Here is a 144,179-nt window from a genome sequence, read left to right as displayed (position 1 = left end):
TTCTGAGGATGTCAACGCAGTAATGGCATGTTTAAATAATTTTCAAAAAGCATCATCTGCTTGCATTAATTGGGAAAAGTGTACATCTTTTTTGCTGGGTGACTGGCAAGTTTTTGAACCTCCTAAATTGCCAAACCAGTGTAGGTGGGGCAGGGAAGGTTTCAAATTGCTTGGAGTTTATTTTGGAAATGATCAATATGAAAAGAAGAACTGGGAGGGATTAATCGATCGGGTAAATGGTAGACTTCAGAGGTGGAGATGGCTGCTATCACAAATTTCTTTTAGAGGAAGATGCTTAGTCATAAATAACTTAACCGCCTCAATGTTGTGGCACAAGTTTACTGTTTTAGACCCTCCCAAAGATTTGCTTAAAAGTGTTCAAAAAGCATTGGTTAATTTTTTCTGGAATGGCTGTCATTGGCTTCCTCAAGGGGTCCTTTACCTTCCAGTGGCAGAGGGAGGTCAAGGGCTTATACATCTGGAGTCAAAGATCTTGTCAATGAGGATGCAAACATTGCAGAAATTATTGTATAGCTCAGATGATGTACCCTGGGTGGTGTATGGGAAGTCTATACTTAAAGATATTGGGGGAATAGGTATTGATAAACAACTGTGTCTAATGCAGAGATCATTTGTTAAAAGGTTTTGTGATATGTCTTTTAGGTTTTATACGTCAGTGCTTAAATCATGGGAATTGTTTGAAATATCAAGAACAGTTGATGAACATTATGGTGTGGAGGAACCTCTTTTTTTTAATCCTCTTATTGAGCTTCCAACAAATGTATCCCTTTCTTTGATTAATAGATTCTTGAATGCTGGTGTTACTAGAATTATTGATTTGATTGATATAAACAGAGGCCAATGGAGAACTATACAGTCACTTGCTGATCAGGTTGGCTTAAATTCTGTTCGAATTATAGAAGGGTTTGTTAGGGGTCTTAAATCCTCCTTTCCTTTATCTATTGATAATTTTGTAAATCATGTTTTAAAGAATGGTGCTATATTGCTGAATTTTCCTAAGCTAAAGGTGATTCCTAAAGATTGTCAAATTGATGAAAGTTCTGATTTTACCTCCTTATTAAAGGGTTATGGAAAAATGTTTTTTGATAGTATAGGGAAAAAAATATTATATCTCATATGTGTCAAAACTTTACATTTGGATCAATTGAAGGGAAGAATTGATACTAAATGGAGATCTCAACTTTCTGTATCTGAAGATATTTTTCCATCTTGGAGACTTTTGTATAAACCTCCTATTTCTAAGAGGTGTGGGGATCTTCAGTGGAGATTGATCCATTGTATTTTAGCCACAAATAAGTTTGTTGCAAAAGTGAATGAAAATGTTGCATCAAATTGTCCATTTTGTGATGTTTTGGATACGGTGTTTCATATGTTTTGTGATTGCCCTAGACTTGATCCTATTTTTGTACTGTTGAGAAAAATAATAACAAAATTGGGGTTTCTGTATACTAATACCTTATTTATATTGGGCTGTTGTTATAGGAAATCCTTACAAGAACAATGTGTACTTGCTAATTTTGTAATTGGGCAAGCTAAATTAGCAATTCTGAAATCTCATCAGGAAAAAAATATAGGAAGAGATATTTGTATGGTGGCTTTATTTAAATCTTTAGTGGAAGCACGAGTGGTTATAGAATACACATATTATAAGCACATTGATAATGTTCTTTTCTTTAAATGGAAATGGGGTGTTAAGGAAGCACTGGTTACAGTGAGTGAGTTTGGAGGGTTGGTTTTTAATTGGTAAGGTAATTTATTTAGTGAGTGTTTTTAAATTGGATATGTAGGAATATAATATACTTATTTGGTGGTAATGTGATTTAAATGTGTTTAATTATGTAAAATAAAGGGTCTGTAAAAGTCAAAAAGTCTCTCTCTCTCTCTCTCTCTCTCTCTCTCTCTCTCTCTCTCTCTCTCTCTCTCTCTCTCTCTCTCTCTCTCTCTCTCTCTCTATATATATATATATATATATATATCATCATTCATCCATAAATTGTGTCATTCTGCTTGCTTTCTTGACATGGCAGAACATCTTACTGGCTGTCCTCTCCCCTGCTTAGAGCCCTTTCATTATTGGTAAAAGCATTTTTCCCTGTGATCAATGCATCAGATCAACGCTGATGGCAGGATGCAAACAGTCACCAGTGATGCATTCTGGTATTGGGAGTTTGACAAAGTGTTATTTGATTTTTTCAAATGCTTAATTCCTGGAACAGCAATTTTTGGACATATCACATTTATTTCCTGCAGTTCAACTGACAATGTTAAGCAAAATAAGGAAATTACAATAATAAACACAAGTAAATATGGAAGTCTTTTCCACCACAGAGAAAAAAAATACTACCGTTCAAAAAGTTTTTATTTTAATGTTTTTGAAAGAAGACTTATGTTCACCAAGGCAATTTAAATAACTGTTTTCTATTTTATTATACATTTTAAAATATAATTTATTCCAGTAATGATAAAGCTGAATTTTCAGCATCATTACTCCAGTCTTTGGCGTCACATGATTCGGTGCTCAAGAAACATTTCTTATAATCAATGTTGAAAACAGCTGTGCTGCTTAATATTTTTGTGGAAACAATGATACGATTATATATTTTTTTCATTCTTTGAATAGAAAGTTCAAAATAACAAGATTTATTTGAAATAGAAATATTTTACTGTCACTTTTGATCAATTTAATGCATCCTTGGTGAATAGAAGTATTAATTTCTTCAACAACAAAAAAATCTGACCTCAAACTTTTTAATGGTGTACTGTACATGTGAGAAAAATACTTCTATTCAAACCACCAATAACCAAATAATTACTTCCCTACCTGTAGCAAAAATTGGTGGTTTCGAATATCTTCATTAACAGTAACATTTTTGATTACCATGCTGTCACTGTCAGGATATACTGTACACACAGGATAAGGTTAGTGAAGATCCAAACACACACTTCATTTGGGAACACAGGGCATAGAATAGGGTGTAGCAGATGCACTTGTATCATGGTGAGAGATGGTAGATGAATAACAGTCTTGATGGTTGTCTTACAGAGGAAGTATGGAGAAGGAGAAATGGATACCTCAGCAACCAGGATGAAAGGGGAGTAATTGAAAGCCAACACTCTGGGATGAAGTCGCAAGGAGACAGGAACACATTCTGGGAAACCCAAGGATATCAAGTAAGTGAGTCTATCCTAGTGCAATGCCAGACAAGGACTGAAGGTGAGCTGTGTGAATATATAGTGTGCTGCTGATGAGGTGATTGATGACAGGTGCGGGTGATCAGAACTCTGGCTGGCTGGTCTGTGACAGTCACATCATCTTTTTGTTTCTTTTTTAATTTTCACCATTTAAGTGTCGCATTAAGGCCTACACCGGGACGAATATCGCGCGCGCTTATCGCCAGCGTTTTTCGTGCTGTTTTTCGGCGCGTCTTGAGTGTTCACACCCAAGCGATTTTCACTGGCGCTGCGCCGAGTGAACGTGCACATTCAGTCGATGCGCTCGCGGTAAACAAAGGTGGTGCTGCGGCACTTTAAGCCTCTGACACTCGCTTTTCACACAGAAGGAGAAGAGAGACAGTATTTACGTGCTTGCCAAAACCATAGACATATTATGTATATGGACAAAACCATTCACACACTTTTTGCTAACTGGCAAGCAGCATTAGCAGTTCATCTTCTTCTTTGTCTATTTACTACTTCTTCGTCGTATCAATGTGTGCTCGGCAAGACCGTTTTGTGCTTGAGCGCCACCAAGTCGTGTTTTACTGTCACCAGAGCCCGTCTACGGAGAGCCTGCCCACTCCCTATTAAGCCCTGTTGTACAGAATTTTGGTTGTAGTACCACCAGAGTTCCACTGGGGGCGATCGCCATGAGTGCAAAATGAATGGAAGTCAATGGGGCTTGACGGCTAAATTTGTCTCTTTCACCCGATTGCCGTTGAGAAATCTCAGAAATGATTGTAGATTTTGCAAGTTCAACATGGGTTTTAGGTCGAAAGTTGAATGAACGAGTACTTATGTCCTTTTGATTTCTTACAGGTTGAGTTGTTGTTGTCCATAACACGCTAGCATTCTGCTAATGAACGCTGATTGGTCAGTGAAGGACTGATTACGACCAGAGATCCCGCTTGATGGCATCGTGTCATCTGAAGCGGGACCAGAAACATACAAAACAAAAACTCTTCTAGCGCGTGTATTTACCTGTGTCAGCTGTGTTGTCGATGCCTCGAGAGAAAAGAAAGTGCAGAGCGCGAAAGCACCAGAGCGACTGAAGGATTGCCGTTAAGCAGTATCTCTGGTCGTACATGTGTATGACGTCATTGACACTTTAAAAGACTTTTTAAAGCAAATAAGTGACTCTAAAAAATCTAACACCCAGCAATGTGTAATTTATTTGCATTTCCTTTCGAATACAACATTCAAATTACTAGATAAAAAATTATATCCTGAGAAAAGTGGATTTTTATTGGTATAGCGCCATAGACCTCCATTCATTCTGCACTCGTCCTGTGAGCGCCCTCATATGGAATCAGAGAGGAACTGCAACCAGTTCAGAAGCCGGAAGTTCAGTGAGAGTGAAACTTCTCGCCATATTAGACATTCTCTGCTGTCACTTCAGCAGCTCCAGGCACGTGAACAAAAGCGCCGATCTCATTGGTCGGACAGTTTTTTACGCGCCGCGTCAAAATAAAAAAACGAACCCGAGGCGTTTTTTTTTAAATGACGCTTTTACGCCTGGCGTTTTGCGCGTCGGTGTGAACACTCACATTGGCGCCCATTGTTTAGTCCCGAGGCGTTAAACGTCGGCGATAAACGCGTGCGAAAATCGTCCCGGTGTGAACAGGCCTTTAGATACTGCCAGTGTATTACTGAAAGCCTGAATGGCTGGAAAAATATTATCAGTTTTATGAAAGTCTCTCTCGGTATGAGTGGAAGAGAAAGAAACTATTTTGAAAGTACCATTGCTTCTTTGCTATTTAAATAGTATAGACGAAAGACTAAACTAAAGGTTTTCTTATTTTGTCCGTCAAGCCAGTTGATGAGGAGCATTATGGGAAGCTCATGTAGCTCTTTGGGCATCATGCTGTGTGCTGGGACAGAAGACATGCATTTGAACACATTCTGAAAGAAGTGAGTACCATGATAAAGTGTTTTTGAGTGGAGCAAGAGGAAAATGCCTGAGGGATAGAGTTTTTGCCTTAGATGCTTTCTGAAATTCATCAATCTTAAAATAAAAAAAAAAAAGACTTTAAAAGTCCACCTGGAGTCCAGCACTACTGCGTAACTGCTATTATCCATTGCTGGGTTTACAAGAGCAGGTCTATACAGGGACACTGGCATGGCTCAATGTAAGTAATGAATTATTCATGATATTAGTCTAAATACTTTACAGAGAGAGAGAGAGAGAGAGAGAGAGAGAGAGAGAGAGAGAGAGAGAGAGAGAGAGAGAGAGAGAGAGAGAGAGAGAGAGAGAGAGAGAGAGAGAACACATATTAGTATTTATTTGCAAGAAAAAAAATCTTTTGAATAAATTATTTACTGGACACAAGGATATACTAAATGCCAGAGAGTGTCTCCAGATTAATGGTGTCTCAGTATTCACATTCTTTCTTCTCAGTGTGTGTCAGCATGATATCTGTGCTTCCTTTTTGCTTCAATACTTTACAAGCATTGTGGGGGATTATTGGGATACTTTTAAAGGAAAGACATTAAGTTCCTCTTTACATATGCCGTTTTTTTTGCATATTGCCCGTCTATTTATTACGCACGCAGACACAACAGAAAACTTGAACCACCTCAAATACTGCAGTGGATACTGGATTACATCATGTCAAGAAGACGCTGTGCTCTACAATGAGTTTATTGTGTTTCATATTGTGTAAGTATCTGGCTAACCGGCTAACTCATGTTATTACTGTCTAACTGAAATTCTACTGTAAATCAGCTGTGGGCTGCACTATTACCTAAAACTTGTCTATTAATGCAGATTGCCTGTAATTCTTACTACTTTGAGTAAAGATAAAGGATGGAGCAAGATTTGTTGTGCAAATTTTAATGTTACATCCACAGGATATTCACGTTAGTGCTGGGCTAACATATGCACTGTTATTGATACAGTTCCCGCATGTGCACCGCAATAAATTAGAAACGCACACACACACACACGGATTTGTTGATGGACACACACTTGTTAATGCTGATGGTAAAGAATTATTGAATCATCTCATAATGTACCTCACACTGAGTAGTGTATCACTGAGAAACGTCCTGCTCAAGGTTTGGGTTGAATAACTCTTCCAATGTTTTTTCATCAATTCGCACTGGGATTGGTGTAAAGTCCACATCGTTGTTACTGTCTTTACAGTGTACAATCGTTGAGCTTTAGGAAGCCTCTAGACGGAGCTTAAGATCAGTTCCCATTCAGTCGGTCACGTTCGACGTACGTCGGACGTACCGACGAATTGGGATCACTTCTGGGAGCCCCTATCAGCTTCGAGCTATCTAGAACCGGCCAATGAACAATTGGCGTGCGAGATTTGCATCTCGCGCCCCGCCCCGCGGGTATAAACAGGAAGCGAGAGCGAATGCACGCTGTCATTCACTTCGGAGCCACACAGGCATATGAAGGACTCACTCATCTTCACAGACGAGTATTTTCGCTGCTATCAAGCAAGAGATCTACAAAGGACCGGAGAGAACCAGAGGAGGACGCGTGTTGGAGGAACGGCACCTTTCAGCGGGACCGCGCTGACTCATCGAGCTGCCTCTGAGAAAACAGAGAAAACTGCTGTTATCACAGCAACCCCGTTGGTCTGGGTAGGGCGTTTTCCTGTTTGAGTACAGGCACGGGCTGCACTACAATCCCGTGCGCTGTCGCGGTTCCCCTGAGTGCTTCAGCACAGAGCGTTTTCCTCACAAAAAGGGCTTCACAGGTGACGTGCCGTCTTTTTCAAGATGTCTTACCACCCGTGCGTTTCTGGATGCGGTCGTTCCCTGTCCCCTGCTGACAGTCACAATCGCTGTCTCACGTGTTTGGGCACACAGCACGCTGAGGCGGCGTTTGTGGATAGTTCATGTTCCCACTGCGGGAACATGACTATCTCGGAGCTTAGATCGAGACTCTCCTACCTCCGGGCTGGGGGAGTCCCCTTACCCATCCCACGAACTAGGTCTACCCCTAACCCGGGTGGACCTGCTTCTTTGGATGGCCAGGGTAATCTGAGGATTACGTTTAGGGCAAACCCGCCGAGCGATCCTCCGCAGGCCCCTAATCCCTCAGCTCCGCAGCCGGTTGAGCCTCCGAGAGAACCCGCTGGGCCCTCTCACGGGAGACCAGTGGTGACTTTTGGAGCTCCAGCGGACGAACAGATGTCGATCGCTGCATCGGAGGGGGAGTTTCAGTCCTCGGGGGATGAAGGGTCAGTTGTACTGCCTCCCTCTGGGAGAGTGGCAACGGCTGCCCCGGACCCTGAGATGGCTGCTATGCTTGCCCGGGCCGCCGAAAGGGTTGGGCTCGAGTGGAACCCTCCACCGTGTCCCGAACCCTCTAGGTTGGACGATTGGTTCCTCGGGGTGGGTCGCGCTGGTTCTCAGCGTCCCGCCCCGACACCTTTCTTCCCGGAGGTGCGTGAGGAGCTCACGAGGTCGTGGACCTTTTTCTGCCAGAAACCGGCCGAGTGACTCCTCCCCCCTCACTACCCTCGACGGTGGGCCAGCCAAGGGTTACATGGGGATCCCGCCAGTGGAGCGCGCCGTCGCGATGCAACTGTGTCCGGCGACCGCCTCTAACTGGCGCGGTGACCCACGTCTCCCGTCCCGGGCCTGTAAGTTCTCTTCCGGTCTGACCGGGAAGGCTTAGAAGGCTTGCGGGCATGGCGTTGCTGCAGGTCCACCAGGCCCAGGCACTCCTTGACATGCACGAGGGTAGGCCTGACCCAGAGCTCCTACGGAAGCTCCGGACGGCGACGGACCGCGCCCTCCGGGCGATGAAAGTCACCGCCCCTGCCATCGGTCAGGCGATGTCCAGCCCGCTCAGGCCGCTGCCAAGCCAGGTGGCAAGCGTCGTCGCAAGCGGCCCTGAGACGGGCCACCCAGAGATGGAGGAAACTGCTCTGAGGGAGATGGCTGCAGCTCCACTCCTTCCCCCGGAGGAGGGCCGGGGGAAAATCTTTTGTTTGTCTGTTCCCCCAAAACTTCAATAAAAGAGCAGTTTCCAATATCTCTGGGTGCCAAGAGAGCGCGCTTGGCGGTGGTCGACGCTCCCATGCCTTGCCACCCTCAAGTACCTCTCCCTTCGTCAGCAGGGGACGCCGGCTGTTGGAACGCACACAAGCGGCCTCCCCACACTCGCACGTCCCCTCCGCGGATGCAGGTAAGTGTTGCACAGCACACTCAGATCCCGCTCCGGGCCGCTCCCTTGCCGTCCGAGCCGGATCCCTGCGTTCCGCCTCGCTGCCCCGCTGCGGGTACGTCTGTGGTGCCGATGATCCCCCTTGCTCGGAGTCTGGGAGCCTGGCTAGCGCTTCCCAGCCCGTCTCGGTGGCTCCTCTGTACCGTCAGACTCGGCTATGCGATTCAGTTCGCCCGGCGTCCCCCCCAAGTTCAGGGGCGTTCACTTCACGACTGTAGTGGAGGCGAACGCCCCCGTGCTCAGGGCGGAGATCGCTGTCCTACTGGCGAAGGACGCGATAGAGCCGGTCCCTCAAGCCGATATGAGGTCCGGGTTCTACAGCCCGTACTTCATTGTACCCAAGAAAGGCGGCGGGTTACGACCGATCTTGGACCTGCGATTCCTGAACCGGTCCCTTCACAGGCTGCCGTTCACGATGTTAACGCAGAAGCGCATCTTCAGGTGCATCTGTCCCCGAGATTGGTTTGCAGCGATCAACCTGAAGGACGCGTACTTTCATGTCTCGATTCTCCCTCGACACCGGCCCTTTCTGCACTTCGCGTTTGAGGGACGGGCATATCAGTACCGCGTCTTACCCTTCGGCCTGTCCCTGTCGCCCCGCGTCTTTACGAAGGTTGCGGAGGCGGCCATTGCTCCCATGAGAGAGCATGGCGTTCGCATCCTCAACTACCTCGACGACTGGCTGATCCTTGCCCAGTCGCGGGAGCAGTTGTGCGAACACAGGGACAAGGTGCTCAGTCACCTCAGCCAGTTGGGACTTCGGGTCAACTGGGAGAAGAGCAAATTCTGTCCCACACAGAGGATCTCTTTTCTCGGTATGGAGATAGACTCGGTCGCCATGACAGCGCGCCTCACTGAGGAGCGCGTCCAGTCAGTGTTGAACTGCTTGAATTCGTTAAAAGGCAGGACAGCGGTACCACTGAAACATTTTCAGAGGCTCCTGGGGCATATGGCATCCGCAGCCGCAGTAACGCCGCTCGGATTGCTTCATATGAGACCGCTTCAACGCTGGCTACACGATCGAGTCCCGAGATGGGCGTGGCACAGCGGTTCCCTCCGTGTCCAAGTGACTCCGAGGTGCCGCCAGACCTTCGGTCCGTGGTCGGACCCTTTGTTTCTCCGGGCGGGAGTTCCCCTAGAACAAGTGTTCAGGCACTCCGTTGTCTCCACGGATGCCTCATCCACGGGTTGGGGTGCCACGTACAACGGGCTTGCAGCTTCGGGTCTGTGGACGGGGCCTCAACTGCAATGGCATATCAATTGCCTCGAGTTGTTAGCAGTTCGTCTTGCACTCAGCCGCTTCAAAGTGCCGCTCAGAGGCAAGCATGTTCTGGTCCGGACGGACAACACTGCGGCCGTAGCGTACATCAACAAACAAGGTGGTCTACGCTCCCGTCGCATGTCGCAACTCGCCCACCATCTCCTCTTATGGAGTCAGAAGCATCTGAGGTCGCTTCGTGCTGTTCACATTCCGGGCCTGCTCAATCGTGCGGCCGACGAGCTGTCACGTCAGCAGGTACTTCCGGGAGCATGGCGACTCCATCTCCAGGCGGTCCAGCTAATCTGGAGTCGTTTCGGGGCCGCACAGGTAGACCTGTTTGCTTCCCCAGAGACGACCCACTGTCAGTGGTTTTATTCCTTGACCCAGGGGAACCTCGGGTCGGATGCCCTGGCCCACAGCTGGCCCCGGGAAGAACGCAAGTATGCATTTCCCCCAGTGAGCCTTCTTGCGCAGACACTGTGCAAAGTCAGGGAGGACAAGGAGCAGGTCCTGTTGGTTGCTCCGTATTGGCCCAACCGGACCTGGTTCCTGGAACTAGTGCTCCTTGCGACAGCACCTCCCTGGCCCATTCCTCTGAGACAGGACCTCCTGACTCAGAGACGGGGCACCCTATGGCACCCGCGTCCAGACCTCTGGAAACTCCATGTCTGGTCCCTGGACGGGACGCGGATGTTCTAGGTGACCTGCCACAAACGGTAGTTGACACCATCACTTCCGCTAGAGCCCCCTCTACGAGGCGCCTCTATGCGTTGAAGTGGAACCTGTTCGTCGATTGGTGCTCTTCTCGCTGAGAAGACCCCCGAAGATGTACGATCGCATCTGTGCTTACCTTTCTACAGGATGGGTTGGAGCGAAGGCTGTCTCCCTCCACCCTCAAGGTCTATGTCGCCGCTATCGCCCGCTAATCATGAGCTCGTAGATGGAAAATCTCTAGGTAAGCACGATCTGATCGTCAGGTTCCTTAGGGGAGCGAGGAGATTAAATCCACCTCGTCCTCCCTCCATACCCTCTTGGGACTTAACTCTGGTGCTAACTGCACTACAGAGAGAACCTTTTGAGCCTCTGCAGTCAGCTGAGTTGAAAGTTCTGTCGTTAAAGACAATATTCCTGACTGCGTTGGCCTCCATCAAGAGGGTAGGGGACCTGCAGGCATTTTCGGTCGACGAATCGTGCCTGGAATTCGGGCCCGGTAACTCTCACGTGATCATGAGACCCCGGCCTGGATATGTGCCCAAGGTTCCCACTACTCCCTTCCGGGACCAAGTGGTGAGCCTGCAAGCGCTGCCTTCGGAGGAGGCAGACCCAGCCCTAGCTTTTCTCTGTCCCGTCCGTGCTCTCCGGACTTACGTGGACAGAACGCAAAGCTTCAGGACCTCAGAGCAGCTCTTCGTCTGTTACGGAGGACAGCAGAAGGGAAAGGCTGTCTCCAAGCAGAGGATGGCCCACTGGATAGTGGATGCCATCGTCTTGGCTTATCAGTCCCAAGACGTGCCCTGCCCGCTCGGGTTAAGAGCCCACTCCACTAGGGGTGTTGCCTCTTCCTGGGCGCTGGCTCGTGGCGCCTCGCTGACAGATATTTGTAGAGCTGCGGGCTGGGCGACACCTAACACGTTCGCTAGATTCTATAGCCTCCGTGTAGAGCCGGTTTCTTCCTGTGTGCTCACTTCCCATAGTCAGTAACACCGAAGTCCCCGTTCTAGTGTTGGCTTGCTGCGCCATTCCCTCCCCTATGGTAGACGGATGCGTGCGCTTATTCTGCTCCAGTCGAGTTCCCCGGATCGGCGAACCCTGTTGAGTCCTCCGCAACCCACGGCAGTCGGACGTGGCGGAGCGTTCGACGCCAGGTCTAACACTCGTATGCATTGGTGGAACTTGTGTTAGGCTGGGTTCCATATGTAGTGACCCCCACGGCGGTCCCATATGTGTATTCTTCCACGGTACGGCTCCCTACGGCGAGCCCGTGTCTTTCCCTCGGCAGAGTCTCCTCTGCCGTCCCAGGTACGTGTTGTCCCCCTCCTCTAATTGGCCGGGGCCACCCCTGGGACTTCCGTATGTTGTGCTGCCCACGGCCAGCCCACACGTGTATTCTCCACATGTTAACTCCCTCTGGGCATGATGTGGCTTCCGCAGCTGCCTTCACAGGCACGCTTTCCCAGCGTTATCCAATACAGTCAGCTGAATGGGTCTTGCGGAACAGCAGCTTGGACTCTCCCTGCGTGAACTTTCCCGCCCGCCTCAGATCGGGGTCTGAGGGGCTCATCGCTGGGCACTGGAAGTGGTAGTAACTATGGCGTTTTCCATAGGGGATCCCAATTCGTCGGTACGTCCGATGTACGTCGAACGTGACCGACTGAATGGGAACGTCTCGGTTACGTATGGTAACCCTCGTTCCCTGAAGGAGGGAACGGAGACGTACGTCCTGTCGCCACAGTTGCTGTACCATCACTGCAGGTTGAGCCATTACGTGTGGCTCCTCAGTGAAAAACAGCGTGCATTCGCTCTCGCTTCCTGTTTATACCCGCGATGCGGGGCAGGGCGCGAGATGCAAATCTCGCACGCCAATTGTTCATTGGCCGGTTCTAGATAGCTCGAAGCTGATAGGGGCTCCCAGAAGTGATCCCAATTCGTCGGTACGTCCGACGTACGTCTCCGTTCCCTCCTTCAGGGAACGAGGGTTACCATACGTAACCGAGACGTTATGTTAATGTCCGTTTGTGTCCGAAATACACGCTGTACATGGTAGACCAATCACAACAGACTGGGCCGTCTCAATCAGAGCAGAGCAGGCTCGCAGAAAGGAGGGATTTAGAGAGACTGATTCATCCATCGAGTCGTTTGAGAATCATTGAAAAAATTTTGACCTTTGATGAATGTAAACCTGTTGTTGGAGACCTCCAAAACAAAATTAGGAAACTTTAAAATAGCATAATCTCTAAAAAGAACCGATTCATTAGAGCCATTAGCGCGGGAATCAGACTTCACTGGCCTCAATTGCGGTTTTGCTCAAATTGATTTATTTTTTTTATTTTATTTTTTTTGCTTGAGTAATTCGCTCAAAATTCAAACTTCACTGGTCCCAGTTGACTTGTTTCCTTTTGATTTCACTAAAAACAACAATCTCATAAAAGTAATTCTCTGGAGAATGGAGAATGGCTCTTCACTGTTCACATTGTACAGGCCCTACATGTTTCATTGCCTAAAAAGAAGCGGCTTAAAGTGCCCCAATTATGATTTTTCCCTTTCATGCAGTGTGTAATATAGCTGTTTGCGAGTGTAAAAGTTATGTAAAGTTGTAAAGTCGAACGTGTGCAATAAATAAAGTTATTGGGTCTCATTCACTAAGCATGCATACGCACAAATTTTGCGTGAAATGTGTGTACGGACGATTTTAAGAACAAATCACGATTCACCAAAAATTTCCAAATAAAATCTATTATAAATTTACGAAAAAAATATAGGAACAACTGACACCACGTGTACGCAAAAATCACTTACTCTGTAGGCTACGGCCTTAAAACCGTGGTTGCAACATCTCTTAATGGACCTCAAAATGAGTAGCTCATCACTGAGAAACGTCCTGCTCAATTAAGTCTCCCTTTGCATATCCAATGTTTCATCATCAGACTTGCACTCGGATTGATATGTAAAAATCAACGCCATCGTTACTGTCTTTACAGTGTACAATCGCTGAGCTTTAGCAAGACTCAGAACGTAGCTGAAGTTCAGTTATGGTAATGGACGTTTAGCTTCCGAAACACATGCTGTAGGCGGTAGACCAATCACAACAGACTGGGCCATCTGACCAATCGGAGCAGAGTAGCTTGAAGAAAGAAGGGATTAGAGAGACTGATCTGATGAGTCGTTTGAGAATCATTGAAAAATGTGGTGATGTGCAATGTATATTATGAGAAAATTAAACTTTTTTTTTACCTTTGATATGAACCTGTTGTAGGAGACCTCCAAAACAAAATTAGGAGCTTTAAAATAGCATTATAGGGACACGTCAAAGTCATTCGCTCGAGAATTGGACTTCACTCGATCTGTACTTTTTTATTTTACTAGGCTATGTGTTCCGTCCGCATTGACGAAGAATGCATGTGCGTTAACGTTAGTAATATTAAAAAAAGAAAAACAAAAGAAAAAAAGAGTAATAACATAACTATTCATGCTGAGTCTGTTCATGAAACATCTGGTCGCTTTATCTTTCTTGAACTGAGCATATTCGCGGAAAGCCCGACAGCGGGAGAAGGAGGAGGGACAGAACAGAAGAGGCACTAGCAGACCGAAGATTTATCTTCCGTGTGATCTATGGCATCCTGAGCTCTGAGTGTTTATCTGATCAATACCGAGCGCTCGCCCATCATGCATTATAGAACATCCATAACTCCACGGCTACCCCCGAAAGCCTACCACCAGGACAACAGGGTAATTTTTTTTGCCCTGGACCTTTTGCATTCCCCTTCTAATCTACAATGTTTGGAACCTAATACTGTCTCTAATTGGAGCGGATGGAGGGGGCGGAAAATGCCATCAGCAGCCTAAATGAGCTTTAATTACAGCTGATATACAGAAATAGCCAATCTGTCAATCTGCACACTTGCCTCTGTAAGGTGGAGGAAGGGGGAGATGGGGGGCAAAAAAAGATGGGATGTAAATAGTGATCCATTAATTATATCTGCCCACAAGAATACAGCTGAGAATCGAAAAGAGAAGAAAGGGTGAACCCAATCCTGCAAAGCCATTGAAATTGTTCTGATGCAAACTGCAGGTTTTGGACTGTGGAGCGCTGCTGCCCTCTGTAGGTCATGATCAACCTCGAATAGCTTCCGTGGCCTTGGCACTGTGGGCCACGTGGATGGGCACTGGACAGTGTGTAACTTTTTCAACAGCCGTGATTCTGTAAGCATTTTTCCCATTCTTTTAAATAAATCTTTAATTAAAAGTTAGAAGCCATGAACCAAATCAACCAGCTATTTATCACAACATTACAAACGTTGATTAAAGCTATTAATAATACTTACAACAACAATAATAAATAGAACACTATACAATTGTGTATTAATATAATTTAAAGAGTCAATGACTTACTTAAGTTATGAAGAAGGTTCCCACAGTCATGGAAAAATGTAAATATTATGGAATTTTAACCAAAAAGTAATGGAAACATTTACATTGAATATCATTTTTGTACTGTGCTGATCTGTAAAGGCTTTATATTAAAATTAAAGTTGTATTTTTATTTTAAAATATATCATATTTATATTTCTTTTTTTTTAAAAGTTGGCAAAACTCAAACAATTTAGGTAATCAGTTACATCAAATCTAAGTTAAGAAATTTAAAGTTTAAGCAGAACTTGCAGATTTTTATTTTGTATATTTGAACATTTTAATTGCTCTTAACTTGAAATGTTTGAGTAAGCTCATTTATACATTAAAACATAAAATTATCATGTAATCTCAACTTCAAAATTAAAAAAATTTAAATCAACAAATGCTAACTTGCTGATCGATAACACAATACTTTTTCTCGATGGTAACCCTTCAAAAAAAACTCACAAAAAAGAAATTAGCTTAGCAAAACATTAAACACTAAACATTAAACACATTTCGCACTTAACATAAATCTTGCACACACAAAAAAAATTACATTATATAAAACTATTATATAACACTAAATCATTTTAGCATTTACTCTCCCGTTTGAGTGGCAAAGCATGCTGGGAAATAGAAACCCCAGTTGTAAGTTAGTCTAAATTAAAAGAAACGAGTTCATAAAAGTCAAAACAATTAAACAATTCAGATTACTTAAAAAGTGTCAGTTTTGTGAACTCAAAAGAAAAAGAAAGTTCTAAATACTTATAAAACTTAATTTGTTTGAACTAATTTGTTTAATTTAAGTTGGCTCTACTCAAACCAATTAATTATTTTGAGAGTTAGGGTTCAGGCTTTTTTTAAAATATAATTTTGCCAAGTATGTATAGCAACATAATTTTGGTGTGGGAGACCGACTCAATTACATCCTTCACAGCGCTTAGGAATAGGTGGGTCACAGCTGAGCTCTTTTACCATGGTTTATGTTACAGGTATTTGTTCTTTAATGGGAGTTTGACTATACATTTATTTTTTTCTTTGAAGCTGAAATCACACTGAAGCAGGCATATTTCATCTTTTAACTATCTCAAAGCTCATATTGGTCTCAAAAGGTTTATACGTTATCTCTAAAAATCCTTATCTATGGAGTGAATGAAAGGGATTTTTAATTCCAGAAGCTTAGTGTTGCACACTATTGGAAACACCAGGAACATGACTGATCCATGGAAAATCAACACATGAAGGAGGAGCAGATAAAAGCAAAATGATCAACCCTTCTCTCATTCCTTCTGTCCGACTTCTTTTGTCTTTTCATGCTCTGCACTCATTCTGAGTGTCCCATTACATTCAGAACACACATGTGCACTCAACCCACACAAATCCACCCAAAGCACACTACATGTTGTTTTCACAGCAGGCCAAGCGCATTTGCAGAATTTTAATTTTACAGAGGATCATACATCTTTGTGACACTTGTATTTCCCTGGCTACAACAGTATGAGAACTGTTTTGATGAGTGTAAAATAATGTCACCACGTTCCTTGAGTGTGCATAAATGAATAGCTAAGTGAATAAATAAGTTTATGCACATATTCGATCAAAATGTGGACTAGTGAATGAACAGAGGGAGTTATGAAAAGCACATGTTTTGCATGCACTTATGAGACATTAAACCCCCAAGGTGCTTTTTAAAAGCGCTGCAATATTTTCCCTCAAAGTTTCATATGCATTTGCTTGGCCCAGAGCAGGGAGCTAATGAAGCTTGTCATCTGGAAACATTAAAAATCATCTAACCTGAACCTATCTGTAACATGAACTGTATGCATGTATATTAACCAGCCACCATAGCGTAAATCAAAATAAGTTCAGCTCACTAGCGAGTCCTCTGATGTAATGCAATCTGAACCACAAAGAAACACACACACTGTGTAGGATAAATCAGCATCGACCTAAGTAACAAACGCACACATATGAGAAAGAACGTCCATGGGATTTAACATGAAACAGCATGTCATTTTCATTGCCATTAATGCACTGGATTGCCAATGCATTGCACTGTATGGGGTCTGCATTGTCACTGGCAGCATTAAAGTCAGCATGAACGCCTTCTTGAACAAGAATAAATGTAGTACACTCTAAAAAAAAAAGGTTCTATATGGCACCAAAAATAGTTCTTGGCTCGTAATCATAGGGGAACCTTTTTTAGTGCTATATAGCACCATTTTTGGTGCTTCAGTGGTTCTTCAGCGGTTCTTCAGAGGTTCTTCACCGGTTCTTCAGAGGTTCTTCACCGGTTCTTTGACTAAGGTGCTATATAGCACCTCTGAAGAACCACTGAAGCACCAAAATTGGTGCTATATAGCACTAAAAAAGGTTCCCTTATGATTACAAGACTTTTTTTTTAGAGTGTACGGGACTTCATTTTGTCCATCGGGAATTGATGATTGGCTGGATGTGGTTTGCTATTGTGAGTGACAGGTTGTCCCGCCCTCACGCCAGTAAACACGTCATCAGAGAAGAGATGTCACTGCAAGTGGGAGGGGGAGTTATTTTGAGTGAAGATTACAGGGACACATAAATAAAATAAAACAAGAATTGTCCATTGTGATTTTTAACCTGATGGCTGAAGAGGGGGGGTGGACAGAGAAGTGTGCAGCCTGTGATGGACATCCAACCTGCCCCACATCCAAGTGTGAAGTCAGAAGCCACGCCCATGTCACCTACTTGTCACTGTAACATTAACCAATGCAATTAGCTACAGGGCCGGATTTCTGGTGAAGTGATTTGGGTGGGTTGGGGGACTCCAAGTAAATGTAGAATGGTATAGGCTGGCACTCTAGTGATTAAGTCTTCATCCAGGTTCGTCATCACAGGAAACATTTCTCACGAAGCACGCTTGACATGGTATAATAATGTGCGATGGCATGTTACTGCTTTCCATTATTCTCCTGGGAAAGCTGCAGGTATCAATAAGAGGAAAAATAGAGATCGTTTGCTGCAGTCATGACAAATGCTTTCACCTCTGGAGACTCCTTCTCTGGAGATGACGCTGACTTCAGTGCACTTAAGAGGGGAAAACGGGAAAGCAAAGCAGCAGAGAAAACCATAGGCACAGTTATCTTACAGGTCACTGAAGATAGCAACTAAATGAAAGTGAACCCAAACGGTTCAAATCCCACATTTGAATGAACTATATAGGTATCAACCACTAACAGAGTGATACATGGCTGAGTCTTCAAATACTTGGCTTCCCTGGTGTGAATGGGGGTTATTCCTCAGAGGTTTCTTTCATAGGTCATTTTACTTAATTGTGTTCTCAGTCATGTTTTTTTTAGGTATCAACTTGTTTGCAGATGTCTTTCTTTAAAACTCCTAAAAGAAACAAATGAGACGAATGACTGTTATCTGCACCGCTATTCAGCAGTTTCTTACTGTTCCCCTGCTGCTAAATCTTAAGAAATTATTTTCTACCTGAGCTGATTTGGATGTGAATTGGCCATCTGTGTTGAATGTGATTTGATAAAAAAGACATTGTAGCACGAAATAAAGGCCAGAAACGACTTACTTAACGTTTAATTGAGTTCTCCACGCAAGCTGTATGCAAAAATACACTCTAAAAAAAGAATGTGTTGGCTCAACAGAATAAATTAACGCAACAGTTTGCATCAATGTTTTTTATTACGACAACGTGAATTTATGTTCAACCAACAAGCTACACTGAGTTAGAGGAACTTAAAGGGTTACTTCAGTGATTAACATGAAGCTTTGTATCAGTAGAAACCCGGTAGTATATTCGAATCATCGTGCTTCCCCCCCATCGTGCCCCCATCATTTCCCTCTGAGACTAGAGATTTATGCATTTTATGTCTGGAAAAAAGCCACAACGGAGCGGTGCGGAGCAAAGCGAGTGTTCTCAATGAATTCCTATAAAAAATTAAGCTTCCATAGGCATGAACAGAAGACGTGCCAGACTGGACACACACTGTGAAGGACTGTGCAGCCGTGAATGAATGCCCGTGCTCATTTTAGTTTTGATTTAGAATTACCGCCAATTCGGGGGCGGGTTGCTTGAATTGTGGGTTCATTAGCCTATTAATCTTAATGAAAACACAACAACAAAACGGTACAATGACAAACTCACTTAAATAGGCGCTTTTACATTTCGCTTTGAAACCAAATCTTCTGCAATCATTTTGTCTGTCAATTGCTTGCTCTCGATGCTGCGTTTGTGCTGCAACTCTTGTTCGGCTTGTGCTGTATTGAGCAGACACGTTCAGTTTTTAATTGTAGTGTTGTTTTCTAACTGAACTAAATGATTTTATTACTATAAAAATCAAAATGACGGTGGGGTGGTGCCACGGTGGGCAAGTGATGTAACCGGTAGGCGTGGCTTGGGAGTGGGCTTGTAGAGCAGCGAAGCAAGTGCATTCTAGGAGTTGCTGTCTTTCATCCATATATATTCATCCTCTTCTCAGTCTAGAAGGCACCAACTTCTAAAATAATGTCACATTTCTACTACATAAATGACCCAATTTAAATACACGTTCATCTTTCCAGGGGTGAAGTACCCCTTTAATAATTAGTAGCATAATATTTTTTTAAGTTGATTACTCAAAAAAATTAAGTTGCTCCAACTACCAGAGCTGTAGCCCTGGAACCAATTAATATTATCTATTTCAGTTAAAATCAGACAAATCAAAAACAGCTATCATAGCACATGCTAACATAACTTATTTAACATACAGTGGTGGCCAAAATTATTAGAAAACCTGACAGATCTGAAAATATTGACCCTTTTTAGCCTCCAAAACATGATTTAATTTCATAATGTTCTTGAAACTGGTTGCTCGGACCATCAAATATCAGATGAAGTGAGTCGTAGTTAAGTGAGTTTTAACTTTAAAGGTCCCGTTTTTCGTGTTTTTTTGAAGCTTTGATTGTGTTTACAGTGTGCAATATAACATGTGTTCACGTTTCATGTGTAAAAAAACAGTATTTTTCACACAATTTACTTATCTGTATACCGCTGTTTTCACTGTCCTCAAAACGGCCTGAGAATTTCCTCGTTCTATGAAGTCCCTCCTTCAGAAATACGTAACGAGTTCTGATTGTGCCAGCGGTTCCCGTGTTGTGATTCGACAGCAGCTTAAGGCACGTTGCCCGGAAAGGTCACGCCTCTTACCATAACGGGGAGATGAACGCGCTCAAACTACAGCCCCTGAAGGCCAAACAAAGGTGATTTGACTCTGGGATGAAAATAACAGCGTCTGATGGCGACAAACGCAACCGAACCGAACCGAACGCAACACTTCCTCTTCTCCACGAGGGAGCAACAAGACCACGCCCCCTTTTTCGCGTATTCTTGTGGGCGGAGGTTAGTCAACAAACTGTTCTACTGATGTAATTAAAGCAGGAAGTACCAGGATGTAGTCCAAACCGGCCGTTCGCTGTAGGCTTTGAAAGGGAACTTCTGTTAAATAAAATATCTTGCTTGGCATTGAACTTTGAGCTTTATAATTTTACAGGTATTATTTATGCTCTAATAGCAACATTACACACTAACTAAAGTTTAAAAAATGGGATCACGAAGAACAGGACCTTTAATATTTGGTTTGTTTAACTTTTGCAGCAATTACAGCAGCACATCTCTCTGGCATAGTGTCAATATATTTCCTCTGAGAACTTCAACACTAATGTTATCCCATGTTTTCTGCAACTGAAGCCAAAGGTGTTCCTTTAAATGAACAATAAATCTGTCCAGTTCATTTTCCAATTCGCCCCAAATGTCCTCGATGGGGTTGAGGTCCGGCCAGTCCATCATTTTCAGTGTTCCAGCAGATTCCTTCCGTCGCAGGTAGTTTCGACAATAGTTAGAAGAATGTTTCGGGTCATTGTCCTCTTGGAAAATAAATCAAGGCCCAATAAAATGACTCCCAGATGCCAAATGTTCTAATAATTTTGGCCACCACTGTATATTTAATGAATAAGATATTACTTGTCACTGGCATTATAGAGTCAATGTAGTGTTTACCTTCATGTCTCTACTCTTCAGCACAATGGTAACCACAAAAACTTCTACATTACAGAAACTCTTTTAAATGTCAAACATAACAGCATTAAAGGGTTAGTTCACCCAAAAATGAAAATTCTGTCATTAATTACTCACCCTCATGTCGTTCGACACCCGTAAGACCTCCGTTCATCTTCGGAACACAAATTAAGATATTTTTGTTGAAAGCTGATGGCTGAGAAAGGCTTCAGATAGGCCTCCATTGGCATTCAGTACATTTACACTCACAAGACCCATAAAAGGCACTAAAAACGTCGTTAGAAAGTCCATTTCACCACAGTGGCTCTAAAATAATTTTACGATGCGACGACAATAGTTTTTGTGCGCAAAAAAAAAATCTAAATAACGCCTTTATCCAACTTGTTCTTGTCTTCCGTGTAGACCTTCACGACGCATGCGCGAGAATATTACGCAGATCCGGCGTTCGGACACATGACCCAGAAGCGATTTGTTTACAAGCAGAGGTCTTACGGGTGTCGAACAACATGAGGGTGAGTAATTAATGACATAATTTTCATTTTTGGGTGAACTAACCCTTTAACAGGTCTTTCACTTCATTAAAAACAAATAAATGAACACTTCATTTCAACATTTATTCTCCTTATCCAGTCTTATGCAAAGCATGCTGGGAACTAGAAATCCACTGCCTGATTTCCGAAGTTATCAAGACAATTTCATTAAGTTACTACTTCCTAAATTAACGCAGAAATTTGTGTTTAAATTACAGATGATATTAAGTTGATGTAATGATCAACATAATTGTGTCAACAGAACTCCACAAAATAATGTTTGCAACTTAAAAGATTTAATTAAAACATTAAATTACAATTTTTAACTTGCAATCATTTATTTAAGTTATGGTAACAGGTCCCCTGAATTACTTTTTCGAGTGTAACATGCAACGCAACAAGTGAGCCATTCACGAACAAATGACTCTCATGAGCGGGGTTTTTTATTTTATTTGAATGAATCAGAAACATACAGTGTGACCAGTGTAGTCAGATTGATCAATAAAAGATTCTTGTGAGCTGATTTTTGAGAATCAAAAACATACAGCCAGACCTGTTTAGTGTGATTCATGAACAAATTACTATTATCTTTTATTTGTAATTTGTGAACCAGTGTGGTTTTGACTTATTTACTGCTCTGCATGTTAAAGAGCACCTATTATGGCATTTAAAATGTTCCAAATATTGTTTTAGAAGTCCCCAACAACAGTTTTGCATGCATGCAATGACAAAAAAGACTTCTGTTTTCTTATAATATGCATTTATTTTTACCTGTTTTGACAGCGATTCTCAAATGATTCCTTTAGTGATTCACTTTTCAAAACCCCGCCTTTACGTGACGCTAATCTGCGGTGATTGGTCCGATGACCCAGTCAGTTGTGATTGGTATAGTCTGTGCAGATATTTTCGGAAACGGAACGCCCATCAAAGTCTTATAGTGACACAAAATGTTGTAATTTGTGGATACAAATCATTTTCATTTTGCTGACCAATAATATATTCTGCCTTTATAGCTCAGTTGACTGTGATTCACTGTAACCCCCAGTGGTGTGATGTGGAGTGTTTCCTTAAAGGACTTTTAAGTTCATGCTCTACATCATTGTGGTCAGACATAAAAGAGCAATCCAACCACCCGCTGTCTCCTGACCACCCAGTCCCAAAACACATCCCTCTTTTGTCAGGCAATTTCCTTCGGGATGTTGAAAACTTCCCTGCCTGATTAAAGAACAAAAGGAAATGGTGAATTATTTTTAGATGTGGAATGGGTTCCCACAAAGATGAGTTTAATCAATTGTAATTAATTTTCCTGGTTATGAGCAGTGGAGCCTGACGAGTCAAAGAAGGGGTTGAGGATATTGAACTCCATTGAAAACCCATTAATGCCTAATAAGAGAAAGGAAGTGGAAAAACTATGGTGAGATATGAAAGGGGACTAATATGAGAAACTAAATTCTCTGTTCTTCTTAGACAGATCTGGAACTTGAAGGCTCACCTTTGCTCATGCCTTCATCAAGAATGATTGTTACAGATGAGAAAGGGGGGTTGATAGACTAATGCTATAGTGCCTCTGTCTTCAGGTTGCTCCTATTCTGTCAGTCTGTCCTCTGCTGGACAGCGCATGCTCAGCTAATTATCAAACATGTATTCTGTCTTTCAGACTGAACAAAGAGGAATCCACACACGCCACCTTCAAAACATCCTGACCTTGCCTTCACTTTACTTTCCATTAATACATTTTGTGTTTCCAAATGGGAGGGGGTGCAGACAGACAATAGCACTTGAGAAATAATTAGAAACTCTCAAAGATGCTAATCAGATTCCATATGAAGTGCCTCTAATAACTCTGGGCTTACAGCAGCATTTCACAAACATCCCAATGAAAAGGGATGACTGCTGAGGGCAGATGTGAGGTGCTGCATCAACTGGAGAGCAATGGCCTGGTTCTGAAGTTTTTGAGAGACAAGCAAATGATGGTGTCTCGTCATAAAGTTCTTTAAAGCTCTTCTCTGCTCCTACACAACACTCACTGAACTGTTTAATGACACTGAAAATATGTTGACCTCAGTGGAATTTCTTCACCATAAAAGTGGATAAGAATTTATTAACATCTTCTTTCCATTAAAAGTAGATAAGTATTAACTGACACCTTGACATTATTAATAAGCAGTCATAAAAGATTATTTTATGAATGAATTAAGGGTTGCAACACCAGTGACATCTTTTCATAAACGATTCATTTTGCCATCAATAGCATCATAAAACCTAAATGATTGACTAAAATAAATGTATAATATACCATTAAAATGTTATTAATTGTTCAAATGTAATTGCTAACTCACCATGTGCACATCTTCCTCTGAACTTTTTTTTCTTTCTTTTTTGTTATGTATTTTCAACTAATTGTCACAGTTCGTTTCATGTTCATGTTTCATGTTCTTATCATGTTCCTGTTTGTCATGTGATCCTGCCATATGTTCAATTTGTCATGTGATTCCCTTGTCCTCATGTGTTATGTTAGGCTTGTTAGACTTCATGCAGCGATGGGCAGACCAATCGGTGGTTGACCTGAAGCAGTGCATGCCGGTTAGAAATTTTGTCTGACTTGAGGCGGCGCCGACGCCACGTAACTGTGACATATGTCAACAAAGTGCCGTGAGAGCGATTAAAGAGCAGCCGGCTGGTGCATTTTGTGCAGCCTCTCCAGAGCGACTGCATGAGCACTGATGACGACACAGCTGTTCCACGATTGGCCGGATTCACCACATGACAGCAATCACGTGTGTTTCGTATTTATTCTAAAACCTTCTGTTCCACTAACGCTCACAAATCAGTTTTTTTATAACGGTAAAACCTCTTTTCATGTAGTTGCGATGTTATATCGTCATGTTTATCAAAATAAAACTGATACAAAACGTAGACCCCACTTCATCGATAGTGTGGCTTATATGTTACTGTAATAAGCAGTAGCCTACATAAAGTATGAAAACATCTGTGTACGTATTTGACAAATATTGCATTTATTTCACGTCATCTGTGATAAAGTATGCAAACACAGCGTGAGTGTCACTACGGGAAGCAGAAAGTGTCCGACTTCACCTCTCCGTTTGCAGCTCCTCCCCGCCTGCACGCGGCTACTCTCGCCGATCGGTTGCATCCAGCCGCAGCCGATGTCAAACACACCTGAACTCATTGTTTGTTTTTGTCATGTGGGTTCTCATTTCAATTCTACCATTGGTTCATTGTCTTGATTGTTCACAGGTGTGTCTTGTTAGTCATTAGTTTCTGTGTATTTAAGCCCTCATGTTTGCCATGTTTCTTGGTCTAGCTTTGTTTGGTGAATCACTGTTGGTGATTGTGTCTAGGTCTAGGTCTAGGTCTAGGTCTAGGTCTAGGTCTAGGTCTAGGTCTAGGTCTAGGTCTAGGTCTAGGTCTAGGTCTAGGTCTAGGTCTAGGTCTAGGTCTAGGTCTAGGTCTAGGTCTAGGTCTAGGTCTAGGTCTAGGTCTAGCATTTTCTTGTGGTACCCCCCTGAGCACTTGGTGCCCTACGCGCAGCGCGTAATGGGAGCGGCGGCACTGGGTCTAGGTCAGGGTCTAGGTCAAGGTCAAGGTCAAGGTCTAGGTCTATGTTGATGTTGTGTTTGTTTAATGGATTGTTCATGCATCTTATGTAAATAAACTGCACTTGGGTTCTTAAACCTTGCCCCCAGTGGATCTAACGTTACAGCAGAGAGGCCACCTAATATAAAGTGGGGCCGAACAATGTTGTATATTTTGTTGACTTGTGTACTTCCGTTATCCCAAATGTTTCCAAGATTATTTAAATCTAGAGAAATAAGCTGTCCATGCGACGTCTATCAATGATATCATACCTGCGTTACCCTCGATTTACGGTTTTATTTTGTAGAAACCATGGAAACACCAAAGAAGCTTTAATATATTATGTGTTTTATTACACAGGTGATCAGCTGTTTGGATGCATTCATCGACAGAAAACGAATCATTGTAATATAGCTTAACACAGTTAGTCTTATTGTTTATGGAGATGGTGGTCTAGTGGGTTAAACCACTGAACTGATTTGCAGAAGGTTGCTGGTTTGATCCCAGCAATCGCCACCAGTGTGTCCTTGAACATGGCACTTTACTCCACGTTGCTCCAGGGGGATTGTCCCTGTACACTGTAAGTCGCTTTGGATAAAAGCGTCTGCCAAATGCAAAAATATAAATGTTTATATCTCATTTTTGTGATTAACCGCGAGTACCATGTTTTACCATGCCTAATATCTTTCTAGGTTACTGCAGTGTGCAACAAGTGTCTCATAGTGTGATCATAGCAGCAGGGCAAACACACAGAGTAGCATTATAACATAACTTTCAACACACTCAAATGTAGCCTATATACAGGTGCTGGTCATATAATTAGAATATCATCAAAAAGTTGATTTATTTCATTCAAAAAGTGAAACTTGTATATTATATTCATTGATTGCACACACATTGATATATTTCAAATGTTTATTTATTTTAATTTTGATGATTATAACTGACAACTAATGAAAATCCCAAATAAGAATATTACTTAAGATCAATAAAAAGAAAGGATTTTTAGAAATCTTGGCCAACTGAAAAGTATAAACATAAAAAGTATGAGCATGTACAGCACTCAATACTTAGTTGGGGCTCCTTTTGCCTGAATTACTGCAGCAATGCGGCGTGGCATGGAGTCGATCAGTCTGTGGCACTGCTCAGGTGTTTTGAGAGTACAGGTTGCTCTGATAGTGGCCTTCAGCCGTTCTGCATTGTTGGGTCTGGCATATCGCATCTTCCTCTTCACAATTACCCATAGATTTTCTATGGGGTTAAGGTCAGGCGAGTTTGCTGGCCAATTAAAAACAGGGACACCATGGTCCTTAAACCAGGTACTGGTTGCTTTGGCACTGTGTGCAGGTGCCAAGTCCTGTTGGAAAAAGAAATCTGCATCTCCATAAAGTTGGTCAGCAGCAGGAACCATGAAGTGCTCTAAAACTTCCTGGTATACGGCTGTGTTGACCTTGGACCTCAGAAAACACAGTGGACCAACACCAGCAGATGACATGGCACCCCAAACCATCACTGACTGTGGAAACTTTACACTGGACCTCAAGCAACGTGGATTGTGTGCCACTCCTCTCTTCCTCCAGACTCTGGGACCCTGATTTCCAAAGGAAATGCAAAATTTACTTTCATCAGAGAACATAACTTTGGACCACTCAGCAGCAGTCCAGTCCTTTTTGTCTTTAGCCCAGGCAAGGCGCTTCTGACGCTGTCTGTTGTTCAAGAGTGGGTTGACACAAGGAGTGCGACAGCTGAAACCCATGTCTTGCATACGTCTGTGCGTAGAGGTTCTTGAAGCACTGACTCCAGCTGCAGTCCACTCTTTGTGAATCTCCCCCACATTTTTGAATGGGTTTTGTTTCACAATCCCCTCCAGGGTGCGGTTATCCCTATTGCTTGTACATTTTTTTCTACCACATCTTTTCCTTCCCTTCGTTGAAATATATCAGTCTGTGTGTAATGAATTAATATGATATACAAGTTTCACTTTTTGATTGGAATTAGTGAAATAAATGAACTTTTTGATGATATTCAAATTATATGATCAGCACCTGTTATGTGATAAAGCACTGCGTTACCCTACATACGCATGCTCCACCCTGCTTCATACTACACTCAAAAAAATGCTGGCTTAAAAACAACCCAAGTTGGGTTGAAAATGGACAAACCCAGCAATTGGGTTGTTTTAACCCAGCGGTTGAGTTAAATGTTTGCCCAACTTGCTGGGCAGTTTTATTTAGCCCAACTATTGTTTAAAAATTACTGTATGGCTGGCTTAAAATGAAACCAAAATAGGTTGGAAATTAAAAATCAGACTCATAATTAGCGGCAACAACAATAATCAAAAGGGGAAGAAAATTTAATACGCAATTTAATAAATTGTTATTGTTTAATTATTCATTAAACTTATTTGTTCATTTATTAAACATAATAATAAATGTTAATTTCCAACATACTTTGGGTTCATTATAAGCAAGCAATACAGTAATTTTTAAACAATAGTTGAGTTAAATAAAACTACCCAGTAGGTTGGGCAAACATTTAACCCAACCGCTGGGTTTGTCTATTTTTAACCTAACTTGACATCAACCCCAACATTATGACAACTGAGAGATGAAGTGAATAACACTGATTATCTCTTAATCACGGGTCCTGTTAGTGGGACTGATATATTAGGCAGCAAGTGAACATTTTGTGTTGGGTAAGCATAAGCATAAGGATTTGAGCGAGTTTGACAAGGGCCAAATTGTGATGGCTAGATAACTGGGTCAGGGTCAGAGTATCTCCAAAACTGCAGCTCTTGTGGGGTATTCCCGGTCTGCAGTGGTTAGTATCTAGACCGGCGACAGGGTCATGGATGGCCAAGGCCATTGATGCACGTGGGGAGCGATGATCTGGGGAACACATGGCACCAGGATGCACTATGGGAAGAAGACAAGCCAGTGGAGGCTTTGTGATGCTTTGGGTTCTGCTGGGAAACATTGGGTACTTTGACACATACCACCTACCTTAGTATTATTGCAGACCATGTACACCCTTTCATGGAAACGGTATTGCCTGGTGGCTGTGGTCTCTTTCAGCAGGATAATGCACCCTGCCACAAAGCAAAAATGGTTCAGGAATGGTTTGAGGAGCACAACAGTTAGTTTTAGGTGTTGACTTGGCCTCCAATTTCCCAGATCTCAATCCAATCAAGCTTCTGTGGGATTTGCTGAATAGATAGATAGATAGATAGATAGATAGATAGATAGATAGATAGATAGATAGATAGATAGATAGATAGATAGATAGATAGATAGATAGATAGATAGATAGATAGATAGATAGATAGATAGATAGATAGATAGATAGATAGATAGATAGATAGATAGATAGATAGATAGATAGATAGATAGATAGATAGATAGATAGATAGATAGATAGATAGATAGATAGATAGATAGATAGATAGATAGATAGATAGATAGATAGATAGATAGATAGATAGATAGATAGATAGATAGATAGATAGATAGATAGATAGATAGATAGATAGATAGATAGGGACATGAAGGGACAAAGAAGGAACATGATAAGAAATATCGCAGGCCAGATTTAAGTCTGGGTTCACATCATGAGCACTTGCTATCTGCTGCATTATTTTTTTTTCTCTCTTTGTTTTCAACATCTTGCATTTTCTTGTCTTTGAGACATCCCCGATACGTCAAAGAGTGAATATAAAATAGAATGATATTGATTAATATATGGATAAAGCTTGAAAGAGACATAATAATCAGGGACACAGCCTCTGAATGTAGAATCTAGCATCAAAGATAACCAGACACACACACAAGCTTTTAAAGATGGATAACACTCTGTCAATTATGTCTTTTTTATATATATTTTTTCTTTATTATTAATATATTTTTTTATCTGATGGACTGATGGAGAGATTTGTTAACCACAATCTGAAATGACATTGAATCAGAAATGTATGTTCTGCGAGCGCCATCTAGTGGTGGGATGGTCTTTAATTTAGGCGTCAAAGGACTTTCCAAGTCACTAAAGGTCCAGGCCAATTTAATACACTATAAAGGGTTTTATACTTGGTAAAGGGTATATCCTACAGATTGTAATTAAAATCTCCTCTTTATATTCCGTTGAAATACACATGAATCACTTAAAGGGAATAGCTCTGGCCTCTTTACGATAACTGGCACAGCTGATCAGTGCCACAAACGGGTGTTAAATCACCATATAGCTCTCTCTTAATGAAATATTAATTCAATCTTCTTCCTCGTCTCACTCATTCACATCTTTGAGGTCACGAGTCCTCATAAATCAAAAACCTCTCCAGCCCATTAATGCGTCAGCTTAATCCTCTTTCTTTTCATGCATAAAGGACAGATTTGTCCACTGTAAACTTCCTTCTGACAAACCTTTTCTCCCATAATGTCCTGACAGGAACCCGTGATTGATGACACCTTTAATGACTAAGCAACATAGGGATTTACTGTCCTATAAATGTTTCATTAAAATGCATTGCACCTGTGCAAGACTGGCGGTTTCAAAGAAATGAATCTTGGCTCTGAAATGAAAACTGAAATTAATCAACGTGTGACATTTACCTGAAGGGAAATCCCATGAGTATACATATAAATATGCAGTACATTTTGTCCTCAAGTAGTACTAATTTGTATGTTAATGCTTTAGTAAGGATAATTTCTTTTACAGAGAAATACTCTTTATTGCTTGTCAAATAATAGCTTAAACTCACCTTACTTCACAAAGCGTATTAGAAATGAATCTATGATAGCCTATTCACAGGTTCCTTGCCACATTCACAAGAGGCTATTATATATTTATATGTAAATGCAACTGTTGGTCATTATTTCAACAGGTGGCTCATCAAATTTTAAAGGGTTAGTTCACCCAAAAATGAAAATTCTGTCATTAATTACTCACCCTCATGTCGTTCGACACCCGTAAGACCTCCGTTCATCTACGGAACACAAATGAAGATATTTTTGATGGCTGAGAAAGGCTTCAGATAGGCCTCCATTGGCATTCAGTACATTTACACTCCCAAGACCCATAAAGGGCACTAAAAACGTCGTTACAAAGTCCATCTCACCACAGTGGCTCTACAATAATTTTACGAAGCAACGACAATAGTTTTTGTGCGCAAAAAAAAATCAAAATAACGACTTTATTCAACCTCTTCTTGTCTTCCGTGTGTGCCTCCACGACGCATGCACGAGAATAAGACGTAGTGCCGGCGTTCGGGAATCCATGGAATGCACACTTTAGTCCCATTTTGAGAATTATGCCGAGACCTAAAGCACGATCAATGTAGAATCCAACAGCTTAGATACACGCGTCTTCCTCTGCTTGTAAACAAATCGCTTCTGGGTCATGTGTCCGAACGCTGGATCTGCATCATATTCTCGCGCATGCGTCATGGAGGCCTACATGGAAGACAAGAACAAGTTGGATAAAGGCGTTATTTTGATTTTTTTTTTTGCGCACAAAAACTATTGTCGTCGCATCGTAAAATTATTGTAGAGCCACTGTGGTGAAATAGACTTTGTAACAACGTTTTTAGTGCCTTTTATTGGTCTTGGGAGTGTAAATGTACTGAATGCCAATGGAGGCCTATCTGAAGCCTTTCTCAGCCATCAGCTTTCAACAAAAATATCTTTATTTGTGTTCCGAAGATGAACGTGATTTACGGCACACGTATGTTGATGTGCATTTCCCTACGATAGAATCTCTGATTTGATTATTCATGTCATCCGGTCTTACGGGTGTCGAACGACATGAGGGTGAGTAATTAATGACATAATTTTCATTTTTGGGTGAACTAACCCTTTCATTTAGTTATTATAATGAAAAATGTATGGATTCAAATGTTTTAAACACAAATTTCTATATGTGGCATTTCAAACATTGATTATAAATATATGTTGTGCATGGTAACATGTTTATTGGTAAAGCATATTAAATCTTATTTGGAAAAAAACAGCATACAAAAATAAACAGCATTTAAAGTTGTTGAATGACATGAATATATAAATGATAATCTTAAAAATGTCTTCAAAATTTCCCAATAAAATTTTATTATAAAATGAATCATTTAGTTTAATATTATATAATATTTTATACAATAATTGTATTCCCATATTTATATTCCTAAATACTCTAATAGTGTTTTAACTATTTATTTATTATTGTAAAATATATATTTTTATGTCTATATCAGCTACCTGTTTGTCTTCACTTGTGATCTTTTTTTTTTAGTCTTTTTTTTTTTTACTCTGTGTGTCCCAATGGAAGTGTCTTACATTGTTGGCTGTTCCATGTCTTATGTACATTTTGCAATTAATAAAAAAAAACTATTTTGAAAAAAAAAAAAAAACTTTTATTATGAAACATCTAGACGCGCTTCCTGGTAAAACGTCACGTATCGTCACTAACCTGCTGAATTGTTTTTCTGCAGTATACGGTCTTCTGACTGATAATGAGCAGCTGAAGTTACAGCGAGCGTAAAGAACAAGTTTTATTCAAGTACACTGGAGTGAGTTTGAAAGATTTTAACCTGTAATTCTGTTTATATAAGACATTTACGAGGGTGAACCATGTTGTTGTTGTTATGTTAACTGATCACCTGTCTGTCTGTTCCGACAGCATGTCAGACCCTAAAACAGCTGGAGCTGATGCTGGATCCGTGGTGTCAGACCCTCAACACTCCCAAAAGATTCTAAGGGTCCTTCAGGCTTTAAGACAAGATGATTGTTTTCAAGATGCAGTGCTGGTTTTGGAAGGAGAACAGATTCCTGTTCAGAAAAACATTCTGGCTGCTGCTAGCCCATATATCAGGTATGAGAATAAGCTTGAAACTAGGATACATTTGCATAAAATTAGATCAGATCAGTAGAGCTGGTATGTTTGCTCAGACATGTAGCAGACCCTTGAGCAATGTGTCATATGGGTGTGCCACACGGCCCCACCTTGCCTGTTGCCTGGATCAATTAAAGCAATAATTCTCCCAAAAAAGAAAAGAAAAGTCATTTACACACCCACGTTTCAACTACCAGCAAGTAAGACTTCTGCTGAACATGAAAGGGGACATTTTGATGAATGTCCTGGTCAATTTGTTCTATGCATTGACAATGGGTGGTGACTAAAAGGCCAAAAGGACACAAAATCACCACGAAAGTATGATAAAAAATTATTTTGTAAGCTTTTCTTGGAACATCCATGTGAATTTATGAATGCTTCAATATTCATTTCATAACTTAAAACTAAAACCATTAGAAAAAGATTGGTAACACTTTATTTTACAGTGTCCTTGTTACATATGATACATGTACTTACCATAACAGTAAATTATGCATAAGTACATGTAACTAACCTTCAACCAAGCCCTTATCCTACCCTAACCCTATAGTAAATACATGTGGTTAATTATTATTACTCAGTACTTCAGTATAATTACACTCTAACAATGACTCCTTAAAATGAAGTGTAACCAAAAATTCTTTACTTTAAATAAAATAAACATTTAATGAAATAAAATAAAAAAACATTTTCTGTTTAGTTTAAGTTAAAGTACTAAAATAACTAAAACTAAATAAACTAAAACCTAATAAAAACTATATAGTCATATTTTTAGAAATTGATAATAAAAGTGACAAAAACTCTATTTAAAATGAAAACAGAAAATATAAAAGTAAAATCTTATTCAGATTCATAAATTATTCAATTGATGCAATTCTCAAATCATAAATCAGGCTGATTGAATAACTGCATGGGCTGGATAGACTGTTTGCTCTTATTGGATCAACAGCCTGTATAGAAAAGTCCAGCAATCTTTTTTTTTTCTTTTTTCTTGATGATTTTTATGTCATGTACAAAAGAGCATTTTAAATTAAACAAATAGTAGCGAATTAGCTCAGAGGGGAAATATGAATAATTATTCATTAGGATTATTCGTTATGATTCATTATGAATATTTGAATCAGTTAAATAGATTGATGTGGCTACATTAAAATTGCAATCAATCCATTCATCTTGTGAACGGTTAGTATTGATTAATAATTAATTCTTAGAAAAGGATATTTTTCATGGCTACAGAAAAATTATTCTTCCTTTGTATTTACATAAGCGCATAACAAGATCGATCATTTAAGTGACAATTTGTTTGCAGCAGGGAGTCAGAACCAAACACATAAATTGTGCACAAAATTTAATAACTAAATCACGGACAAGATTGAACAGACATAAAACATACATACACAAAACATCTACATGGTGAGAGGCAAAGTTAAAGTGGTTGGAAGAACCAGGTCAGAACAGATGGATGAAGTTATGCAAGGAGTCTAAAACCTGAGAGAACCATCATTGATAAGCTCCTTTGTCCGAACAAAGGGGTTTACAGTTTTACTAACTACACAGCGATTTGTATTTCGTGGTACGTTACTTGCATTTGCCTGGGAAGGTGTCCAGATATACAGTCACAGGAGAAAGTCTTGATGGTTCCGTCCAATGGTTTTGAAGTTGCGATCGTTTTCTTCCGTGTTGAGCGTGGGAACGACGGTGATCTTGCATGGTTGTTTCGACTCCGTCACTAGAGGAGTTTGGGCCTACTGGCCCAGGGCTGTGTGGTGGTATCGGGTTTCCTGTCCCACACACGCACCGGGAAGCCCACAGACACAGCGTGTCCGTCGTAGGTGCGAGGGAGAGAAGAGAGAGGGAGGGTCTGTGCATCTCTCTTAAGAGTCTTAGAGAAATCCCACCCTCGATGGTCGAGTTGACCAATGGAATTGTTGGGATTTCCCAGTTTTTCTTTCAATTAATTCTGCTAAGTCTGTTTTAAGGGCATTAGGTCCCTTTTCAAAAAGAATCAATTTAGAGTCACAGCTCCTGGAAATTCCTTTAAGTCGTAAACCAAGTCTTATCTGATGGTAGCCATGGTAACAGAGGCCTTCCCTGCTCTTCTGGGGGATGTTTTCACCAAACTTTGTTGGGAGAGTGAGTTTGCTGGATCGTTCATTAAATATAATGAATTAATAATTGCGTCTGTCGTTACATAATTATTCACAGTACTGTCATGTAAAGCCAAACAGGTTTTTCCAGGTTTTTACACATCTCTAATCAGCTTTAACTGAAAAGTTTGTAAAAACTTTGAAGCGCATTTTATTGAAGTGAAGTGACATGTGAAGGCTAAGTATGTTAACCCATACTCAGAATTTGTCCTTTTAAATTTGCATTTTAACCCATCAAGGTTAGTGCACACACATTAGGAGCAGTGAGTAGTGAACACACACACACACACACACACACACACACTGCAAGCTGTGGACACACACACTTGGAGCAGTGGGCCGCCTTGCTCAAGGGCACCTCAGTTGTTTCCTGCCTGTATTGAGAATCAAACCCGCAACCTTCAGGTTACAAGTCTGACTCTCTAACCATCAGAACACAACTGCTCCAAATGTAGTGCAACTCTCCAAGATATCAAGTTAGTCCTTTTATTAGATCCACTGTGAATTAACTGTTTGCAGGACCAAATTGAATTACAACCCACCAAAGGAGGATGGATCTGTATACAAAATCGAGTTGCAAGGGATCTCGGTCACGACCATGAAGCAGATATTGGACTACGTTTTCAGTGGGGAGGTAATTATATTACTTACACTATATGCAAGTTCCCCATAGTCATTAAATAGCTGTACTTTTATAATTACATTTTAAGGCCTGTAAAAGTCTTTAAAATAGATATAAAACATATTTTATCATTTATGGCAGATTTCTCTTTCTGAGTGCTGTTTCTATCAAATTATTTTTAAAATCATTAAAAATCAATTAGTTCCATTAGAATCAATTATAAATACAAGCAGCTGGAAAGGTTATGGAAAACTAATACAAATTCATTAGTAGTGTTAATTTCGTTAGCGAAGACTGTCCTTGTTTTTTTTTTGTTGACAACCTTTTTTCATGATTAAGACAAGACAACAGCATCATTAAGGCCTGTTCACACCGGGACGATTTTCGCACGCGTTTATCGCCGACGTTTAACGCCTCGGGACTAAACAATGGGCGCCAATGTGAGTGTTCACACCGACGCGCAAAACGCCAGGCGTAAAAGTGTCATTTTTAAAAAAACGCCTCGGGTTCGTTTTTTTATTTTGACGCGGCGCGTAAAACGCTGTCGGCGCTTTTGTTCACGTGCCTGGAGCTGCTGAAGTGACAGTAAAACACGACTTGGTGGCGCTCGAGCACAAAACGGTCTTGCCGAGCACACATTGATACGACGAAGAAGTAGTAAGTAGACAAAGAAGAAGATGAACTGCTAATGCTGCTTGCCAGTTAGCAAAAAGTGTGTGAATGGTTTTGTCCATATACATAATATGTCTATGGTTTTGGCAAGCACGTAAATACTGTCTCTCTTCTCCTTCTGTGTGACAAGCGAGTGTCAGAGGCTTAAAGTGCCGCAGCACCATCTTGTGTACCGGGAGCGCATCGACTGAATGTGCACGTTCACTCGGCGCAGCGCCAGTGAAAATCGCTTGGGTGTGAACACTCAAGACGCGCCGAAAAACGGCACGAAAAACGCTGGCGATAAGCGCGCGCGATATTCGTCCCGGTGTGTACAGGCCTTTACACACTGACTGACTACGGTATAACAACATACCAAAATCTCTCTATATTTTCTTCAACAAAAAAAAGTGCAGAAATAATATTTTAAGGATATAAAAGCCTCTACAAGCTTTCATGTTTGTGGTTGCCAGATGTCGATTGACATAATTATGATTATTAGTTTAACCATTATACACCATGACTCAAATATGACTAAGTTTTAATTGACTAAAACTAGACCAAATTTCCCAGACTTTTAGTCAACTGAAATTCAACCAAACAAAATACAGGACACTGTAGGTTGACCAAGTATGGTAAAAAGTACATTTGACACAGGACTAAAGACTAAATAAAAAAAATAGCTGACAAAATTAACACTATTAATTAGTTAAAAGCTGTGGGAAAACTGTAAATGAATTGTGAAAGTATGTCATATTGTCAATACTTTTCTAGATTACTCTAAGTGAAGACACTATCCAGGATGTGGTCCAGGCTGCTGATCTTCTGCTCCTCACTGATCTCAAATCTCTGTGCTGTCAATTCCTGGAGAGCTGCATTACTGCAGAGAACTGCATTGGCATTCGGGTCTTCTCTTTGCATTACTGCCTGCACCACGTCTACCATGTGGCCTCAGAGTTCCTGCAGACGCATTTTCGAGACGTGGCCAACACGGAGGAGTTCCTGGAGCAGCCGCCCGATCGCCTGTGTGAGCTGCTGTCCATAGAGAAGCTCAATGTGGGGAACGAAAAGCACGTGCTGGAGGCTGTGGTCCGCTGGCTAGACCATGACATCGAAGCTCGGCGAGTGAGTGGAGCGGGTGTTTTGGGAGGGTTCCATATGCACAGGCATAGACAAACTTTAAAATATATTAATTAATTAATAATTGTAATTTATATATGTATAAATTATTATTATTGCGATACTCTAATTACATTAGGGGTGGAAAGTAATAGGCTTGGACTTCTTGCTGGTAACCCAGTGCACAGGACAGTGGTGACACCGGAATAACAATATTCATGATTCTGAAGCTGAAAATACAGAATTACTTTAGACGAATATGCTGGCACTCTGTCACTGACGAAAAAATGCAGGTCACGTTTTACTGGTAATCAAACTTTTTATACCAAGTACCACCTCAGAAAATATTTTGCTCTCCAAGTACCACCATAATGACCAACATTAAAATACAGTAGCGTGGTAGGCCTTACTATTCAGCTACATCTCTGCACAGTTAAAAAACGAGGCAGTTTATTCCTAATAAGGATATTTATTGTTGTCAACCACTTTAACATTGTAAATACACAGTTTGTATATTAACACTGCACTGTGCTTACATACAGGTAAATAAAATAATAAAATAATTATTAAATTAAAACTGTACTGTACTTAAATGTAAAAAAAATGTATTGCGTTTTAACCATAGACTGTAGGTTTTAACATTACTTTATTTAGTGATTCCTCTGCGTACCACTAGAGGCAGCCTGAGTACCATACTTTAGAGAACCACTGACATAAGACATTTGGCATTATCAGGACCCACAAATATGTCCCCATTGCATTGTTATACATTATATTCAATATTATATATAGTAGTTTAATGTAGTACTGACACTAAAACTCTGTACATATTTTCTCACACAGTAGTTTTCCTTTTGGCTGAACTATATAACTATATAGTTTAATATTGCGATATATTGTGACATATATATAAGATGTCTCTTTTTTTTTTTCAAACTAAATATATATATATTGCTAAAAATAAGTTAGTAGTGCCGAATTTATGGATTTATTATTGTAAATAGAGAATCATATTTAGGTCACGATCGTCAGTTGTTTGTGAACTAAATCTGCTGTAAAATGGCTAGCTGTTTAAGCCCACTGTATGATATAGATATACTGTAGATTAGGGTTGTAACGGTACACAAAACTGACGGTTCGGTACGTACCTCGGTTTTGAAGTCACGGTTCGGTACAGCAGTTTTAAAAAATGGCTTTTTATTTATTTTTTATTAAACAGTGGTTTACTGAAGTAGAAAAAAAGTGTCTGTCCTTGAATTAATTAAATTATAACTAAAGGTTTCTGAAGGATAATGCTGTAAACTATATAGGGAGCCCTTACTTGCACATTATTACTATAACATTAAAGGTTAACAACAGAGCCCAAACTATGAGCCTATATTCAGCTGATATTCATGTTTAGTTATAGGATAATCAACACTCAAATAACACATTGTGTGCAAACATGTAAACTTCACATAAGGCAGTTTTTGCATTAACTCCTAAATCTAATTATAAAATTATGTTTTTTCTCCAATTCGTTGTTGAAATATAATCTTAGTGACTGTCATTTTCATGACATATTTATCTAAACATAGAATAATCAAGACATCACTAACAGCTTAAGTATAATTCATATATTTATATATAGGCTAATATAGTGCATATATTTAGTGAAAGAGTTGATTTCTCTAGTCAATTAAAAGCTGTGGACACTGACTGACTTCTGAGGTAAATGATGCTTCATGACATTGTTTACAAGCTGTTTGATGTCTTTCCACGGTTGAAACACTGATTGAGCGATTACACGACATATAATACGTTTCAGTATGTGTTATCCTCAACATACCTTAAGATATTAATTAAAAACACAGTAATATATATATATATATATATATATATATATATATATATATATATATATATATATATATATATATATATATATATATATATATATATATATATATATATAAACTTTTGTGTGTTTGTACTTATATCCATCTACAGTAGGGGTGTTACGGTACACGTATTCGCACCGAACCGAAAGGCCTGTACCGAAACGGTTCGGTACGAATACGTGTACCGTTACACCCCTACTGTAGATGGATATAAGTACAAACACACAAAAGTTTATATATATATATATTACTGTGTTTTTGATCAAATAAATGCAGCCTTGGTGAACATAAGAGACATATTTCAAAATCGATACCAACCCCAAACATATATATATTATTATTATTTTTAATTCTGTGGAAACCATGATACAGCACTTATTTGAAATAGAAATGTTTTGTAACAAGAATATACATTTCTTTACTGTCATTTTTGATCAGTTTATTTAAATACATCCTTGCTGAATAAACATATTAATTTATTTAAAAAAATTACTTACTGACCACAAACTTTTGAATGGTATTATTTGTTGGTTTGTTTGTTTTTATTCAATCCTGTTTAAGGATACCTTTCTTCCAGGTCCATATGAAAGAGGTGATGTCTGCCGTCTGGGTTCAAGGCCTGGACCAGTCCTACCTCCAGGAACAGATGCTTGGAGGCTCCCTAATGAGGGAGGTGATAAGGAATTATTGTATGGAGTCGCTGGGAGGAGCAGTGCAGCATGGGGAGGCGTTGCTTGCTGCGTTTAAACCACGTGGATACTCTGAATGTATCGTCACAGTAGGCGGTGAGGAGAGGACGTGAGTATGAACATGCAAAAAAAAAAAAATAGATTATGAGATTATACAAGGATAGATTTGTAACAAGTTTCCCCCCTGAATTCCTGTGTGTTTCCCATGTAGCTCTCGGAAGCCCACGGCAGCAGCTCGCTGCATGTGTCCACTTTATGACCGAAACAGGCAGCTCTGGATTGACTTGAAGCCAATGAATGAGAGGCGAGTTGGTCACGGGGTTGTGTCAGCAGGTTTGTACTAGCTCAGCATTGTGAGGGAATAGAGCGCATTACATTCTTCTGCTATTTAATTCGTTATTTATTTGTAGTTATTTGAAGGCTTATGTTTTTGAATAACTTCCACAATTGTAAACAAAATATTCCTGTGATCTATACTACTATTCAAAAGTTTGGGATCAGTGGTAATTGTTTTATTTATTTTTTAAAAGAAATTTATACTTTTATTCAGAGGGGATGCATTCAATTGATCAAAAGTGACAGTAAATTACAAAAGATTTATATTTCAAATAAATGCTGTTTTTTACTTTCTATTCAGTGGGATATATTAGGCAGCAAGTGAACATTTTGTCCTCAAAGTTATTGTGTTAGAAGCAGGAAAAATGGGCAAGCGTAAGGATTTGAGTGAGTTTGACAAGGGCCAAATTGTGATGGCTAGATGACTGGGTTAGAGCATCTCCAAAACTGCGGCTCTTGTGGGTCGTTCCCGGTCTGCAGTGGTCACTATCTATCAAAAGTGGTCCAAGGAAGGAACAGTGGTGAACTGGTGACAGGGTCATGGGCCGCCAAGGCTCATTGATGCACGTGGGAAGCAAAGGCTGGCCTGTGTGATCCGATCAAACAGACGAGCTACTGTAGCTCAAATTTCTCAAGTTAATGCTGGTTCTGATAGAAAGGTGTACACAGACAGTGCATCTCAGTTTGTTGCGTATAGGGCTGCATAGCCGCAGACCAGTCAGGGTGCCCATGCTGACCCCTGTCATCATAAAAATGTGTCACTGTTTTCACAAAAATATTAAGCATTTTTTAGCTATTATCATCGGTTTTCAAAATTGATAATAATAAGAAATGTTTTTGAATGACTTTTGAAGGATCATGTGACACTGAAGACTGGCGTAATGGCTGCTGAAAATTTTGCTTTGACATCACACTAATAAATAACCATTTAAAATACATTACAATAGAAAATATTAAATATTTTTATTTCACAATATTACTGTTTTTACTGTATTTTTGATCAATTAAATTCAGACTTCTTTCAAAAATATGTAAAAACATTTAGTTTTCAGGCATTTAACTCATACAGGCGAAAGAAACCCTGTAGCTTAAATGTTCCTGATTCAGTCTGTTATTTGTTGTAGCATAATGTTATCTTTAGCATTAAAATCATAAAACTAAATGGTGCAAGACTTCATATGGCTGAGTTTTGACTTGATGCGCATTGTTCATCCCATCCCGAGTATTATTGTGCTTCTATTACTTGCATTTTTAATCACTGGTAGTATATAATTAACTGATAGTCTGCCTGTCCAATCAGAGGGGTTCGTGTTTGCAGTAGGAGGAATGGATGAGAATAAAACTGTCTTGAGCAGTGGAGAAAAATATGACCCAGAGACTAACACCTGGACCCAAATCCCACCAATGATGCAGGTATTCCTCTTAGAGATGTGCTCCATTGTGTCATTATTGACTAGTTGTCTGAAAGCCTAGTTAAGTAGTCTGTATGGAAACCCTGTATTAGGCTAATTTAGTGTGTGTTCTTCTGTTTAAAAAAAGAACGGAGCACAACAGAATTAAACAATGTCTTAAGACATGTTTTTACCACTTACATACTTAAATTTGGAATTAATTACTTATCCTATTAAGCATTGTGAGTTATGTAAGTGATAAAAAAAACAACAAGCAATGAAAAAGCAATGACGCTTGTGATGTTCCTCATTTGCAAGTCGCTTTGGATAACACTGTCTGTTAAATGGATCTAAATGGGGAACTTTCAATGGCAATGCTACTGTTGGACTAGTAAATTAACCCGCATAGGTTATTTCAGATATTTAGAGATAAATGTGCGATTTAAATTTGGTAATTACTGATTTCAACTGGTTGAAAATGCTGTAATATAATCTCATACAACCACTAGGTGTCAGTATTGTGATATTGTATTTTCTTGTGTCTGCCTAGGCCAGACAGCATTTTGCCATGGCAGAGCTGGATGGGATGATTTATGTATTGGGTGGAGAGAACGAGGACACTGAGGTCCTTCTCACAATGGAGGTGTTTGACCCCCATTGTAATGTCTGGAGAACACAGCCAAAAATGACCACAGTGCGCAAGGTGAGATTTGGCTCCTTTTTTTGTACAAATCCACAGTCTGCAATACTCATGTTTCTCATACTTTTGCCTCGCTATTCCTCAGTTTGGTAGCTGTGCAGCCATGAAAAAGAGACTGTACGTGATGGGTGGCGGATCGTATGGGAAGATTTATGACTCTGTGGAGTGCTACGACCCCAAAACCCAACAGTGGACAACAGTCTGCCCTCTTAAGGAGAGGAGGTAAAGTGTGTGCATGGATACTTCCAAAGCCACTTCCAAACACTTGCATATTAGTATTGTTACACCCGACTCAACGGTGCAACATTAAGGGAGACAACCTGGCGGAATAAATCCAAACATAATATTTATTAACCAAAATAACATCATAAAAAAAGTCAATATCAGTAGAGTCAATCAGTATGATTTGCGTGTGAGTGGATGCAACCAATGAAGTATTGACAGTGCCAATGAATGGATGTAAAACACAACATAACATAACATTAGAGCGCCGTAGTGGAAAACTGCTCCCAAAGAAGCGCTGAGCAGCCGCCCTGACAACCTCTTGCTCCGTGTTTAAATCAGATCCGTGACGAGCAACTGGTGCACTCAATTCCCGCACCAAATCACAAGACCTGCAACAAAAGGAAAAACCAAACCAACACAACTTAACCCTAACACACCCCCCTTAAAAAATATATAATTATAATAAACAATAACATGCATACAGAAAGTCAACTCACATCAGTTGCAGACAGAAGCACCATCTTCACTCCATCATGGGGGCATGTGACAGAGTGTCTGCTAAAACATTCTCAACTCCTTTAATGTGTTTAATCGTTAACTTATAAGCCTGTAGAAAACTCTGTAATGAGTGAAGGAACATCAAGGGTTTATGATCAGAATAGATAACGATTGGAGACCCTTCTCCAAAAGAAAACATCAAAATGTTGAAGAGCCCAAATCAGTGCTAGCGTTTCCTTCTTGATAACAGAGTAATTCAATTGAAAAGAATTGAACTTGCATAAGAAATAACTGACTGGGTGATCAATACCATCAGCATGAGTCTGAAGGAGAACCGCTCCCACTCCCACTTGACTTGCATCAGCCTGAATCTTAAACGAAAGACCACTTTGGGGCGCTGCTTACACGGGAGCAGCACACAACTTCACATTTTCAAATGCTTTTTGACAAAGGAAACCCACAGAACCCACTTGATCAACGCAGTCATCCATTCTGGGGAGGGGAAATGCATCAGGTTTGGTTATTTTATTAATTCTTCGATAATCCATACAAAATCTGAACATTTCATCTGGTTTTTTAACTAATAAACATGGCGAAGCCCAACTCGAACACAGCGGTTTTGCAATGTTATTTTTCAGCATATACTGAACCTCCGACTCCAATTTTAGAGTTTTTTTCAAAAGGAACACGATAAAAATGTTGACGCATAGGTGAAGCATCACCCACATCTACTTTGTGCTCTATTAAATGAGTTTGTGATGGGACATCCCCAAACAATGAGGGAATATACTTACATATCAACTGTGACATATGCTATTTTTCAGCATATACTCAATCTCCGACTCCAATTTTAGAGTTTTTTTCAAAAGGAACACAATAAAAATGTTGACGCATAGGTGAAGCATCACCCACATCTACTTTGTGCTCTATTAAATGAGTTTGTGATGGGACTTCCCCAAACAATGAGGGAATATACTTGCATATCAGCTGTGACATATGCTATTTTTCAGCATATACTCAATCTCCGACTCCAATTTTAGAGTTTTTTTCAAAAGGAACACAATAAAAATGTTGACGCATAGGTGAAGCATCACCCACATCTACGTTGTGCTCTATTAAATGAGTTTGTGATGGGACATCCCCAAACAATGAGGGAATATACTTACATATCAACTGTGACACTTCTGCGATTAGTGGAGCTCGCTGTACGACAGATAAATGGGACAACAAACTCCCCAATTTTTCAAAGTCTCTGAATTTTTTTAAAGAGGTTGCATTACAGCATCATCTAAAACCTTGACCCCCTCCGTCTCTCCCACCAAAGACGGACCCAGCCCATCAGTCACAGAACTGACCACAGCGGATGATTTAACATCAGTTTGTTGACAATCACGGGAGAAAAAAGGTTTCAATAAATTCACATGACAGATTTGAGTTATTTTCTTTATGTCTGGAGTTGCAATTTCATAAATTAGATCGGATAGGGCACGCACAACAGTATATGGTCCCACAAATTTTGCGCAAAACGGAGAGCCCACTAAAGACAGCAATGCCAAAACCTGATCCCCAGAGCAGCTTCTGTGCAGCTTGACCAGCTAAAAACAAACGTCTTCGAAAACCATTTACATACTCCAGCAAACTTTGGTGGCTGTTTACCCTTTAACTGGTCTCCCGCAATGGCAAGCGGACCACGCACCTTATGTCCAAAAACAAATTTGTTGGGACTGAAACCCAAACTAGACTGCGAAACCTCCCTTGCGACTAACAACAACCATGGAAGACCTTCCTCCCAATCTCGATTTAATTCAACGCAATACGCACGCAAAAGAGATTTAAGCGTTTGGTGAAACCGGTCCAGCGCACCCTGACTCTGAGGATGGTATGCGCTGGACCAGTTATGTTGAACTCCCAACTGTTTTAAGATCTCCACAAACATATGAGATGTAAAGTTTGTTCCCTGGTCACGCTGAATGACCGTAGGGATACCAAAGATTTAAATAAATTGAGAGAAAGCCTTCATCGAGTAGTGATGTTGCGCATCGCATAAGCCGCTTGGTAGCAAGTATTTTGACACATTACAGTCAAGAGAAATTTACTTCCTGACTTAGAGGGAGGCAATGGACCAACACAGACTACTAAAAGGTTCTCAAAAGGTTGATCCACTGGAGGTATTGGACACAATGGGGCCTGTTTCAGTGACTGATTAGGTTTCCCCGTCACTTGGCACGTATGATATTTTTCCTCAACAGCGGCCATGTCTTTTTTTACACCCAAATGCCTGGCTATATCGCCGTGAGCCAACCAGAGCACAGCATCTCTAAATTTCTCCAGTTCAACAACTTGAACCAATGACTCACCACCACAATCTTCTCTTTGGGCAAGCCACTTACGCAGCAGCACTCCATCATCTATGAAGTATCCAGTCGCGGAACTCTCCACATCCTCCGATGAAAGAACAGCATCAAACAAAGTTTTCAACCCAGGATCATCCCTCTGGGCGTCCACTAGTTACATTTATGCATTTAGCAGACGCTTTTATCCAAAACGACTTACAACTTGGGGGTGCAATAAGCGATTGGTCATGAAGAGTCGAGTGAGCGCAACAAGTGCCTGAAATACTGAGTCCGTGTACATTTCTCAGTGTAGCACAGGCTAGAGTAGGGAGGGAAAAGGGAAGAAAGAGGAATTTTATTAAATTTTTTAGTTCTAAGAGACAAAAGACTTAAATGGTGTACGGGTGTCACATGAATTAACATCCTCACCCTTTAGCCTTTTGGGCTTAGACCGCGTAACAACACAAGAGGTACCCTCAGACAACTCACCACACCCCTGATCGGGAAGAGAAAACGGGATGACCATCGGTTATGGGGCCAGTACCGGCCACACACTCTCACCAGCCAAGTTGTTTCCCAAAATGACCTCCACTCCCTCCACCGGCAAAGAAGGGCGCACTCCCATAGTCACTTCCCCATTGACCAACTGGGACTGCAAAATTAACTTGTGCAGAGGATCGGACAAATATTTGAAGTGCAATTCCTTAGATCTACACACTTACCAACATGTGAAGTGGGCGAAAAGGGAAGTATAGAATCCAAAATAAAGGACTCTGGTGATCCCGTTTCTTGCAGGACTCTCACAGGTACACTTTCCTGCCCCTCAAAAAGAGAAACAAATCCTTCAGAAATAAAAGGTACATACCCTTTATTATATAAAATTTCTAAACTGTTCCTTTTTATCACAGACATAATTTCCATAGATGATGCGCACGACAAACAACTCGTTAACAGCACAGGTGCAGAATTTTTATTCTTGCCGCATCCCTGTTTGCTTCTAAGTACAGGACATTCATTCTTCTAATGCCCGACTTCCAAACAATAATGACATATAGAATTAGTTATCACCCTCTGAGATCCTCGATCATTTTGTTGCAGTTGTTTGGGATTAAAATTTCCATTACCGTGATTCCCATAACCAAATCGATTATTGTGTGTCAAAACAAAATCATCTGCTAACGATGCAGCTTCAGTGGGAGGTTTATTTTTGTTAATATAAACTGCAATTTGATCGATCATCATTAATCATCATTTTGCGCAACTCACTGATGGACTGTACATTAGATGTTGTACACCAGCGTTCAAAATGGTTACTTAACTCTCTTGTAACCTCTACGTGTGTTTGTCTCTCACCTTTTCTCCAAGTAAGAAAGCGTTGGCGATAAGCTTCTGGGACCAGCTCAAAAACTTTTAACACAGCAGATTTCACACAATCATAATTCTTTCTGTCCTCTACTGAAAGAGCAGTATATGCCTTCAATCTGTTTTAGTGGGGAAAGCTCAGAAGCATAACTATACGGTCGGTCTCAGGCCATCCTCGTTCTCCAGCTATACTTTCAAATAATGAGAAAATACATCAGGATCTCTCTCATTAAATGCTGGCAACAATTTCAAATGATTAATTATTTCAAGTGAATAATCCGTGCGATCGATAGATCTACTCTCACTTTGACATTTTAAACTCTCAAACTTTAATTGAAACTCTTGATTTTGTCGTTCTGCAGCTAGTTTTTGCTCGTGTTTCAAAATCCAATTCATGTTGTTTCATCAGATCATCTAATTTACGTTTTTCTATTTCCATTTCATATTCACGCATTTCCTTTTCCTGCAACTGTTGCATTCTAATAAGTTCTTTCTGTTGCTCAAATGACAAACCAACCAATAAAACTGCTGATTTTTTAACTATAGAACTAGCCGCAGCTTTTACTGGTTCTAGCATAACTGGTAAAATCTGAAGATCACCTAACTTGTGTCTTACTATTTCTCTAAGCTCATCTTTTCTCAGCCGCTTATCAATGCCACTCAATTCATATCAATCTATAATTTTCCATAACTGTTACTAAGAAACCCGGATTTTAATAGCTCATCTGAAGGCACCTTACAAAACTGCTCAACTGATGTCATAATGCAACAATTCGAAATCAAAACATTATTATTCGGCCTGCTCACTTTTAACCACAATTCAGCTCAGGTAATTCTTACGGTCCAAAACTCTGCACACATTCTCCACCTCCCCACCTAATCCTAACAAAAACCCGCTAACTACTCCCTAGTCATTGTGCGCTCCCAAGAGTCAAGCCCTTTGAAGCACCCAAATACCGCTGGGGTGGAACCGAACAAACAGTTCGGAACTACCATCACGGCAGTACACTCGTCCCAGGAGACCCAAAAATAACAAACTAGAACAAAAAAACTACGCAAAGCGTTGCTACAGCCTAACTAAATTACACAGTTTTACACCAAAAACGTACCTTTTCCAGAGCTGACTAAAAATACAAACCGACGCTCCAACAAATGTTCCACTCTGTCTCTCCACCTAATTAATTAAACAAATAACGTCAAACAAATCAACCAAAATGAAATTGAATGAGCCCCCATATGTTACACCCGGCTCAACGGTGCAACATTAAGGGAGGCAACACGGCGGAATGAATTAAAACATAATATTTATTAACCAAAATAACATAATAAAAAAAGTAAATATCAGTAGAGTCAATCAGTATGATTTGCAAGTGAGTGGATGCAACCAATGAAGTATTCACAGTACCAATAAATCGGATGTTAAACAAAACATAACATAACATAACATTAGAGAGCGGTAGAGAAAAACTGCTCCCAAACAAGCACTGAGCAGCTGCCCTGACAACCTCTTGCTCCGTGTTTAAATCAGATCCGTGACGAGCAACTGGTGCACTCAATTCCCGCACCAAATCACAAGACCTGCAACAAAAGGAAAAACCAAAACACACAAACCAACACAACTTAACCCTAACAGTATGTTCATAAGTATGGCAATAATTGTATTCATGATCAACAAGTTAACATAAGAAAAGTTTTTTTATGGAATATTGCCACATTTATTACAAATTATTTTTCGTGCAGATTCACATTCCCTCATAATCTTTAATCAAAATAACTTCCCCTCCCTCTTGCAACAACATCTCTTCTCTGATGATGTTTACTGGCGAGGGCAGGACAACCTGTCACTCACGTGAGATCACAGCAATAGCAAAAAACAAACAACATGTCCCACTTTACTTTTTTTTTCTTGTTCAAGAAGCCTTTTCACTCGCATATACGTCACAATAGGGAATAAAAGTCTATCACAACTTCTGTTTAATGCCGACTTTAAAAATGGAAGCAAAATGATGTTGAACGAGAAGGCCTGGCTCGCAGTCTCCGCTCTAATTCATCCCAAAGGTGCTCTATCGTGTTGAGGTCAGGACTCTGTGCAGGCCAGTCAAGTTCCTTAACACCAAAGTCGCTCATCCATGTCTTTATGGACCTTGCTTTGTGCACTGGTTGCGCAGTCATGTTGGAACAGGAAGGGACCATCCCAAACTGTTCCCTCAAAAAATTGTCCAAAATGTCTTGGTATGCTGAAGCATTAAGAGTTCCTTTCACTGGAACTAAGGGGCCAAGCCCAACCTCTGATAAACAACCCGACACCATAATCTCCCCCTCCACCAAACTTTACACTTTGCACAATGCAGTCAGACAAGTACCGTTCTCCTGGCAACCGCCAAACCCAGACTCGTCCATTGGATTGCCAGACAGAATCTGCTCTAGAGTCCAGTGGTGGCGTGCTTTACACCACTGCATCCGACACTTTGCATTGCATTTGGTGATGTAAGGCTTGGATGCAGCTGCTCGTCCACAGAAACCCATTCCATGAAGCTCTCTACGCACTGTTCTTGAGCTAATCTGAAGACCACACAAATTTTGGAGGTCTGTAGCTGTTGACTTCTGCGCACTGTGTATCTCAGCATGCGCTGACCCCGCTCTGTGATTTTTACGTGGCATGATGAGTTGCTGTTGTTCCAAATTGCTTCCACTTGTTTATAATACCACTAACAGTTGACTGTGGAATATTTAGTAGTGAGGAAATTTCACGAATGGACTTATTGCACAGGTGGCAACCTATCACGGTAGCATGCTTGAATTCACTGAGCTCCTGAGAGCGACTCATTCTTTCACAAATGTTTGTAGAAGCAGTTTGCATGCCTAGGTGCTTTATTTTATACACCTGTGGCCATGGAAGTGATTGGAACACCTGAATTCAATGATTTTGAGGTGTGTCCCAATACTTTTGGCAATGTAGTGTATGTCAAAAGATTAAGGCAAATGTGATTTCTCATGTCATGACCACTTTAACATTTTGTGCAAAGGTCTGTATTTTTATATAACTGGAAAATGTTCCAGTTGGCCTAAGCAATTTGTTACAAAACATTATTTTACTTTAAAAGATGGTGATGTAATTTTATTACATTTCTGTAACCAGGTTTTCATTGAGTAGCTGTGAAAGAGGTTGTATTATTATTAGATAATGGGGAAAAGTAGAAATATTATTCAGAAAAACTTGGCCCCATGCATTCAAACCGCAAATACTGGATGCACAAAGCAGTATTTGCTTTGTAGATGTGAATTTAGAGAATGTTTTTTCCAATCCTGCGTATGACGCAGAGAAATGTCATAAGTTAAACAGATTACATTTTAAATCAAAGGCAGCACATCTTCATATGGGTCTAACAACTATGAAAACTGAGAGACGCCCTATGATCTTTAATGTCTTACAGATGTGTCTTTAGAACAATAGTGGTCAAGGGACCTATCAGTCTAACCCATATAAATGGAAACACTTGATCACCATCTGGAGGAACATAAATAGTCATTTTTCTTGGTGTCCGTGTCTTGTTTGGAGTATTATTTTGTCGATAGCTCTGTTACACAACCTAATGAGCTGCCTACTGCCTTCTAAGGCAGCATCCTAACTGTCACAAAATCTCATAAGTAACTGATTTGGGACACTGCATTGGCAGTAACTCTGCATGTAGCACTTGGGGTCAGTAAGATTTTTTTTTTTTTTAAGAAATGAATACTTTTATTCAGGAGGGATGCATTAAACTGATCAAAAGTGACAGTAAAAACATTTACAATTTTACCCAAAAAAATATACTTCATATAATACTGTTCTATTCATCAAAGAATCCTGAAAATATACCACTGTTTCTACAGTAATATTAAGCAGCACAACTTTTTTCAACAGGGTTAAAGGATTAGTTTGAAATTGAAAATACCGCATGATTTACCCACCATCAAGCCATCCTAGGTGTATATGACTTTCTTCTTTCAGACGAATACAATCAGAGTTATATTAATAAAGTTCCTGATGATTGATCCTAATGGCAGTGATGGGGTCCATTGAGTTTAAAGCTCAAAAAAGTGCATTCATCCATCCATCCATCATAAACGTACTCCACATGGCTCTGGGGGGTTAAAAAAGGCCTTCTGAAGCGAAGCGATGGAGTTCTGTAAGAAACATATCCATATTTAAAACTTTATAAAGTAAAATATCTAGCTCCCGCCAGACCACCTTGCATATTGATCTTACACAGAAAGTGTAACGCCTCTCGAAGTTCAAAACGCTTACGATATGTCCAACGTCATACGTCACATCAGTTACACTTTTTTCGTAGTTATATACGTATTAAGCATATTAGAATGATTTCTGAAGGATCATGTGATACTGAAAACTGGATGAATGACTTCTGAAAATTTTGCTTTTCCATCACAAGAATAAAATGCATTATAAAATAATGCAATAGAAAATGGTTATTTTAAATTGTAATAATATTTCACAATATTCATGATTTACCAAATAAATGTAGCCTTTGTGAGCATTTTACACTAGTGCAAAGCATCTCTTTGCTATTTGACTGTGTGATTTGTTCAATATTCTTTGTTGACAACCGTTTCTGCTAAAAATGTCACTATAATCATTTCAAACTTGGTTTTCCTCAGATTTGGGGCGGTAGCATGTGGCATTGGACAAGAGCTCTACGTGTTTGGTGGCGTGCGGAACAGAGACGCTGACAATCCAGAGTCCAGTCAAATGACCATCTGCAAGTCTGAGTTCTTCCATGATGAGCTAAAAAGGTGATCTCTTCAATGCAACACTCATACAGAGCAGGACTAGAGTGAGGTGTATGCTCATGCGTGTCCTTCATTGTCCTCAGGTGGGTTCTCTTAGATGACCAAAACCTCTGCATACAGGCCACATCATCTTTTGTGTATGGAGCTGTTCCCATTGGTGCCAGTATATATGTGGTCGGAGAACTTGACACTGGTAAGCTGATAAGGACTTATAATCGCACTTTATGCTCTATCTAGGTACGTCTTTTTACTCAGATATCTTCAAATTCAGTCCTTGAGAAGGTCAAAAAAATGTGCTGTGATAACTTCTTCATTCAAGCTACAACTACTGCATATTTGAACTTTTTAACATTTTCAAGGGCCAAAAATCAGTAAGCACAAGATACTTTGAAAAGTTACTAATGTATTATAGGTAGGTAAATTAAGTCAAGCTAACTTTTTGATTAAGTAGTTATGTACACAAAAACTATATTAATGTTATTAAGAAGGCATTATATTTTGAATCAGGCTTATCATAGTAAAACCCTAAAAAACATGGCTACTTAAAAAATATATATTTTAGCTAGTTCCCAAAAGAAAATGTTCTCATTTTCATTTAGTTTAACTTGATGTACTAAAATAACTATAACTAAGACCGAAATAAAATTAATAAAAAAAGATATAGATATGTTCAAAAAAATGATAATAAATAACAATAAAAATGACAAAAAAAATTATATAACCTATAATAATATATCAGTTATACTAAAATAACACGTAATCAAAGTTTTGAATTATGACTTATGTATCAGAAGAATCAGACCAGTTTTTATTTCTCTCAGAATCAATGATAATCAAAAACACACTTAAAGGGGTCATGAATTGAGAAATCAACTTTGCCTTGAGCTTTTGATAATTAAAAGGTCATGGTAATATAAGAATATCCTGTAAGTTTCAGAGCTGAAAACTTCCTTGTTAGTCAAAGAAAAGCTTTTATAGACACCAGGGCCAGCAAACGATCGGTTTCAGAATATACCACACCTTGACATCATCGTGTAGAAGAAGATCAACGCCTACTTCATCACCCACCAATTCACGCATGTAACATAGGCTTAGTGTTAAACCATCGAGCTACAAAGCAATAAACATGATGTTGAGGATTACAAAATATTGTGCAGTGACTGGGTTCAAGTTCAACAGTATTGCAACATGTAAGTAACTGTGTTTATTCTAATGCCTGATCTGAAATGATGATTCATGCAGTCAGATGTTCTTATTCTGTGTGTCAGTAAATCAGACCAGTAACTACACATCCACTTGCGTTGTTTCTCTTAGTATAGGATGAAAATAATCTGTTATTTAACGGTGATTAAATTCTATAAAGAAATTGATCAAGAAAGTTCCCTTTGCAATTGTTTGAGCAGCGCGCGCTGGAGCTGTCAATCAAACAGGAGAGTTTATCAGTGACTCCCGTTTTATTCAACGAATCTCTTAACTTTATTACTTTATTCACGTTAGTGAAGATGAAAGCATTCGTTAGTGTACAGAAACTGAGTTGCAATGACGAGATCACTGCTTTCATACTGTGTGATCGGCTACAATGATCATCACTGCAACCTTTCATGCCATAGATCTAAATATAATGCCATAGATCTATATATGATGATCTAAATGTAATGCAACACTTTTCACGATTAGTTAACCATGAGAGCTGTAATAGTAAAAACAAGCTAAAAGAGGGAGTAATACTATTTCAAATGCAAAGACGTTAGCCAATCACAGCAGTGGGTGTTTACACTGAACTCTCACAGACATGCCCCTTAAAACAGCTTTCAGAGCAGAAGGCTAAAATCAGGGTAGGAAAAATGTCTTATTTATGAATTATGACAATTTTTGATGTAAAAAGCATTCTAACATAAGTGCACCCCAGGAAACGCAGTTCATGACCCCTTTAATTCAACAAATTATAGTATATAATACACTACTAAGTAGTTGTATTTAGGGGTGCTCCGATTGATCGGCAACCGATCTCGATCGGTCGATAATCGCTTTGGGATGATTGATCTGCGGTCTCCAAAAAGGCCGATCTCATGAACCGATCGCATGCTTACGACACATAAAACCCGCACCTGCCGTGAGAGCTAGGGCCTGATATGCAGCGACACCGTCTCATTGTCTTTCCGGCGCGGGTAAAATAATTATAATGCTGAAGGTGAGGTACAATTCATATTTCTATATTAAATAACTTACGCAGTCATTTGAAAACTTTGTGTGGGACATAAATTCACAAACGTGAATCACCGCATGCGCGCGCTCTCTCTCTCTCCCTCCCTTTCATAATGCTCAAATGGCTTCACATCATCGCATGTGCACTAAAATCGAGCTGCACAGTTGACACAGGATTTGCCACTGTTGACAGGATTTGCCACTTTGCACAATCGAGGCAGTGTCGCATCGTCACTAAAGTTTATAATTTGCATTTATTTTTAAGTCTTGCCAGTGTTCAAACCGCTCAGCACTCGCGTGCACGGTCTGGAGAGACACACACACACACACATAGGCCATCTCACAAAAAGCTTGCGAGTACAAATTGTGCTGAAATGATCAGATACACACAAATGTATGTACTAATTACCGTCTTGACGAGTGTGCACGTAAACCCCATCGTGACTCGCGAGTGAACGTTTGTGCAAATGCATGTAACTATAACCGTGTTCGCTCTTAAAGTGACAGCTGTTGAATAAACTGCTGCTGTCTCTGAGTTTCTCTTTGTCTTGTGTTGTTTGATGAACCTTTGACACTCACTGCTCTTAAATGGCTAACTTTTGCAACCTTAAGTGTAAGGATTAATCTAATTCAATTTATTCAGGGAAGACCAATATTAATTGACATTTGATTTCTTATTAAATGTGTTTAGTATTTCTTACCTCAATACTAATGTTAGACCTACCTGATTTTTTTTTTTTTAAAACAAAAATGCACTGCATGATCAAATATTTAGGTGAGATAATTATATACATTTATTATATACATTTATTTGGGAAAGATGGCCTACAGTAGCCTTAAGTTATCTCAGTTTCTAAAATAAACACTTGGTGGTTCTTCAAGATCTTGACTCAGTTAATTTAGAGTTAGTTTCATTTCTACAAATGGTGCAAACTCTGCAAGATTATAGATAAAAGATTGCCATTCCCCTGCCATTCTGTGATCGGCAGTGATCGGCAATCGGCAGATCATGATCTTGGTGATCGGTAATCGGTGATCGCCCCCAAAAATGCTGATCGGAGCATCTCTAGTTGTATTATAAAACATTTATTAACTGGAGTATTTAAATAAACATTATAATAATATAACAATGTATTGTATTACAATACAAAAAGCCACTTGTTTGATTTCTGGAAATTATGAGTCAAATGAATTGAATCTTTTTGTAACCAGATTATTATTTGAACTTCTTAAATTGAACAAATTTGCTCAATGAGCCACATTTTGCAATTGTACTCGCTTGTTCAGTTGTAGTGCTGTACACACAATAAAACGTGACAAAAATGTTATTTGCACAATATTTTTTTAGAGCAGAGCATAAAATACCTTTTGCATACATATAAATATTTCTCTGTTTTGTTTGCAGGCTCCAATTTTGACTATGTCCGGGAGTTCCGAAGAAGTACGGGTACCTGGCACTCCACCAGACCCCTCATGCCCTCTGATCTGAGTAAGACGAGCTGTGCCGCCCTACGCATCGCAAACTGTAAGCTTTTCCGCCTGCAGCTCCATCAGGGACAGTTCCAGATCCGGGTTCCATCCACATAAACAACCCGCATCCTCGCCACTGACTTTATGTCACTCCTGCTGGTCGTCTGCTGGTTTGGAGGAGGATGCAGGGGATTGTTGGATTACATCGGCTACGGATGAGGTTTGGTTATAACGTGGGAAAGCTTGAATGAATTGTCTTGTATTTTTACGTTTGATGCCTTTTCTTAGAGGATAAATTATACATCCTTATTGGTTCTTTTTTACATGACCTCCAGTCACAGGAAATGCTGTTACATTAGATGGGACCTGCTCACTATTTTACCTGCTTCATTTGAGTAGTTTACAATGTGTTTTACCTGGCAGTTGTTGTAGCTTGTTATTTGACACTAATATTTTTGAACATTGGTGAAGGGGGTCAAAATTGCCTATTTTATACTGATAAATGTGGGTTCAATAAGTAAGGGAACAAATCAAGAACTAACCAGGGTTAGTGGTATATTAGTATCAAGCACAATTATGTTGCTAATGTAAGTGTCTGTGTAGCTACTGTACAATCAAAGTGGAAAAGTGTTCGATTATTTAAACGATTTAAGATGTCTTAATATTAGACAGATAATATTAAGACACTTTAAGATCACTTTCAGAGTGATTAATCTCATTGTTTTGCTGATAAATAGATTATAATTGAATTTTAAATTTGCCTTTATATATGTACAAGTTTATAATTTATGAACTTCAATCTTGTTGAACTTCATTGATAAGTGAATTTAATGTTAAAATAGTTTAATGAATGCTGTTAAACATTTCCTTAGTCCCAAAAGTTAACTTTGGTAGCCTTAGTTAAAATGCAAATTAAGTGTTTTCTGATCGGAGGTTCTTGGGCAAGAATGTCTCAAGTTTACATTTTAGACTAATTCATAACCGCTTTATTGTCTGAGTAAAATCTGAAGGTGGGGGATATTTGCCTATTTTATGTGTGATGGTCTTCCCGTCTTTACTGATCAAATTTTGCTGTTGGTCTTGTATCCAGGGACTCAAAACACCACAGCATGTCAGAAATAGATACAAGTTGCTGGTCTCACCCTTATGTGGCGAGATGTATTTTGTGAATGACCTCTGAACTGGCTTTCCTGTCAGTGTGGATGGTTTTGGCATCTGGTGACCCCATTTGTTCTGTGCATGATTCAGCTGCTGCTGTCTGTTCTAATTGAAGGGACGAACTTTGCATATTCACCACCATGGAAATGCACACCAAAAGCAGGAATAAATACCACACTTTCACACACCAGAGACTAACATTTGTCAAAATCTATGAGGAAGAGGAATGTGTAGACCAAACAAAATATTTACAGGACCAATTTGTGGTGTCTGCACCAATGTGGTCACTAGACTGAAGATGTGCACTGACATACCAACAACGTTTGTGTAAGTTGTTCTTTCTGTATCAACACAAAAAGTGCTGTTGTTATTGACATCTAATATAAAATTGTATTTTGCAGAATATACCAACTATGCATGATATGTAATGTGTGTTCCTCGCCAAGATTTCACACACAATACAAGCTTATGAAAAACACACTCACTTTACTATAAACATTGTCATGACTCCATTTGCACAAAGCACTAAAACACTTGGCGTCTGCCAGAACGTTGTGATTAATAAAATGTAGCATAATGTTTATGCAATGTGGTGTTCTGGTATAAAAGGAACATTTTCACTGTGGAATTTTCACACCATTTTTTGTGATGTTTTGGAGTGCGAGTCAGGCTTAAATTTGCCTCTACAGTAATGTTGAAAAATAAAATCTCATCCAGAAATCTGTTGTTGTTTCTTTTATGTTTTAGGTTTTTTTAAACATGTATGAAGTAGAACAGAGAATTTTGTGTGTGTGTGTGTGTGTATATATATATATATATATATAAACATATAAACTATTTCTTGTTGTTTTTTTGGCATTGTTTAATTATCATGAAATGTCACAATTTAATTTATAACAAAACCACATCATGTGCATTATATTATATGCAAAAAATAAGTATATAATATGGAAAGTTATTAATGTATCGTTACAATTAGTTACTTTTTCAGTTATTTTAACTTTATCAAAGTATATAAACTGGGGGTTTTTGTACAATCGAGTGAAAAATGACAGTGAGAATCACCTTTGAGAAAAATGAAAATTAGAATTTCCACCAAAAATAAATACATAAAATAAAAAGTGAAACGTCTGGAGGCAGTGATAAGATTTTTTTTAAAGGGAAATGTGCTTAATTAGCATGAAAATAATGTCACCCATGCCAATAGGCTTTACATTTTGCGTTAAAAAAATTAAGCATTTTATCATATTTTGATCATATAAATTAAAGGTACAGCGTGTAGTATTTATGAGGATCTATTGACAGAAATTAAATATAATATACATAACTATGTTTTCAGTGGTGTATGAAGACCTTACATAATGAACCGTTATGTTTTTATTACCTTAGAATGAGCCATTTCTATCTCCATAAACCGCGGGTCCCCTTACAGTGAAATTGCCATTTTGCGCCACCATGTTTCTAAAGTAGCCCTAAACGGACAAACTTCTCTACAGAGCGCTAGTCACTCGCTGCCGTCTCAGATGACAACATATTTGTCCTGTGTCGGCCACTGTAGCTTCTCTATGTGCTTCGAGAGGGAGGGGTGAGCGGTGGGGGTTGCAATTCACAACCTCACCACTAGATGTCGCTAAAATTTACACAGTGCACCTTTAAATAATAAAAATGGTTTCGAGTTGAAATGTTTGACATCCACTCGTACCATGCTTTTTGGCAATACACTGCTCTCACGCCAGCTCTGACTTTGCCACTTCACTTTGAACAGTAGCATTCAAATGGTTTTTCGACTTCTACCTGTATGTATTTAGTATTGATTCCTCTCAGTTATACAGATTAAAATTAGCAAGAGACATTTCTTCAAGAAGGTGAATGTAACGGTATGGGTATTTGAGTGAGTATCGTTTCACTCAGTACACAAGTCATAATAACGTCTCGTAAAACTGAAACATGGCGGGGAATTTAGTCTCTTGTAAGCAAGTCTTGATTGTTGCATAACTGTGGTATGCCAAAGTGCTACCAAAGTGGGTTTTTTTTGTGGCGTAATGGGTGTCATCATTAGTTGTGTCCATGAACAAGTTGGGTCTCGTGTTTATGAATAAACAGCGCAGGCAGGCATGGGATTAACAGGATTACTGAAGATAAACAGGATGGGGTAAATTCATTCAAACTGGGCCACTCACATGATGGGACTTAAATGTAACCAGAGGTCTTGTGATTGTGACACTGATGGGTAGCTAGTGCTGCTCAAGGCAGGCATGCTGGGTCTCTCCTGGTTTGTACCTGCAAAATGTATATGAAAAAGAGCAGGTGTCGATTTCTAGACATACCTCATAAAATCAAAATTGATGTTATGTGGCATTTAGTCCATGTCTATATAGCTTTTCTATATATATGCGAATGCAACCCAGTGTTATTATTGTTAACTAAAACTAAAATCTTTTTTTTTTATATACATTTTTGTATATTTTATAAGTAATGAATATTTTTTTTGTGATAAACTTAATAACACTTACAAAACTCAAAAACTCACAACAAAATGACTAAACATTCGCTTTCTGTATATTTTAATATAATTCAAAATATTAACAAAAACTATAATAGTATATCAATAATACAAAAATAACACTGGTGTGCTCCAGTTGAGTTGACAAAATTCATGAACAATGTCAAAATTCAAGAACATGTCCAGGTCGCATTTCATTACAAAATAATTTTTTTATTTACATTTTTTTATTTATTATTATTTTATTGTATTTTTAGAAAACGTCTCGATTACTTATGAAAGAGGTAACAGGGACGTTACGTCGATGTCACTGAAATATTGAGATCCCATACATTGGTGACTGACTGAAAGGGAATGAAGCTATTTTGGATCTATTTTCGATTTTTTTGAATTATAACAGTATGTTTATGCCAATTACGCAATATGTCTGGAGAGATGGAGTGGGGTCAGACATGATTTTTATTGAGTGTTGTTTTGCAGAAATCCTTTCTTTAAAGTGAATTTCTTTTTCTATAAATTGTATTTTAATTTTAATTGCCTGTATATTTAATACATAAGAAGCAAAATAAGAACGCCTGGAATGGATTGACATGCGTAACGAACCCACTGGCCTGTTTCCGCGGCCTTTGAGTAGGGCTGAAAGCGTCTTTCTTTTTAATACATTTTTTGAATGTCTTAATTACAGTAGGCCTTATAGATGGTTATGATATTTGTGGCTGCACTGGGGTCCGTCATTCCTAGGTTAAAGTTACGCCACTCAGGCGAATCATGAGCGGTCCATGGCACCTGCTACACATGGCTGTTAAGAACTATCGGCTACATCAATAAATTAGGCTAAAACAATTAATTAGTAATTGTAATTGTGGGGAAAATGTGCTTCAAACCTCATGGTACTTAATGGTTCAAAAATCCATAAAGTGAAATACTTTTTACACAATCCACTATATACTGAAAAAAGTTCATTGCATATACAAGAGGCTTTTCCTGTAAAGGCCCCATCATCAAAGAAACAAACAACCACAGACAGCTGTTTCACTTTCAGCTTAAGTTTACAGCATGTGACTATTCGCAGTTTGTGACCGTGTTGCATATATGGTCCAGACAAGTGACTTTTTGAAATCCATTGGTCAAATTGAGTAATGCGAGTGTGACGGAAAAATACCAGATTATTTGTCTTATGTGGGGTGCATGCAAACCTCATTTGAATGCAAGTCTGTATGATTTGCACATTTTCACACCTAGTCTTATTTCAACCCATCATGTTCACTCACACCATAAACAAATGACTTCCTCCTTTCCATTTGATTTGATTTGAGAATTACTTTGTATGATCTGTTAAGCCTGATTCACTTCCTCGTCGAGAAGGTGGTCAGGAGGTATGCAGTACATTTGTTTGGGGAAGTCAAGTGATGCAGTTTGCCTTTCTTACTCACCATTTTGGTTGCTTGCACAGCATTACCACATATTCCCAGCAGGGATGTGATGCCTTCATCCCAGTAACCGTGCGTGGAACAGGCCGTCAGGCAGGATCTTTCCACTGGGATTAATCAGGCTGGTATCAGTCCTTGAGGTGGTGATCTCATTGTCTGTACTGCCTCCACAGACCGTACACATTTCATCTATCAGCAGAATACAGTGTTAGATATGACAGTCCCACCCTCTCCAAGTATGTCATTAGGAATGGAGGGTGTTTGTGCGCTCATTTATCATGTTACACACCACTGTACACCAAAATCTATCCGGACACTAAACATATGACACGAGTCAGATAACCTATCAAAATTGTTAAAGGCACAGTTCATCTATTTACTCACCCTCATGCCAATCCAAACCTGTTTAACTGTTCTTTTTTCCATTGAAAGGGAATTTCGTAAGAATGGTTTGCCCACTTTTTTTTATTATGGAATAAAGGAGTGAAATTGTACTATTTGGAAAAGACCGCCGATATTCTTTGGAAAGAAAGTCATACTGGCTTGGAATGACATATGGATGACATAATCGTACAATAATTTTACTTTTATGAAACAAATTTACTGTTTTTCATTTCAATGTTTTTCTTTAATATTTTGTATTTCAGTCTAAGATATTCACATCTAAATTATTTATTTATATATAATATAATATATATAATAAATTTTAACTATTTATTTTTATATAAAACATTTTAAAAATTAGAAAAACATTTTATACTACACTGTTAACCCGAATCAGTTGGCAAAACTCAAAAAAAAAATTGAGGCAATCAGTTACATCAAAATGTTTATGCTAAGAAATGTAAAGTTTAAGTAAGCAGAACTTGCAGATTTTTATTTTGTACTCATACATTTTAATTGCTCTTAACTTCAAATATTTGAGTAAGCTAATTTGTTAATTTAAATTAAAATTATCAACTTAAATATTTTTAGTAGTGGGAACTTGGCTTTTTCAATAAATACTACCTTGCTAATTGGTACACTATGCTTTGATAGCATTAGCATAGCATAGCTGAATGAGTAACCCAGTTAAATTTAAGTTTGTTTAAATGAAAAGAAACAAGTTAATAAAACTAAAAACAATGAAACAATTCAGATTACTGTGCGTGTCAGTTTTGTGAACTCAAAAGAAAAAAAAGTTCTAAAATACTCATAAAAGTTAATTGGATTGAACTAATTTGTTTAATTTGAGTTGGCTCGACTCAAACCAATTAATTATTTGGGTTTAAATGTATTTTTAAATAAATACAGTATTTAAGATACAAATGGAGTAAAGGTATTTGAAATTCATGGACTGGAGGCAGATTCACAAAGTGCCACAAAAGACACCAAATTCCATTCCATTCAGATAAAGTACAAATATTTAAAAAATTTTAAACGCAAGGATTTTTTTGGTCAAAAATGACCAAAAAATACCAGAGGATTAAACAAAATGATTCCACTAGAGCACTGTAGTCTTTGACAGAATGAGAGGGCAGTTAAGAATCTCACTTCCCTTTAACTTCTGATACAAAGGCCATTTCATAAGTCTTTTTGCATCTGAGAACTGGTGCATTTCAGTGAAGGATTTTACCACTTGAATTTGGAAGTGCATGAACAAACACTATCTCTGTTGGTTTTGGTCATCTGCTTCGCACTGTCTCAGCTCATTCTGATAAAATATGTTGCCACTAATGCGTTAGGAAAGATTACAAGCACAATAACAATGTTGTCAGAGGCGGGGGAGTGTTCATTTTTGTGACTGAGTCTTTGTTTAGAGTGCGGGTGGCCTCGCTTGCTTCGGCCTCCCAAGAAATCTTGTGCACTTAATGCGGAATGAGAGCGAGCGAGCGGTCAGAAGTAGTATCCCAGTTGAATAAATATCTAACCCTAATGACCAAATGTGGGCCTATTTATTTTCAGACTTTGCTGTTTAAGTCAAACAAAAGTCGGACGGAGGGCTGTGAACTGCAACACAATGAGGGGAATTTCAAACTTCGTAATTTTGCGCGCATATTCGTGAACATTGAGTGTCAAGCTCAATTACATTCAAAACTATTCTAAATTACTACACATTTTGTAAATTCTTGTCCAATCTTCTCATGACTAAAATTCTAATATCATATTTGTTTGTAATAGGTGTTGAGTAGGCCTACACCACAGCAGTATGGTATTTCAAACCAAAAGTTTAAAATGTTTTTTATTCAGGGAAAGTTGTCACCTGTGTTTTATGTTTATACAATTTATACAATTAATAAACTACAATTAATGTTGGCAAAAACAATGTGTATGTTTCCTTTACTATTTTTATTGTTTTAGAGTATTTGTGCCGTTTAAACAAGACAGCTGAAAAGCCATTTAAAAAGAATAACATATTTTGAATACCAATATTAAATGTCCTTTTTTTACATTAGTTTTTTCCAGAAATATTTTTTTTCTGGAATCAGCTTTTTCGCATATATATTTGATCTCTTATTCTTTAAAATTAGGTGACTTTCTTGCCCATCCCCCCAAAATCAATTTTTATTTAGTTGAACTGGTTATATATTTACGAAAGCTTGTGAACCACAGGACAGATGGCTCATCTTCAGCAACAAAGAAGCCTTACAGAATGAATGTGTACAGAAAATGACAGAATGACATAAACCCCCATATGGCAAGCTGTTTTAATATTAATGTTTTTACTTTAAAGTAGTAGGCTATTTTTTTTAATTACTAGTAAGTATCCAATAACTAAATACATTTTACAAATGTATTTTTACTGGGTTAAAAACAACCCAGTTTGGGTCATTTTTGGCCACCCAGCGCTGGGTCAAAATGGACAAACCCAGCGTTCCGTTAAAGGGTTAGTTCACCCAAAAATGAAAATTATGTGATTAATTACTCTCCCTCATGTCTTTCCAAACCCCTAAGGCCCCGATCACACAGAATGCGTTTTTCAGGTTCGAAAACGCGAGGCGCACTGCCTTTTATTGATTTTTTCAATTTAGAAAATAGCAATGTGCTGCGTTTTTTTTTTTGTTGCTAAGAAACCCCCGAATCAGCTGTCCTGTCAGTATCATCAAGGTAATGGCCCGCCTCTCCATTCATTCGATTGGGCAATTAAAAAAAAACTGCGATGACGTTGGGCGCTTTTCCACTCAGAGTTAATTTTTTTTCAACTTCAGGCGCTCAGAGCGCTCCTTCTAAAACGAGAGGCGCAGCAGGTGGTTAAAACACGAGGCGCCCGGGGCCCATAAGCAGCGCGCATAACGCTCTCTGCCAACAGAAATCTATTCAAAAAAGGCGCCTCTCTCTGCAAAAACGCGTTCTGTGTGATCGGGTCTAAGACCTTCGTTCATCTTCGCAACACAAGTTAATAAATTTTTTATTTAATACTTATTGTGCACAAACTCCAATGCTGAACTCAGAAGTGCTGCACTGTGTTTTACAACGTGAACAACGTCAGAGACTGACATGGAAGAGAAGAAATTGTTGAATAAAGTAATTATTTTGGGGGGGGTTTTGCGCACAAAAAGTATTCTCGTCGCTTCATAGAATTAAGGTTGAACCATTGTAGTCACATGGACTATTTTAACGATGTCTTTACCTTTCTGGGCCTTGAAAGTGGTGGTAATGTTGCTGTCTATGGAGGGATCAGAGAGCTCTTGGATTTCATCAAAAATATCTTCATTTGTGTTCTGAGGATGAACAAAGGACTTATGGGTTTGGAAAAACATGAGGGTGAGTAATTAATGACAATTTTAATTTTTGGGTGAACTAATCCTTTAGGTTAAATGTTTTAACCAAACATGGTGGGTTGTCTTAAAGGGTTAATTCAGTGATTAAGCATTAAGCTTTGTATTTAAACTGGGTCTTTTATGCAGTAGAAATGTGAAATTATTTTTGAATTTGGTGCCTTCTAGACTGAGAAAAGGCAGAAAATGTATTTTTGTCTCATGTGGATGAAAGACAACAACTCCCAGAATGCACTTGCTTCGCTGCCCTACGAGACCACTCCGTACACCGTCGTTTTGATCTTCAAAGTAATACAATAATTTTGTTCGATAAGAGAATAAACACTACAATTAAAAACTGAATAAAGCCTTTTCAATAAAGTGTGAGTGAGCCGAGCGAAAGTAACGGCACAGACGCAGCAGTGTCAGATTTCATTCATCAAGAAGAGCAGAGCTAAGGTAACGTTAAGCGCCAGTCTGGCACGTTTTCAGAACGCATATGGAAGCTAAACTATACCAGGAATTCATTGAAAAGTTGAAACACTCACTTGGCTCTGCATCGCACCGTCATGATCTTCCGTGCGGCCATCTGTGTCCTATATTCTGTGCGTGAGAGATCTCTCCCCTATGGGCGGGTTGATAACATGCGGAACAGCTCCATCTAGTGGCTGTAGTCTTTAGCCTCTGGCCAAAAAAATCCTCCGATGACGCAAAATGACGATATTTGCGTCATCTGAGGATTTTTTCCAGAAATAAAATGCATAATTCTCTCGTCCCAGGGGGATATGAGGGGGGAAATACCATAATTTGAATATACTACAGGGTTTCTACTGATACAAAGCCTAATGCTAAATCACTGAAGTTACCCTTTAACTAAAAAAATTTAAATACTACCTTTGCTGAGTTAAATTTAACCTAAAATTGGTTGGAAGGTTGGAAATAAAAAAAATACATGCAGAATTACTACAGTAGGAACACAGGCAACAGTATTATTCAAAAGGTGAACATTTATTAATAAGTACAAACTGGATAAAAAGAGTGAAAACAGTGTTTACATGTAGGCCTTTGTGCAGAAAAGAATGAAAAACTCAACAGATAGCTTATAAAGTTAAACAAAATTGCTGTCAAAATTGTTAATATTTAAAAACTTACGTTTAAGAACAAATTTTCTGTATTTTTTTCTCCCAACAAACACACTATATCCAAAAGCATCAGGCTGAGTGCAGTTCTAGCCAAGAAACAAACTGACTTAAAGCCTAGGCTAATAAACACAGAACATTTTGAATCAACTATGCATTGTAGGTTAGAAGACACCATTCATGATTGAATTGCATCCTTAACATTAAATAGTTCGTTTTAAGAAATCATTGTTAAAATGGTTTGCCATATTCCTCTTTTTCTCCATTTTGCGCGAGAGAGGGGAAGTGCGCGCTCCCTATCAAACAGAAACGCGCATCCGTTCGCCTCCCCATTGACGTCACTCCGGTATCACATGAACGAGCCCGGACCAATCCACACACAGCCCTATCGAAGCACTCGGTTCCTCCACCGCGATAGGGAGGAAAAAAAAGACAGAAAAGGGAACCATGACTTCGAGCATCTGAAGAACAAATAAAATACGGAGACTTGAACACATTGTGGATCTTGTACCTGGTTATTGTTTCATATTTGGAGCGGGAAGACTGGAATAATATGCAGTGGAGAGAGGCGGAGTGGATACGGCAATGGCCCGAACATATTGAATAGCTTGCGACGCGCAAAGGAAAGACATTACTTTATCGAACCTTCCTCATCTTGACGGGCTTGTTTAATGGCTTCAGTCCTCGCCGCCACCGACCCTTGTCTTTTCCGTACCACTGTTGAGGTCGAATCACGGTGGATCGCGTGAACCTCTATATGCCAAACACGGGAACAACCATTATTCGGCCTCGAAATCAAAAGACAGCCACCTGATCTGATCCAACGCCGTCGATTTTCGCTGAGGGGAAACATGGATTTTAACGGGAGCGGTGGGGGAAATGAGCTGCACAACAATCAGTTTTATCCGTTCGAAGAGAGTAAGCCTCTACTGGGGGAAATGTCCGCACAGCAGCCGCCGCCGGAGGGGAATAATAATCACAAAGCGGGGCCCTGCAGCAAGAGGAGCCTTTTACACAGCAGCAGCGGCATGAGATACAAATTGCTCCAGGAGGGGGACATCCAGGTGTGCGTGGTCAAACATCCTCGGACCTTCCTCAGTAAGATCCTCACCTCCAAATTTTTACGGAGGTGGGAGCCGCACCACCTCACCTTGACGGACAGCAGCCTGGTCTCTGCCACGGTAAGAACCGCTCTGCAGGGGTCGCTTTTGAATGGCCATATTTGAAACCGTTTCATATCGAGCAAAATATTGTATACATGCTCTACTACATATATAAAGCTAAAGTAGTGAACCAAATATTGTACTTGTATAATGGCAACTCTGAGAATGGCTGAAGAGCAGTCTTAAGCCAAAATACAGTTTTATGGTAGCCTACAGTTTACTACCTCAGTACAACAATACAAAACTTGAATTCAAATAAAATAAATACATTTTGTCAAATTAAATTCCTGAATAATCCTGATGGGTTTGCTGGTTTGTTACTCCCACTGCCCTCTACATTTAGAGATGGAAGATGTCTTTAAAAAAGAAAAATAAGTTTTTTTTGTCTACATACATTTTCATTTATGAATGACATACCCGGAACCAATATTACATTAACAAATAACTACTATCCAAATAAAATGCTAAAGACAACGTAGTTTCTATAAAGTCTAGATCGTTTAGGAAAAGTTTTACTCGAATTAATGAAACATATCTTCGAAAAATGTATCTTATCCAGCGGATGTATTTCGAAATAGATATGGAAACACCGTGACGTCATAATAACAACTATTTAACAGCTTCAGCTTCCTCTTCGTCGTTTCCCTTTTTCCGGGTTTTATATTATGATTTATCTTTTAATGGGGGGTCATTCCATGACATTTGTGCCTATTTAATTTGAAAAGATTGTTTTTAAAGTAAACATCTTTCTGAAAAGTAAGGATCAGTAGTTGCATTGCACCACCTCAAGCTAAATCTTAACAATTGAAAATATTTATGGGTCATGAGGTATTTTAGAAATATAAGGTGTGTTTAGAATGAAAATGAAAGATTTTACAGATTTCAAGTTTTCAATAATCTGTTATTGAAAGGATGATGAAATCATGACTGTGTTTGTTTATTTCAGTAATTCTACATCATTTCATGTAGGGGTGTTTTGAGGCTAACATGGTTGACGCACACATTTTTATTCCAATCAAAATTCCCATGTTTGCTAATATCAAGAAGAAGGTTGGTTGGCTATAAAAACAAACAGTATAAGTTGGTGGCAGCTTTTCACTGTGAATGTCATGCATGTTAAAATTTAAGTAGTTTAACAAATTCCATGATCGGAGTCCAGTGTATTGGAGAATAAATCATAAATAAATACGTAATTCAGATGTTCACAATAGGTTTGACCCCCCGCCCAGACTCTGAGCCACTCTTCAGAATAACTTTATTACAATGTTCATGGACCTAGAGGAGATGTTTGATCCTTCTTGAAGGATTTGGAGCTACTATGTCCTATATGCAGTCATGATTTTTTTTTTATATAGGTCAGCGAAGTTACTAATTTAATATGCTCCTCTGCATCGCACGAGTTGGTCAGTTTTGCCAGATAAAGCGGTGATGGGATACCTTAAATTTGAATTATTGTCAGTGGAGAATGATTCTTCTTCGTTTTATTTTTCTTGCTGATGTTTATTCGCTTCTCTGCAGTTCTTAAGCCTCATGATCCGATGCTTAGATATTTGAAAACATAACTGCATACATCTTAATTGCTGCTCAAGAGGCCTGTACATGGAAAAGTAGTGTCACGGTCACAATGGATTCGCCCACCTGGGAGACTTCTGGGAATCCACTCGATGGCATTTTTTTTTTTTAAGCGAAAACATAAGAAATTGCGCAGACAGTGATGTTAGGCTGCCTGTGGAGAGGACAGTCGTTTTTTTTTTACCCTCTGCCTGTTCCAGATGAGTAGCCTAAATCGTATCTCAGATGTGCCAGTGAAGTCTTCTAGAGTCTCTTGGTTCAGGACATCCTTGACAGTCTGCTCATGGAGCCATCACCAAATGGCTTATTAAATTAAAGGTTTAAATTTTACAGCTATATTTCATCGTTCTGATGTGATCGAATTAGCCGTTGACTTCTTTCCTGAAATGAATGCTTCAGAATGAATTAGATTGCTTGTTTAACAACGGTCTGACTGTCGGATGAAGCTCAGCCGCTGACACCGAGAGGCCCTTGGGATTTCTGAGGCTAGCTGAGATTAACCCAAGCCAAACACAGACCGTATGTTTATGTTTGCAACTATATAGAGTCATTTTGCAGCGGTTTATGTCATTTGAAAGTGTTAGGCGCTTTTTGTACTTTGACAGTCCTGTCACTCAATATTGGTTTTCTCTTCAAGGTCTCTAATAGATGTTTAGCTAGTGACCCGTGTTCAGTTGACCGTAGCTAATGGAGGTAGTTGTCTGTGGCTAATGTTCTCTTTTGGCAAAGACTAGCCTGTTTGTGATTCTAGTGTGCATCGAACCATTGTGCTTCAGAAAGAGGTCAGTATATCAACAGAAAGGCCTTCTTGTTGATGTTAAGCATATAAATTGTTCGATTTTTGATGCTTTGGTTTCCTCACCTGATGTTTATCCTGCGCAAACCGTGCCAGGGTTATGTTGAAATTACATTATCTCACTCAGATGTTCTAAAAATATTTGACGCCTGATTGATGATAAATGCATAATTTTCCCTGAAGATGGTGACTTTTTTCCACGATTTTCTCAAGTACTTGTGTGTTAAGCGAAAACTAAACATTTGGCATTTTGATAGCTCATTTTCGATAAGTGTAGTCAGCTCTGGAAAATGATCTCACTAGAAGATATGAAAGATGTGACTCACCCCCGTCTCTAAGCTCTCAGAGTCAAAATCATATTTGCGTAACAGCGAGCCATTATAAATACTTCCTGTCACTCACACATTTGTTAAAAAGACATCAAAAGCCCTACCTCTAAAGGCTCATTTATGCCTATAGCCTCAAGCACACCATTTTGTTTGTGTTGCAGGGTATAGTTGCTGTTCAAGTTAGATCCTGTTAATTCGATGAAGTACCAGATGAGACAACAGCCCGTATACACCATAACACGTCCTTTGTATAAACATGGCACAGCTAGGTGAGAGCAGCATGACTGTTTTTAGTTGCCGTGTTTTGCCATTTTGTGATCCGGGTGGTTGCTGAACACATGAATACTGTACATTTGAAATGCTATTCTGGTTGTCTTAGTTTAGCTTGAGGACATAACAAAGCAACTCTGTACAGTACGGTTCACGTCTGAAGAGTCACCGCATTTTGAGCAACGCTGATGACTAAAGCTGAACAAGTCTGGTTGTGATGAGTTCGGCTAAATATGATCAGGTCAGGGAAAAAAAAAAACAGGTTACACTTATAACAAACCATTTTAACGGGACTGTGGGGCTTTCTGCTGTAAACAAATAGAGCTACGGTGATGACTGGGCACATAAACTATTGTGGCTCCCTGAGATCCCCTCGGCTACCATCCAAATATGCTCTGTAATTGAGATGTAGGAGCTGGCTTTGTTTTTGTAGCACAGAAAAGCCATTAGGAGGACATTTTCAAACACTGGCAGGGTTTCAGATTAATTGTTTTGCATGAACTGGGTTGTTTGTGTCTTGATATTGTTGCGATTTTTCATTATTGTTGCTGTAAGGATGGATGGAACCGGTTGGTTGATGTTGTTGCATTTCATAGAGATGATTTAAAAGTACAATATCTTCAAACGAAACACACAGCGGAGCCATGTTGATGAAATGTTTTGGAGATATTTTCATTTGAGAGTGCCAGAGGAAATGTATAGGGCTTTGTCTGTGGAACGGGACGCATGATATTGGAAAAAAACTGACGCTGCGATATTTTGTTTTTCTGCGATTATATATTGCGATATGAAAACAATTTCACTAAATTATTTGAAAAGCTCATGCTCAAGCTCACGTAATCATGCTAGGATGATTGGGGTGATTTTGAAGGGGAGTGCATCTGCATGGAAAATAATAAACAAATTGCAAGCATAGATAATACAATAGAACAAAAACATAAATGAAATGAGCTGTGCTTTGTTTTTCAGGCAAATCTAACAGTATTCAGCTCCAGAAAATGAATAAACAAATGTAAAATGACATATAATGACTGTATAATATAAATATAATTAATGCATACAGTTTATCTATTTAAAGCTACAAAAGTGAGGAAAGTCTCTTTCTCTTTTGTTGTTAAACAGCTGCGGGTATATTAGGCTGCTGTCACTTTAAGACGAATGCACTGCACAGAGACAATATAATGATACGCGACTGTTTTCTTTCTCAATTGTTTACAACACATAACCGACTGTGTTTACGAGGGTACTCACTGAGACGCGCATTTTGACGTAATTTTGCGTGCATGTGTCTGTTCAAGCTCAAAAAGAAGAGGAAGGCTGCTTTCAAACACTTAGGCAGCTGACTTGTTGCCTTGCTGCCTCACAAAAATGATTTCGGACCGACTTCTGAGTCAGTGTACCGGTTTAATGATATACAGCAAAATAGACCGAACTAAGCGAATATTTAATTACTATAATAGTATTTTTTTTGCTAGAAATTACATCAGAAGTGGAAAATGTTGGTCAAAAACGTACATTTACACACAAACTGACCACCAACCACAGGTCTGTGTTTTATTGGTTGTTGTCTCCGCGCAGCATTATTTTGTGGCTCTTTGCAAACCTGTATTAAAGGGATGGTTCACCCAAAAATGAAAATTAGCCCATGATTTACTCACCCTCAAGCCCTCCTAGGTGTGTATGACATTCTTCTTTCAGACGAACACAATCAGAGGTATATTAAAGGGTTAGTTCACCCAAAAATTAAAATTCTGTCATTAATTACTTGCCCTCATGTCGTTCGACACTAGTGCTGGGCGGTATGACCGAAAATGTATATCACGGTATTTTTATAAATTATATCGGTTTCACGGTATATGACGGTATTTTTTTCCCCTATGCATGACCGGGTGTTAACCACATTTTCTACTGATTGAGAGAGTAAATACTGCAGTAGATTGACTAGAATGCCCTGTTTTACTGTCATTAGGGGTGAATATTGTAGAAAAACTCCACACTAGAGTTAATACAGGTTTGCAAAGCCCCACAAAATTATGCTATGGAGAGACAATAAAACATAGACCTGCAACACACTCATTACAGGCACATGAATATTAAAATATGACCACGGATAGAAAAAAAAACAGAGTTGAGGGCACCTTAAGCATTTTAAAAATCTAACCCTATATAACAACAAACTGACAAAACGAGGGAGAAACGCGGATATTTGCAATACATTTAAGAGCACTCTCTGAACAAATGACACACATCAGTTTAACAGAAAGAATAAAGCAGTTACTTTTTTGCCCATTCTTCTTTGAATTGTCAGTTTATTTATTAACTTGCATCATTCATTGTCTTTTGTATAGCAGAATAATCGATCGTGTCATAGTGGTCGTGATCATATGGTTCAGTGTAGCCAAATCAGTGCACATTTAATTTGAAGAAGATGTGATGAAATATGTGCGCATACACGCTTCTGGTACTTGTTCAGAGCACTAGAGTATATGAAATATGTCCATTAAAAACTTAAACGCGCTCGCACCGGTCAATATATGTGCAATATGATCCATGAGGAGAACGCTGTTAATCTCATCACGGCGCTCCGCGCAGAAACTGCTCTCTCGCGCGCGCCACGTGTAGTTTCTCCGCTATAATCAAGGGCTGAATCAGAAATAGCCCCCTATAACTTCAAATAGGGCATTATTTGGAGGGGACAGCGCTTTGTAGTAGTGTCCGAAACCATTGGACGTTATTGAGTGCACTCAGTCTATCCCACATCACACCGCAATAACGAGTGTACAGCCGATGTACACACAACGGTTGTCCGACTTCACGCACTCGTTTTCATTCACTCCTTCAAATAATGTGATAACGTAGGGAATAGTGAACGAGGGTATAGGGGTTTCAGATTCGGATTCAGCCATAGGCTTTAGATGCGATCTCAGCTGTGTTCTGACTGCTCTCACCAGTACAGTGCAACAGTGAAATCGGTCCCCTCTCAAACAATGACGCGCTGCGCCCCGTTCCGAACGTTGTTTAGCGACATATACCGGTATTGCGGTATCATCAAAATTCATATCATAACAAAAATAAATACCGGTATTCGGTATGAACCGGTATACCGCCCAGCACTATTCGACACCCGTAAGACCTCCGTTCATCTTCGGAACACAAATGAAGACATTTTAGTTGAAATCTGATTGCTCTGAAAGGCCTCCATTGGCACAATGCACGGTTCACTCTCAAGACCCTTAAAAGGTACTAAAGACGTCGTTACAAAGTCCATCTCACTACAGTGGTTCTACAATAACTTTATGAATCGGCGAGAATAGTTTTTGTGCGCAAAAAAACCCAAAATAACGACTTATATAGTGATGACGATTTCAAAACACGGCCTCATGAAGCTTCGAAGCGTTATGAATCAGTGAGTCGAATCATGATTTGGATTGCGTGTCAAACCGCCAAACTGCTGAAATTTGGCGATCCAAACTGCTCATTCGACTCACTGATTCATAACGCTTCGAAGCTTCATGAGGCCGTGTTTTGAAATTGTCATCACTATATAAGTCGTTATTTAGGGTTTTTTGCTCACAAAAACTATTCTCGCCGATTCATAAAGTTATTTTAGAACCACTGTAGTGGTATGGACTTTGTAATGACGTCTTTAGTACCTTTTAAGGGTCTTGAGAGTGAACCGTGCATTGTGCCAATGGAGGCCTTTCAGAGCCATCAGATTTCAACTAAAATATCTTCATTTGTGTTCCGAAGACGAACGGAGGTCTTACGGGTGTCGAACGACATGAGGGTAAGTAATTAATGACAGAATTTTAATTTTTGGGTGAACTAACCCTTTAAAGAATGTCCTGGCTCTTCCAAGCTTTATAATGGCAGTGAATGTTGCTCTGTTTTTAGTCCATAAAAGTGCATCTATATCCATCATAACTGCTCCATAGGCTCTGGGGGGTTAATAAAGGCCTTCTGAAGCGAAGTGATGCGTTTGTGTAAGGAAAATATCCACATTTAAAACTTTATAAAGTAAAATGTCTAACTTCCGGCGGACCGTCCTCTTACGGAAAAAGTGTAGCGCCCGCGCCTCTCACAGTTCAAAATGCTTACGCTACGTCTGACGTCATTGCACACCAGTTACACCCGTCAGACGTAGCGTAAACATTTTGAACTGTGATACTTTTTCTGTAAGTTGAATACGGAAGGCGATCGACCGCAAGCTAGATAATTTACTTTATAAAGTTTTAAATATGGATATTTTTCCTACACAAACGCATCGATTCGCTTCAGAAGGCCTTTATTAACCCCCTGGAGCCGTGGGGAGCAGCTATGATGGATATGGATGCACTTTTATGGACTTCAAAAACAGAGCAACATTCACTGCAATTATAATGCTTGGAAGAGCCAGGACTTTTTTTTTTATAACTCTGATTATGGTGTTCATCTGAACGAAGAATGTCGTATACACCTAGGATGGCTTGAGGGTGAGTTTCTAGATGGATTCTAGTGTGGAATTTTTCTACAACTTTCACTCATCATGACAGTAAAATAGGGCATTCTAAGTCAATCTACTGCAGTATTTCTCAATCAAACTTTCTCAATCAGTAGAAAATGCAGTTAACACCCTGTCATGCATGTGGGGAAAATACTGTCATATACCGTGAAAATAATTTTTAAAAATACTGTAATGTAAATTTTTGGTCATACTGCCCAGCACTACCGCAGTGCTTAAATGTAGGGATGCACCGGTTGACCGGCCACAAATCGGAACCGGACGGTTTTTGATTCTAGCACGCGATCGGCAACCGACCGGTTTTCTTTGTATTTTTCTGCCGATTTTTCCGGAAGTGCGCCCGCCTGCACATACGCCTATATTGCAATCATTTGCGAACATGTCACTTGTGTGTTACAAACGGAAACTGAAGAACTGAGGGAAGAGACGAGATACGCTGAAGGGAATGAAGAGCCGCTTTCCTGCGCGAGCTTGCCTCTCCGCACCCTGCACAAGCGTAGATAGTGAGCGTTTGTTCAGCTCAGTTTCTCACGTGTCGGATCGGATGAGAACGAAACAGACTAACTTGTGACAAAGCCGTATACTTCTTTTTGTAGCCTAAAGAAGAACATGCCTGCACTTTTGAAATGAAATTCTATCAGTTCTGTAGCCTATAGAATGATCATTTTTATTTTACCTTAAAATTACATTGACCTAATTTGATTTAAAAAGCACCTGCTGTAGCATCTTAGTTTTTTTCGTTGTACTAAACATTATTTGAATTAAAATTTTGGAACAATTATATACTAGGGATGCACCGAAATGAAAATTCTTGGCCGAAACCGAAAACCGAAAAAGAGGAAACCAAGGCCGAAAACCGAAAACCGAAACACCGAAATAAATTATGCCAATTATTAGTACCATTGCATTTATGGCTATGACTGTTTACTAACTTTACTAAAATCAAGGCATTGTAATTGCATAAATTAATATTAAAGTTTCAAAGAATAAATCAATTACAAATTATGCCAATATTTATTTAGCACATTGCAACAATGCACAGTATAAAATAAAATTCAAACTAAAATGTTTAACTTGACCCCACTCATTTGTGCATTAAATAATAATGTACAGGCCTACAGAAAGGTTTTAAAATTAAAAGTTCTCTCATAAAAACAAAGTACATTTAGGTCTAGTGCATTTAAAATTTTTCTCTGTAGGACTACTACAAGAAAGTGCGTTCTGAACAAGTGAAACTGCTTAAAGATAAAACAATTTTCTCTGTAGGCCTTCAACATAATAGTGTATCAAAGCAAAGACTGCCATAGCCCATATGTTAACTGTAGAATAGGGGTGTAGCGACACACAAAACTGACGGTTCAGGACAACAGTTTTACAAAATGACTTTATTTATTTTTATTGGTTTACTGAAAAAAAAAGTATCTGTCCTTAAATGAATTAAATTATAACTAAAAGTGTATTGAAGATATTGCTGTAAACTATATGGGGAGCCCTTACTTGCACATTAATATTAAAGGTTAACAACAGAGCCCAAACTATTAGCCGTAATTCAGTTGCTATTTATTTTTAGGTCTAATAATAATCAACACTCAAATAACATAGTACGCAAACATGTAAACTTCACATAAGGCAGTTTTTGCAATAACTAATAATCTAATAATAAAATAGTTTTTTCTCCAATTCGTTGTTGAAATATAATCATTTATACACAGTGTCTGTCATTTTCATGAAAGGTTTATTTAAACATACAGGAGATAATCAAGATCTCATTAACAGGTTAAGTAGAATATAATGAATATAACGGCTAATATAGGTCATATATTTAGTGAAAGAGTTGATTTACTCTAGTGAATAAAATTCTGTGGACACTGAATGACTGCCTGAGGTAAATGTGATGCTAAAGTTACATGACATTGTTTAGGCTAGTTTACAAGCAGTTATATTGACGTCTTTTCGCTGCTGAAACACTGATTCAGCGATTACACCACATATGATACGTGACAGTAAGTGTTAATGTATCCTCAACATACCTTAGATGTTTATTCTTAAGGAAGAGATGATCGATCGCGCTCACAGATATTCGCGTTCACGCGCGCGCGCCGCGGCTTGAACTGTGATGTGATCAGTGATGCCACATTAAAGAGCGTCAAAACGCCATTTATCGTTTGAATTTCGTGATACATGTTGATCGATGTTTGTGTGGGAACTCACAGTGAAGTCTGGTCATCTTCTCATCGAGAACATGAGCTCTGGCTGTCAGTGCTTATGCATGGAGCTGACGTGGGTGTTTCTCAAATATACTGCTTCAGACAAGCACGTGCAGGTCGCGGTTTCTGTTTGCGTCATCACAACATTTCGGCCGTGTTGTTTCGGTGATAAAAGTCTTTCGGCCGAAAACCGAAAATGCACTTTTGGGCCATTTTCGGCTGAAAATTTTCGGTGGCCGAATATTCGGTGCATCCCTATTATATACTTTGGTTTTATTTAATTTTACTGGTAAAGACTTGTTTTCTTTGCACTGAATTTAAAAACAAATGCTGATTTAAGTTACATCTTTGTTTGGATTGCAGAATATGCAGTTGTTGCCTTTAATTTCACCTTTCAGCCTTTTAATTTCCGATTCAATTTCCCGTTAATTTCAGATTGCGGACTTGTTTTCATTAGCCAAAAGCCAATTTGGCCTGTTAAATACCAAATAAACATCTTGTTAATGTATACTTTCATTCTTTTATTGTGTAAAAAAAATAAATAATCGGAATCGGCCAGTTTTCTTGAAAAAAATCGGTATCGTAATCGGCCATGTAAAATCATGATCGGTGCATCACTACTTAAATGCATGCAAACAATAAGCTTTCATGAACGCACAGCAACGTCACATGAGCTTAACCGCGATAGAGACAATATCCCAAAATCTCTACCAGTTAAATGTGTCTACCGGTATATCGCCCATCCATACATCTATGCTGCCTTCAAAAACCCATAAGATTAAGTTATCTCAGGAGACAGGAAGTGAAGCTAACATTGGATTCATACATGCCTTGATGCCTTCCTACTTTGGAATGCAGCCTCCAAAAGCAGCATTTTTAAGTTTTCTGAGTTGGACGCAGCCGAAGAGTACTGCTTAATTCGGTGTTCACGTGCTGGCTTTGTGTGCGTGCAAAGAAAACATTGCACAAGTTAGTCTTCTTGCGCTTGATGTTTAAACTGACAGGACTTAAAAACACATGCAAATGATAAACTTTCACTCTATGATGGTTAAACTTTGTTATTAATCTGAGAAGGGCAGCTGGCCCGTACGGCTCACAGATCAACTACGATCCTGATTCCTTGTACTTGCACATCGCAATATCGGTGCTAAAACCATATATTGTGCAGCCCTAGTCCACATGATCAGCTTAGGGTAGTTTGAAGGCATCTTGGAATGGGATTCCCAACATTTTTAACTGATGTGTTGCTTAGATAACAGTGTCAGATTGGTTTAGTGAGTACTTAAACAACTTTGATTAAGTTTGCTTAATATACAAATTTGGGAATCATAAGATTGAAAAAAATAAAAATTTAATTTAAAACTGTGTTTTGCTCATCGAGGCTGGATTTATTTGATCAAAAATACAGAAAAACACTATTGTGAAATATTATTGATTTTATTTTTTGCTTCGTAATACATTTTACAATTATTCCTCGAATGGCAAACCTGAATTTTCAGCATCATTACTCCAGTCTTCATTGTCACATGATCCTTCATAAAACAGTCTAGTACGCTGATTTGGTGCCCAAGAAACATTTTTTTTTTTTTTTTAATCTATGTTGAAAATTGTTGTGCTGCTTAATATTTGTGTATTGATTAATAGAAAGTTCAAAAGAACAACATTTATTTAAAATCGAAAGCTTTTGTAACATAATTGATTTATTGTGTTCTTGCTGAATAAAAGTATGAATTTCTCTTTTAAAAAACGATATATATAATATAACCTATAATCAACCAAAATCAATATTTTATTTAGATAATTTTTAACACGATTTTGAATGCGGCAAGCTTACTTAACTGATTATGGCATGCAAATAAACTTAACAATCAGGCACTTTTGAATAATATTTTGGCCATGAATTTGTTGTATTGCATGAAAAGCAAATTTCAAAATTTCACTCTGACTTCATTGGGTTTATAGGTGCAGATCCGGCAGAGACCCTCAGAGTAAACAATAGGTTTGGCTATAAATCATGTAGTGTGTAATTAGATGTATCATATGATATTAGTTCTGCCGATTATGTGTGAGCTGTTTTATCTGCTCAGCTGCTGCCTGTTGAGGTTTTAAAACAGAAATGACGTTGACACATCCGTAATGTAGACACTCGCCTCCAAATTTCCTTTTGTCACATAAACCATCTCAGATCATCAAATTTGTGGTTAGGCTGACGCTGAATGGATGACGGTATCCTAAAATTCTGCCTATTCAGCCCGCCGAAAGAGAAAACTGGTTTGTCCCTACGCCCTAGATAAATGTATGGGTGAATTACAGCAATACGAAGAATAACCAAAGGTTTAAAATAGATATTTCACTTGAACTTTATTTTGACTGCATTGCACTTTGCATACCACAGTCATTTGCATCATACTGAGAATTTTGCTGGAGTAGATTTCACAAGAGACGTGTTTTTGTTTTTAACCATATGCATCACGTGCAGACCACATACCTGGACGCAAATGTGAGCTTTACTGACTTCACTGCTGTTCATATACGTGGATATTTGAACAGATATGTGGCGTTAATTGAAGCCAGCTGTCTTTGGGAATGTAGTGCTGTATAGAGACCATAGGCATGCAGTCGTACCCGTCTGTACAGTAACTGAGTTTCTCTTTTGCTTTTGGTGTTTTTAGATGCACAGGAAAGAACTAGATCAAGTAAACTATTTTACAGTTGGCTTTACTGGTTTGAGGTTTTTTTTTTTTTTTTTTTTTTTCTGGCTTGCATATTGGCTTCCTCCTCTTGGCCTGCCATGGTTTGCTGTTAATATATCATGGGTGAAGAGTTTAACTGGAAGAAGCCATGTTTACTTTGGGAGAGAGCACATTGTCGTAGTTTTTACATGTCCATGCATTACTTTTTACTTTTTTTTGTCTATTTACACAGAATTGGCATGGGCTTGAACAGTTTTGCAAAAGCATGTCAACCTTTTATGAGGGAAGTAGGGATGAAACGGTATGGAAATTTCACATCACGATTATAGTGACCCAAATTATCACGGTTATCAATATTATCACGGTTTTGTTCAAATTAGATGAAAGTGTTCAAAAAGAACAGATGCACACACTTAAAACATTTCAACAAGTTAACAACAAATAACTAAAGCAGCTCAATGCATTTTTTAAGCTAGATTCTATTCTGTGGGATTTCCTTCCTTATAATGGCCGTCGTCAATAGCAACGCATAACGCATAAATAATAAACATTTTGTGTAAATATAATCTCTAGTATTATCTCTGTAAATATATTCTCAAGCAATATTCTCATCAGTGTTCTGATGCATTTAAATCCAGCATATTTTGTGTAAGAGCCCAAACAGTATCCTGGAGAAATAATGCATATCCATATTTCCATATGATTTGACAGTTTATTTGATTAAATATCAAAATGTGTGCATCATACCTGACACCTAGATGGACACTTTACAGTCAGTTTTATGACTGTCATTCCCTTCAAATGCTATTGAAGTTTGAAACGCGTATAACGTTACCAATGTTGTTTGTAACTTTAGAGACGGTCCCTAAATTCGCCAACTTCATGCCAGTCATATCAGATGCCCTGTGGCTCTGCTGTGTTTGTTTGAAACTATTTTCGCTGCTGAAATAGAACAAAAACAGTCAATCACTGTATGAGATTTGTTCCAAATGTTAAGTGCAGTACAAATAAAATGTATTATTATTATTAGGATGATGAGTGAATCTCCTGCGTAGCTACATCCCATGTTTATCTCTGCTCTGAGTAGATTTCAGCGAGTGAGAGCGGCGCGCGCTCTGAACAAAACTCTGGCTAATCTGAGCGCCTCTGATTATGAGAAACACGTGTGAGTGGTTATAATGCGCAACGCGATTATAACAGCTGGCTTTTGAGAAGACCATAATAAGTTCAACCGCCAATAGCTATAGTGTGCAGCCGAAATAACGTTACACCCGCAAATGGCGGTTGTTAATGTCAAGCCCTGATTATTATCCCTTAAATGTCACCCTAGTCTTGACTGAATTTGTTAGTTCGCTTTACGTTATTATTTCCCAGACGTAGTTTTGGTATTGAGGTCAAAGTCCACTTGCCTTGCGTTCGTAGTTTTGTGTTTCCCCCAATTACTTCGTCTTTCTTCTGGCATGTTCTACAGACAGGGTGACCATCTTCGATTAGGTTTCCCTCAGGACTTTTGTAAAAGCCAAAATATGACCACACCTCAGATTTGGTCCTTTTAGAAGTCTGAAAAATCTCCCGGTGCTAGAGATGCTCCGATCAGCATTTTTGGGGCCGATCACCGATTACCGATCACCAAGATCATGATCTGCCGATTGCCGATCACTGCCGATCACAGAATGGCAGGGGAATGGCAATCTTTTATCTATAATCTTGCAGAGTTTGCACCATTTGTAGAAATGAAACTAACTCTAAATTAACTGAGTCAAGATCTTGAAGAACCACCCCCAAGAACCAAGAGAGGTCTGTGCACCACCCCCTACCAAGAAGAGAAATCTTGGAGATCTCCTTAATAAACGGAGGTCTGAAATCTCTGCCACTTTACCGATCAGAGCGCGCGTTAACCCGCTATCTCCAAGAACAACCAAATGACTCTACGGCTAATCCACTAGCATGGTGGAGAGACAATGAAACACGCTATCCGCTCTTAGCAAAATTGGCACGTAAATACATGTGTATTTGTGCTACAAGCACAGCATCAGAGAGAGTTTTTAGCACTGCGGGAAACATACCCCTGTCAGATCGTCACTAAAACCAAGTAAAGTGAACATGGTGTTCCTGTCACGGTAATTAGGTAAATCGGTAGATAATATACTATATCTCTTTACATAAATACTATTTTCTACTTAAAACTATAATTTCGTTATTTTTACTAACCCAAATAATGACTCGTCCGCACGTGAGGGGGAAAAATGGCTTCCTTCCACTTAAGAGTTGAGCTCTTTATATTTTAATATATCTCTTTACATAAATACTATTTTCTACTTTTAAAAATTAATTTTGTTATTTTACTAACCCAGTGTTTTGTATGTGAATGCTGTTTCACGTGAATATTACCACAGGAGTGAAGCACAAAGCTTTGTTTAGCCTACAAAGGAAATGATGGTCAGAGAGCACTTTTTCATTCTGTTTTGTGATCTGGTCAATCGATTTTCCGTGAATTTTAACAATAGCCCTAGTCCATTTTATCCCAATGGACATGGACATCTCGTTTCTTTTCCAAAATCTTCACTCACGTCGCACCCATTTTCGCAGGGGATTAAAAACGTTTCTTCCTTTCGTTTGCTTAAAAATAAATCTATTATAACTATTCACATCCTTTACTGTGGGAAAGTATAACAAAAAAACACTGTGGGACGAATACTTTTTTACTTCAAATTGTATTTAACACAGTTTGTTCTTGTTATTAAACTTAGCAAGGCGCGTCAAGTTTGGTTTATTTGAATAGCGCATTTCACACACGCGCCGGTGATTTTAGTTTAGTTTTCTCTGGCAGTGAATAATCAAACATTGCCTAAATGTCTTGACCCTGTGGAAGATAAAATCCGCTCTTCAGACATTTTACAAACAGTGTTGCCTTGCAACATCAGGAGAAAATATGAAGATGAAGATATTCGAGAAGGTGTCTATCCAGCTTGTGTCCCATTCATCTCTAAACGCAGAGCGGTATATGACGCATCTTTGCGGGGAAATAGTAATCAAATATTTTTCTAATAGTATATATTTAACTAATATTTAATTTTCTTATATTCTTGAGGTAACCATTATTTACTGAAAATCGTTTAAATATTTTATAAGCTGTGTTGTTTCACTAACGGAAGTGCTAAAATAAACACGCATGGATGTTTCAGCCTCAAATGATTTCAAAATGTAGGCTATATATATCTGGCATAGACTACAGTATTTAAAATAGCATATGCATTAGTTACATTCTCAATTTAATTTACAGAGCAATCCCTGCTAAGTTTTTAGTTTAACTAATACTATAGAAGCGGATTAGTGTGTCGCACTCGCAACGGGGGCGTGTGGTGGCGCTCCATCATGACCCCCCCCCCCGACGACGGTTATGTTACGAACCATCACATTTTACTCACATCCTAACCGTCATCACCAATTCTGAAACCGGCACACCCCTACATGCAGTGCATTTTTGTTTTTAAATACAATTTTTCAGGTAGGTCTAACATTAGTATTGAGGTAAGAAATACTAAAAGACATTTAATAAGAAATCAAATGTAAATTAATATTGGTCTTCCCTGAATAAATTTAATTAGATTAATCCTTACACTTAAGGTTGCAAAAGTTGGTCATTCAAGCAGTGAGTGTCATAAAGGTTCATCAAACACCACAAGACAAAGAAACTCAGAGACAGCAGCAGTTTATTCGACAGCTGTCACTTTAAGACCGAACACGGATACGGTTACAGTTGCACAAACGTTCACTCGCGAGTCACGGGTTTTATGTGTTGTCAGCATGCGATCGGTTCATGAGATCGGCCTTTTTGGAGACCGCAGATCAATCATCCCAAAGCGATTATCGACCGATCGAGATTGGTTGCCGATCAATCGGAGCACCCCTACCCGGCGCTGTAACTGCCTTCTGCCATTTCTTCTCATTCAAAAACAGAGGTGCGCTGCGCCTGAACCAGAATGACGCTGACTGAACAAGATTTACCGCGAGTTTTCAAAATCGTGAAAATCACACGCGGTTTTAATGATAATTAAATTTTAAACGATATTACTAACCGTCACTAAATTTTATCGTGGTTTATTGGGAAACCGGTAATCGTTTCATCCCTAGAGGGAAGTTTGGTTTTTTATTTCGTTTCCAAGTTAGTGATCGATATTGATCTATCAGTGGCGTTATAATTTATTTTATTTTTTTCTCCTCGCCTTATTTTGATTTTGTCCACATAAACAGAATACATCACACAAATTACAGATACCATTGAAATATCCCATAGGGTAAACGTACCTTTTAAGCTCACCAAAATCTACATTGAGACATTTTAGTGCACAGGGTATCGGTTTGAGTACAAGAAGTTATGTTAAAATAAAAGATTCTCTCACACAATAATATTTTATTTTAAATTACAAAAGCATTTAAATTAAGATATACATCATTAAATGCAAAAAGTCTGGTTTGTACCCTTTAAGCACACTCCTATTGCCATTAAGCTCACAACATGGTTTTTGGGGATTTTTAAACATAACATTTTTAAAGAATAATTTTATAAAGATTAACTTGAAGTGACAACCATGAGTTCATATTTAAAGTCTGTTTATGAAGTATTTACATAGAGGCTTAATGCGGATGAGCTTAAAGGGGGCACACTGAGCTTTATTGGAACGGCAAACCTTTTTTTAATTAATAAATATTATTAAATTAAATTCAAAAGGACAATTTTGCTAAATAAATAATCTAGGTTATGAATTAAGTTCATACATATTTTATATACTTTTTCTTATTGATATCTTATTTTCATAGTAGTGCACTCTTTAAGCTCACCTTACAATAATATGATATCTTTAAAAAATACAGCAGTGTAAAACCACAGAACATCAATAAACTGTAAATGTATAATATAATGAATTTAAAAGTACAAGCCAGTAATGCCGGCAAAGTAATATATTAGTGTAGCTTAAGCTTATATAGCTAGTAAGCTAACAATGTTCTGTAGCACCTGCGCTGTGTTGCTAAAACTATCTTTTGGATCTATCATCTAACTGTAATTATTTCCCACATTTCCCAAATAACAGGAGGTATATAGTATCAAGCACATCAATTGGTTAAGACATCAAGTAGGATGATGATTTTTTTTAATAATCTGAGCTCAAAGATAGTAGTGTGCTTATGGGGTACTTGAGCTTAATAGGTAAGTTTACCCCTATAAGTATTAGGGGTGTAACGGTACACATATTCGCACTGAACCGTTTCAGTACAGAACTTACGGTACGGTGCACGGTACCGAATGCAATCTTTTACAGATAACAGTAGGCTTGTTTTACGCGCGGAACATACTTCAATCTGAGTTCCCACACTAACATATTAAGTATTCTGTCCATTTTATCCATTTTTACAAAAAGATTGCACAATGTGTTAATTGAGTGTTGATTATTATATCTAAAAATAAATAGCAACTGATTTTTATAATTTATAATTTATTTCTTTTTAAATGTATCTTTTAAGAAACTTTTAGTTATAATTGAATTAATTTAAGGACAGACACAATTTGTTCAGTAAACCACTGTTCATTAAAAAAAGAAGCAATTTAGACATGTGCCGGTAAACGGTAATACGATATATCACAATAATGAGCATGCACGATATTGTTACCGTGGGCACTTCAAAATACCGTGATTAATTATTTAGATTTCTTAGAATGCATTTTAAAAATTGTTTACCCATCAACCGTTTAAAATGAACAACACGTCAAAGAGGAACACGCACTGATGTAAACAAACCTGTGCATGAGCAGCACATGGCGGAACAAGTGCAGGAGACGCACATTCACTCTGACAGCAGAGGGCGCTGACGGAACAGCATAAATTTCCCCAGTAATCCTCGTAAACAAAACAGTTTTCTGTATTCGCTACGGTGCTCATCACATAACCTAATACTTAAAGATTTAAGGCTTTTCATTTTCAAACTTAAATTACTAAATTACATGCCCCAGATATTGTTTGAATATGTTCTGATTCTTTGTTATTCAGTCACACACTTTACAATAAGGCTCTATTATTTAACATTAGTTCATTCATTAACAAGCTGACAATGACAAATACTTCTAAAACATTTATTAATCTTAGTTAAATGTAAATTTCAGCATTTAATAACACATTAAAATCAAAAGTTGTAACTGTATTATTTAATGGACCTGAGTTAACACTAACATTTGCTTTTTTAAACTAGCATTATCAAAGAAGAATAACTTCTGTAAAAATGTAGATATTAATTCTTTGTTAGTGTTAATGCATTAACTAATGAGACCTTATTGTAAAGTGTTACCTATTGTTCTGTATAATTCTTTTGCCCTTTAATCTGTTTTATATATTTTTTTACGTTATACATTTATGTGTATTGCTTTATTTAAATGTTCGGTTCTTTTGTTATAAGAAAGTTATTAAACCTGTTATAGTATGACAACACTTTTTTTGCAACTTATAATTAATCGCAACATGAAAATTTGATACCGGCGCATGCCTAAAGCAATTTTATATTTAGTTTTCTCTTCCCTGCTGTACCTAACCCGTACCGAACCGTTATTTCAAAACCGAGGTACGTACCGAACCATGAGTTTTGTGTACCTTGTGTAGTCCTTAATATGTATAAGAGATCAGTCTCTCTTGTTAATAAAAAGGACCATGCAGCAAACGGAGACAGAACAAGGATAGTTCTAAGTTAAAAAAATAAATAAAAAGAAGATACAATTATGGATCTGTCATATGATGCGATTAGACCATTTTCACATTTCTCACATAGGGTTAACTTTTATAGTAGTGAATAAGAGTATACATTAAATATATTTTTTGTGTCCTCATTTGCTCATAGCAAAAGAAAAGCTCCACAATAGTGATTTCACAGCTTTCAAAAAGAGGGAAAAAATAGAGTGAGATTGATAGCGGCAGTGAAAAGAGAGAAAGATGTTATTTTTACCATCACTCCCATAGACACTGTGTTAGAAACACCCTCATTGCAGTGGTAACTTGTTTTTTGTAATTTGATGCAAAAGTAATATAATACAAAGTATCAGTGTTATAAATGTACATAATTAAAAAATATATATGTAAAAAAAACTTTGCAGGATTTACGATATTGATGACCGTTAAAATGTGTCATCACAGACTGTGAAAAGGGTCTATTGCGTTCAAACCGCATTCCACATGAAAGGGAAGGAAAGAATAAAATAACATCAGAAGTACATACTAGGGCTGAACGATTTTGTAAAAAAATCGAATTGCGATTTTTTTTTTTTAACCAATATTGCGATTTGCGATTTAATATGCGATTATTTTTTAAACTCTTTATCTTCTGTATTATTCAACAATACATCATTGTATAGTAATGGTGGAAATCTTTAATTGGTACCTCACGATCCGATTTCGATTCTGGGAGTCACGATCCGATTCCAAAACAATTCTTGAACTTTTTCCTTATTAATTAATCTTATTAATTTATTAAAAACTTAAAATGTTTTTTATTATGATATATGTAATTATAAGCTTTTTAAACTAACTAGGACATTATAACATTTTAATTAAAACAATTGCATGTTAATAATTTTAAATATATAAACTAATATAGCTGCAAAACATAAAGTAGTAAATCATAAAGAGAAACAAAAAAACATATTACAAGCAATGAACAAAGAGTGCTTTCAGTATTTAAGAGTGTCTGAACTGTGAGTGATTTTTCTCTTTCTCCGCTTTACTGTTGTTTGATTATTAATCATGACATCATCATAGACAGCGGGAGACCTGCGTTCACACTAATGCACAGATCTCTTTTGAAATATAAGATGTTTTTGCCCTGTCTGATTAATTCATTAAGACATTACTGACGGTGTTTACATTAATTTTGCGTCATAAAAGCATTTTGAGACTCACACAGACGCGTGCTCGCGAGCCCTCTTCACAAAACGCCGCGTGAGCATTTGAAATGGAAAACCTTCTGTCAGTGAGTTACTTATTTTTTAATATACAAGCACACCCACATTCCTAACGACATGAATGAAGCCTTCGTTGAGCGTTTGTAAGGAAAATACCGGCGGGCGAGAACACACTCTGTAAGCGTGACATCAAAGCCAAGTTTCTCACAGCGCATATCCTGTGCAAAGAAGCCTGCGAATGTCATTGCGATTCGCGCCGTCAACCGTTCCGGACGTTATGAAATATTATTTTATGGTTCGTGTGTGATTGTGTGTGTATGTGTGAGAGAGAGAGAGAAAGAGAGAGATAATGGAAGCAATCAGAATACGGGTGTTTCTAAAACACACGCAGCGCCACCACGCACCTGCAGTTAAAATCTAAGCTCAGAATCGATCCAGAATCATTGGAGAAGAATCTTTTCTCCCACCTCTATTGTAGCCTATAGTATGAACAACACAATATTAGATAGATAAAACACAAATAGTTTTTTTCCCCTTTTAGGCCAGGCATGTGTAACGTGCCAAGTTGCTTCTTCTGCAGACTTTACTCTCGCGTGTCACGTGACCAGACTGTAATCGCAGCCTTTGCGGTTAGGAAATCGTGTTTTATCATATCGCGATATTATCGCAAATGCAATTAATCGTTCAGCCCTAGTACATACAATATACACAAGAACAGCAACTATAAACCAAAAAAACATTGAGGGGGGAAAAAAACCCATAATGATACCCATAAGTAACTATCAAATTTTCAAGCTTTATTCACAGTATACTGTGATATTGTTACAAAAAAACAAAAAAAGTGTTGTCATACTATAACGGGTAAAAAAAATTATTATAACAAAAAGAACAGATGTCAGAATACAATAAAACAAAAAACTGTATAAAGTAAATCAATGTTTCAAACAGATTAAAGTACAAAAGGAATTATAAAGAACAATAGGTAACACAACAGTAAGGTCTCTCATTAGTTAATGTTAGTTAATACTTAACTAACATTAACAAAGAGCAATAGCTTGTTACTGAACTTGTTACATTTATTACTGAAGTTCTTCTTTTTTTTACCATTAGTTAAAAAAATACAACTGATTGTTAGTTCATGTTAGCTCAGGTCGATTAAATAATTTAGTTTTTTGTTTTGATTTTAAAAATATTACATTTTGAAATTGTCAGTTTATTTAAACTAATGTTAACCAATTGATCCTTCACTGTTAAGTTTTACCGAACAATAATAAAGAATCATAACATTTTCAATCTATATCTAGGGTGTGTTGTAGTCCAGATTAAAATGTAAAAAACAAAATGTTTTAAGTTAGAAAATAATTAGCCTATAAGTCTTTAAAGGTCCCATGGCATGACATTTTCATTTTATGAGGTTTTTCAACATTAATATGAGTTCCCCTAGCCTGAATATTGTCCCCAAGTGGCTAGAAATTTTGATCGGTGTAAACAGAGTTGTGGCTGTCTCTCTCTGCCTTTGAGAAAATGACAGGCCAGACTAGCCAATCTTGGAAGTCTCCTGTTATGAAGTCAAAACAGGAACGGTTACCTCCCTTTCCTCCGCCCAGAGAGTTTGGTACGCCCATGCAAGCGCTATATTTGTCCTCAAGAGATCATGGCTTGTGAACGAGTGAATGCTGGCAGTTTCTCAGTGTTTGGATGTACAAATGAAAACAGAAGTCTTTTTTCAGTTCCTTCTGATCCCTGATCAGTGATTTCTTATGTGTAGCTAATAATTTATTATTCGTGCACACGCTGCTGCGGCTTCTCTCTCTCCCGACAAAACAGTGTTTTCGTGTTTTCTATCTTGTGAGTCCATGTTTTTGTACGTCCTCGTCGCGTCTATCTGTTCTAAAATGTGCATACAGTTGTGAGTTTCTGCTCAATATCTGCAGAGTCACATCTTTAGAGATAAACTTCACGCACGCCGAAGCTTGAGCTGCACTGGCCGGTCGGCCTTCAACATCCCCGACCCCCAGTACTGCATCTGGCCCACAGCGGAGGCACCAAACGCGGCGCGAAATTAAGCAGAAGGGGAGTAAGCGTGAGCATTTCCGGGCTAGCCAGCTATCCCCACAATAAACTGGATTACATTCGATTACTGCTGTTGTGTCTTTGTTTGCGCTGTGTACTCAATGCGCGTCACTGACACTTTTCATATGATAGGAAAATATCTAAAAATAATGCTATAATCAACACTTACTAACTCGTTCATCTCGACAGCTGTAATGGTACATTGCATGTGTTACAAAGTTGGTAGAATAATGATGAAGACGGACTCTGCGTGACTGAGACTCTTGTTTATTCAGAACTCTGATACACACAAAAACTCGAGCTGACAGCGCTCTCATAACTCAGTAGTTACTATAAATAACTTTGTTAGCAATCGCTCCGTCTCTGGTACATTAGTAATGTCCGTGAGTGAGAGACATGAGTGACAGTCCCTCCGACTATAAATAAACTAATAACCTGAAGTATATTCTAGTAACTACAACAGTTCACTGAACTGAGACGTACTGACAGAACTGATGAGAAGTGAACTCCGGTCCATCCGTCTCTCTGGCAGCAGCTCGTGCCTCGTAGACCTCGTTAAACCACGCCCCCTCCGCTCATTTCAAATGCAAAGATGTCAGCCAATCCCAAAAGTGGGCGTTTTTACTGAAGTCTCGCAACAGACACGCCTCTTGAAACAGGGCATTCAGCCACAGGGCAAACAGCAGTATAGAAAAAATGCCTTTTATTTCTACATTATGACATTTTATGATGTAAAAATCATACTAACAATATAAGTACACCTCAGGAAACATTATAAAATAATAGAAAAATGCCATGCCATTGGACCTTTAAGTATTTCGTGCTGCGATTAGGGATGCACCAAAAAGAAAATTCTGGGCCGAACGCTGAAACCGAAACCAAAAATTCTGGATGCACTTGGCCGAAAACTGAAAATGACTTAATAATTATTAATTTCTCATTTTAAATTTAGTTTTTTGTATAATTGTATTGTGACTTTTTAATTAAATTCAATAATTTTACTGAATCGGAAAAATCTGATTTAACAGATAAAAATATATTTATATATATTTTACTTTTGACCAATTATCAAAATAAAGTATAGTCCTACAAAGCTATTATTATCAGAGCATGTGAGCAGAGCAAAGCGGGGAGTGGATCAGTTTTAACAGTGTTGCCTAGCACAGCTATACCACACCAGTACAGTAGGGCTATTGCAAACAGAAACAAGTCTACTACATAGAAATTTCATGTCGGCACGTTATTTGAGCAGATTTTGCTTTTCTGGTGAGCCGTACATGAGTGGAGCATTCGCTTGGGCCGTGAGTGACTGAGCAGAGAGTGCCTACACAGAGCGGAACATTGAGCAAAGCAAACTGGGTGCCAGTACAAACTTCAAAGTTGTGCATCGGCAAAAAGTTTTAAAAAAGAATTTAACACTTTTATTCAGTAAGGACACTCAAATTGAGCAAAACTGATTCTATACATTGATACAAAATATTTCTAAATGCTGTTCTTTTGAATTTTCTGTTGCTCAAAGAATCCTGAGAAGAAAAAAAATGATCATGGTTTTATTACAACATCGCAACTGTTTTGAACATTGATAATAGAGAAATTATGAGAAATTAATGATTTCTGAAGGATCATGTGTCACTGAAGACTGGCATATTGATGCTGAAAATTTAGCTTTTCCCATCGCAGGTTTCACAATGTTACTGTTGTCACTGTATTTTTGTTCAGATAAATCATTGAGCATGAGAGATATTTTCAAATCTTAAGTGACCCAAAACTTTTGAAGGTAGTATATTTTTAAATAAATATTGTGTAAAATAAGTATTAAATGCAAGTATAAAATCAGTATTAATTCCTACTGTTTTATGTATTTCTTTTTTGCTATGATTATGATTGCTATGATTTTTATTAATAAAAATAAAATAACAAAAATATAGTTAGTTCTGGTCCTGCAATGCTAAAATCCACAATATGCTGTGCCTAGCAATAGGGGTGTGCGATATTGATAAATTATATCTCAGTATTTTCTGGGATTTTATGGATAACGATAGTTAGGCGTGACATTTAGATGCATTTACACAGACTGTTTAATGCAGCTCAGAGGGGACATGAATGCAATTACAAATGCATAAATAAAGTTTTGAAGTTTTAAAGTTTTTTATTTTATGTTTTAAAAAATATTTTTTATGTAATTAAAATATTTTAAATGATTTAAAAACTGAAAAAATACTTTAAAGGTGAAATTAAGTGGCATTGAGTTTCAACCGATTTATTCAAATGGCTGATTCATTCAGGAACAATTTTGGTGCTCCAACACCCCCAAAACACCCCCCAGATATAAAAATTCAGTAGAGAATTCGGCAGCTCGATGAAGAAATTTGCATTGGGCTATTTTTTGGATACTTTTGACTGGCCATTGGGCTATTTTTTAGATGCTTTTGACTGGCCATTGGGCTATTTTTGTTGCACAGACCTGGCAACCCTGGCATGCACATAATCAATGTCAGATCGCATTCACAAATATCAGCGCAGAGGATATAGGTATATCACACACCCCTACCCAGCAACACATTGGCCACAACTGTAGTCATAACATAACTTGGCATATTGTATTCTAAATGTACATTAGTGGTCAACTATTATTGGTTTTTAAATGTCTGATGCTGATAACTAGAGAGTGAGATGGCCAAAATATACGTTATTATAGGCTATTGCAATTTAATTAAAGACTTAGAGATGGGTTTTTTAATATGATCATCTCAAATTGAATGATTTGTCTGTCTTTCACAATATACGTGTCTATAATTATTGGCCACTCTGTCTTTTATATATCAATATCAGAAGCTGAGAAATGGGTGCTTTCGCTGTGCTTCCTCATGGTTTAGTAGGTGCAGTGCTGATGGGAGCTCTCCAAGATCAGTTTGTCAGTTATAGAGACGCCACCTGAACACACTGATGTTTTTCTCCACATCGTTTTCCATCTGGATCTCCCTGGTAACAAAAAACAAAAAAAAACATATGTCTCTATTTCATCTCTTTGTTTCCATGGCAACAAAGCAATGGTGAGAGGAGAGCTATTGAAGTCCTCCTTAAAGAAAAATTGCACCATGATAAACAGACTGAATGAGACGAAGAAAGAAGAATCTGTGGACTTCTTGGAACAGAGATGTGGAAAGGAGGACAGATAGCGAGAGAGAGGGAGGAAAGGACAGCGAGTGACACAAAGATAAGCCGATAACACGTCAAGCTCACCACAAGTTCCCGTCACATCGTCATACAGGATATTGTAGATATGACAACCTTTTATGTGTGTATGTTTATGTATACAAGTAGACTTCAGTCATTTACCTGGGTTTCTGCCACCTCTGGCCGCTTGTTTTGCTTCACGTGTGGCACATGTTCCACCCTACACAAGCCTGCTAGCAGACTTGTGATTGATTTCTTGAAAAATGAGATATCATTTAATAGATACTTATCACAGTGACCCTTTAAAAGGAAGACAAATCAGCCACCGGAGGAAACGGAGGGAGCAGGACCTCTGTTGCAGAACAGCCAGTTGCTCTATCACCTAAGAGTGGGGGATGTAAATAAAAGACAGGCCTGTTTTATTCAGTTATACGCGTACGTGCTGCCTGTTTGTTTGAGCATGCGAGAGACGCAGAGAGACTGAGTCAAAGAAAGGAACAGCTTGTTTGCTCTGCTGAACTGGGTGGCTGACACAAATACAGGAACTGTGGTTTGGTTTGAGTCTAGAGGGAGAGCAGCGCAAATAAAGCAATAGCCTGTTTGTGCAAAGAAGGCGAGGGAGGGCGGCGCTAATAATGGAAGAGCGTGTTGTCGGGCTGCAAAGGAGGGCGGCCAACTAATAAAGGAACAGCCGCAGTGTGCTATTGTAGAGGGAAGGGGATTGGGAACAGCCTGTTGACATTTGAGGTCATGTGATCACCGACACTTCAGTCAGGAGTGGAACTGAGAAATGAGCTGGCTCATGTGTGACAAATAAAGAAAATGAAGATGCTCCTTTTAAAGAGCGTTAAGAAGGGGAACCTTAAATTCGCTGTAAATGTAGAACCAGATTTTGTTGCCCAGTGACATAGATAAGATGCCACATCAAATTTCTTAGAAATTGCATGCTACTTTGCGGAAAACGTCCCAATGCATCTAACTTTAAGCAGCAACTCCATGTTCAACTTGTATTTCTAGGTGTTAAATTATAACAAAATGTATTAATTTCAGCAGTTTTATGTATTTTTCATTTGTGAGATTCATTCAGGGCTGCAACAGCTAATCGATAAAATCGATTACTATCGATAATGAAAATAATCGACGACAAAGTTGATTATCGATTAGTCCCACCTGTGCTCTGTGCTCGGAAACCATGAGCCAGTGATGTCGCTTTACAGTAGAGAATAACCCATTTTTATGGACAAAACGTATGGAAAATGGCGTAGGACACAGAGTGAGCTGGTGCAGGAAAGATACATGATCCAAGTTGTCTGAAACATGAGAATTTATATTTATAAGCGCTTCAAACAAAAGCACAAGTGTTTACCGCGCCTTGCCCTGTCGTGCTATGACAGATGAGTGTGCTGTTTAATGCCTCTGACAAGTGTTTTCCTCAGCGCATATCTTACATTTTATGGTTGCGTCCTTATCCGTAAATGTTAGAAAGTCCCGCAAGTATTTCCATTTTGCATATTCTGACAACAAGCGAGTCTTGTTAAAGTGATATTTCACCCAAATATGAAAATTAGCCCATGATTTACTCCATATCCATATCTAAAGATCCATATCGCCTTCTGTGGAAAAAGGGTTGAAAGTGCCTCTGCCATCCAAAATGCTTATGCTACCAGTTACGCTCGTCAGAACAGCGAGAGCCACTTTTTCTACGGAAGGTGATCTGCTGGAATTTCACTTTATAAAGTTTTAAATATGGATATGTTTTCTTACACAAATGCATCGATTCGCTCCTTTATTAACCCCCCAGAGCCGTGTGGAGCGCGTTATTTGACGGACAGCATTTTTTTGTGGACTTCAAAAACAGAGCAACAATTACTGCCATTATAAAGCTTGGATTAGCCAGGACTTTTTTAATATAACTCAGATTTTATTAATCTGAAAGAAGAATGTCATATACACCTAGGATGACTTGAGGGGGAGTAAATCATGGGCTGATTTTCATTTTTGGGTGAAATATCCCTTTAAACTTCACAGAATTCAATAAACGAGTCAAATAAATAAAACAGACGGAGTGCAGTAGAATAGGAGTGCAATAATTCTGACTAAAATACACTTAATTCTACATTTAACAGAAGTAATCATAATTATGAGAGCAGGAACAGTAAAAGCACTATTGTTGGTATAGCCCATTAATGTAATATAATTACTATGTTCAGACGAGTCAATGTGTGTGTTCTTCAAACCTCGTACAAGTTAACATTTATTATCATTTCTAATTTAGTTGTTTTAATTTCTGCTTTAAAATAGTAAGCAATCAGTTGTTTTTAGGTTAAGAATGTTATGTTTGTATTTTAACCCTTTTTTTGCTAATAATGTATTGCATAGCCTACATGGATACATTCACTATATTTTGTTTTCATAACCTTTATATTACCCATTGTTTGGAGGACAGCATTGGACAGGATATTAAATAAAATGGGGGGAAAAATATTATATGGGTGATGGTGGCTCAAAGATTTTTACATCAAGAGTTGTACAATGCAACTTCGAAGGTGTAGTGTGACATTTCGTAGAGCAATCATATTATTCACATTTGATAATTAATGCGAATTAATAAATACAACCACCCTTCTATGATGATATGCAGACGCTTTTATTAAGGTGGCCAATGCGGTCTGTGACGCTCATCCTGAGAGGTGTTAAAGCCCCGAATGTTTTCTGCAAACATGAACGTGTCTCTTCCTGTCTCTAGCCCACAGGATACATGGAGGCCCCTCTGTCTTACAGCACTATAGAGGACCTGCAGCTGTTGTCCTGGGACAATGCCCCCAAATACTGTGTCCAGCTAAGCTTCCCTGGAGGGACGGTTCTCCTGCAGGTATCTCCAGTCCCCTCACTGTTTCATGACACTCATGTTGTGATTACGCTCTGACTCATTTTGTGAATGTTTGTGTGCACTCTCAGGCTGCTAACAGCTATCTGCGGGACCAGTGGTTTCACTCTATACAGTGGAAGGTAAGATCACACGTCTAGGAAGGCTTGATTTGCAAAAAGCATCGGCATCATGTAATGACTTTTAGCATGGTTTTAGTAAGAGTTTAATTTTAACCATATGTGGGTGTTTCTTCAACTACAGGCATTTTGATGTTTCATGGGTTGATTTCAACCATCTGTTTTTATTATGTGATTTTCACATTGAATCTTTCTTGTAAGGAAGAATAAAACCGTCATGATCCATTTGAATATTGTTGTCAAATGGTTTATAATATTTTCTACACTATTTACATTCAGTATCTCAGTTGTGGCGTCAATTCCACCATGAACAATTTTGCCCTGATAATGATTTATCATAAGTTTAATATTTGGTTACCAAGGAATCTTGGTAGACCTTATCAGTGAAGAAGAGCATGGTTAATATGAAATATTAGACGTGATGTGTGAAGGAAATTATTTCCACACTGAATCTAGATGTATGTTTTGCACTATATTGCCAAAAGTTTTGGGACGCCTGCCTTTACATGCACATGAACTTTAATGACATTTTTAATCCGTAGGGTTTAATATGGAGTTGGAGCTATAACAGCTTCAATTCTTCTGGGAAAGCTTTCCACAAGGTTTAGGAGTGTGTTTATGGGAATGTTTGACCATTCTTCTAGAACCACATTTGTGAGGTCAGGCACTGATGTTGGACAAGAAGGCCTGGCTCGCAGTCTCTGCTCTAATTCATCCCAAAAGCAGGCCAGTCAAGTTCCTCCACACCAAACTCAATCATCCATGTCTTTATGGACCTTGCTTTGTGCACTGGTGCGCAGTCATGTTGGAACAGGAAGGGGTCAACCCCAAACTGTTCCCACAAAGTTGGGAGCATGAAATTGTACAAAATGTCTTGGTATGCTGAAGCACTAAGAGTTCCTTTCACTGGAACTAAGGGGCCAAGCCCAACCCCTGAATATCAACCCCGTGCCATAACCCCCCCCCCCTCCACCAAACTTTACACTTGACACAATGCAGTCAGGCAAGTACCGTTCTCCTGGCAACTGCCAAACCCAGACTCGTCCATCAGATTGCCAGACAGAGAAGCGTGATACGTCACTCCAGAGAACACGTCTCCAATGCTCTAGAGTCGTGGCGGGCTGGCGGCGTGCTTTACGCCACTGCATCCCACGCTTTGCATTGCACTTGTTGATGTAAGGCTTGGATGCAGCTGCTCAGCCATGGAAACCCTATCCATGAAGCTCTCTACACACTGTTCTTGAGCTAATCTGAAGGCCACACAAAGTTTGGAGGTCTGTAGCTATTGACTCTGCAGAAAGTTGGCGAAAGTTGTGCACCTCAGCATGCGCTGACCCCGCTCTGTGATTTTACGTGGCCTACCACTTTGTGGCTGAGTTGCTGTTGTTCCCAATTGCCTAGGTGCTTGATTTTATACACACGTGACCTTGGAAGTGATTGGAACACCTGAATTCAATGAATTTGGAGGGGTGTCCCAATACTTTTGGCAATATAGTGTATATATGTACTGTGTGTGTGTGTGTGTGTGTGTGTGTGTGTGTGTGTGTGTGTGTGTGTGTGTGTGTGTGTGTGTGTGTGTGTGTGTGTGTGTGTGTGTGTGTGTGTGTGTGTGTGTGTGTGTGTGTGTGTGTGTGTGTGTGTGTGTGTGTGTGTGTGTGTGTGTGTGTGTGTGTGTGTGTGTGTGTGTGTGTGTGTGTGTGTGTGTGTGTGTGTGTGTGTGTGTGTGTGTGTGTGTGTGTGTGTGTGTGTGTGTGTGTATATGCCTTTTCTTCTGCTCCATTTATTTTAAATGCCTGTGGTTAAAAAAAACATCCATGCATGAGGCCAATCAAATGGAACAAAATAAGAATTCCACACCCTAAATACCTAAACCTGATTACCACAACACATTTCTGGGTAAATTCACAACATACTTCACACTGAAATGTAGTTTAACAGCTGTTATCAGATATATAACCACTGTTGCATTATGGAGGTAAATGCGTCCCAGTTTCATAACTGTTGGTTCAGTGGTAAAAGGCAGGTGTGGGTAATCTGGGTTATCTGATTCATATGCAGAAAAAGATCTACAAGTACCGCAAGGTTCTGAATAACCCAAGCCGCTGGGACGTGGTTCTGAAGGAGATCAGGGCCCTGGTGGACATGGCCCTCACCTCACCCCTGCAGGACGAATCCATCCATCAGGCACCACTGCACATTATCTCCACCCTGCTTGCTGAGGTACGTCACACATGTTTACATGCCTAACTAGTGAGGTAAGATTAGTTATAAATTTAGTTCGAAATGAGGGTTGCTCTTAAGCAAAGCTCATTAATTGTGCTTGCTGAGGCATGCATCACTTTTATAGCTCATACTTATATGTCTGCCCAAAACTTTGGTGTGTAACGTGTAATAATGATACTTCAAATAATGCATCTTATTGATAAGTGAGCTATTCCTTTTTAAGCTATTGTATTTACAAATTTCACCTGATGGTAAAAAAAAAGGCAACAATACAGATTTATATTGACAGAGATCCTCTTAATTTAAGTCAATAAGTGGCAAATTGGCAACCTTAATCTCTACAACATTGGTTTGCGTTTGTTAGTCACTTTTCTCATTTAGGACATCAGATTTGTCGGATATATGATTTTTGCTGAAATTGTATTTTATTTTTTATATTTTTATTTATTGCTGTTTTTAATTCTAAACTTTTTTTTTTCTTTTTATATTTTGGCTTGTGTTGATGAAATTACAATGAGAAATTGTAATGAGAAATGAGAAATACCTTTCTTTTGCACAATATTTAGTTCTTTAGGAATTTTCAAAATGTCACATGGTTATTTAATATATAAATACATTTTTACTTAAATAAATTCTACAAAAGCAGATAAACTATACTTTTGATAAAATATATAACATTATACTACAGTATATACATTTGGGATCAGTAAGTTTTTTTGATGCATTAAATTTATTAAAAGTGACAGTAAAGACATTTTCACAAATTTTAACAGTTTAACAGTCACTTTTCTCTGTGAGGACTTTAATGGGACGTTACTATTTGTTACCAAGGAATCTTAGTTGGCCTTGTCAGTGAAGAAGAGCATGGTTGATATATTAAATAAGAGATGTGTGAAGGAAACAACAAATATCACTTATCCTTAGCAAGACAAAGTCTCTTTGAGGACTTTTTGTTCTGACTTGTTCAGCTAGTTTCTCCTTAAAGTATAGCTGGCATCTTTCTTTTAGAAGTCAAGCAGCATTCTGCTTTCCTTTCTGGTTATCAGTGTCATTTGTGAATTGAGGTACATTTTGCATCTCATTACGTTGTCATGTTCAGGTTATGAGTTACCTGTGGTGTGGTTGCCCTTGAAACTGTGGTTAAATGAGCCTTTTTTCGTGGCAACACTACACAACTGCTCCAGAACAAAGAGTTCCTTTTCCTCAAGAGTGTTTGCAGAAATGAGAAAACTGGCTGAATATGTACTTTGATTTGCAGATGAATATTATGTCTTTTAAGCTCACCTATACCAAGCATTTAAACTCTAAAAACAGATCTCTCTGGCCCTTGGTCAAAGGCTGAATCACTGAGTCACACAGACTTTCCCAAGAAACATTTTAACATTTTAAAAACAGGGTTTGCTGGTTTTTGAGTCACTTAGCTGTGGCCAATGAGTTCTCAACAGTGAATTCATGTCATTTCCTTCCCAGAACACTAACCTCAGCGCTCAGGACCATGAGAACATCATTGTGGTGAGTGGGGCTGCTTCTTTACAAAGAAAATATGAAAACACATGTTGCCTTCACACAAGAGTGTGTTAAACTCCATTGCTAACAAAGGCAGGGTTACATAATGTGTCTTAAGGCTCAGTGAAACATGCTCTAGAATAAAATTAATTTGAAAATGTAGTGTACTGCCATAGAGACCAGGCATGCATGCACAGATGTGCTGGACTAGCTTCTGAAGGTTATGCAGTTCCTGAAAATGTGGATGAAAAGCAACAAGACTCTACATGTCTGTGGGGAAGGTGACTAATGGTTAGAATCTGTCTTTAGGCCATCGCACCCCTGCTGGAGAATAACCACCCTCCCCCTGACCTGTGTGAATTCTTCTGCAAGGTAAATGTGATGATTCTGGCTATTCTTCAGGGGAACAGATGAGTTCAGTAGTGTAAACCTTTTACTTTCTAATCTTTCTTTTTTTTTACTGTTTAAACTGTTGGGCTTGTTTTCATTACATTTCAAATAAAAGAGAAAATGGTCATCTCATATGTACCATTTATTTGTACAGTATTTAATTCACTAGGATCAGTCATTTATCAAGATTTTTAAAAAGAAATGAATACTTTTATTCAGCAAGAACAATCAAAAGTGACAGTAAATACATTCAAATAGATTTCTCTTTTTATCAAATAAATGCTGTTCTTTTGCACTTTATATTCATCAAATAATTTTTTTTGGGGGGGGGTATCATGGTTTGCACAAAAATATTAAGCAGCACAACTGTTTTCAACATTGATAGTAGTAAGAAATGTTTCTTGAGCAGCAAATTCGCATATTAGAATGATTTCTGAAGGATCATGTGACACTGAAGACTGGAGTAATGATGTTGAAAATTCAGCTTTGCTATCACAGGAACAAATACACATTTAAAATAGTTTTAAAACAGTTATTTTTAATTGTAATTTTTTTTTATTTGATCAAATAATTGCAGCCTTGGTGAGCATAAGAGAAATAATAAAAAAAAATTGTACCAACCTAAACATTTGCACTAGGGGATAAATGATTCTGATGATTAATAATTATATATGTATTAATCAAGATAATTCTTTTTGTGTTCCTCTATTCAGCACTGTAGGGAGCGTCCTCGGTCTATGGTGGTGTTTGAAGTGTTCACTCCTGTGGTTCAGAGAATCCTCAAACACAACATGGTGGGTGTGCGCACTACGCCAGACGTGCTCTCGAATTCACGCGTCACCACACCATCATTATCTGACTCTCCTGGTCTTTTCTTCTCGATCCAGGACTTTGGGAAATGCCCCAGACTCCGTCTCTTTACTCAGGAGTATATTTTGGCTCTGAATGAACTTAACGCTGGCATGGAAGTGGTCAAGAAGTTCATTCACAGGTGAGTGACAGGTTTTTTTCCCCCCTTATACAAACACGTCGCTTTTCCTGCAAGCCAAACTATAGTAATGGAAACAACGCTGTGACTTTACCCGATGCAATGCGGCAAGCGGTAAAAGCTTGGAATCTCGTTGCATCGCGCCTGGTTAGGACACAATGTTACCTCATCCTGACTCCACCTCACTTGCGTACAAAGAACAGGCCCTTCATATGTACACAAGCTGTAACATCCTTTTATCTATCAGACTGTGTCATTTTAATGGTTTGTTTAGGACCAAGCCCTGAGCTTACTTCCTGTTCAAGCTTTGTTTTCTTTTAGCTGTCATTTTGTGTGCTCTTGGACGCAGGAGCTGTGCTAACCTGACCTTTTCTTACATGTATTGACTACAGCATGCACGGTCCCACCGGACAGTGCCCTCATCCTCGGGTTCTCCCCAATCTCGTGGCGGTGTGCCTTGCTGCCATCTACTCTTGCTACGAAGAGTTCATCAACAGGTTCGTCCGATTCACTGGTTTTCCTACCCATGAGATGTGATGTACCCCTGAGACCTGAGCTCAAAACATTTCTCTGAAACATACTTGCCATCTCCACGGCACCATATTGTATGTGCCGGTTCTTAAATAATCTTTAAATACTCACCCTTTCATTTCCAACCACTTTCATTGGTCTGTCATTTTTGTGACAAACAACAACGACGTGGCTATAGTGACAATTTTGGTCTCACCTTTCCTGTTTGTGTCATCACTTTGAGCCTCTGTGCCATGGTGAACCCACCTGAGAGGAATAAGGAACTATTTTCAGAAGTTTCCATGATTCACAATTACTCAAGAGAGTGAGATGTGTCAAAGACTAATTTCCGTAACTACTGCACAGTTCATGGATATTTTAAAGGTGGACATTTACATGTCTTCATTGTGTTCCATTCCAGAATCAGATGTCCGATAGTTACTTGTTAGTCAAATAAGGTCTTTCAAATACTGTGGCTGTGTATCAAATTGAACACCTGGTGTTTTGTCTATGACTGCATGCAAATATGGTAATTTCCATGGAAAGGGCCTAAAAGCTCTATAATAAAATTATATTCAAATTTTTTTAAAAAGTGTTTTTCTTTTTCAACTAATGGACAGTAAAAGGAGGTGATTGACCTTTAGAAAATGTTGACTGTCTACCAGAGGTTTTCTATGTAGAAGTAGAGGCTTCTTTCAGAAAAATTAAGAAAATCTTACCAGCCCCAAACTTTTTAACAGAAGTGTATATCATATAGCTAATAGTTTAATTCATGGAAAGTGGCTCATCTTTTTCTTTCTCTTTCTGTTAGTCGGGACAACTCTCCCAGTCTCAAGGAAATCCGAAACGGTTGTCAGCAGCAAAGCGAGAGGAAGCCACCCATGCCTTTGCGGCTGCTGCGGCCCGAGCCGCCCACGCCACCCCTGACCACCACCCTTTCTCCACCCCCGGCCCTGCCCCTCTCACCCCCACCTTCCATCATCAACTCCAGCGAGATCCTGGTAGAGCTGGAGCGCAACAACAACACCGCTAACACACTGCGCAAGGCCCCTGCGGAGGGCGACAGCGAGCCCAACCTGATCGACTGTCTACTGGTCAGCCCCGCGCTCAACGCCCTGTCCATTCAGCTGCCTGCCCACGCCGACAGAGTGCTGGGCTGTTTCGCCCTCATACTCAAGATGCTGTAAGTATGCCGTCACTGGATCTTTGTTTTATTATTCCGCTCTAATTATACATGTTTCCGTCCAATTTTAAGATGTTTCTCTAGGCAGTAATGGTTGCCAGACCTGCCCACATGCTAGAGGTAAATGCTGGCATCATCACTGGAGCTCGAATAAATAGTGCTATATTAATTTAAGTTAATTGGTGAGCTTGCCAAATTACATTCTACTGGTAATTTAATGAAGTTAAACTACCATTTTAAAAAGTAGTTAGCTACACTACAAGTTACGAACAAGTAGCCACATCACCTTAGATAATGGTGATGTAGTGTTTTTTTGTTTTATTGGGGCCCCAATATACTCACAGCAAAGTTATTTTCCGTTCTTCACTCAGCTGTATTCTGTTTATGAACATGCCAACTTTGCTGAGAGCGCCGTTTAGATTAATCTGAAGTCTGTGCTCCGGGCTTTCCTCTCAATAACGAAATAAACATGAAAGAAAAATGACAGCGGTGAGAAAACAGCAGTTAAGAAAGCACCTGATCATATCGACGTGGATGTGTTTGCACAAGCTCTGCAATTCAACATTCCAGTCAAGTCATTACAATATATTGTGATAAAGCAGTATTACAGTATTAAAGGTGTTGTATGTACATAAAAAGCATAAAAATATAATATGTTTGCAGATATTTAGGAAACATGCTGAGTTCAGATACTCAGTTCTCTCTAAAACAATGCTACAGCCAGTTATTTTTACTTTGAAATGTGCGTTCCGTGTCGGAATGTCTGTTTTTGTTTTGGTCTGTACGATACCGCACGTTCCCAATTTATCACGGGTTGCCAGTTGGCAGTAAACCCAGTGTATTGCACCCATGGAAGCCAGCAAACAAACTGGCTCAGAGATATCAAAACGTGATATCAACTCATCATATATCAATAAATCAACTCGTCAACTTACAGTGTGTGTCCCCTCGCCTTCCATTGTCAATTGCGCTCATTCCTGTTGCGTGTCGTCAAACTGGCAACCTGCGTGAGCGTCGAGTCTGAGCAGGAGGGGCCGGGGAAATAATTCTCTCTAATATTTTGAATTTGAACTGCAGTAGCCATTTCACCGCCAGTTGTCAATCTTACATACTGCACCTTTAAACATGAAGAAGCATTGCTAGTATTGCTTTCAATAACAATTGCATCTTCAATTTCTAATATAAAGCAGCTCTCTAGTGTGTTCATGTTTTTACTCGCTTCTGACCTCGATTGACTAAACAGAAGGAACCGTCAACTTCATAGAAGGCTGAGCCTCAGCGCACACTATATACTGTGTAATTACCACCAACCAATGGTAGTTCGAAGGTCTTTACCAGGCGGATCAAACTTTAATGGGAAGTTTGCTTTGGCAAGCTGTTTCGAACACCCGAAACAAACTCCAAATTAACTTAGTTTTGGCCTGATTTTATTCGAAATGACGTCACACCAGTGCGTTTTTTTGTTTAATTTGAAGTATATTGGGGCCTTTTGTCTATTTAGTTTAAACGTATGTGTTCCAAATGTAACTAAATTTTATTCAACGAAATACTTACTTCCCTACCAAAAAAGAAAATAAAAAAAACACATACAGGGAATTCTGGTGATGAGTCAAATGAATTGCTAAACATATTTTTGATGACAACAAACTTAACCACCTGATTTGCTCAAATGAATTGGACATCCCTGCACTATTTAAGCAACAGAAAGAGAGGAGCGTTTTAGGAGAGAGTTTGTGCAATACAACGCTTTGTTGTGCAACGCTGCTGTTTGTTGGAATAATTAGATTACAGAAAAACCTATGCTATTTTAAAAACAGCTTGCACTGAAAAAATGTAGTGTAGTAATGCTACTTTTAGTTAGTCACTCTCCAACACTGCTAATCATCCCACATGGTGTTTAAATTGTCATTTTGGTATATAAAAAAGCAGACTCAACTATAATCACACTGAGGAGTGACCTTAAACCTGTCTGCATATTTATAACAGATTCATTGAACTGAATCCATTTTTAGCCTTTACATCCTCCATTTGATCTTATTGTGAACCATCGGGTTGCAGATCACAGCAGAGCCAAAGAGGTTTCAGCTTTCACTGGCCAATCTTACATAAGGTTCTTATTTTCTCCAGTTCTCGCTCTTCCTGCGTCTGAATCTCTAATTTCTCCTCTGGCCTTTTCTCTCTGCAGATCGGACTACGATGACTGGAGACCAGCACTGGCTAGCCTGCTTCAACCCATCCCCTTCCCGAAAGAGTAAGGGCATTTACTCTCATCCTGCTCACAGTTGCTTTCTTTGTAACTGGTTGCATGACGTCTGTTTTAGCTCTTAACTAGGGCCACACAATTTTTATTTGATTTTGAATAGGTAATCCATTACGCTTATAGCTGCTGCAATTTAGCTCCACTCCCATTCCGTTTATATCTCTATTTACTGTACAACTTGTTTTTTGCAGTTGCGTACAATTGCAGTGGCGAATTGAATCAGATTTTGATTCAATTACTCTATAGGCCTGTCAGTAACAGAAACTAATGAGCACATTTTAGCCAGTCTGATCAACAGATCATCTGACACTCAAAAAGATGAAAAAAAAGTTGAAAAGCATCATCTGTAGCTTGAGTCACTGGATGTCACCGCACACTCGATGCTTGATTGGTGTATAACTGATTCAAATTTTGAATAAGAATTTAGCTTTTGTGCTCCAAAGAACGCCCATGCAAAGCTTAAAATGCACTACCGTTCAAAAGTTTGGGGTCAGTACGATTTTTATTTTTCAAAATAACGATTTTTAAACAAATCTTTTATTCATATAGGACGCATTTAATTGATCAAAAGTGAAGTAAAGACATTTTATAATGTTACAAAAATGTGTTCATTAAGTCCTCGTCTAGCGATCTCAATGCTCCAAATAGCAATTAAAGTATCTTTATTTGTACATTTTCTGAGAAGAGTACCTTTCCTTTGTCCATGAAAACGATCTTACTTGCGCTGACTGACAGATCCTTCAGACAGATATACACAGAATTACAGTATTTCAAAATATCTGTCTTGGCCAGTATTCACGCAAACATTATCTGTTATGCATTATGTGGACGTTTGGTTAACTATTAGGGAAAAACTTATGTGATGTTATTTTAGATCTGTGCTGTATAGTAGTTCTTAATATATAGGCTGTCTGTTTCATTGATGTTAATCAAACAATTGTGGTATCATGGAGAAAAAAAAAAGTTTTCGTATAAGTATTCGGAATATATATATATATATATATATATATATATATATATATATATATATATTTTTTTTTTTTTTTTTTTGTGCATTTTGCCAGCACGGGTCACAAATGCTGTTCTTTTCAGTTTTCGAATCCTCAAAGAATTCTGAAAAATAGTTATCATGATTTCAACAAAAATATCTAGCAGCACAACTATTTTCAACATTGATAATAATAAGAAATGCTTCTTGAGAATGATTACTGATAATGTGACACTGGAGTAATGCCAGCTCAATTCAGCTTTGCCATCACATAAATAAATGACATTTTAAAATAGTTTTTTTTTTAATTGTAACAATATTTCACAATATTGCTATTTTAACTGACTTTGATCAATTGACTTCTTTAAAAACCATAAAAACGTTTTAATGACCTCAAACCTTTGGACAATAGTGTATGTAAAGTATTAATTCATGTTGTGGATGCGTAGCCTACATAACGATACCAGGGGCTCCCTGTGTACGTGCGGTGGGCTGGTCTCTCGAGGAACGGCATGCAGGGGAGAGTACTGACGTGGGCGAGCCGCAGCAGGCCCCTGCAGTGGGATTGTGGGTATTGGGTGAGGCGTTTCGGGTCCTTTGTGGCTCCTGTAATTGGCCCTGCAGGACAGAGCACATCATTACAGTTCTTCTGCAGAGCCCTGCAGTTGCCACAGGTGGGGGGCTCACCTGCGCTCGTACGCCACGCCGAGCTTCCAGCCTTCATTAGAAAAAGTTAACAACAGCCAGGCGCATCCCAGAGCTCACATGCAAAACATTTGATGAAGTCCTCCCAGACACACATGCACAACACTTTAGATGACTTGAAATTGTATCATCATGCGTGTCGAGGCAAACACGCCTACATATAAAGAAAGCAACTTGTGTAATTATGTGGAACGACGACACTTATCTTTTTTTTTGTGTACCTGAGTCAATCAATTTTTTTCTCTGTTTGCTCTCTCCTCTCCAGGGCCCTTGCACATGCCAAATTTACAAAGTAAGTGACATTATAAGTGATGTTAGCCCCCTTCTGTATACAGAACCATTTAGAGAGATGCTTTACGAGGCTTTAAGATATAAAATGTCAGTGACTAACAATCTGACTTGTTAAAAGGATAATTCACTCGAAAATTAAATTGCCATCATTTACTCACCCTCCTGTTGTTCTAAACCGGTATGACTTAAGTTCTTCAAAATATCTTCCTTTATTTTCCACTGAAAAAGAGGCATACAGGTTTGGAATAACATGAGGGTGAGAAACTGATAACAGAATTTTCATTTTTGAGTGAACTATCCCTCTAAGAATAAAGTTCTGAAAGTCAGACTGAGTCATTATGATATTTAGTGAGATAGTTTATACAAAAATACAAATGCAGTCATCATTTTCTCACACTTATATCACTTCAGTATGACTTTCTTTGTTCTGTGGAAGACGAAAGGAAATGTTTTAAAAAGTGTCATGTTATTAAAATAAAAGTGAATGGAGGACGGGATGAGTAGTTTTCAAGCTCTAAACGACCATAAAAGTTGTTTATACATATACATACGTCTTCTAAAGCCATACTACAGCTTTTGAGGAACACACTTTGTCATTATTCACTGAAAATGTTGACATCCTCACTAGCTGTTTTTAAAATGGACTCATTTTTATTACACATGTGGTGCTTCTGCATCTTTTTGAAGCTTCCAGTCCTTTTTTGTTGTAATTGCATGGGACAGAGCAACCTATTGTTCAGTAAGGTACAGGTTTGGAACAACTTGAAAATGTGACATGTTTTATGTTATCTAACAGATCTGCTGTTTTTTTATCTTTTGTAACAGAGAGCTGAAATATGTCATTCAGAGGTTTGCTGAAGATCCCAGACAAGAGGTGAGACAGGAAGCTTCTGTTTGCAGATAGGGTGTTTCAATGGAATGCTTACTTAATATTGCCACTATAGGCTTAGTAATGGTTTGTATATGCATATGTTTGTCTCTCACAGGTCCACTCCTGTTTGCTTAGCGTACGCTCTGGAAAAGACGGGTGGTTCCAGCTCTACAGTCCAGGAGGCGTAGCTTGCGACGATGACGGAGAGTTGTTTGCTAGCATGGTATGAAAGTGTTTGTATGAAATACGAGATGTCTCATTTAGTTTAGTCTTTTGTCCTGCTACTATATCTACTTTTATGGTCTGATGTCGTTCGTCCTCACAGGTCCACATCCTCATGGGCTCCTGCTACAAGACGAAGAAATTTCTACTGTCGCTGGCTGAAAATAAACTGGGGCCCTGCATGCTCTTGGCCCTGCGGGGGAACCAGACCATGGTGGAGGTACAAATTGCTTTTGCTTTGAGATGAAATGTCGTAAGCTACCCACCTAAGTAAACATTTTTTGGCATCATGGATGGTTCAAACCAAAGGCTTTTCAAAACAGTACACTGCTAGCTTCAAAGACCTAAGCTGTGTTCGAAATCCCTAAACACTCATTTGCTATTCCCTACATTACTCCACAAATAGTCCACTTGAAGGAGTGAATGAAAACAAGTGAGTATTTGAAACTTAGCAAACTGGCAGCTCCAGTAGCAAGATGAAAAGATTTATCTTGAACTCTAGCATGTATACATCTTAATTAAACAATTGAATAATCAATTAAAAGGGAATGTATACCTGTATGGTATTACGCTGTGTCCACATTTGATCTACGGTTTGGAAAATGGATGGATGATTCAGCTTGCTGGCGCGGGAATTCATTCGGTCTTCACAGTGCATTATGGATGTTCTACATCAGTTGTACACTTGATATTGCGGTGCATTATGGGATTGAATGAGTGCCCGCGATAATGTCCATTATGGTTTTCGGACACCACTACAAATGGCTGTCCCTTCAAATAGTGCCCTATTTAAGGGGCGATTTCGGACACAACCCTAGTTTTGCTATTCTCAGCTTTAAGGGCTTGACCAAAGATCGCCCACAGTCTGTTCACTGACCGCCTAATGAATATGGCAAAAGCAGAATGGCAAGAGCAGACTGAAAATTAGCAGGTTTTTTTATATGATTTGCAAGCATTATGCAACTTCCTGAGAAACAAAGTTGTGTTTACAAGGTACTAATGAATGCTTCTGAGGAAGAAATAACAACTAGACTTAGTAAACAAGATGTCCACGTACAGAATTATATATTCCACTCTAAATAATCTGTATTTTGATGCAGACAGAAATTCTAAGCGCTTTCTTGTTTTGCATTTTCTTCGGACACTGTTGCAGTTTTTTTTGTTTTTTCATAGTCATCTGTTGTTGTAGTATGATCAATTTCCGTTAAACTCGCCCCTAAACAACATGACAACACAAAATCAACGGTAGTTAATCACTTAAAGTCTTAAGTTCGCAGTTCTAGATTAGAATAAACAGCAAAGTGGACCAGATAGCCAACACTTTGACTATGTTGTGGCCAACAATGTATCCAGGAGCACAACATTGCATGTATCCTTTGTGAATTTGGCAGGCCCAGAATGCATTGCAGTAATTAAAATCTAATTTAAATGTCAGCTGATATTTTACTATTTATTAGAGTTTCCACTTGTTAGTTTAGCAACATTCGGACGTCAAATTCCACTGGAATCAATGGTGAGCAGTAGGGTGTGGTCACATTTACCGTTTTTTCGTGGGAGAAATCCAATCATTTCAATAAGAATCCACACAATTGGGAATTTAGCGTGAGATTTCGCAACAGGTTTTGTTGTGTTGACCAACAAAATGACTTCTGTGTGAGCTGGGATTCATACATTGCTACGATATTGACAGTAGTCAAAGGACCTTTTTGCCTGCAAAATTTCTCTTAAGTTTTGCTAATGTGGCTGCACCTTTAGACAAGTGCGTCACATTAGGAACAGTTTCTGCAGTACATAGTTTCTACGTTGTGGCCGTTAAGGGTTGTTGCCCCTGATAGGATCAAATCAGTTATCCATGAGGGTCCATTTCTGTGTGAATGCTCCCTAAGCAGACAGCAAGGCAGCTCACTACATTATCTGTGAAGAGTTCAAGAAACTTTTATAGAAACCTGCATATAGGATAAAACATTCATCCCTTGTTTCTTCCGTGCAGATCCTGTGTTTGATGCTGGAGTATAACATCATAGAGAACAAGGACACTCAGCTACAAATCATCTCCACCCTGGAGAGCACCCAGGTCGGCCTGCGCATGTACGAGCAGCTGTGCGACAGGCAGAGGGAACTTAAAGAACTGGTGAGTGCTCGAACCAATTTCACCAATCAACACGGAGATATTTTTACTGCCACGTGCAGATTTCTATAACAGTGGCCGGTCAATGTGCAGTCATTGCTGCCGTCACAGGATGAGCTCCTACTGTTGGTTTAACGCAGTGCTCCCATTAACACAGAAAGACAGAAGTGACCCATTTACAGACTTCCTACGTATACAGTGCTGACTCTCAAGCGTCACCTGTTGTTTGGACTGAAAACTGCAAACTGCAGAACTAGTAATATCTTTCTCTCTGTTTAGCAAAGAAAAGGAGGCCCTACTCGACTCACTCTGCCCTCTAAATCTACGGTGAGTGTGTATAAATTATAATGTGTGTATGCATCCATGCTTTTGTTTCTTAGTGAAACACAGTACCACAAATCCTTCCTCAAGGCTTTTTTCCCCTCATATTTTTTACTCTAGGATGCTGACTTGGCTCGTCTGCTAAGCTCCGGTTCCTTCGGCAATCTGGAGAACCTCAGCTTGGCGTTCACCAACGTCACCAGTGCCTGCGCCGAACAGCTCATCAAACTGCCATCCCTTAAACAGCTCAACCTGTGGTCCACCCAGGTCTCTGTTTACTTCTGCTTATTCCACAGTCCCGTAGTTCCAGAGAATCTCCACTGCTTTGTTAACAGTCTAGCAAATGTGCCCTTGAACAAACAGCACCATCCCAATGCTTTATAAATACAGTTCATAGGTCTCTTATGCTCACCAAGGCTACATTTTATTTATTAAAAAAACAGTAAAAAAAAATGTATATATATATGTATTACAATTGAAACTATCTTTTCAATTTAATATATTTTAAAATGTAATTTATTTCTGATGGTAGTCTTGATAGTCACTGATAGTCTTCAGTGTCACATGATCCTTCAGAAATCATTCTAATATGTTGATTCGTTGCTGAAGAAACTTTTCTAATTCTCAATGTTGACAACAGTTGTGCTGCTTAATATTTTTGAAATGTTCATATTTCATTATAATTTTAAAACTCTTTATCAGGACTGGATTTATGCATAGGCATTCTATGCACGTTCACAACCTGTCTAAATATGTTCACCATGGTCCATTTCTGTATATAATAAAGAGTCTGAACTATATCAAATCGCATCTTAGTAAGATATGTAATTTAGTAAGACGCTTTAAAGTAGAACCCAATACTTACATTTAAGAGTGTAATCTGGCAATTTCTCCCCAAAAAAATCCTGTCCTTACCGGTGTGCATTGAATTTTGGGGTAGGCTAGGCAGCGAAGGATCCATGTGTTGTATCCTTCATTGCCTGCGAAACGCAGGATGCATTTCGAGGCCACATTTGAAGGAGCCTTCGAACTGGGACAGTCTTTGTTGCGCTGCTGTGACGCAATTGACCTTCAAAGGATGCAGCCTTTGAATTGGGACATCGCTATAGCCAGTACTGTCTTAAATAGCCTGTGAGAAGCACTTTGTCTTTGATTTTGGCCAAATTACAGAAAACACTGAGCTACCACATAGCATTACATCATCAACTTACAGTTTATAAAGTTTACTGTAGCTATGTACTTACTTGGGATGCACCGATATGAAATTTTTGGCCGGTAGCGATAATTCTTTATTTTTGAAAGCCGATAAATCTAAATCCAAATTTTTATATAATTTTTGAGAGCCTGATTACAAAAACAAAAGTCTCACCACTAAAAGCCATGTCTGAAGCACACAATTATAATGTTCTCATTATAATTTTATGTAGCCTATATGACAGACTTGCGCGGCACATGTTACACTTAACTGTACTTTCCTTTTTTGAAGTGGTTTCAATCATATTTCAAGCATTTCAAAACCATCATGGCAATCAGTGCGTGTCTCAGCTGAAAGAAATAATCCATTATTTTATAGACTCTAAAATATCGGTCAAAATTTCTTATTGGGCCAATAGCGATAATATTTAATAATTAATATATATTGGCCGATACCAATATATAGTGGCCGATATATCGTGCAGCCATTCTAATGATGGACAAAACACATGTCTGAAATGTCCAAAACACGTTGCTGGTCAAAAACTTACTTGAGCATGATTTTGCTAGAATGTTAATAAATAACACATCCAAGTATATGACCATATATAAAGTATAAACTGTTTCATTATTTTCAAAAATACATTGTTTATAAAAATACATTATTTGTTTGATCAAAACTACAGAAAGAAATTGTAATATTGTGAAATATTAGTACAACTTAAAATAATGTTTTTCTATGTTAATATACTTTAAAATGTAATTGAATAATGTGATCAAAGCTGAATTTTCAGCATCATTACTCCAGTCTTCAGTCACATGATCCTTCAGAAATCATTCTAATATGCTGATTTGATACTCAGTTATTATCAATGTTGGAAACAGTTATGCTGCTTAATATTTTTTTTGACCCGTGATACTGTTTTCAAAAAGTTTTAAAAAAGAACAGCGTTTATTTAAGCATTTTTTTTTCAAAGAAATTAATACTTTTATTCAGCAAGGATTTGTAAAATTGATTTAAAAAAAAAAAGTGATAGTAAAGATTTATATTGTTAGAAACTATTTCTATTTTGAATAAATGCTGTTCTTTTTAACTTTTTATTCATCAATGAATCGTGAAAAAAGTATCACAGGTTCCAAAAAATTATTAACAGCACAACTGTTTCCAACATTGATAATAACTGAGTATCAAATCAACATATTAGAATGATTTCTGAAGGATCATGTGACACTGAAGACTGGAGTAATGATGTTGAAAATTCAGCTTTGCATCAGAGAAATAAATTATATTTTAAAGTATATTAAAATAGAAAAACATTATTTTAAATTATAATAATATTTCACAATATTACTGTTTTTTTCTGTATTTTTGATCAAATAAATGCAGGCTTGATGAGCATAAGAGACTTCTTTCAAAAACATTATATATGTCACAATATGGGATTAATCCGGCCCTGTTATTAATATAATGTTACAAATTATAAGTATTATAATCAGTATTATAATACTGCCACCTTTGTTCAATTTACTGCATCCTTGCTGAATAACTTTTTCAATCTTTATCTTTATTGACTTGGTTTGTAATTTTTTTCTTTTTCAGTTTGGAGATGCAGGGCTCCGTCTGCTATCAGAGCATCTGGCCTGTCTGCAGGTTTTGAACTTGTGTGAGACTCCAGTCACGGACGCTGGCCTGCTCTCCCTCAGCTGTAAGAGCGCATTACACACATCTTATATTCAGCTACCTTCATTCTGCACTGCTAAAAAACAGCTGCTGCTGAATTTAAGAGTCCAAAAGTTGTTGTTAAGGTGTCCAAAATCATCCAAAAATAAACATTCTTTTGTGATTTACTCGTCCTCGTGTCATTCCAGACCAGTATGACTTACTTTCTGTTCTGTGGAATACAAAAGAAGAACACAATGTCCAAGCTTCTGTTTTTCATATACAGTTACAAAAAGTGGATGGTGATTTATACCGTCGAGCTCCAAAGTATCATAAAATGTGACTCATGCGCTACAGTCCAAGTCTTCTGAAACCACAGTTATTGTTCACAGATAGTTTTCCTCTCTGCCGTAGATCTCGAATGTCATTTGCTGTCGTGTTTTTAATCTTGCCACGTCACATAACACGCAAAAGATCCATTGGGTTTTGTCGTCAGTGAAGCCATTTACCATTTTTTTTTAGTAGATGAAGGTCATCAGCTTTCAGATTTCAGTCAGTTCTTTACACTTTACTTTTATTGTATAGGTCTACACAGCCAAGTAAATGATCTATTTTTGCCAAATTATGCAGTGAACAAAAAAAGTAAATTGCTTTGATTGTAAAGAGCCTTTAGTGTATGTCCTGACTCCTGACACATTTATGATTTATATTAGTTAACATGTAGGACCACTAACATATTGCAACTTTTCCTTGCAGCTATGAAAAGCCTGTGCAGCCTGAATATGAACAGTACTAAACTCACAGCAGACACCTATGAGGACCTGAAGGTAAGAGGATGATAACACCAACACACCCTCAGACTGTGTTAAAGAATTGAAATTTGAATTTAAAGGTATATTGTGTCGATTTTATGAGATGTTAAAGCTCCTATTCCAGTTTAATATGCAGAAGCTACTAAAAGTGCACTATAGCTGCGTTTCCACTGAAATTACCCACGACCCCGCCCCCCCGAACTTTTTTTTCCCCCTCAGACCTGTTGCTGTCTGAGTTTCCATCGCAGTCTAAAGTACCGTGAAGATTAGGCAAATTAGTGCGGTGATGTAGGACTGCACGTGACTTTCCAGTTCCCGCTGGATTTTGTCCTCCGCGTATAAGCTTAATAAAGCCTTAACCTCGTCGCCGGTTAGGAAAATGTTGATTTGAATAGCAAACATCTCTTCCTGCATGCACCGCAATGGACTTTTAAAAATGGAGGTTGAAATCAAATGCTGCGTGGAGTCAACCACTGAGCATGTTCAAGTCCCACCCCCGAAAGTTTCTTAACTTTGAAAAAGTACTACCTCACGAGCAGGGACTTTCTGAGAGGGATTTTTTTTTTTTACCTGGAACTTAATTTAGACCCTGATCCCTGCGGTCAAAACACACCGAGTACCACCCCAAGATCCCTAGTTCCTGGGGAAAGTTCCTGTGGTGCAAACGTGGCTAATTATTTAAAAGTTTTGGGGTCAGTAAGACTTTTTTCCTTGTTCCAAAAAATAAATTTCAAGTTAATTTTGTACGTTTGAACTTTCTATTCATCAAAAAATAAATTGTATTAAAAAAAAAAAAAATGTTTCTTGAGCAGCAAAACAGCATCATGTGACACCGAAGACTGGAGTAATGACAGCTTTGCCATCACAGGAATAAATTACATTTTTAAATATACTAAAATAGAAAAGTTATTTTAAGTGTAATAACGTTTCACAAAGTTACCGTTGTTTTACTGCGTTTTTGATGAAATAAAAGCACCCCTTAGTGAACATAAGAATCTTCTTTCAAAAACATAAAATCTTACCGACCCTAAACTTTTAATCAGTAGTGTTCATGGGTTTTTCCCTCCTGAAATCAAAATACTGTGATTCTGTGGTGCTTTCCAAACATCGGTTTGTTTGAGCAGCACAAAACAGCAACTGAGTTTGGGGGCATTGTTAACTGTTTGGTTGGCCAATCCATAGTTTTCAGTCACGTGACTTTCGCGGAGCCTTGGAGGGCAAAACCGCCATAGAACTCTATAGAACTACAGCACAAGTCTGTCAAATTTCCATCTTAAAACAAAAATATGTGAACAAGATGCACGTTTTGGGCACTTATGATACATATACAGCAACTGCTGCAGTATTTCAATCACTGAAAACAGTGGGACATTTTTAAAACGCTTAACGTGAAAAACACCACAGGGAGAGCTGCACCAATAAGGATTAAATTAAGCAAAGTTTAAAGGATTTGTTGATATGGGTTTTATTTTAAATCGAGTTGTTGCACCACTTAATTTTAAACAGATTAATTACGCAGTAAAACCGTTATAGAGCTGATCAAGCATCAGACGGAGGGTGAACTGACGACAGGCTAAAGAATCCTTAGTGCAACCCACCCTTAAAGTGCCGTAATGTACTAAAACAGTGATATTAAAAGATCAAATTCAGTTTACACCTTTTTGATGATGCATAGGCTACTATATACAGGTGAGTAGATGAGGCAAGAATATGAACACAACACATTTTATTTATAATGGGTCTCGATGGGGAAAACGCCTAACGAGAAACCTTGTGTTGCACTAATATTCTGTGTTCGTCTGCTTTCCTGTACAAAGTATGCAACATCAATAAGGTGTATATTGAATTTGGTATTTTAATATCACTGTCTAATGTCACTACAAACCTGGTAAAAATGACTAGCATGCAATGGTGGAGAGCCTTGTTTTTCCCTCCAGGTGGGCGTTCCTATAAGCGTGTGACAACACGTGAAAACTATGGATAGCTGCGTTTCCACTGAAATTCCCCCCCAGGAACTTTTTTCCCCCTCAGACCTGTTGCTGTCGGAGTTTCCATCATGGTCTAAAGTACCGTGAAGATTAGGCAAATTAGTCGGGTGACGTAGGACTGCACGCGACTTTCCAGTTCCCGCTGGATTTTGTCCTCCGCGTACAAGCTTAATAAAGCCTGAACCTCGTCATCGGTCGTATTTTTAAACTCCAGTGTTGATTCGAATAGCAAAGAACTCTCACTGCACGCACCGCAACAGACTTTTAAAAATGGAGGTTGAAATAAAATGCTGCATGAAGTCAACCACTGAGCATGTTAAGTGTCATGAAAGTCCCACCCCTGAAAGTTTCTTAACTTTGAAAAAGTACTACCTCACGAGCAGGGACTTTCTGAGAGGGAATTTTTTTTTTTTTTTACCTTGAACTTAATGTAGACCCTAGTCTAAATGTCCTGGGGAAAGTTCCTGCGGTGAACACATGGCTAATTATTTAAAAGTTTTGGGGTCAGTAAGACTTCTTTTTTCCTTGTTTCAAAAAAGACATTTCAAGTATAAAAAACATAAAATAATAATGTTTCTTGAGCAGCAAAACGGCATCATGTGACACCGAAGACTGAAGTAATGACAGCTTTGCCATCACAGGAATAAATTACATTTTTAAATATACTAAAATAGAAAAGTGTAATAATGTTTCACAAAGTTACAGTTGTTTTACTGTGTTTTTGAAGAAATAAAAGCACCCCTAGTGAACATAAGAATCTTCTTTCAAAAACATAAAATCTCACCGACTCTAAACTTTTAATCAGTAGTGTTCATGGGTTTTTCCCTCCTAAAATCAAAATACTGTGATTCTGTGGTGCTTTCCAAACATCGGTTTGTTTGAGCAGCACGAAACGGCAACTTCAACTTAGTGTGAGTTTGGGGGAGTGTTCAGAAAACAAGTTTGAACAGTCTCTACAAATTCCATTTGGTGACACTAATGGTCCAGAAATGACACATTCACCTTTAAGTCTTATCATGCAGCCAGTTTTTTTTATTGCCTATGTGCACAATGTGATTTACACAAGCAGGACATGTTCCTGGTTCAACAATAGATCAATCAATCGTACCCTTTACCCTAAAACCAGAGAATGATAGGCCGATAGGAATGTTGTTCCAGGAATGAACCAGGAACTTGTCGCACAAAGCATCTCGATATCTAAACCTCCCTCTTCGATCCTACCCACAGGCCAAGCTACCCAATCTAAAGGAAGTGGACGTTCGCTACACAGAGGCTTGGTGAACACAATGCTCGAGGAGATTTATAGACACAGGAAATCTGACACATCATCCGAACACAACATATTCAAGAAACGAGGACTGTATTTATAGGAACATCATTCAAACGACAAGGACCTTCTTATAATATCATAAACGTTTAAGAATCGTCTAGTGTCTCACCTGAGGACGCTCTTCGTAGCGGCATCAAAATGCAAGAATCAAGTCCCGCGACATCATCAGACAGCACAGGAACCTTTCTAACGACATCACCGGGGAACTTTTTCTCTTTGTCGCCTTGATCTCAAACCCCCTCAGAGGAACCATGTCCCTCGTTTTAACCTGTAACTGGCGTCCCTGTTTTGTCCCCATAGAAGACAGTTGATTTCTCCCTTTCTCCTTGAACCACCTGGAGCCAATTCCCCTGTGGTACCAGCGTCTGGTGAAGGCCTGAATATTCAGAGCCACATTCCAGTACAGTTTTGATATCACCTCCTGAGTGGAAAGCCAATTTCCACATCGTTTTTTTCTTTTCTTTTTCTGTGCTTGTTTCATGTGTGCTTGGTCCTCTCGGTTCAGTCATTTTTGCATCCTCACAGAGGTTTCGTGCAAAATGTGTCTGTTAACAATGTTCACGTCTTGACATGTTCATCTCTATATCTCTATCGCTCTGAAAATCATTTTTTTTATCAACTTGAATAAGCATATTTTTCCATACACTGCTTTCATATATGTGTGTTTGTAAAGAAAATCGACGTATCCCCATTTTTAATGCAAACATTTCGGGGGCTTTGCTCAACAAAAAAAAAAAAAATACGTTTTTGTTTGTCATTTCCTTTTTCTTTTTCTTCTCTCCTTTTTTTTAGCCACATTGTACAGTGTAATTTTAATTTCACAACCATATTTAAGAAAACGTCGTCCAGGAAGTAGTCTGGGACTACTTTGTATTTATGAGCCCCCCCCCCCCCCCTTTCTGGTCTTTTTTTCCTTTTATTAAGTACTTTTTGTCGAACATACTGAACCAAGATGGTGCCTAAAACATTTTTCTGTAAAAGATTGCATCACCTAGCAACTCTGAGGAAAGTCAGCTGTACATAGATACATTATGGACTTTTAAACAGATTAATAGGCTTTATTATTCTCTGTAAACTTTGCCTCTTGTGGTCGATAGGAGTCCACCAAGAGTGTCCTGCCACAACGGTTGACAACGTTCCTCATATTTATATCAAATCGAGCCAAGATTTGTGCGATGTTATGCAGTTTAACCTTTGTATATTTCATTTTCTCGCCTTTTTTTTATTTGATCAACGTCTCTCCGAGCATATAGTTTATGACCACTGTAATAAGTTACAGTCAATATCTTGACTTGTAGAGAAATGAGACAGATCTTGTAGAAATAAAATATCTTATGAAGACGGTCAGAAATAAAACAATTTGCCGTCTTAACTCGAGTTTTTCTTATGTTTACAAAGGCGTGTCTGTCTCCACTCCCACTTTAAACTATATCTAGATAGAGTCGATGCCCCGTCCATGTGGCCGGTTTTGAAAGTAGCAGTTTTTGTAGGTCCAGCTTGTGTGTGCGCATTCGATTTCACACAGATGTAGATGCCGTCCAGAGGGGGGGCGTTCAGTACTGGGCACCTGCCATCTTGCATAGTTGCATACTGTATAATGTACATACGAGTGTATATAATTTCCGATTTCTCTTTCTCTCATGTTTTTGGGAGACTCTTTGTTGCCTTCACTTTTTGAGATGCGTGCGTGCATATATGGTCACCTAATTTTGTTCCCCTTCCCGCCCCCCAGACCAAGTGCACTGTCATTGTGTTCAGGTCTTTTTTCTTTTTTTTTGACTGTATGATAAGTTGAATCCATTTGTGTTGCCTGTTTTGTTTGTTTAATTCTGCTTTTGCATGTTTGATCATACAGGTTTAAATATAAAGGGTAAAAGCACTAGCCCCCTTCAACCACTTACCCTATGAATCAATACGTGTTTCTAAAAGTGAAAGATGGACAGTTTTCGTGCATGGCGTAAACCGATGGATTATATTGGGAATGTGTGTTATTAAGGTGCGTTCGTGAGTGGCTAGAAACTGTGCCATTCTGTACACTGGTGAAACTCAAGCCGTGGTAATGCGACTGACACTTTGTAATGGTCTTCAGTCCTAACAGTGGACCATTTTTCTCTGTGCGGGGAAGGATTAAGGGGGCAGGGTTTCCCCCAGCCTTCATTTTGTTAAAAATTCATTTGAAAAAAGGAAAAAAAAGAAGCCATTTCTTTGAAATGATGGCTGATCTATTGGGGTGGAAATCCAGTTAATACTTCAGTCAACTGTTTCCTGATTCATTTGTAATATCCTGTGGAGCTCACTGTGCTATTTGTGTTTCCATTGTCTCCTTATCAACATATAATGTCTCATTAACTTTTTTTTTTTGTCTTTTCTTTGAAAAGCTCTTTTTGCGATGTTGAATTGAGACTGAGTCTTAATATGATGTGGGTGGGGTCCTCGCGGCCCCTGTAGCACAGGTGTGTACATACAGAATGAACTACATTACCCATGACTCCTGGAGTTTTTTGCAGATTGAACTGCTGCCCTTATTTCTTCTGTGTTTTTCTGCTTCTATCTACAGCTGGGTTGCTGCTGCTGCTGCTCTGTGGCTGTTGTAATGAGAACACACAACCTTCAACAGGAAAATAAGCCTAATATGTGAACCAGTTTCAATCAAAATAAACTGTCTGTGAATATGTTTCAAATAGAAAGCTTTCAAAGCTTTTTTATTGATGCATTTTACCTATACATTTAACCATTTGAAAAGATGGGGTTTTCATATTACAACATATGCACTCGTTTTTTGGAGATGAGCAGTGAACAAATTTACATATATTTTGTATGATTTATGTAGGTCTTATTCAGTTTATCACAGCAGTAAAATGTCTTTCCGCAATGATATATATCCTAAGCAAAAATCCATATTCACATTGACAGGTCTGCTAGTTCCTGGGGGTTAAGACTTGCTGTTTACCTTACACCTGTTGACAAAACACATTTTTCATTACTGACTGGAATGAGGAAATCTTAGCATTGTAGGTTGGACTGGTGTTACAGCTTCTATCTCACTCTCATTCCAAACCTGTAAGACTTTTGTCCATCTTCGGAACACAAATGAAGATCTTTTTAAAGGGTACATAACACAGTTTCTGCCAATCTCATGTTAATCTTGGGTACCTATAGAGTAGTATTGCATCTTTCATATCTCCGAAGAGATTTAGTTTTATCATATTTATAAAAGACAGATACGCTGTACCGATTCTTTCCGAAAACAGCCGAGCTCGTGGGTGGGGCTAAAGAGCACACACACACACACAATACATCATTGCATTATCCATGGATAACGTTCGATTCACTATACTTTGGTGTTGTTTATATTATATGCACTTACACGCCGATTGCCAACACAACACAGATATTTGATGCAGTTTCACTCCAGGATTGCCAGGTTTTCTCAACAAAACCCGCCCAATTGCTAATCAAGACTAGCCCAAAATAAGCCCAATTGTGTTTCAGGGGGGGATTTGTGGGGTAAAATATGTGGGTTTTTTTGCAGGGTAGCCTGCTAAAATTCAAATTCCCGGGGCTAAATATCACATAATTGGGGTCGCTTCAACCCACGGACATGAAAAACAGCCCGCGGCAACAGTGTTGATTAGCCCAATTCCGCAGGAAAACCGCTCGTTGATGGACGTGCTCTTGCCCTCGCTCTGGTTGGTGTGCGCACACGCTCATCCGGGAGAAGTGCCCATACAAGGAATTCCACCCTTTATGACGTCATACAGGGCCATACTCAAAAAAATATTTCCAAAACTTATTCGTATCCTGAAAGAGTATTTGGCAGTCCAACTTTTCGTTTCGTTTTTTGGAATTCTGGCCATGCTTAGCATGAAAATCCAACTCTTTAACAGTGTAAATAAGTCAGAATGCATGAAATAGCATTAGAACCAATTCTGTTCTGTCTACGCAACTACCACTTTGACGCTTTATAAAGAGATGGTAAAATCTGAGGAGACAAGATCGCTATATATGAGGTTGAATTTAGGCTTATTAACATGAATCAGCCAACAAACCGAAGCTCAACTGCAAGGCTTGCGCAAGAACAAACTGGTTGCTGCGTAACAAACGTGAATAAACCCCATTGGTTTTTGCGCGTAAAGCATGCTTGAGTTTTCGTTTACCATAACTGATGTGTTGATGAATGTTTATATGTGAATAAAAGCCTAAATTAAATATGTTCGGCGATCATGTCTCTTCAGAAAATTTGTACTAAACCACTCAATTCATATGGATTAGTTTTATAATCTCTGTATGAAGTGGTAGTTGCATAGCTGTCAATAAAGGGACAGAAATCTCTGATTTCATTAAAAATATGAAAACGAACAAAAGCCTTACAGGTTTGGATCGACATGAGGGTGAGTAAATGATGACAGAATTAAAATTTTTGGGTAAAGAGGCCTTTAATGTTCATTAATCTTAAAATGTCTTTATTGAATTCAAGGTGCAAGTAATACCGTTCCAAAAATCTTTGGATTTCTCACATAATCCTGAATACATTAACATGACTGCTCACATTTACATGGTCTGCACAGTCAGTCACCCTGCAGTAATGCTTTGAATACATTCCAGGTGTTATGTAACTGATGGTAAAAGTATACCTTTTTGGTGCAGCTAACATCACTGTTCACATACACTAAATGGAGAACTGATTTGAACATTTTTCAAAAACTTTTGTGTTCAACACTAGACAGTCGTGCAGGTTTGGAACAGCATGAGGGTGAGTATAAGATTTTTGTGTGAACTATCCTTTTAACACATTGACAGTTGTTAATGACGTCTTTGGGACTAGAGAAAGATATCAGTTTGTGTGTGTTTCTCACCTCTAACTGCTGTGCATGCACCAGAAGAGATGCAAGCTCCAGGCTTTCACTAAACCTGTTCTTCAGTGGGACAGACCGATACCCTAATAAAAAGAATAAAAAGAAGTGCAACCGCTGTTTTGAGATAATAAATAAAGAGGTTCAATATTATGAAAGAAAGATAATAAAACTAATGCTCCTAGTTCAGGGTTTCCCAAACTCCCGAGGGTCATATAGTAATAAAAATAAAACACTAAAAAATTATTTGTATTTGTTTACCTGCATTTCATGTGACCATTAAGTGACATTAATTAAATTATATTAAAATAATTAAAATAATAAAATCTCAAGGGGTACCTCTTGTACACTAAATGAGTTAAAAGTTTAATCTGACCAAAAGGTTTGGGAGTCCCTGCCCTATTTGGTTTACACGATAATGATGAACTAAAAACAGAAATGTTTTCCTTTGCATTTTTCACATACAGACCATACCATTGTCAAAATGATCCCCATTCACACATATCCATAAAATAGATAAAAACGCTGTATTATTCATGCCATGCCAGTAGTTGGCGATATCACTTACTGAACACATAATGGCTGCGCCCGAAAACCTAGGCAGCTGACTCGTTGCCTCACTGCCTTATCAGACAATGGCTTGTAAGCCAAAAGTTGGTAAAAAAATTTACATTTACACGCAAACTGACCAGCAAACGCAACTTTCGGGCGCCATCTTTTTTTCCCCCAGCTCAACTGTCAAAGAATGGAAAGCACAGGATTGTGGGATATCAAAAGCAGCGAAGGATACATATATGCTGCCTTCAAAAATCGATCAGATGAAGTTATCTCAGGAAACAGGAAGTGAAGCTAAACTTGAAATGTGTCGTCCAAAGGCAGCATTTTCCAGGTTTCGGACGCAGCCAATGCATGACATCACCATTTTCACGAACTCACCTTTTTGTAGTTTACACGGAGACGATATCGATATCATTTTCAAAAACTTGCACTTTGAAACAGTTTTCAAAAGTGTGCGTCAGGGGCGGTTCTAGACCCTTTTTAAGCCCCCCTAAAACTATCAACTATCATGTTATCAAAATGTATTGAAAGTGGGAATCATAGAATCAACACCGGCTGCCACATATTGCGTGTCGTTATTCAAAACAACCAGCGTATTCATTCAGCTGCATTTCCTTTCCCTGCTCTCCCTCAAGGTGCAAATCCACTTGAACAAATGAACAAATTGTTTTGTTAATTTGTTCCACTGGAACAAATGAACATTTGAACAAATGCCGCACGTCAAAAAAGCTGGCCGAAGCTCAACTTTATGCAAATGAATCCGTTGAACGCGACGCGACTATCCAATAGAAGTAGAGCACATGGAGACGGAGGGAAGTCTCTCGCCGGTCCGTTGTTTTTTTCATTCCCCGCTGGCTCAAACCTTTTTACGGCCTATGGCTCAAACGCACGCCCATAGCCGTAAACTTGAGGAACGCCCATCAACATACACATGAGGGGAAGCGTCACAACACCACGCTTCAGTCGTGACGCAAAAGTGGATCTGTATCGTCACAACACCACGCTTCAGTCATGCCGCGAAAGTGGATCTGTATCGACAGTCTCTCTGTCACTCATGCGCGTCTCTCGCTCTTAAATTGCCAAACCTGCTTTTGATATGAAACAAAGTCTAAGCTTTTAACATTTTAAAACGAAATTCAAACAATAAATAGCGTTTTGACGCTAATGTGGCATAACAGTTAAAGCCAGAGGCTTTGAAAAAAAGTTGCGACAGGCTTTCATCTCGCGGCGGCGCGCGCGGTCACGTGGTTCATCGAGCTCTCAATACTGCTAGCGCTGTGTCAATACCAATACATTTGAATGGCTTAAGCGGATATACAACAGCATCACTATACAGGTATTTGCAGCAATTTTTGGTAAACAGTACAGCATAGTGTGCATTGATTATTACGTCAACAACATTTAAAGTATCATTTTAATATGGAGAGTGATGGAGATGCAATATTGTGAACATTAATGTTAATTTTTTTATTGTATTTAGCCCTCAGGTATTCCTTATTAATTGGTCACACTCATACTCATTGGTGGTCAAGTGTGACCATACACCTTAACTATTTTTCAATTAAATAAATGTTCTATATTTTAGTTTAATAATATTTATTGAATATTTTGAGAAGATCTTTTGGTACTAAATAGGCCTACTATTTGTGCAATAATTATGGTCCATTAATGACCATTTAATTAATTAAAATATTTTTCTTTTAATATTTTTCTTATTTATATTACAATTAGTGTAATTAAGGTTAAAATAGAGAAATAATTTAATAAATATTTAATTCTGTAATAAATGTACATTCTAGTTGCTCACAAAAGTATTGCAGATCATAACTGCTTACTTATTTTTAGGTTTAGCTTGTGAATACATATTTAGACATGATCAAACACTAGATTTCTTTAAATGTGAAAATTTAAAAACGTTAATAAATCACCTCCTAATATTTTTTAACGATACTTATGTAAGCACACACAAGTCAATATTAATGAATGCAAGCAAATATAATTTAACCCAAGAACAGTTTAAAATGGTGCTAAAAAGGCAAACGTATTTTTCCTTATATGTACCAGTAGGCTATATGAATTGATGAATCAAGAACGAAATTGATATTTGTGCCAACCCCAAATACCCCCCAACCCCCCTCAACCCCCGCCCCGCCCGCCACCACAAATTGGCTTCTAATCTGTGGGAAACACTGTAGACTGAACATTTTCTAGTGTTTCTGTCCCCACAATTCAGCTGTATTCCAGAAAAAAAAATTCTTGCAAAGACTGTAAAATTTGTAGTTTTAGGTTTATTTAAACTAATGTAATTCAGCTATGAGCACATTTGTGCTATCCTTTATATTTGTGCTAGCAACATTCTGCAATACACAGCCATAACACTCAGTAGTGTTATCAGCAGTGAGGGCTAAGCCCTCTGAAATCCTAGAACCGCCCCTGGTTTGCGTTTATAGGCCGCCAAAACGCCATTGTCGTGTAAATGAATGGCCAAAACGCATACAAAGTTTTTAGTTGAAAACGGTGTCATGTAAACAGTGCCTTAGAAGCCTGGTAAATGCTCAAAAGGCTTGAATATATATAAAGTCACTCACACCCTGACGAAGGCTTGTAAGCCGCGACGCGTAGGTGTGCTTGTCACCTGTTTTTATAAGATTAAGCCATGATGAATTAAAGGCTTTTTAACTTTTTCTACACCATTCGAGTGTCTTGGAAATTCTTTATTTATATATAAAGTCCGTTCACTAAAAGAATCCAATATTTACAAGTCATATTGGTGGCTGAAATCCATTATTCATTGGGTAGATTTACCTGAGCGAATACCTCTGATAGGAAAAGTGGCCTGTGCAAGAAACTTAGCATCAGAAAATGTGTCCTCCTCCAAAACCACAAAGCGCAGGAAGGCCAGGTCCGGCTCGTCTACTTCAAAGCATTTCGGTGGATTCATTGGGCCCAGCCACACTGGATTAAGTCCATTATCCTCTGTGAAGGTACAGTACCAACAGTCAACACTACTGTAATCTAAAACTATTTTTTCTCTCAATAACTCTCTTTTCCACTTCCTTACTGAAGAGAGTAGTCTTGAAACTGTAGTCATCTTCTTGACCTCCTGTGTGCGGCCACACCTCAACCTGCACAAAAGGACTGACGATGTGGTCTGGATTGGGCAGATGCCTGGCTGCTATCACCTGAAGGGAACCAACAGCACAAAGTCATTCTCCTACAGAAGAAAGTCATTTAGAACGTTTTGGAATGGCATGAAGGTGAGCAAATGATGACGTCTTTAAAGGGATAGTTCAACGAAAAAAATGAAAATTATGTCATTAATTATTCACCCTATTGTCATTCCAAACCCATAAGATTTTGGTTTAAGATTTAAGTCTTATGGGTTTGGAACAACACAAGGGTGAGTAACTGATGACAGATTTTTTTTTTTTTTGTTGGAACTAGCCCTTTCACGTTGCATGGTATCAGCCATCTTTCTAGAACGCAATACAACTTAAAACTGAAACAACATGGTTATTTACTCTGATTCGGATGTTTTGTTTTGAAGGCTTCTTCTTGGTTGCATCTCGCATCCACTCTGGTTTAAGCACATAACCTGTGCCTCCATTAAGACTGAAGAGAGCACTGTTCAGCTGCATGAACTTATCTGAAAAGAGATAAGTTAAAAGGTTAAGAGTTATTAGACACATTTATGAGACCGGTTCTGCCATAGTATAACAATCAAGCAATAGGGACGTTATACAGCAGACATTAGTGTAAACTCTTCTTCTAAGGTCAAGTAGGCTACGGTCATGGTGGAGCAATAACTCCACAAGACTCTTGCAGGAAATTCAAGATGTTTATAGTTAGCTGAATAATGAATAATAATGTTATTGGCACAGACATCTGAAGATCTTGAGGATAGTGTATTTATCCTTAATGTGTTGTTGTTGTTTTTTTGACTGGATAGCTATCTGGCTATAAAAAGTGTAGGCCTAAAGCTAATAGCAATCCTGTCATTGATGCATACTTGACATGAAGGCCAAATGCATCTAGTTGTTCTAGGCCTCATGCAAACTTCATTTCTTCCAAAGAGAATTGTTCAAATAGCCCTCTATCGCCCCCTTGAGTACTGAGGTGTGTTTGTTACTCCCACAGCAATGTATGAACATTGGAAAACTGCTCGATTAATTTGAAGAAAGTACTTTCATTGTTTTTTGTATTTTTGGAGATCGAGGGCTTCTATACCCATTCACTTTCTTTGTATCCGGTTTAATTTTCAACACGGAAGTTACCTATTTCTGTGAGTGTGTGGAGACTTCCGATTCATTTGCCACTATAACTGGAAGAAACAATAAAATGCTGTAGGCTAGATGTTAAAATAATTTCCGCTACAAACCAGTGTGTTTATGATTACGATAATTAATGAAAATATAAAGACAACAAGTAGCCGTTTACAATATCAAGCAGCTGTTTTGTGGGCTTTGGCTAAAAATAATTGGAATTGGTTGTGACAAGCCACGACACATTCAAGTTACAATGGCCGCGCCCACTGTATATATATATATATATATATATATATATATATATATATATATATATATATATATATATATATATATATATATATATATATATATATATTAGATTTATTCAGCAAGAACACAATCATTTATCAAACATGACAGCAAAGACATTTTTAATGTTCCAAATATATATAAAAAACAATATATATTAAATAAATTATGTGCTTTTGACCCTTCTGTTCATCGAATAATCTTGCAAAAATATACCACAGTTTCCACACAAATATTAAGCAGCACAACGGTTTTCAACATTGATAATAATAAGAAAGGTTTCTTCAGCACCAATATTATAATGATTCCTGAAAGATCATGTGACACTGAAGACTGGCTATTAAAAATTCAGCTTTGCCATCAGGAATTAATACATTTTAAAATATATTAAAAATAGAAATCAGTTATTTTAAACAGTTATGATATTTCTCAATATTACTGTTTTTACTATATTTTTGGTCAAATAAATGCAGCCTTAGTGAGCATAAGAGACTTCTTTCAAAAACAGCAAAAAATCTTTTCTCTCTCTTTTCCTTTACGTACCAGCAGTTTGGAAGTTGAGAGCCACCATTTGGCAGCCTAATTTCCATAAAGGACAAGGGTCAAAGTTGGAAGAATCAACTCGCCCTCCGTGGGGATACACACGGATGAGAGCTTTGCGGTTATACTCCAGAATGCCGTCTGATTTCTCCACGGCAGTGTCATTCCCCTCTTTTGGAATCATGTTATCCGGAACGGAGCGAACCTCTTTGTAGTTGTAATTTTCTGAGAGGTCATAAAAGTGCAGAATGGAATAATAAATTAAATGAAATGTCCGGATCACTCACCTCAAAACATTTCTGGAATGCTTTAAACATGGCCTTGAAATTGCGTTGCTTAACATTGATGTGTTTGATACAGTACAGATGCTTTTCATTTTAGTTTGTTTCAGATTTGCTTTGCTCATGCAACGTTCTGGAAATTACATACCAAAAGATTTCTTTTTGATAGATTGGCAGTACACCACCATGTCTGACATCTCAACAGCTATTTTGGTTTTGGACTCCATTTCAGCTATTCTCTATTTTGAGAAGTAAGGGAGAGAGCGCAGATATTCACAGGAATTATCAGTCATCAAAACGATATAAATACTGTATATACAGAAAGAAGAAACATTACACTGTATATTCATAATCAAGCATAATAAATTGAATGTGAGTTTGTGTGGCATCTCTTGCGAAAGACAGATATACCAACCGCTTTCTCCAAACTCTGCTCTCTTTGGATGATGTTGAGTATCACCTGATACCATTCGTCCACCTGTTTCAAGATCTCACATGTGAACTCAGTTTGCTTCAAATTCTCCTTATTAAACAGGGACACCACGAGTTGTCTGGCATGTTTGGCTTTGCGTGCTAAGGAGAACCCAGTAAAATCAACAAGGAACAGAGTATTAAAGTCTTACATTTTGTTAACCATGAGAAGCTTTTTTCATAGGGCATTGATTAATGAAAATAATATATATTACAGTATCTGATGAGAATTGGTGTTTTTTTATGCAACTCACAACTTAGTCTAAGAATTGTGTGTATGTGTACAATACACACTCTCAGAAAAAAAGGTACAGCAAAAGTACAATTTTGTTCCTTGGGAACAAAACATATAACTATACCTTTAAAGGTACAATTATACCATTGTTTTCCTCTAGGGGTAAGCAAGTTCGGTCCTAGTGAGTGGCTGTCCTGCAGAGTTTGGCTCCAACCTTGAAAGACATCTATAGTAGCTCTTATTGAGAATTAACAGAGGTTTAGATGTTGATGTTTTATTGAAAATATGTGGTCGCCATTATGGTGATCAGTGTTTCCTTACCTGTTTGGCCAGTTTGACTCTTGGCTTTTTATGTGAGTTTGTGGTTTTTGTTACAGTGTTAACAAAACACAATCTGTTCTGAAGAAATGTTTTGACTAAACTCTTCACTGACTAAAAATATTAATAAATTATATTCACCAACAATACTTTCTTGCCACAGATCAGACATTCTGAATTTTGATTTTTTAAATACATTCTAGGGTGAAAAAAGTTTAGACGCATATAGATATCAAGAATCAGCATATGAATCTCAACAATGGTGACATACTTAATGCTGCGATGCATGCTGGGAGAAATGTGTTTTATACGGTGGTGGCTTAGTAGGTTTGGAGCTAAACTCTGCAGGACATCAGCTCTCTAGGACCGAACTTGCCTACCCCTGACTTGGAGGTACAAAAATGTATTCTTAAGATATCCACTTGTACCACTGTTTTTTTAGAGTGCATATTCACGCAGATGACAAAGAAAATCTTACCAACATTACACTTAGAGATGTCCAACACACCTTTACATTGGACACCTAAGGGATTGTCTTCTGCGACCTGAAACAAACACTGAGCTCAGTTTGAGTATACATATACACTACTGTGCAAAAGTATTAGGCACGTTAGTATTTTCATCCCAAAAATGGTTTTAAGCCAGTTATTTATATCTTTTGCTGTAGTGTGTCAGTAGGAAATATCAGTTTACATTTCCAAACATTCATTTTGCCATTAATTGTAATAATCCGTGAGATTTTTGTATGCACAAGAGCCGGTATGCTCCACATGGAGATCTGATCTCACCATCATCGAATCTGTCTGTGATCACATGAAGAAACAGATAAAACTGAGACAGACTAAATCATGCTAGAAACATAATAATCACAGCAATAATGATCCAATCATTGACTCTTAAGCATTTGCCTATTTCAATCCAAATAACAGCTTTTTTTTTGGCATGGCAGTGTAAATATATGTACAGTATGAAACCTTGTATAGAGGGTATGCACGGGACGTCACCGTCGGCCGGAGTTACTGCGGGTTATGCCCACTGAGTGGCAAAAAGACTGAGCGGCAGCATTGATTTTCAGTGTGAATCCCGCAAAAAAACACACAAACACATCTAAAATGGGAAAGAGCTTTGAGATCGACTGTACAAACAGATTTGACAAGAAATCCGAGGTATATTTATACACACAGAAAGCTACAGAAAAGAGAAGCAAATGGATCACTGCAATTCACAAAAACAACTGGACTCCAGGCAGCGAAACGTGGATTTGCAGTTATCATTTTGTCTCAATATGCTGAATTTTGGAGTAAATAAAGCGTTCACTGACAAATTTGCTTAATGTATTTCCCAGGCGTCGAAATCAGGCTCATATAAATGTCAGCAAACACAATCCTAGGTGCATGTCGATATCCATGGATCACTGGATCTTTGGTAAGTTGTAAGGAACACTTATATCGAGTCCAACCTTTAATATAAACTGAAAATCGTTTGTTTTACTCACGTTTTGGCAGTTTGCCCTATTGACTCCAGTCATGCTTTCCAGTCACTTTTGCCACTCCGGTTGAGGGGGTGTGTTCCGGCGGGAAAGTGACTTCAGTGTATACCCTCTATACGTTTATACTATCCTAGATTTTAAGACACCCTTATAAGACCCTCCAAATACTTTTTAGGGCCATTATATCCTCCTGGGACCCAGAATTTTTTTTTTGAATTTAGTATTTTACATTGTTAAGAGCATAAGAAACAAATGGACAATTTTTTTTATTTATTATATTTTATTCATATGTTATGATATGTCCTCTGTAGTTGACACCAGGACTTGGTTTTTTAAAAATAAAATGATGGATGTATAGGCAAAAACAATGGGATTTATTTTAAATTCACCAATCAATTTTTAGGTTTCAGTATTTTATTTTAAACAAACTGTTTAAAAATTATTCTGAACTATGTTATGAAAGATATAACGAAATGCATATACCATTTTACTTTATGCAATATGTGGGTAAAATGGCCATACTTGGATTTTCCTTTTCCATTTTAAGGTGTTCTTGGTATTTTGAAACCCCATAACGTTTCCCTGAGATTTTGATTCATAACAAACAATTTGAAAGTTAATCCGATTTAAAATAAAATTACAAAATATTATCATATTTCCATAAGAGTGCTAAACATAAATGTCCGCCGATTTTAAAGACCAAGAATAAGTTGTTGCCCTGGTGAAACCTTCAAACATTTGGTATCTCTGCAAAGCCCCGAATGTGCTCTTTACAGGACATCCAGACCTGTGATATGTATGATTTCAGAGAAATTCACTAAAATATAATGTCCACTACATTGGACAAAAGTCTATTCCTAGGTCCCAGGAGGATATGTTTAAAACAAGTATATGCCAGACCATACAATACGTACTTCACTGTACAGCTCACTATCACATGTTGAAAGATCCTCCTGCAAAGGAAAAAGTTATCAACTACAGTTTGGATATGGTAACAATTGTTGTATCTTCTTTATAAATAATTGAAGTGGCTCTGTGGCTAATTTCTTGCTCTCTTTCACTCTCTCGTCTCTCACCATACAGAAGCGCTCCACTAATTGTGGCGTTACAGGGTAGCGTAGTTTTATCTTGCCGTAGAAAAGCTGCTCGCGGAAACAGCTCACCATGCCTTTAAGGCTAAAAAACTCGTAGATGTCTGCCAGCACATACTTGCTCTTGTGTCGGCATATCAGATAATGCTCGATATCCCCATCAACTCTGAGTGACAAATGAACAAATAAAGATACACAGAGAGTAATGTCTGTGAGGTCAGTAAGGAAATGAAAAGGAAAAAACCTAAGGAACCTGATTGAGAGTGCAAAGGTGTCAGGGTCTTCTTTCTGTCTGATGAGGAACGCTCCATCTCGAGGGATCCTCAGAAGATAGTCTTCTGCTTCGGCTCGACTCAAGTTACTGTAAAACCACCTAAAGACGACAACACAACTTTGTCTCTAGATGTTTCTATTCGTTTCTGTGACAGAAAAAAAAAATCTGTCTGTGTAAATGTAAAACTCATGTTTTCTTCTTACCCCATTTGGTGGTGAGACATATAATTGATCCGAGGCAGGAACATTTTGAGACGCAAGTTGAATCCATCATACTCAATTAAATTTTCCCTATAATGCTCGATCAAGGCACGCATACTTGGAAAGCACTGCTTGCTTGTCAAGAAGAAGGACGTGCGACCACTTTCTGAGGACCAGAAGATTCTGTAGTGCTGAATTCTCCCACTCGTCCTACAAAGAGCATTACGAATATTATTATTTAAATAAGAAAAATAGGTAATCCTTAAAAATGCCTTTGATGGATCACATAATGTAAGACACTGTATTATATGCAGTCAATTTTGTGCCGCAGGCTTAAATAGAAATAAAAAAGAATTAGAGTAATGAAAGGTTATGCAGAGTACCAGATGGAGATGCTGTAGTTTCTGCTAAACTCAGAACTCTCTCGCACCAGAAAGGTTCCATCTTTTCCCTCCTTCCCTTCGCAGAGATCATGCAGGAGTTTTTCAGCGGTTCTTCTGCCCTCAGCCAGCTGTCCATGAAACCAGGACTCTGACAGGTGCAGGTCTGAACCGTCCTGAATGTTTCAGAAAGAAAAAAAAAGGTGGTTGAACTGACTGGTTTTACAAAGACAATGATTGTAATCGTCTTCCCTTACCTTTGGACTGTCTTCCTCCCTCTTCTCTTCAGAATAGTACAGCTTATTATCTGAGATCACACAGTCATGCTTGTAAAACCTCTACATTAGAAAAAAAAATAATAATTTAAATGATCTGACTATGAATCAGGGACAGCAAAAAAGTAGATTACATTTCAATTCATTTAAAAGCACCTTGTCTATTGGATCCCAGATGCAAAGCTCTCCTTCCTTCTCCACTACGCTGTTTTCTTTAGCTTTTCTTATCTGACATTTGAAATATGTAAAATTATACATTTTGGAAATGAAAAACTGCGCCCTAAAACTTCATTCAGATCCTTTGACAGTTTTAGCAAACAGATTTTTAAAATAATTTAATGCAACGGAGCCCCGCACATGACATACAGGAAAAAATAGTAGGCTAAATCGTGCGAATGATTTATAAATCGAGGGAATGAAATAGTAAATTGTGCGCATGATTTATAAATCGAAGAAAGACAGATGTGTAAAACATATGCACCTTCTCCCTGTAAGTGTTTCCAATTTTCCTGAAGCTGTCTAATTTTCTTTTCACAGCCGTGTTTCCCTTTTCTTCCTCCAGCTGTTCGGAGCATATAAAATTACATATGACATGCATTAAGAAACTCATGAGCATGAATGAGCATTTATTCAGTTAGATAGAATGAGGACAGACATTTAAGGGATATCCATTCTAATGTATAATCATTCTTTTGATTTGAATCATTAATTCCATTTTTCTGTCACACCCACATACAACAGCAAAGTGTTTACACAAAAAATACTGTATATCACCAAGGTGACTAGGATTATTTAATTAAGTTTGCACTGAATATCAGCTTTTAAAAACAAATCAGATCTGGATGTAGTGTAAACAAAGCCTATAATTTACCCAATGCACAACTTAGTGGAATTTAATTAACATAAAATAATGCTATTAGAAATAAACAAAGTTAGGGTGGTTTGTTAAATGAATGAGATTTTTCTCATTCAAGTGTTTTGTGGATACCTTATCGCTGTGATCGCTCTCTTTTATTTTTTGATGCTGTTGAAGAGAATAAATAGATAATCATGCACTGTGACTGATGAAACTACAAAAATGTAAATTCTCAGTCTGCCACATCATCTTCATGAATAATGTTACATTGGAGACTGAAGCAATAGGAGGACATCTGCAGTTTTTTCACATGAACGGACAATTGTAACGTTTTTTTCTACCTTAATGATGATCTTGCCCTTCAGCTGGTCTGGTGAGGGTAGATGATCTGCTTCTGGATCCAGTGGCTCGGTCAGGAGCTTGTTCTGGAAAACATCTCTTAACATCTGAGCCATCATTTTCTGTTGCTTGATATCACAGTGTTGTTCTATGGAAAGCACCACAGGATACCTGCCAAAAGGAATTGAAATAAGAGTGTTGAATGTTGCATTTACAATGCACAGTGATAATGTCATTGAATGTGTTTTGTTGTTGATGATGACTAACTCAGATGTTATGAAAGCATAATCATTGATGGCCTTCACCGCATCCTTAAACTTTATCTTGGAGGTCATGGTCCGACCATGGTATATGACAGGTTCATCTGGACCATTCCAGCAGTCCACTGCATTAAACACAAAAGAAAACATAACATAGGGCCTGATAACAAATAATATTACATGCATAATCAGATTACTTTTTTATTGTGGTGAGTAATGTAACACATTACTTTATACACTCACCTAAAGGATTATTAGGAACACCATACTAATACTGTGTTTGACCCCCTTTCGCCTTCAGAACTGCCTTAATTCTTCGTGGCATTGATTCAACAAGGTGCTGAAAGCATTCTTTAGAAATATTGGCCCATATTGATAGGATAGCATCTTGCAGTTGATGGAGATTTGTGGGATGCACATCCAGGGCACGTAGCTCCCGTTCCACCACATCCCAAAGATACTCTATTGGGTTGAGATCTGGTGACTGTGGGGGCCATTTTAGTACAGTGAACTCATTGTCATGTTCAAGAAACCAATTTGAAATGATTCGAGCTTTGTGACATGTTGCATTATCCTGCTAGAAGTAGCCATCAGAGGATGGGTACATGGTGGTCATAAAGGGATGGACATGGTCAGAAACAATGCTCAGGTAGGCCGTGGCATTTAAACGATGCCCAATTGGCACTAAGGGGCCTAAAGTGTGCCAATAAAACATCCCCCACACCATTACACCACCACCACCAGCCTGCACAGTGGTAACAAGGCATGATGGATCCATGTTCTCATTCTGTTTACGCCAAATTCTGACTCTACCATCTGAATGTCTCAACAGAAATCGAGACTCATCAGACCAGGCAACATTTTTCCAGTCTTCAACTGTCCAATTTTGGTGAGCTCGTGCAAATTGTAGCCTCTTTTTCCTATTTGTAGTGGAGATGAGTGGTATAGGGGTATCTTCTGCTGTTGTAGCCCATCCGCCTCAAGGTTGTGCGTGCTGTGGCTTCACAAATGCTTCGCTGCAGACCTCGGTTGTAACGAGTGGTTATTTCAGTCAAAGTTGCTCTTCTATCAGCTAGAATCAGTCGGCCCATTCTCCTCTGACCTCTAATTTTCGCCCACAGGACTGCCGCATACTGGATGTTTTTCCCTTTTCACACCATTCTTTGTAAACCCTAGAAATGGTTGTGCGTGAAAATCCCAGTAACTGAGCAGATTGTGAAATACTCAGACCGGCCCGTCTGGCACCAACAACCATGCCACGCTCAAAATTGCTTAAATCACCTTTCTTTCCCATTCTGACATTCAGTTTGGAGTTCAGGAGAATGTCTTGACCAGGACCACACCCCTAAATGCATTGAAGCAACTGCCATGTGATTGGTTGATTAGATAATTGCATTAATGAGAAATTGAACAGGTGTTCCTAATAATCTTTTAGGTGAGTGTACATTTACACATTAATATAGCCACAATATGTATTTTTTCGCCGCTAGAGGTCACTTATTCAAAACAACGGCGTAGCTGGATGACGCCTGGATTTCGCAGAGCTTTTATTTTGCCGCAGACGAGCGCCTCTGCTTTTTCCGGTCATGGGTATGTGGGGTTAGAGGTAACACAGCGCTGTTTTATTCATCCTTTTATCATATTAGAATAACTGTGTTAAGATAACAATGATTCGTTTTCTGCCGATGAATGTATCCAAACAGTTGCTCACCTGTCTAATAAAACTCATAATATATTAAAGCGTCTTTAATGTTTCCATGGTAGCCTATCTACAAAATAAAACCAGAAATCGAGGGTAAAGCGAGTATGATATCATTGATAGGCGACGCACGGACACGGTCTGTATCCTGGTTAAAATTGCTAATTTCTCTGGATTTAAACATTCTTGGAAACATTTGGGATAATGTGAGTACACAAGTCAACAAAATATATAACATTGTTCTAGTGGTTTTTGGATATTTTAATCCAAAAATTGTACATAGTGTGCCTTTAATTTGCTGAAACATTTTTTAAACTACTGAATTAAAATTCTCTACAATGTAGTCACAGACAAATAGTACAAAAGTAACAAAACAATACTTTCACAGTCGCAAATGTAATATAACCCTTAAAGGGATAGTTCACCCAAAAAAGGATAATGTTGTCATCGTTTACTTACTCTCAAGTTGTTCCAAACCTGTATGAGTGTCTTACTTCTGTTGGACATTAAAGATGATAGGGTAAGTAAATGATGACAACATTTTTGGGGGGTGAACTGTGCCTTTAATGTTAAGAGATCTTTTGTATGGCATACACAGCTCTAGGGATCAGAAAATAATAATACTCTAAATGTGTTTTAAAAGAAAACCAAAATGTATGTAATATAGGCTTTGTTTACGGTGTTAAACACTTGCAAAAAAGAGCTCAGTAAAAAAAATTACCTTTAAGGCCTGGAAGAGAGCGAGCCTCTGCCAGGTGAGAAAAAATAACACAAAAGTAATGTAACGCAGTACTTTCCATAAAAAGTAAATAAGTAACATAGTTAGTTACTTTTTAGTAATGCAATATTGTAATACATTACTTTTAAAAGTAACTTTCCCCAACACTGATTATAATCATTTAACAACTAAAAATGTTAGTACCACTAAAATATAATTATTCAACATGAATCCTTATGTGTATATGATGTAAAACTGGAATAAAAAATGTAAATAGAAACACACTGACACTCAATACAGCGGCAGCCCAGCCTCAGGCAGCGCACATAAGCTTCTGTGGAGGAGTCACTGCGCAGTTGATCTCCAGTCAAATATCTGTGGAAAAAGCAAATCGCATTAAGTAACACATGAAGTTCATCATGACGAGGAGGAGCTGAGCATGAAAAACAACAGCACTGACGTATTGTGAGAAGAGTTGATCCAGTAATGAGACAGAGGATTGTTCATGTCCAGTGGGCAGATCTCTGAGAACTTCTCATCCCAAATTGAGTTTTCTTTGGAGAAGAGAAAGCAGAGGAACTAGAAAGACAGAAAGTATTTGCATTGATTTCTTTAGGTGCAGAACAAGATTTATTTGGTGTGATGACATCAAACTTAACAGATCTCTATAACCTGTACCTCTCCAACAGTAAACTTTGGAGAATCGGTCTTCCTCATGGTGTCATTGATGAAGATAGACATCAACTCCTCTACCTTATTACAATTTTTGGCCCAAGCCTCCTACAGACAGGAAACAAATGTATAGCTCATTTTTAATGAAATATTAATTTTCAACATTGATAATAAAGAGAAATGTTTCTTGAGCACAAAATCAGCAGATTTCTGAAGGATCATGTGACACTGAAGACTGGAGTAATGATGCTGAAAATTCAGCGTTTCCATCACAAGAATAAAATACATTTTAAAATATATAAAACAGTTATTTTAAATTATAATATGTAATATTTCACAGTATTCACAATATCAAATAAATACAGCATTGGTGAGGATAAGTGACTTCTTTCAAATATATTAAAAAAATCTTACTTACGCCAACATTTTGAACAGGTGATAAAAGATTAGATAATAATACATTGGTCTTACCTTCTGTCTATATAAAAGAAAGTTTTGAAAATCATAGACGGGAAGTACAGAAGATTCAGGCCTATCAGTATTACTGCAGAGAAATGCATAGACAAATAAATACGTTTTTATGGTACAATGAACTTCTTTATTTAAAGTAGAGCAAGTAAAATCATGATATTTCCCATTTAAAGCACCAAACTGAACCAAAACAATTTTTTTTTACCTCATTGTGAAAGCTGCAGGCCCCCTTTCAAACTCTTCTAGCAACTAATAAAATGATTCAAATAATAATAATATCAATTCCTTCCCCTTGAATGCTTATATCATGTTTAAAGTAAATATTCCATTCAATATTACAAACATTCATATATAATGGAACTGATACTCAAATAAGAATTTAATAAATATATAGGAGAATGTCATATACACCTAGGAAGGCTTATATACTGTATATAAAATGAAAAAAAATGTATTTGGACACTCACCATCTTCTGGTTTTCAAATATTAGAAGATTGTAGAATTTGTGACACTGCTGAAAATCCAGGACATAATCTTTCGCTCCCACCTCCTGAAAATGCAACGTTCAGACTTGTAATAAATGTTAAATGTTTTTTAAGCAAAAAAAAAATTACTCTTTAGGGAGTAGATAAAATGTACATCTTGTGTTGCTTTGTATAAAATCCTACAAAAGCATTTACATAAATGTAGAATACAGTGATATGTTTTCAGTATTATTTGTACCACAAATCTTTCCTCCAGAAAACGTCCACCTGGTACAGTGAAGTTAATTTGTGGCAAGAGAGACTTGAGTTCTTTCAGGGTGATACTGTGAGAAAAACAACAACAGATAGTGAGACTGGATGAGAAGCTACAATGAAACTGTTTGAGATGCAGGTGAAAGAAAAAGAGGAGAACCTGTTTTTCTTTGTCTGATCAACCGAGTACATCTGCTTCCTCAGCCAACTACAGTGGAGGGAAAGACAGAGAATGAAACATATGAGTTACGGTTTATAGATACACAAGGTACACGTTCTGTAAATGTGTATGTGTGTGTACCTCTCTATAATCTCTGGTGTGTGAGCCGCCAGTGTCTCCTGTCTGAGTAACTCCAGTCCTGTCAGCCATTTTTCTGCATCTTCAACTGAATCAGCTGTGGAAGACAAATACCCAGCTAACAAAATATTATATAAGAACATTTTGCTAATGTTCCCATCAAGTTGTAAAAACGTTATTCCTGAATGTAAAAAAAAAAAAAAAACATTTTAAATGTCCTAAAAGGATAGTTCAACCACAAATGAAATTTACTCCATGATTTATTCACCCTCAAGACATCCTAGGTGTATATGACATTCTTCTTTCAGACAAATACAATCTGAGTTATATTAACAAATGTCCTGGCTAATTCAAGCCTTATAATGGCAGCCCAAAATTTGAAGCCCAAAAAATTTGCATCCATCCACGTTTGTGTAAGAAAAATATCCATATTTAACACTAGAGATGCAACAATACAGTTAGTCCACGGTTCAATACATACCTCGGTTTTTATCCACGGTTTTCGGTTCGGTTTGAAAAATATCGGAATAGAAAAAGAGTTAATTAAATGCAAAACCGAAAGAAAAAAAACGCAATTCACAAGCGCGTATTGAACCGTGAATGCCGTACCAAACGGTTCAATATTATATTGAGAATTGTGGCATCCCAATTTAACACTTTATAAAGTAAAATATCAAGCTTCCGTCAGACCGCCTTCCATATTCAACTTACACAGAAAGTGTAACGCCTCTTGACGTACAAAATGCTTACGCTTCATCTGTGTCACGCCAGACATGCTTTTTGCATAAGTTGAATATGGAAGGTGGTCTGCCGGGAGCTTGATATTTTACTTTATAACATGTTAAATATGGATATTTTTCTTACAAAACTCCATCGATTTGCTTTAGAAGGCCTTTATTAACCTCCCGGAGCCGTATCATTACTTTTATAATGATGGATGCACTTTTTTGGGCTCCCATTCGCTGCCATTATAAAGCTTGGATTAGCCATGGACATTTTTTAATATAACTCTGATTGTATTCATCTGAAAGAATGTTATATACATCTAGGATGGCTTGAGGGTGAGTAAATCATGGGATAATTTTCATTTTTGGGTGAACTATCCCTTTAAAAAAATATTTTGGTTTTGCGAACATTCCATTTTATCATTTTGTAAGCATAATGGGAATGTTACTTTTGAATGTTCTCTGAAACAATTTATGACAATTGCAAAACGTTTGGCGAAAATCCAACTAAACTGTTCAGATAAAAACAATACAAGAACAATGTATAAATTATGTTTTTGCGCAAAGTTTTTGAGAACATTATTGAAGACCAGATAACTTTAAACAAATGTTTTATTAACAGTACTGGAAGGATGTTTGTTCACAATGCTAGCAAAAGTTCTAAGAATGTTCCCTGTTAGCTGAATCCCATCACAGAACATGCCCAACAAGACTATCATAATGACATAATGAAGTGGTGAGACGGTTGCAAAAAGCATTATCATTCACCACATAACCTCAGGGTGCTCCATGGGGACCATTCCGGTAAGTGTGCTATTGCTAGCATAGCTATTTACCAGAATTTACTAGGTTTTAGATCTTGGTGATGATAGTGTGCTTCTGTCCCCATCAAGCTTTTTAGCTAGCTTAACCAGCAAGACTTCATCAGTTACATTTTGCTGGTGAAAAATATGCATGCTGTTCCACCAGGTAGCCAAATAGACCAACTAGCATAAACTAGCCTGGACCAGCACTAATATAGCATTTACACTACAGTTCAAAGGTTTGGGGTCAATACGATTTTTTTATGTTTTTGAAAGAATTCTCTTATGCTCACCAAGGCTGCAATTATTTGCTAAATTATTTGTAAAATATTATTACACTTTACATTAAGGTTCCCTTTGTAAAGGGTTTATAAAGGTGTTTGCTAATAACTCATTTACAAATGCATTATAAATTGTTGATAAGCAGTTATAACTGCATGAATAAAAAGAGTGACTTTAATGCTAAGCCTGCCAAATAGTGAGACATTTTTAACTCACATGTTATAAATGCTTAATAAATGTATTTATTCACACTTATTTAACTGGACACCAGATTCCTGATTCCTGAAGTGAACAGGTTCACATGTTTCCACTTTACATTAAGGTTCACTTTCACAGGTTATAAATGTTTGTAACTCATTAATAAATGGTTTGCAAGTGTACACCCTACATTAAGTTTCACAGTTAACTAATATTGAAATTAAAATATTCATTATTAATATCTCATCAAGAAATCAGTTTTTATACACTGCTGTGGATGGGCAACATGAGCTTTTTGTGGAATGTCATGGGTGAGACAGTAACCTCTGGTAAGGAACATTAAGATATTAATGAGAAACCCACAAATACTACACCCTTCAGTCTCACTACACTCTAAAAAATTCTGGGTTTAAAATAACCCAAGTTGGGTTGAAAATGGACTAACCCAGCAATCGGGTTGTTTTAACCCAGCGGTTGGGTTAGTCCATTTTCAACCCAACTTGGGTTATTTTTAACCCAGCATTTTTTAGAGTGTAACATTTTTGCTGCATCATGAAATAAATCAGGAATCTGGTGTTGAGTTAAATAAGTGTGAATAAATACATTTATTAAGTATGTATAACATGTGAGTTAAAAATGGCTCACTATTTGGCAGGCATTGCGTTAAAGTCACTCTTTTTATTCACGCAGTTATAACTGCTTATCAACGATTTATAATGCATTTGTAAATTAGTTATTAGCCATTAAAAAACACCATTATAAACCCTTTACTAAGGGAACCTTAATGTAAAGTGTTACCATATTTTTCTTTCTTTCACTCCAGTCAGAAATGCTGATTTGCTGCTCAAGAAATATTTATTATTACCATCAATGTTGAAAACAGTTGTGTTATAAGTGTAATATTTTTAAACTATTTTTATCAGGATTCTTTCATGAATAGAAAGTTCAAAAAACTGCTTTTTATTTTTTATAACATTATAAATGTATTTACTGTCACTTTTGATCAATTTAATGCATCCTTGCTGAATAGAAGTATTAATTTTGTATATCTCTGTATGAGGAACATTTGCATACCGTTTAGACTCAGTGTCTTTAAAATAAACTCAGATCCATAGAAGATGGTGAAACATGTTTTGCTGTCCTGCTGAAACTCTTTTTCGGATTGGCAAAAGATTCTTCGAAATTTACTCCCCCTGCTCTCGTTAAATCGCTGGAAATCCTTGAATGTCTCCCACTGGCGAAACTCCTTAAGCTCAAAAATGTCCACTGCAAATAGAAAAGCACACATAGTAAAATGCAATTACGCAATCTTCAATATAATTATTCCTTTGAATAGTTAAATACTAGTGCTTGCATAAGCAAATCTTGAAGATCACATAAGGTTTCTGAAAAATTTGTTCAGAATTAGAGCTTAAGTAGAAACTTAGACCAAACACTTTCTTAGTAATTAGTATACAATAATAAAACTGCTATTTTAAGCATTACTCTGTTTGATTGAATAATTTGTTTTAAAAAATTAGCTTAAAAGTTTAGTTCACCCAAAAATTAAATTTCTGTCATTAATTACCCTCATGTCATTTCAAACCTGTAAGACCTTCATTCATTTGGGACACAAATTAAGATATTTTTGATGAAATCTGAGCGCTTTCTGATTGGCCGACTAGTATTGGCTGACCCAGTTCACGTGAGCACCATGACACATGCGTGTGATGCTGACACAGGAGCCAGCCAATACGATGGTGCAGGTATGCCTTCACTTTGTAGGCCAACCGGCAGTTGGCATCACACTGGTTCCCTCAACAAAAACCCAATAGGATTTTCCCATAGGCTTTTGGATTATCGCTAAAAACAAGCTCTGTGATCAACAAAAGTTTATGGGACTTGCACGTTTTGTCCATCAAGATAATCCTCACAGATGAACACAACTTTTATACATTTTGAAGCCTTAATGCAGTCACCAGAAGTAAAAAGCTAAAGGTAGGCTACAAACAGACTACACCACGGTCCCACGAATTCAACGCCACCATCACTAAGCTTCCGACAACTCTTCCAGTTTTTATCTAAAACATTTTCCCAGAACGTTTGAGTTAGAATAGTTTATAAGAGCACAATTAGAAGCATAATGAATTTGGCGTGATGACACTTTAACCCCATTTAGCCACTTGTTAGCAACGGCCTTTTTCAAGACACATAACAGCGGTGGGGTAATACTGGTGTATTTTATGTCGTAGAATAAAATGTGAAAGTGTCTTGAGCTAACGTGGCTATACTTATGGATGCTTGAACAAATTATGAATAATTTTTCATAAGTATGCAGTGTCATAACTACATCTCTGACGTTTATAACAAACCAAACAGTTTGAAAATCGGTAGAACACTGAGCAAGTTATGGTTATTTAAAAAGTGCAAGCTCCCATGAAAACAATGTTACAAGTGAGCGAGCTGCCTGTGACAAGATGGCCGCCAGGTGCGGACGTCGACCTCCATTGGCCAGCAGCGCACACGAGACATCTAGCCTTTATTATGGATATCTATGCCTGCACCACTCTATACAGAGACGGAGTTCTGATGTAAAACCCGGAAGCGCTGAACTGTGCTTACGTGAACAGCGTAGGAGAGTGACAGGGAAGAGAACATTTTTGAATAAAGTCGCTTTTTTTGCGCATTCTTGTCGCTATACATGACATTAAGGTTGAACCACCATTAAGGTGGGGGTTCAGAAAGCTCTCGGATTTCATCAAAAATATCTCCAAACTGGTTTGGAACGATATGAGGGTGTGTAATTAATCACAGAATTTTCATTTTTTTTGGATGAACTAGTCTTTAAACAGTGTCAAGCTTACATTCAAGGAAGTAACTTACACATTCTGACTATCCTGTCACCGGAGCGCATCAAGGCCACTTGCATAGTCTCCATAATGACCTGGACAGTGAGTCTCTCAGTCCTCTGCTGATATACCATCATTTCAGTACCCGTCTGCAGATGCTCAATAATCCGACTCCTCTTGTCCTCTATCAGCTCATCCTGCTTTTTGCCGCCCACCATCACTGCCACACAAACAATCACACATGCTACACAGTTTATACACACACACACACACACACACACACACACACACACATATATATATATGTATATATATATATATATATATATATATATATATATATATATATATATATATATATATATATATATATATATATATATATATATATATATACACACACACACACACACACACACACACACATATATATATATATATATATATATATATATATATATATATATATATATATATATATATATATTAGTGGTGGGCCGTTATCGGCGTTAACGTGCTGCGTTAACGTGAGACTCTTATCGGGCGATAAAAAAAAATATCGCTGTTAATCTATTCTCAAAGTTGGGTTGGGAGCTGGGTCTATCTACTACGCAAGCTATGATGACTTTCACCTTGATATTTTAGCGTGGATGTATACCTAGCCGAATTGCACTGTTGGGGCAAGAGAATGAGTCTTCGAACCTGTGTGTATGCCTACTAGTGTTGTCAAAAATATACATATTTACTGGAATATCTGAAACCATACTCATTTTCTACAGTGACGATATCAGCTGTGCTCTCATCTCCTCTCCGACCGACAGCGAGTTGACACACACCCGCCTCTCATTCAGTCCAGTTAACCCTCTGAACATGGCGAACGGGTGTTCTGCTGGATTCCACATGACGGCAGCGTGTTAGTATTGGTGTGACCGGTCTGAATTTCGTGCGGGGTTGCACATAACGTTAATTCAACTAATTCCCGCAGATTTCGCGCTCGCTTCTGAAGCGCACACACACATACAGTGATAAAGCCGCCTCTGACATACAAGTGCAAAAATGAGCTCCTTTTTCCATCTTATTAATGGTCAAATACACTCAAAAATGTCTCAATTCCCCATTTGGTGAGTTTTAACGTAAACACAGTCGCAACCAACTCACAGGAACAGTGTTTGGGATCCATGCGTGCGTCAGGTCTTAAAGGGACAGAAGTTCTTTATTATTCAAACTACAAAAAGACAAACGATCACTTACGAGCGCACATATTCTGAATGCCTTCGGCAGAATTCAAATGAGCCATTTTAATCTAGATTAATTCCAAGATTACAGTGAGATTAATCTAGATTAAAAAAATGTATCTAAAAATTTATCTTATATATACATATATATATATATATATATATATATAGGCTATATATATATATATATATATATATAAAATATTTTATATTTATGAAAGCAATAATTATTTTAAAAGATAGATTATTCATGTGATGTAGCCTAAATCCAGGCGCACTTACCTTACAGTTTTGGTGCACAAATCAAACTGAGAAATGACAAAATGACGTCTAGTGGTTATGGTCTAGACCAGCCCAGGTCTTCAGAAAAAACACATCCTGTGGCATAAACATCTTCCTAATTTCTTTCTACACAGGCTTTTCCGCAACTTCACTCTTAAAAATAAAGGGTTTGTTTAAGAATGTATGTTATATTTGTGAAAAAGTTAGATTATTCATGTGATGTAGCCTAAATCCAGGCGCACTTACCTTCCAGTTTCGGTGCACAAATCAAACTGAGAAATGACTAGATGACGTCTAGTGGTTATCGTCCAGACCAGGTCTTGAGAAAAAACACATCCTGTGGCATAAACAGCTTCCCTAATTTCATAACTTTTGATGAAAAGCAAGCATTTCCAGAGGACGAGAGAAAAAAAAAACCCAAATCATCTTCATGAAGTTACCTTTAATTACCTTCAATAGTAAATGTATTTAAACAAAATATTAAGTAAATACCCGTATTTATGATACCAGAGGCTTCCAAACTAATATTTAGAAAGCTTTATCTCGGAAACTCTTTTAAGCTGAAATCCTGTAAGATAGACAGTGGCACGGACATTGTTTTAAAACTAGGGGGTGGAGAAAGATATTTTTTAAAAATTGGTGAAAAGAAGTGGATTTTACTGGAAGGAGAGAGATTGTGTGAGAGATACAGTATGTCAGTATGTGCAATTTCCTCCTCA

At 38.4% G+C, this 144,179-nt stretch overlaps 3 protein-coding genes across 3 annotated transcripts; 2 read left to right on the top strand and 1 right to left on the bottom strand.

Moving 5' to 3' along the window:
• Positions 1–31,373: 31,373 nt before the first annotated feature.
• gan (gigaxonin) lies at positions 31,374–56,144 on the top strand. Its single transcript, XM_079824830.1, has 12 exons — positions 31,374–31,527; positions 31,638–31,829; positions 34,517–34,631; positions 36,045–36,395; positions 38,847–39,067; positions 39,170–39,291; positions 40,595–40,707; positions 41,236–41,388; positions 41,471–41,607; positions 50,463–50,597; positions 50,678–50,787; positions 54,205–56,144. Exons 2-12 carry the CDS (start codon positions 31,639–31,641, stop codon positions 54,384–54,386), a joined length of 1,830 nt encoding a protein of 609 aa, XP_079680956.1. The 5' UTR covers positions 31,374–31,527; position 31,638; the 3' UTR covers positions 54,387–56,144.
• Positions 56,145–64,570: 8,426 nt separating this feature from the next.
• On the top strand, positions 64,571–118,213 carry cmip (c-Maf inducing protein). Its single transcript, XM_079825535.1, has 21 exons — positions 64,571–65,417; positions 93,706–93,831; positions 93,918–93,968; positions 96,024–96,185; positions 97,659–97,700; positions 98,004–98,066; positions 98,798–98,878; positions 98,972–99,075; positions 99,465–99,569; positions 100,394–100,765; positions 102,951–103,016; positions 104,984–105,010; positions 105,835–105,883; positions 105,996–106,103; positions 106,206–106,322; positions 108,093–108,233; positions 108,510–108,557; positions 108,672–108,818; positions 111,346–111,451; positions 112,162–112,232; positions 115,433–118,213. Exons 1-21 carry the CDS (start codon positions 65,088–65,090, stop codon positions 115,484–115,486), a joined length of 2,370 nt encoding a protein of 789 aa, XP_079681661.1. The 5' UTR covers positions 64,571–65,087; the 3' UTR covers positions 115,487–118,213.
• On the bottom strand, positions 118,206–143,759 carry LOC307131713 (1-phosphatidylinositol 4,5-bisphosphate phosphodiesterase gamma-2). Its single transcript, XM_079825534.1, has 33 exons — positions 143,707–143,759; positions 143,461–143,613; positions 141,978–142,163; positions 140,190–140,381; positions 137,111–137,204; positions 136,970–137,017; positions 136,796–136,880; positions 136,539–136,622; positions 136,277–136,320; positions 136,072–136,144; positions 135,607–135,708; positions 135,389–135,507; positions 135,218–135,303; positions 132,519–132,636; positions 132,254–132,422; positions 132,045–132,080; positions 131,538–131,618; positions 131,213–131,284; positions 131,039–131,119; positions 130,785–130,957; positions 130,405–130,611; positions 130,181–130,300; positions 129,913–130,093; positions 129,751–129,789; positions 127,826–127,892; positions 126,739–126,896; positions 126,472–126,562; positions 126,046–126,267; positions 124,468–124,592; positions 124,008–124,128; positions 123,752–123,922; positions 120,392–120,474; positions 118,206–118,492 (listed from the first exon to the last, which is right to left on the bottom strand). The coding sequence occupies exons 3-33, from the start codon at positions 142,159–142,161 to the stop codon at positions 118,487–118,489; spliced, it is 3,432 nt and encodes a 1,143-aa protein (XP_079681660.1). The 5' UTR covers positions 142,162–142,163; positions 143,461–143,613; positions 143,707–143,759; the 3' UTR covers positions 118,206–118,486.
• Positions 143,760–144,179: the final 420 nt, after the last annotated feature.

This window comes from Gobio gobio, assembly GCF_949357685.1.
Source record: "Gobio gobio genome assembly, chromosome: 9".
Lineage (NCBI taxonomy): Eukaryota > Metazoa > Chordata > Actinopteri > Cypriniformes > Gobionidae > Gobio > Gobio gobio.
Note: the sequence above shows the minus strand (reverse complement) of the source record. Positions and strands in the feature narration are given on the sequence as shown.

Excerpts from the sequence above, each read along its gene's own strand:
- gan (XM_079824830.1), top strand. The coding sequence starts at position 31,639 with ATGTCAGACCCTAAAACAGCTGGAGCTGATGCTGGATCCGTGGTGTCA. Across the intron at positions 39,068-39,169 it reads GTAGGCGGTGAGGAGAGGAC|CTCTCGGAAGCCCACGGCAG; the intron begins GTGAGTATGAAC and ends TTTCCCATGTAG. Across the intron at positions 50,788-54,204 it reads GGTCGGAGAACTTGACACTG|GCTCCAATTTTGACTATGTC; the intron begins GTAAGCTGATAA and ends TTTTGTTTGCAG.
- cmip (XM_079825535.1), top strand. The coding sequence starts at position 65,088 with ATGGATTTTAACGGGAGCGGTGGGGGAAATGAGCTGCACAACAATCAG. Across the intron at positions 93,832-93,917 it reads GAGGGACGGTTCTCCTGCAG|GCTGCTAACAGCTATCTGCG; the intron begins GTATCTCCAGTC and ends GTGCACTCTCAG. Across the intron at positions 108,234-108,509 it reads AGAGGGAACTTAAAGAACTG|CAAAGAAAAGGAGGCCCTAC; the intron begins GTGAGTGCTCGA and ends CTCTCTGTTTAG.
- LOC307131713 (XM_079825534.1), bottom strand. The coding sequence starts at position 142,161 with ATGGTGGGCGGCAAAAAGCAGGATGAGCTGATAGAGGACAAGAGGAGT. Across the intron at positions 132,637-135,217 it reads GGGCTGCCGCTGTATTGAGT|TGGACTGCTGGAATGGTCCA; the intron begins GTCAGTGTGTTT and ends TGTTTAATGCAG. Across the intron at positions 124,129-124,467 it reads AACAAAACATCCGAATCAGA|GTGATAGCAGCCAGGCATCT; the intron begins GTAAATAACCAT and ends GGTTCCCTTCAG.